A 144,179-nucleotide genomic window follows, 5' to 3' on the forward strand; every position below is an offset into this window, starting at 1 on the left:
GGCTGTACTAAAGTTTTTTAAATATTAACTATACACTTAAATGTTATATACTTTTACATTACGTTGGTTCATGGATAAGGTTTTTTTACTATGTACATCTTATCTTTTGCTACATGTCTTTTTAAGGTAACGCTAGTGCTTTTTTACCTCTCTTTTGGATGTTGTTTCTTATACCACTCTTTTTGTAGATGAACTGATGATGTCTACTGAGCAGTAGACGAAACGTCTTCAATAAATAGATGAAGTAGCTGAATTCTTTGTCTCTTTTTTCACCCACTTGACCGATAAAACCCTACACTTACGAGTGCTCCTTTGTTATATATATATATATATATATATATATATATATATATATATATATATATATATATATATATATATATATATATATATAAAAGAACACGTACCTAATAAAATATTAACAATAATATAAATAAAAAAATAGAAAAAAGAAAATAAAATTAAAAAATGTAAATATATAAAGTGGTTACAACAAATTAAAATATATAATAAAAAAACACAGTAAAATAATTAAAAACAAAATAAAAATAAAGCAACAAAATGTACCTATAAATTTATGACTATGAATCTGCACTGTCAAAGCCATTTTTCAGAAAAAAAAAAATAAATAAACAATTAAAATGAAGCACAAAGTTCAAAGAATATGCATGTATTTATTAAGCTAAATTTTCTAGAAACAAAGGATAAAATGTTTTCATTTTCAATACATTTACTTACAAACAGGCACACATAGCCAGAAAATGTGCTTGAGGGGGGTCCAAACACAACTCAACTTTTTTGTTAAATTAGACGATAAGGTATTGAAAAAATATTCAGAAACAATGTTAGATCTATATGCAAAATTTGAAAAAACTATTTTAACATTTTAAAAATTGCAATTTGTTGTTATATTCTCATTTAATTATAAATTATTTTTCAATTTAATAAAATATTTTAACCATGTAAAACTTACTTTTTGTTTTAATTTTTCAAATTACTTTTACTAAAAGATATAACTTCTATATGACGACAACCTTACCCTAGTAAGTTGTTTTTTAATACCTAATTTCACCATTGTATCTTTAATATCATTCTATATAAAGCGTCCCTGATGATATTAGTGACTACTAACGAAATAAAGGATTCCGTAGAAAAGAGCACACCTGGGCTGAGGGCACTCCAAATGTATTTAAATTAAATTTATTTATTAAATTAATTACCACCAAAAGAAGAATGTATGTAATTTATTTATTTCAAAATACATATTATTACTGCTGTCAAAAACAGAAAAAAAATATTATTTAAGAAATGAACATTGCTTTTCGCTTAAATTTAATGATTAAGCTATCACCCACCTGCCTCTTGGCAGTTAATAAACAATATTAATTTATTTAGAAATGGAGTCACCTGGGCTTTGCCGACCTCGATAAATGTTGACTTATCAAAAAAGAACTATTATAAGTATTATAAAAATAAAATATAAGTAGGTAGTAATACTGTAAAAAGTACCTATAAGTACTTATAGGAGGCAATAATGGTACCACAATTGGAACATACACAAATGTTTTGAGTGTTTAAGGGAACAAATACATACCACCATAAAATTTTTATGGGGTGCACAAATTTCACTGTTATTTTTTTAAGATGTTCCTGCCAGAAGAAAGCCAAATGCCATTTTCAATATAAAATCTAACAGTTTTCGATATATTGGAAAAAATCGATTTTCATTTTGTAACTTCAAAGTGCTGTAACATTTAAATGTGCTCGTTCAATCGAACTATTTTTGGACTTTGGTCCTGAGAATACAAAATACTTTGTATGTGATTTAATTTAGTTTATACCTTCTACCTTTTTGGTACACCCTGTATAATAGTACTGAATTTATTTAGTAATAACATTTAAAAAATAATTATAGAATATACGTTATAAACAAAAAAAGAATGTGTGTGTACTTTGTAGGCACGTAAGAAGTTATACTTCTATATTATATGATTTCAACGAAATAAATATACTTAAAAGTTTATTTGTATTTGATTTAATTAATAAACTAATTTTGATATTACCAATTTCAAATTTTTTTTATTAAAACAACACCAAAAATTAAAAAAAAGGATAACAATCGTCCGTGTCGGGATTTGAACCCGGGACCTTCGCGTTATGTAGTCGAATGCTCTACCAATAACCCATCAGGATTTTGTTTTTACGGCTTCTGGGACGTAATTACAAACGACGGTGACAAATAGATCAAGTGACGTATTAAAAATATAATAATGTTTAAAATACTTATTATCTTACTCCCAATGAAAACAAATCCAAAGACACAAAAATTATAATAAATATATTTAATAAAAACACTAATTAATATATTTTCAAACTTAGTTGCGCTGATACATAAATTGGATGATTTAGCAACTAACAACATACTGTCGGTGTGCGCATGCGCCAGGGAATGTAAAAATTCACCCTCGTGCCTAAAGAAGTATAACTTCAAACATATTTATTATATACACTTTTAAACAAATTATAAAATAATATATTAAATAACTACTTGAATTAATTAGAATTATTTTTCTAAAGGTATAACGTATAACTACTAAACGTAAATCTGGCAACATGTCTGTTGGCATTTAAACATCAAATCAAATGTCAACTTCAGTTTCTTTTGGCTTGCGTTCAATTTACTCCCTTGAGTTAAATGTTCTCTTTTTAGCAAATGGAAATGGAATGTACTTTTCTCGATCTTTCTCGTACTCGCTGTCGTAATAAGCAATCACACACCCAAACAAAATTTAAATGTCACTTGCCATTTGCTTTGTAGATCGAAAACTTTTCCCATAATTATAAAACAAATATTCGTGTGATTAGTTTTAAATGTTCATGTTGTGTATAGTTTTCGCCAGTGTTATTAGAGCAAAAGATGTGTAAAAGTCTTTTCGTTTCGCGTTATTATCAACATAAGAAGTTTGTTTTTAAATGGTGTGTGGAAGTCGGATAGAATAGGAGGTACCCATGTCACTCAATTTTTAGTATTTGTGATTGGTAAGTAATTATTTACTTTACATTACATAGATTATTACAATACAGAGTACAGTGTTTAAGCCACTTCGAGTTAATAAGCTATTTGGTACTTTCAACAGAGATTTAATTTAGAACAGACATTAGAATATAAAAGCTTATGTATTGGTGTCTTTTTGGCACTATGTGCGAATTTTTAGTGAGCCAAGTTTAGTCTACCCTGCTTCTACAATTTATATTGTGACTATCATTGTTCAGAAGAGTATATATCTGCAAATTTATTAAAAAACCAGGCCTTTACTGTTTTCTGAATGAGTTTATATCATGACCAGCCACTTAGTACACAGACTTTTTGGTGCCTTCTTTTTTCACTGTTTTTGAGTTGGTTAACTTGCTAAGACTTTAATATTATATTTTTATAATACTAATATTAATATTTTTACTTTTTTCTATTTTGTACTTTGACCTGCAATTTAACAGCCTATTATTTCTGTTTTATATTGCATTTATTCTTTTCTTACCTAACAACTGGTACTCCCACATACTGGCCCACTGATAACAACAAAATTCCTAATCTGTTAGACTTTGCTATAACTAAGGGAATACCTGAAATACACAGCGACATCACCCCCAGTTTTGATCTACATTCGGACCACAGTCCCATCTTGATTACCTTAAGTACCAATATAATTTGGAAAACTCTTGTACCAAGGCTATGTTCCAGTAACACGAATTGGGTTCAATACAAAGAAGAAATCAATGAAAAAATATCTCTTGACATTCGACTTAAGTACAAAAACGATATTGAAGAACCTGTGAAATATTTAACGGAACAAATACAACAAGCCGCTTGGAAAGCTACTCCTGTAAAGGAAAAAACCATTGATGAAAGGTCCACTTTAGAACTAGTAGAAGAGAGAAGAAGAGCCCGTCGCAAATGGCAAAGAACAAGAAACGCGATAGATAAAACAAATCTAAACAGGCTCACACACAGACTTCATTTCACTATCCAAACAGCCAAAAACGAATCCTTTGAGAGATATGTCACAAACCTTTCTCTTGACGACAACTCTCTTTGGAAAGCCACAAAGAAATTCAAAAAGCCGGTAGTAACGAAATCACCAATTAGGAAAAATGATGGAACCTAGGCTCGATCAGATATAGAAAAATCCAACAGATTTGCAGAACATCTATCAATTGTCTTCTCCACCCCACAGGCCAACGATATTAACAACGAGAAAATTAGAGACTTCCTCAATGCACCCTGTCAGCTATCATTACCACTAAAATACTTCTCACCAAACGAAGTCCATAACGAAATTAACCTGCTTAACCCTCATAAAGCTCCAGGATTTGACCTTATAACTGGCGAAATCTAAAAAAAACTCCCAAGAAAAGGTGTCGTCTTAATAATAGCCTCCGTTTTTTAATAGCCTCCTGAGACTATGCTATTTTCCAGTGCAATGGAAGTATGCACAAATTATAATGATACCCAAACCTGGTAAACCTCTAACTGAAGCCAGTTCGTACAGACCAATAAGTCTGCTTCCGACTTTATCAAAAGTCTTCGAAAGGTTTTTTTTATTTATTTATTTATTAACGGGGTACCACCCAATTTAATATATACACAAAATATTATAATTATCTAGTGATACAATAAACATAAAGATATAGTAAATATGTATGACAAAAATTGGCGATGTAGCTATATAGAAAAAACAAATATTAAAATAATACAAAGTAAATAACAAATATAAATCACATAAGATTACAAATTTTTTTTTAAACACTGTCTACAAACATTTTCCGAAGCGCACAGCAACAAATCCAGGTCTATTCTATTTCCATTTAGAATGATTCTACTCAGCGGAGAATGCCTACCAAAGTTGCAGCGATGAAATTTAATTGCAAAATTTTGGGATGTTCTAGTAACTCTAGAGGGAACATTAAAGTCAATTAGAGACAGTAAATCATTGCAATTAATTTTTGAATTCAGTATTTTATGAAAAACAAAACATCAGCATACATCCGTCTGGAAGATAGCCTAGGAAGGTTTAATTTATTTCTAATTTCTGAGTAGGAATGGTCACTTAAAGGTTTGTGTAATTTAAAACTCAAGTACCTAATGAATTTATTTTGGACTTTTTCAAGCTTGGCTATATGGACTTCATAAGTGGGTGACCAAACAACTGAGCAATACTCAAGAACAGATCTAACTAGGGAAATGTAAATCAGTCTGATGGAACTAATGTTATGCAAACATCTAGAAGTTCTAATAATGAAGCCTAACATTTTAAATGCCTGGTTATTCACATAATCAAAATGAGCGCAAAAATTTAGTTTGGAATCTAATTGAACACTTAGATCTCTTACAGTTGATACAGCCTTCAGTGGTTCTTCAGCTAATTTGTAATTATAAAAGAGGTTGTTAATTCTTCTACAGAAACTAATAAAGTGACATTTTCCAACATTAATGCTCATTTGGTTCCAATTGCACCATGCCATAATTTTGTTAATATCATCTTGAAGTTTTTCACAATCACAGTGTCAAAAGCTTTGGAGAAATCTGTATAAATAGCATCCACCTGTAGTCTCCTTTCCAAAGCATCAGATATGTATTGCGTGAAAAGTAAAAGATTTGTAGAAGTTGATCTACCTGAAAGAAAACCATGTTGCTCTTCAATTAGTACATTGCATAAAGGTGTTTTAATAGAGTCGCATATTATACTCTCTAGAATTTTAGGAATAGAAGAAAGAATGCTTATTGGTCTGTAGTTAGCTATATTACTCCTGTCACCTGATTTATGAATAGGAACAATAAAACTAGATTTCCACAAACTTGGACAAATACCTGAATCAAGTGAATGAGAAAACAGAAAATATAAGGGATGGGTTAAAGTACATCTACAATTTTTTAATAGTATGGGTGGAATTCCATCAGGTCCAGAGCTTTTAAAAATGTCTAAATTGGCTAATTTTTCAAATATGATTTCAATAGATACATTACAAGAATTCAGACTCACTGTTTTTTCATATTCCAAGGTGGGCTGTATTAAATCATCATTTACTCTGTAAATATTTTGAAAGCATTGCGCAAAATTATTAACAATATCCGCACCATTATTAAGCACTGTGTTTCCAAGAAACATAGTGTTTGGTAGACCATTATTTTTGCGTCTGCTGTTAACAAACTTCCAAAAGTGCTTTACGTTTGAACTAATTCTAGATTCAGTTTGACTTATATAAATATCATGACATGACCTGCTTAATTCTTTGCATGTGGTTCTCAAGGAAGAGAAAAGTAGATAATCGTCCCAAGAATTTGTTTGTTTATATATCTTATGAGCAATTTTTTTCCTAAATATTAATGATTTTAGGTCATTAGTCATCCAACGAGGAAATTTGGGATTTTTTAATCTTACACGTGGTATTGAACAATGGATGCCAAACTGCAATATGGAGTAGAACAGTTCCGTGGCCTCGTTAATATCACTGCAAATACCTAAAACATTCTCCCAGGAGATACTAGCAAGATACATATTAAGAGCAACATAGTCTCCTCTCCTAAAATTGAAGGCAAAACTATCATATTGAAGCTCAGGCATATTATCTTTAATAGCTAAAGAAATAGATAACGCAGGATGATAACGATCACAAGGCAATAAATAATCATTAGCAATTTCAACTGTTACATTTTCATTATCATTAGCAAAAACCAGGTCAAGTAAAACTCCGTTGCAATTTGTGATGTGATTAAGCTGAAATAGGTTATAAAATGCAAAAGTATCAACTAAAGTATCAGTAGCAGTGTTACTATTATTACTAAAGACACCTCTTTTATCATGGTACCATTCGCTATTTGGCAGATTGTAGTCTCCTGTTAGAATGAACTTGTGTTCAGGAAAATTGTTACAGACAGATTCTATACTGATACAATGATTCTCATAGGATATTAAGGCTGAATTAGGAGGAAGATAAACTGTACCAAATATATAACATTCATTCAGAGTGCAAACTTCAACAAACAGTTCCTCCAAGTGAACATGTGGTAACAGAATAGACCTCGATGAGTAATATTTTTTAACTGCAATAAGGACACCCCCTCCAATTACTTTATCACTAGTTAATGGAGAGCGGTCCTTTCGATATACCGGGTGGTGAATTGGAAAGCGGGCCATAGGAAACTCAATGTAAAATTCTAAACTGTTGAATTCCTGCTTCCCTAATTATTTTACATCAAAAGTCATAAGAAACTATTTGTAGAGAATTGAAATCTGTATTGAAAACAACTGTTAATATTGTTCTACGAACAATAATTATTCAAAATTTTGTAAAAATATAATACATTTTTCAGAGTAATATGCCAAAGTTAGGCCACACGCAATACCATAATGTGTATAAGGTTGCATTTGTTGACAATAAATTTATTATATTAACAATTTGAACTGTCAATTTTTTTATTTATTTTATCAATTACTGTTTAAAACACAATAAAGTTGATAAGATACCTTTAGTTAAGGAGAAGTATTAATAATAAAGATATCTTCTTCAGTCAATAATGTGCTCACTGTCAGTTAAATAATAACGTGTGGCCTAACATGCCCACACATACCTACTGCGGTAAATACATTATATTTTTCAAAATTTTGGAATGTGTTTAAATCGTAGAACAATTGTAACTTCTGTTTCTAATACAGATTTCAATCCTCTACAAATAACTTCCGATGATTTTTGATGTAACATAATTAGGGAAGCAGAAATTCAACAGTTTAGAATTTTACATTGAGTATCCTATGGCCCGTTTTCCGATTCACCACCCTGTATATTAAAATCTAAAAGTCCCAATTCGTCATTACTGATACCATCACACAACCACGACTCAGTAAATATAAGCACATCATAGTCAGTTGTAGCAGCACTTTCTTCAAGAGCAGTAAGCTTGGTTCTAATTCCTCTAACATTCTGATAATACACTGTTAGTTCACCAGACACAATGTGGGAGGTACCCCTGGAATTCAGTTTTTTTTCTGAATTACTATTTTTGGAACGCCACGAATGTACCTAATGGTAAGATTTTCTTCACCTTTTGAAACCCTATCTGCCAAATTAGTACGAAGTTCACTTAGGTACTTTCTCTGTAGATAGGTAGAATCGGAGCTAATCTTAATATTGGATGTAGCAAGTTTATTTTTATTTTTTAAAATTGACAGTGCTACATTCTTATTTTCCAGGACTACTTTAAGCGGACGTGACATATTATTCTTGACATTACCAAGTCTAATGACTTTTTTAACTTGAATGTTGGGGTTAATCACGCTTAAAGTGTGTTTAACTTTATTCATATCTTCTTCAATTCTTGCTGGTGCTGTGCTAGAGTTGGTTTCATGAAGGTTATAAATAATAATATTATTCTCACGAAATTTACGTTCTTCAACTTCCTGGATGATGGTATCAAGATCTGTGGCTTTATTATCTCTAGGCAGCTCTAGTGAGCTAAGTTTATCAATAAGTTGTTCCACTTTTTGTTCAAGAGAACTTATTTGTTTCTTCATCATAGGAATCATTTTAATTCCATCCTCACAGGATTCGCAAAAAAGTTTAAGGACTCTTCTACCCTTCAACTCCAACACCCTGATTTCTGATGCAGTCAGATTGGCACATTGATGATGAATATTTTGACTGCAACCATCACAAACCCAATATTCACCACCACTGACATCCAACAAACATTTTGTGCATGACATATTTAAAAATTTAGATCAAGCACTGGCCTATCTTCAAAATATATTATTTGTAGAAGTACTGATAACTTTTTATGAAGAGTACTTAAGTTTTTGTTGAACTCAATTAGGAGAATATGTGCTTCTAATTGCAAATAAATGCAATTTCTGGAACATTCACTAATAAAAATGAAAGATAACTTACAGATTAATAGGGTCTGAACTTTTACGTATTTTTTGATACAAAACGACACATTAAACACTAAGAAATATCACTTAAATTGTACATCATTAACAGAGCAGAAAAATATGTGCTTTCGCCAGTAAGTATCACATTGGAATAGGTTAATCCTTAATGATCAGGAATCAGGATTTTATATTATTCTTAGCAGTACCTTTACAATTATAAAATATTGTATAACCATATTCCACCATGGGTCTGCAAATCATTTTATAAATACAGTACAACCTGCCATATCCAGACCTGTCATATCCGGACCTCCCCATATCCGGACGGTTCTGCGCCGTCCGGATCTACTGAAATCTACCGAGAAAGGCAGTCCTGCTGTTGGACAATGCACTAAAAGAAGAACTAAAATATGGCGAAATAATGTATCATGGAACGGCGTTGATTACTGGAATGTATGAAAGAGAAAACGTTTCAGAGACTGTAAAAGAAGTAGTGGTCTTGATAATCCAGATTTTTTCATATCCGGATCGGTCTGTCGCCACATTGATCCGGATATGGCAGGTTTTACTGTATTGGCAGCAGTTTGAATCATAATTCCCTCATTCTTGTGTCTAAGCTTCTAAAGTGTTTTGCTCTAGTTATAATTTTTCTTTTTATACATGATTGTGATAGTTGAACTTCAATTTGTTGTTCATTTCAATAACATTGTAACAAAATTACTTACTATTGGATAGTTCTTAATCACATATATGTTACCTCAGTAGAGATTATACAATAGAGGAGACAGCAGTAAACCTTTTGAAACTCCTTGCTGCATTAAAAATTACTGGGAATATGTTCCATTAATTTTGACCATACTTACGCCTGCATCTTGTAAGACAATCACCAACAATCAATAGTAGTGAAGGGGAGCAGTTCATCTCGTGAAGTTTGTATAATCATTATGCCAAATGGAGTCGAAAACCTTCTTGATATCTAAGAAAACTCTGGCAGTCTTCAGTCTTTGTAATCATACTGCCTTTACATTTGATGTTACTATTGAAAGAGGATGGATTGTTGATGATTTTTCCCTAATTCCAAACTTACTGCTTTATTGGGAAATAAGCCACAATTTATTTTAAAAATGAAATTTATTGATGTTTCAACTTCCACTTCGGAGGTTGATATCGAAATACAAAATATTTTGTGTAATATGTTTATCGTGTTTTGTGTTTATCGAAATACAAAATTTTAACAGTGGAGTAAACTTGTCTGCGGTTGCACCAATTACAAACAAGCGTTACAGCACGGTAAATTTGAATTTCTCCTCCTGGTTTAAAAACATCTTATAATTACTTTAACATATTAAACATTTTGAATTAGAAGATGATGTTCAACTGTACAAACAATTTGTATATGTGTAAAGATGTTATCATTATTGATATTGATTTAATAGAAAGAAAACTCGCAACTTAGTTATACAAAAAGGAAACAAATATACAAATGTAAAAAATGTCAGTGAGAGAGAGAGAGAGAGAGATATAAAATGGTTTTCATAAATTAGATTTTTAACTTTCGTTTGCCCCATGTTCTCCCACTACAATAATAAATATTTTATTTAGAAATGTTCAGATTTTTATTAGGAACATTTTGGTCCTTTACTCACTTTTTGGCATTTTTTTTCTGTTTCTTTTGACACCTCTATGGTTTAGTGATAACAATATAATGTATTTGAATTTGATCATTTTTATTATTATTTGATTATGTCTACACAAGTTCTTAAAACTTTACATTGTACCTGTTCAGATTGTTGTTATCTTGTATAATGCCAATATTGATTTAATTTACCAATGTAAAGACACTTTTATAAAGTTAATTTAAATTTATTACCTGATAACCCCTAGATATTAATGAAGTGCTTACCTATTAGACATAATTAAATGGATTGTTTAACATACAAGTGGATAATGTTTACAAATTAATATGTTAATGTTATTAAATATACCTTCTAGTAAATTAAATAAGTATATTATCAAAGTCCACCATAATATTTGATCTTGAATTGTTTGCACATTGCTATTAAACAGTATCATCTTGTTCTCTGCTTTTAAATGTTTCAAGGTATCTGCTGTTATTAATGCTATTAAAAGTACCAAAACATGAACCCAGTAGTTAGTATAAAATCTGTTTGTCAGTAAAGTATAAAAAAAATATGCAATTGAAAGTATGTATAGTAGTTTTATTTTTAAGCACTCTAAAAGACAAAAAACATGTTAATCCATTATAAATCTGTTTCTTTTAAGAATGCATGTTTAATTAATTATTTAATTAGTTTTTTAATGGATTAAATAACTGGTGGCTTATTAGATATTTATTTATTTATTTATTTATTTATTTATTTATTTATTTATTTACGGCATCCATTTACAAGTTTTACACACAACAAGTTACACCTCAACAATAATAAATTATTAAAATAATAAACACATCAGAATAATACAAACAAACATATTGTAAGAACAATACATAACTACAACAAACTTATTGTAAGATACCCCTTAGTTGTTTTTTGAACAAACCAATTTTGGAGTCAAAAATATCCATTTGTCTTGGCAGGCTGTTAGCATTCCGAACCAATCGTGTAGTCGGTTCATTTATACCAAAATTAGTGTGGTGAAATGGCACTGAAAAGATTTCTGATTGTCTGTTGCTTCTACTAGGAACTTTAAGACTAAAAAGTGATATCAATTGAGGACAATCTATGAAAGCATTAATAACTTTGTGTAGGAAGCATAAATCTAACAATGTCCTCCTTGACTCAAGTGTTGGTAAATTTAGACTATCTCTTACCCACTGATAGTCATATTCCTCTCTCCTGTATCCACTCTTATAAGCTGCTACCCTCAAAAATTTATTTTGGACTCTTTCAATATGTTCAATGTAACAGTTGTATGATGGGGACCATACAACTGATCCAAACTCTAGAATGGGCCTAACGAGACCACAATAAAGTTTTCTAAATGTGAACAAAGACAGGTCTGCAGATGTGCGTTGGATAAATCCCAGTACTTTCATCGTCCTGTTTGTTACTTGATTGATGTGGCATGAGAATGACAGTTTGGTGTCTAATCAGATTCCCAAATCTGATACTTCATTTTTAGGGGCTAATGGCAAGTTATTAATATAATAAACGAATGTAATTGGATTTCTTTTCCTCGAGAACATCATTTTACGACATTTGTTTATATTAAGTGACATTCTGTTTAAACTGCACCAATCATAAAAAGATTTAAGATCTTCCTGTAGTATAACAGCATCATCCCAGGATTGAATTTTTCTAAACAGTTTTACATCGTCAGCAAACATAAGAACACTACAATTTTTAATTTTTTCTACTAAATCAACCAGAAACAAGAAAACAAAACAGGGCCACAATGAGAGCCTTGCGGCACGCCCGATTCAGAACCCGATACCGAACTGGTATTTCAATCGAAGTAACACCTCCTAAGTTAACTGCCTGCGTACGGCCGCTAATAAATCTCTTAGTTTTTGTAATAGGACCCCATGGTTAACCCGATCAAATGCTTTAGAAAAGTCAGTATAGATCGAGTCAACCTGGAATCCCTCTTCAAAGCTGTTATATATATGATTGACATACAAAACTAGGCTGGCATCTGTTGACCTCCCTTTCATAAAGCCAAATTGTTCAGGATTAAAAATGCCTCTAAAACACCATGTCAGTTTCTTACTAACCAAACAATCAAGCAACTTTGGCAGCTCTGACTGATTACAGACAGCTCGATAGTTTGATATGTCGTTCCTTGCACCTGATTTAAAAATCGGCTTTAAAAAGCTCTTCTTCCAGAGACTGGGAAAGCTACCAGTACCAAGTTATCTGTTAAAAATAAACAAAATTGGTTTTGTAAGTACACATATACATTTTTTCAGAAAATAGGCTGGGATTCCATCCGGCCCTGCACATAATCGGTTTTTACAACTTGCAATAGTATCATAGACCTCAGTTGCTGTAAGTATTATGGAACTCAAACAAATCGAACTTTCAAAACTAAAAAAAGGTAAAGTATCTTGTTGGTCATCTGAGTAGACAGATGAGAAATATTCTGCAAACATATTGGCAGAGTCCTTGACATTCAAGCCAACTCTGTCATTATAGACCATTGTAGTTGGTATGTTATACCCATTTCTTTTGCTTTTAATGTAAGACCAAAAATATTTTGGATTATCGGAAATGTTGTTTTGTATCCTATCTAAATACTGTTTCTGACAGTCTGCTCTTAAAATTTCACACTGATTTCTTAAAGCCACGAAACGGTCATAATCATCTTGCCTATTACTAATTTTATATTGTTTGTGGGCCTGTTTTTTACATACAATTAGGTTACGCAGCTATTCTTCTTCTTCTTCTTTTGGCATCATAACCCTGGATGGGTTTTTGCCTGTCTGTCTCTCTTGGGCCCTTTTCCTCCATTGTCTTATATTCATGGTTTTCAGGTCGTCCTCCACGTCATCCAACCATGTTGTCCTGGGCCTTCCTTTTTTTCGCCTTCCTACCGGCTTCCACTGTAATATCTTCTTTGTAGTTTTTGTATCTTCTTGTCGCTGAACATGTCCCAGCCATGACAGTCTTTGACTTTTCACATCTTACATCTTACATCATACCCTTCATTCAGTTCATTAACTTTTCCCCGTCATTAACCTTAACCCGTCTCATTAGATATGGTTTGAAAATAGTGAATATTTGACATGACAACTCCTTCACGTAAGGAGTTCATGCCCTACATAACTATTTACTGGATCTGAAATATCAATATAATAAAAAATTTACTTATATATTGGCGAGTTTATTCTTCTTTTTATGTATTCCAGGCCTTAGGATTGGTTGTATTCAGTTTTTTCTATTGGAATCAAACCACAAATCTCTGAAATGACGGTGAACACACCAGATACATAAAAATCATGCGTAGAGTGAGGCAAGGCTGTAGTTTGTCTCCTCTAATCTTTAATCTCTATTCTGAAAAAATATTTAGCGAAAGTTTGTACGAAATTGTAAAAGGCATTCTATTAAACAGGTATCACTTGAACAATATCAGGTATGCAGAAGATACAACTTTTTTTGCATTGTTATGGACAAGGTAAATATTGTCATGATTGTTGCCAACATTCTTCAACGTTCAACAAGCTATTGCAAAATCTAATAGTATGTTCTTTAAAGGTAAAATATTGCAAAACCTCTGCATATTAAAGAACCGCTTGTATTGACATGAAATTTGGCATACACATAGCTAACAAGTCAAAGAAAAAAAGTGATATTATGCCGATGTGTGCTTTTGCCCTAGAGGTGAGTTTCACCCCCTTTTGGGGGTGAAAAATATATGTTCGAAATAAGTCCGGAAAGGCGGAAATGGATAAAATGGCTAATTCTAAGCAACTTTTGTTCTATAAAGTTTTTTCACCAAGTTAATACTTTTCGTTTGCGAGTGAATATGTTAATTTTTCTACAAAATAACCACGTTTTCAGACGGTTTTTCGCAAATAACTCAAAAAGTAAGTATTTGGTCGAAAAAATTCTTATCAAAAATAAGCATGTAAAAAAGTGAAAGACATGGTGTATATACTAGGTTATTATACATAGTAGAAGCAGAGTTATAGCTAATGAAAAATAGGTTCATATTCGTCAAATTCCAAATCGAATATTTTAACGTGCCATAACCAAAAAACGAAGCACTTTTTTGGGAAAAACTCATTTTAACTTTTTTAAAGTGTTCAAAAAATGCTTATTTTTGTGTTAAAAAAAATTGTTAGCAGCAAAAGTACTCAAGTTAAGCTCAAAATAAAGTTGGTCCCTTTTTTTTTGGTAAGAAATCGGGAAAATCACCCCCTAATTAGCATTTCAAATGAAATTAATTGTTACCACTTCACAAGTTTTTTACTCGCGTATGTATTGATCATTTGATCTGTAAGTTTCATCGGTTCAAAGTCCTTATTTTTGAAAGAGCTGTAGTTAAAAGGGCTTGAACGAGTCACTTATCACGAGTGTGTGCAAATTTAGAAACACCGAATCTTAACCAATTTTTGTCTTACAGAAAAACAAAAAAAATACAAAATATTCAGAGAAGTAAAGCCGACTTTTTTTTATTGTTTAAGACTTTTGGTATCTCTAACAATTTTTAAGTTATTTTGAAAAAAAAAATTTCAAAATTAAAATTTTTAAAAATTTTATTTTAAAACCAAATTTTTTCAAAAATAAGCACTTTGAATCGGTGAAACTTACAGATCATATAAACACAACATAAGTAAAGTAACTTGTAAAGCGGTAACGATTAATTTCATTTAAGTTGCTAATTGGGGGTCTTCCTGATTTTTTTCTGCCAAAACAGAAGGGACCAACTTTATTTTGAGCGTAACTTGCTTAAATTTAATGCTAGAAATTTTTTTTATAAAAACAGAAATAAAGCTTTTTTTAAACACTTTAAAAAAGTTGTAATGTGTTTTCTCCAAGAATGCTTCATTATTTGGATATGTCACATTGAATTATTCTATTTGGAATTTTTCGAATATGAACCATATTTTTAATTAGCTATAACTCTGCTTTTGCTAGGTATAGAGACCTAATATATACACCGTTTTTTTTTCAGTTTTTTTAGGCTATAGTTTTGCTAAGAATATTTTTTTCGACAAAATGCTTAAGTTTTGAGTTATTTGCGAAAAACCGTCTAAAAACTTGGTTATTTTGTTGAAAAAGTAGCATATTCACTTGCAAATAACTCGAAAAGTATTGATTTGGTGAAAAAACTCTATAGAACAAAAGTTGCTTAAAATTAGTCAGTTTATCCATTTCGGGACTTATCTTGAACATATATTTTTTCACCCCCAAGATGGGGTGAAACTCACCCTCAAGGCAAAAGCACACATCGGCACCATATCACTTTTTTTCTTTGACATGTTAGCTATGTGTATGCCAAATTTCATGTAAATCCAAGCGGTTCTTTAAAATTTACAGCAAAAACCGTGAAAGAATGTACTATAAATGGAAATGGGCAGGATATGTGGCAAGAGAAAGTGAAGAGACGAGGGTAAAGAGAATAATGCAGTGGTGACCAAGAGTACATAAACGAGGTATAGAAAGACTGCAAAAAACTGCAAAAAATGGATAGACGACATTAAAGAAAAGGCAGGAAGAAACACAAACTGACACCAGGTAGCACAAGGCAGGCGAATATGGTAAACACAAAGGGAGGCCTATGTCCAAGACTGAACCAGAAGAGGCTGCTAAACTGCATTCTACAATAAATGACAACATTTAATTGAGTGTGTGAGGAAGGATCCACGAAGGACCCTATTTATGATATCTATACTGAGTGGACTGCCCATCACCTTTTCCTTCTTTCATCTTCAATCAAAGTTACAGCTATCTCTAGCAATTCCATGCAAATAAAGCTAATTTAAAAAAAAACCCGTGCAGACGCCAGAAGCGACCCGCTGTAGCATAAATCAAAATCCCGTGCGGAGCCCGGTTGTTCCACGGCCCGTGTCATACACGTCCCGTCCTAACATAAATGGCAGTCCCAACATCAAGTTGAGCCAAAATAGTGCTTCATCATCACCAAAAGGAGTCATCAACAACTTAGGTAGTAGCCCCCTTAATAGGCAAAAAATACCAACTTTTAATGACAAATCATAAGTGAGAGAACCTTCACTTATTGTTTTATGACATTGAAACTATTCGAATGCCGACAATGAATAATTTGATATTTGTCATTAAAATACGCCCAAATTAAAAATATAAATTCCACTCACGTGAATAGCTAGAATAATTATTTTGTTAATTGTAACAAACATAATTGTCACATACCATATTTAATCATACATGTAGCGGAGAAACAAATGTACAACGCTATTTTTATAATCAGGTATTTTAGAATTATTGTGCTTTTATTGGGACCGTGCAAGTTCGGAAAAGCGACACCTGGTTTCATAGCTCGGCAACTTTTTTCGCACTTTTAATTATATTGGCCAATCAATGTGGTCCTGGTTACTGGACAATTGTCAAGGCCATAGCCCAAAAAAATTGTAAGAAGAAAAAGTAATATTAGGGTTATGTTATTAAAAGGTAAACAATTGTATGTAGCAGTGGCGTGCAGTGACATTTTCGGTAGGGGAAGCGATTCAATAAGAGTATAAAATTATTTTCTTACGGGGGTCGAGATCAAAATATATACTATGTGATAAGTATATGTACCTACTTAATAGATAAATAGTAGGTATATATAATATACCTAATATTATACTACTTAACTTATATGGATTAAAAACAAAAACTATAAAAAATTACCTGTAAAACGAAGCAAGCAAGCAAGCAATAGTGTTTAACCCAGCCTGAGACACTTGCACGCACCTTGAGAAAGACATTCAGGTGATACAATTCATTGGGGAGAGGAGGATTTACTCCTAGAAGCGGCCGTCACTCCACCCCGCCCCAATGCTCCAGACTATTCACTCCCCCCCCCCCGATAATAGTACTCTGATGCGCTATAGGGGCTCTCTAAAACTTTAACGTCTTTAATATTATCCATGCCTCGAGATAAAACCAAATTAAGTCTGTGTGCTAAACAGTGAACAAAAATTGCATGTTTAAACTGTTCCTTTACTTTAGCTTGAAGACCTGCTAACTGACCAGCCATTACTGCAGCACCATCATAGCTCTGAGCGACAAGCTTGGAATTACATTCTTGCTTATATTATTATTAGAAATAGTATCACACACAATTTGAAACATAGCCTCTGCAGTCCGATCGGCAGTTATGTTCACGAATTCTAAAAATCTCTCTTAAGGAATACCATCAACCACTACCACATATCGCACAACAATGGATAACTGACAAAAAATGGTTACATCTGTTGTTTCATCAAGTGCAATTGAAAGAAATGGAGCTTTTTATCTCATTTTTAATATGATCCATTACAACGTCAGCCGTACAGTTAATTAAGTCGTTTTGGATTCTGTTTGAGGTACCTCGGAAAATTGTGGAATTAATAAATAGTTATTTTCCTAACTAGTGCGGAAAGTAATACTTTCACGCAAGAGACTGCCTTTGACCCGAACGACGCGATAGCGGAGTTCGGGCAAGCAGTGGAGTGCGGGGAAGACACTTTCCGCATGAATTAGGAACAATATTTTCTCTAGGGCCGTACGTTTGGAAAAAAGCCACAAAAAATAGAGTTATATCAATTTTTATTTGTCCAAATAATTTAAATGATTGTCCAAACTATGTTCAATGCGATATGCCCCGAATGTTTTTCTTTAATTGTAGCACTTAAATGGCACTTACTATTTACATGTCGCTTTACACTTATGTGAAAATTATTTAAATCTGTAATGCCGACCGAGTTCCAATGTGTTTTTTCGCTTGTATTAAAAAGAATACAGGGCCATCAAAATAATTTTGATACAATTTTGCAGCCAGTTAACCATTCATATTTTTCATAAAAACCCACATGGAAATGTTTGGTAAATCTCTTTGCCGATTTTTCCACTTTTGTCTACAAATTAATGGGCTCCTTTGACCTACCAGACTTCATAATGTCTACTTTCTCTTGATAACTTCGACTTGAAAATCCTTTTTTTTAATAAACTACACACAATACAAATACAAAAACAGTTGTCTATATTGTTCATAAATCCACAGGACGGTCCACTTGCTCCTTCCATTGCAGAAAAAGATAAACGACAGCACAAAATTTACAATTAAAAAAAACGTCGCCTCGTAACCCTACGAATTTCGACTGACTTAAGTAAATGCTGGCCGTAAGGCGAGCAGAGAATCGCTTCCAGGGTAAGAAAATTCGCGCGAACTCCAGATGACTTGAGGGTGCGGTCATTAAACCCTGACCACCCCTGGCCAACACAAGGATGGATCAACTGCGCTTATTTTGAAAAGAGCTTCCGTACAGGCACGGACTCTTGGTATAGGATGCGTTAAATTGTGTGTATATTATTGTTTGAGTTCGTTTATGCGATAAATTTTTAATATTTTCGATCGTATTGCCTACATAATAGATTACTTAGATTAGGGAAAATTTGTTGATAATTAAATATTAATTAATAATATATTTTCTTATATCGAAGTATAGGGAAGCGGTGCTTCCCCCGCTTCCATGGACCGCACGCCTCTGGTATGTAGCAAAGAAAATTAATTATTAAAAGGCAGTACTGCAAGCAAAATACAATTAATTAAATATACTTTTATATAATAATTGCATATATCAATATTGTGAGCAACATATAATTTTTCTTCTTCAATGACAGTAAGTATGAAATATACGTCAATTTGACAATTTCAATTGACAATATGAATTATTTAAGAAAGTTGCAAGATTTCTCCGCTATTCGCGCACGATCGTTTTTCGTATCCCCTCCAAGTACTTGCACACCGCGAATAGCAGGATTTATGTTGCTTTGATGTAAAAATGGTTGCTTGAGTGTTACGTAACGTTTAGGTAGGGGAAGGGGGGTGCAACGGTGCGTTACACAGGAGCGAGTAAGGGTGGGAGGGGGGTAAAAAATCTTCACATGTTGAACGCCCCCTTACGACATACCCCGGAACAGGTATTGAATCTGATCACAACCCTTTAATCACTGAAGCAAGAATGGGGCTAAGACGAATAGGGAAAAAATATCAGTCAAAATATTTCACTATGTCAAATGATGCCAACTAAAATAGTTGGCATATAGTCTAGACATTAAAAAAATGAGATAATCGATGTTTGCTCGTTCTAAGCATCTTGAACTGCATGGATTAACTATGTCAGAGTCTGTGGAGGATGATGAAAAGTGGACCATCTCCTTCTCGTCATATCCCACACATGTTCAATAGAATTAAAATCCGGTAAACGGAGTGGCCACGGCAAAACATTAACGCCAGCTTCTTAAAGAAAGTCCATAGTTCGACGAGCAATATGGACGCGCGTTTTCTAGCTGAAAAAAGAGGTGTCGACGTCCGTTTAGATAAGGCAGTAAAATGATTCGTAAGATGTCATCAACATAACGCGCATCTGTCATACTGCCTCTAATAAACACAAGTGGTGATCGTGTACAGTAAGGGAAAAAACCCTTACTTTATAATATAATAATATGTATCCTAAAATGTATATAATTTAAACATAAGTAGGTCGTTAAAGAGGTGTTGTTTCTGTAATAACAAACAAAGCGAAGGTTGATAATGTAGCAAATTGATGTAGTTTGTTTGGGTAACCTTGCTTGCGAATAAGAAGCGTTACTCACGTATAATCTAATTTCAAACTCCAAGATAAAGGAAGATATAAAAAGCCCGAGAAGGGGTTAAGTAGGGATTATTATTATAGTTAGCATTCTTCGAGATGTCGTGTTGGTCCTTAAGGGACGGAAAAAGCTTTAACTCTCGACCTTAGGAAAAACACTGAATCTACACTATACCTTTATTTAAAAATACAACGTCCATAAGCGTAGGGCTTAAGGAGGTGTTGTTTCACGGGGTAGTCGTTCAGACACCCATCTCGAACAATGCTAACTATAATAACAATCCCTACTTAAGCCCTCCTCCGGCTTTTTATATCTTCCTTTATCTTGGACTTTGAAATTAGATTATACGTGAGTAACGCAAGGTTACCCAAACAAACTACATCAATTTGCTACATTATCAACCTTCGCTTTGTTTGTTATTACAGAAACAACACCTTTTTAACGACCTACTTATGTTTAAATTATATACATTTTAGGATACATATTATATTATAAAGTAAGGATTTTTTCCCTTACTTACAATCGTCTACCATAGGTAATAGCCCACCAAACCATTACTCCAACTGTCCTGTGTACATGTCCCTCAACAGAAAACCCGATATGTCGTCGCTTTCCACACCGGCCTCTTACCATCCTACGACGATCATGCATTCCTGAATAAAATCGAGATGCATCGCTTAATGCTATATTACGCCATTCTGCCACCCAATGCTGCTGTTCTTTGCAGCAATGGACCGTGATAGTGTGACGTCAAAACGTCAAAAAGGTTTCCAAACAAAGCAACTGTAAATTGATTATACACGTGATTTGTGTTGGTAATTATTTTTAATTTTATTTTGTTTTAACAATCATCTGCACATTTTTTCTAAAGACACAATCCTTGTTAGTCATATCAATCATATTGCTTTTAATTTTATAAATGTCCTTACACAAAATCAAGGATTTACACACTACACAGTACTTACTGCCTTTCTTCAGGTTTTTAACCAGTCCTATTTGGAAATATGGTGGGAAATATACTATGAGCATTGATTACAATCACGGGTACCCAACACACTACCATTTTGTAAAAATCACACATCCTACAAGCAATATATTCCAATTATAAAAACGAAAACAAACACCATGTGTGAATTTTTGCTTTGTTTGGAAACCATTTCAGAGTAGCCAACATTGATTTGATGTCACGACTACCACGGTCCATTCAAACGATGACAGTGGTCCGCAGTCAAGGAAGGAAGCACTAGTCAGTCGTCGTCGGAATGAAACCAATCCAAAGGCTCGAACGTCACATTATAGTGTACGCATAGTAACCGGTCTACCTTCTACTCCAAACCGTTAGTCAGCGATTTGATTCCAAAACGGTCTCGCAGAGCTAGTAGTCTAAGGGTAAGAACAGAAAAAGTGGGTCGAGGTGGAGGTGTAGGTCGCGGTGGATGCTACTAGTTAAGTCGCGGTCGATGTCGACAGCACATAGCAAGGAGGTCACCTACGCTGTAAGTCGAGCTAGATCCACTATCTAGTGAAGTAGCTTAATGAAATTTGAATGACAAATAGACTGTGCTTTTGCAATGTTGTGTCAGTCAAGTGATGATAGTGATGAAATGTCAGCTGTAAATAATCAGATCCTTCTTCATATTTCAAAAATCTACTGAATTTAAATACAGTGGAACCTCGATAAGTCGGCCCCTGATAACCCGGAAGTCCGGCTAGCCCGGACCGGTTTTCATCAAACATTTCAACAATAAAAATGTATGTATTATGTTAAAACATTTTATCTGTAGCCTCTTCTGGAATGTCTTAAAAATATCGAGTTTCATTGATAAAACTTCGCTTCGACCATAATATAATATTTGAGAGATAATGGGTATTTGTGTAATTTGAACTATACGATAGTAAAAATGACTCATGGCACACGGCGGCGGCGGCAGAGCGATGTTCATTATCTCGGGCTATCGCAAACAACAGGCACCTGTTATCCGTGCCTGTTATACCTTTATTTATTTCCAACTGCCTTTTAAAAAATTATTTTTTAAACAATGGTCTTTTAAACAATGGAAGAGCCACTGTTCTAAAATAACATAACATTGTTCCGATGGCAGACGAAATTGACACAACCGAAACTGACTGAATTTTTTTACCTAGAAATGAACAATACTCTATATACTGTCTATACTCTATACCAGGGATGGGCAAAGTGCGGCCCGCGGGCCGCATGCGGCCCTTCAGACTTTTTTGCGACCCGTGGATTTTTTTTTTAATTCTTGCTAATATTAATAATTAAATATAGATAATGCAGCTAATAATTAATACTTCTGCAGCGGGTCATTTTTCCGCAAATTTTCAACATACCGCGGGCAGTTATTTGGGTTCCCGACACAGAGTTTTGTCGGCTCCCTCAATGAAATCCATGAAATTTCAACAAATGAAAACCATATGTTTGAAGTAGACAGGAACTGTTTAGAAAATTTTAAATTAACCCGTAACCACCTAGTAAGTGTAACAACAACTGACGGAGCACTAAATTTAAGAGGAGCTAATACATACTTTAGAAATTCAAAAATAAACTGAATACAAAAAAAGGGATTTTATAAAAAGTATCAACTCAGATAGCGCAGGTAATGACAACTTAGCTTCGAACCGACCAATCATAGAGAAGCATCCTTGTAGGCCGCGCAGTAGACATCCATGTAAAACAAACTCATTTTATTTTCAAAAGCATCCATGTAAACCTCCTGGATGGCATCGCGCTAAACCCCCACCGCGACATACCTGCTCTGCTCCCTTCCATTCACTCCAATGTGTTTGTTTTACATGGATATCGACATCGACCGCGACCTCCACCTCCACCTCCACCGCGACCCACTTGTTCTGATCTTACCCTAAAGCGCCTATCTTGACGCTCGTGTTCCTCTACCCTCATTTGTTCACACACGACACAGATGCATAACCGCCATTACCGTACAATTAACACGACAGCCAATTTCGTGATACGAAAAACCCTAATCTCTATAGGCAGCAATTCTACCCTTGTGAAAATAGCTAACATGGTGGTAATTTTGGAGTCTTCCAACTCGAGGTATTTTTTTACACTCAATGCAATAATTAGACTGACGAATAATAACTAAAAATTTCTATACCATCCGGTCTTCATAAATCCGTCTCTTCACAAAAAATTTAAAGATAAAACTTTATTTTTACAAAAAGTATAAAAGATAAAACATTGATAATGTTATAACATGCTTTAAAAAATATAGTCATTCTGTTGCCAAAAAACTTGGTTCAAGAAATTATTCCTTCTAGATAAGGCGAAAACGGCGGCGGCGGCTTCGTTGGAAAAAATATTCGCATTGTTTTCGCATTGTCTATTCTGGGTGTAACACTTCTAATGTCACTGACTATATATATTTTTTTATTTATTCACACTGTTTATTTGTACTGATACGTAACTTTTATTTAGCAATTAACTGTTAGCAATAACTGTTTATTTAGCAATAGTTTATTTAGCAACTAACTTCAGACTGTTGCTTGTTTATATCGGTGTGCGCGCGCATTCCAAAAATTCACTAATAACATTTATCCCAGTCGTGCCTAAAGAAGTATAATTTCAAAAACTTTATTTTTCCGTAAGATCTAATATCTAAATAACATATTTTAAAAGGGCTTCCTTTGTTACAGGTCCCTGAATATGAACAGGAATCTTCGCCCCAGTAGTAAAGTAGGTACTCAAGAATTCAACTCGAACTACCGTGCAAAGCAGTACGATGGTAAAATAGCTGGCCTATATGACTTGGAGGAGACGCTCGGCAGAGGGCACTTCGCCGTAGTGAAACTCGCCCGCCATGTCTTTACCGGAGAAAAAGTCGCTGTGAAGGTAATAGACAAAAGTAAACTGGATGAAGTTTCTAAGGCGCACCTGTTTCAAGAGGTAAGTATTTTTAGATAAATAAAAACAATAAATAAAGAGAACAAATAAAGAGATCCTAAAGAAGTAAAAACTGCGTTTGTACAATGGTATAAAAAGTTTATTGAAAAACTATTAAAAAGTAATCCAAAAGGATTCGCAAAACGTTTTCGATCTAGATCAGATCATCTTCAGTGCCTAGAACGAAGTATTTCCACGTTAGAATGAATGTAAAAGGTTAAAATTATGACTAGTTAAAGAAAAATGTGGCAAATACTTACGGTTCTGCTTAGTAGATGAAACTAGCAACCTTATAAAATAGGTGACATCGAGAAATATGATTTACATGTTAATAATCTGATGTTAGTAGCGATGTTAAAAGTTGTTAGTAAGCGATGAAGTCGATGTTAAAAGATACATTTATTAAGAGTGCTCAAAGGGCAATATGATTCACTGCTTGATAAGAACTTGTGGTTCCAGTTCAATGGACACAGAACAACAAATAGTCAATTTTTGGTTATGAATTTAAAAATAGTGTAGTTTTTGAATTTAGATTATTAGTAAAGCTGAACGGATGTTAATAACTGTATTAAAGTGAAATTTAAAATTATAATAAATTAGATTCTATTATAGAAGTCTAATAAAGAGAACTTCTTCAGCGTTAAGTAATCCAACTTTGGACATAGGCCTCCCCCAATTCAATCCAGTGTTTTCTATTTTGCGCCACCTGTTTCCAGTTGTGTCCTCCAAACTTCTTTATGTCATCGGCCCATCTCATTTGTGGCCTTCCTCTACTTCTTCTTCCTAACCATGGTCTCCACTGTTGTATTTCATGGTTCCATCTTTTATCCTTCAGTCGGGCATTGTGTCCAGCGAAGCTCCATTTTAATTTGGCAGCGTATTCTCCTGCGTCTTTTACTTTGGTTTTGCTTCTAATCCATTTGTTTGTTTTTTTGTCTATAAGTCTCACCCCGAGCATTGATCTTTCCACCGCTCTTTGTACCTTTACTATTTTACCCATATTCGCCTTGGTGAGTGTCTACTACTGTCCACGTCCGTGAACCATACGTGAGTATGGGGAGGATATACTGATCGTAAACTCTGGTTTTCAAATATTGTTCTATTTTAGTGTTTTTCAAGATTCCAGTTTTCCAAATTCTGCCCACGCTAACCTTATTCTTCTGGTAATTTCGGCAGTTTGATTTTCTTTGTTGACTTTCATTATCTGTCCCAGGTATGTAGATGTATTTACTGTTACTAAATTTATGTCTTTCAACGCTATTTTTCTAATATTCGGTATATTCGTCATTATTTTTGTTTTACCCAAGTTCATCTTAAGACCTACTTTTTCCGAAGCTTGAAATAGTTGCGCCATCATGGTATGTGGTATGTAATTCTTAGAAGCGAATATTACAATATCTTCAGCATATCTCAAATGACTCAGTTTGCTTCCATTAATATTTTATACCTTTATCTGTCCAGTTAATATTTTTGCACATGTCTTCCAGTCCCAGTGTGAATAGTTTTGGTGAGATAACGTCTCCCTGGCGAATTCCTCTGTTGATTGGTATAGCTTTGGTTTTCTCATCTATTTGTATTTTCAGTTGTATATTTCAGCTATAAAGAGAACACATTCTTAATATTCGTCAAATTATCGAAAAACCTCGGGAGTTTAACATAGGAACGTACCAGTGGCGGCTCGTGATTTTTACAATAGGGGAGGCTATACCTAACTATAAAATATCTAGACAAATTTGCATTAGCAAAAAAATGCGCCAAAAAATGTAATTTAAGACCTCATTTTTTTGACCATTTTTTATTTACATTTCATAATGCCATTATAATTCATAATTTCATAATATCATATTTAAAAAATAATTTTAACTATTTAATGGGAAATAAGCCACAATATTATTAAAAAAATGATTTTTATTAACGTTTCGACGCCCAAATCGGGTGCCGTTGTCAAAATACAAAATACTACTAACATAACAAAAATGTTGTTGCTTAGTAAAAAAATTCTTCTAATAATTTATTTAATTTGTCTCATTTATATCGGCAATTCAGATACATATGATACATTTTAAAGTAGAAGACTTTAAAATGATGTTGCCAATATTTATGAGTTGCGTTCCTGGGACGACTTTACTGAAAGATAGTTCATTCGATTACTTGAAATCAACCACAACTCAAGAATATCCATCACAAAAAAATCATAGCATGTGATCTGTCTTTAAAAAGACAACCACATGCAACGGTGACATTAAAATTCTCGCGTTGGAGATCTCATAGTAAATCACGAGGGAAAACCAGGAAAAACCTCGTGATACTATCCCGACATCGTAAGTATTTGGTCTTACATTTAATTTACTCTCAAAATTAATACCAAATTCTGACTTTACTATAATTTTGTTTAAATTATAAATAATATCAATAATACATGGATATATAAATAATACTAAAATATAAAATATGTACTAACTCGACTATTGACTTACTAATTGTGGTATTTTATTTCTATTGACTTCCTCTTTCAGTATGGGTATCCACATCCTACTGCATTCCACCGAGGAATTTGCGACACAATTGGTTTCGTTTAGCATAATTAGAGCCGCTTCTTTGATTTTTCTCTTTTTACTATCTGTTTCTTTCAGGACTATACTTGAATCTCTCCACTGAACTCTATGTTCATTATCCCATGCGTGTTGACATATTTGAGATCTATCAAATTCTCTATTTTTAATATAAGATTGATGTTCACTTATTCTAACGTTTAATGGTCTTGATGTTTCACCTATATAAAACTGTTCGCATTCACAAGGTATTTTATAAATACAATTCTTTGTCCTTTCTTGTTCATTGTTAGGTTTAGTTTTAGATAGAATAGATCTCAATGTGTTGGTTGTTTTGAATGTTGTTGTATATAAAAAATAGTTAGTCTAATTATAAAAGTTTAATACCAAAGTTTGTGTCGTTTATTTGTTAACAATTCCATCTTTGTAAGTAGATGTGCATGCCAAAATAAATACAGATTTGAAGTTTTGCAGTCCATAGAGGTTGAAGGTTCACATTTTTTAAGATACTCAACTGAATTTTTTTAATTCTAAACGCGGCCTACTGCGAATCCAAAATACACGATAAATTGCCGATATTTTGCTTTACGTTACAGATATCGGAAAAAGTTATCTGAACAAGTTATTCCAAATATTATTCTAACCCCACATACCAAATTTCATAACAAAATTCGCACTTTTAGTTTTTTCATTATTTTTAGTCAGGGCCCTAAAATTCGTTGTCCCGAGATGCACGCAACGGAGCCGAAAAGCTAGTTAGCCTCCGTTGGTAAATCTCCGGTCAGCGTGTGATGACACCGTAGATGCCACTCTTAGGAGACCGGGTCTCCTTAAACGCAGTGCGGAGCATTAGCAACGGAGGCCGGCTTCTCGGCTCTGTTCATGCATCTCGGAATAACACAGGGTCCTGCCTACAATAATAATAAAAAATTGAGACGCAATCATGCGTTCTAATGCTAATGCTCCGTGCGTTTATTTAGTGATATTTAGTGATAATATGGAATTTACACGTTGTATAATAGTGAGAGTGCTTATTGTTTTTCGTTATTCAAGATAAACGAAACAGTGTAGCGTGTGTAAAAAAATTTATGGGGAGGCTATGCCTCCCTTGCCTCCTCTGACGAGCCGCCACTGGAACGTACTTGTACTTTGTTGACTAATCCAAGGTATTCGATAACCTAAAATAGGATAAAATGTGGCATATATACTTACAGAGGTGGGTACGACAGAACATCTAATCTATTTATTACAAGAACTTTATGTAGGTCTTTTGTAGAACTTCCATATTTTGGTCATTTTTGCATTTGTGGCAACTTTTGCTAGATGACATCTACAGTATTTCTCATGATCATCTTTCAGTGCGTCACAGTTTTTCGATTTTTTTCTAACGCATTAAATTGTATGTGACAGAAAAAAAGGCACGTCGGTGATTACATTTCGTCGGTGACATTTTTATAACATTTATTCTAGTTATTCTAGTTGTCGATAGATGGCGCCATAATAAAAAAATAATTTTTTTTTAATTAGATAATAATATTACAAATATAATCTGTATAATTTATAAGACTATACAAATCAAAGAAAATACCATTTTATAAATGCAAAAACACATTTGATTTGTTTTTATTCCAAACTGAAAATAAAATGTGACAACTGTCAAATTTAACTAAAATGTCATGTTAGAATAAATGTCATAAATGTATATTATCACGGACTTACCCATTTTCCTATCATTTGTTACGCACTGAAAAATGATCATGAAAAGGACAATACGTTTAATCGCTTCCTGTAATGGCCCTGTGTTATTATATTATAATATTAATATCGTATAATATTCCAACCAAGTTAGTAAAAATTAAGCTTTTTTTTTGTTAGAATGTGTCAAGTCCTTTGTACTTAAAGGACGTAAGTATTTGTAATGAAATAATACTCGATGTAAAATACTTTATTTTAAGGAATTATGCACATGGTTTCCATTTTCTATCGCCGTATTAAGTATCTGACAGCTGTCGTTCAGATGATAGTAGTACCAACCTACATTCATGGTTAAGGGAGTTTTACACGAACATAACACCTCCTCCCTTGACCAAGAATTACAAAAGTTAACTAGAAGTAAAAGTACTTACAAATTCAGTCTGGTAACAGGATTCCTTACTCTAGTGGAACGCCTTAAAATGGGTTCCTCAGTTTCAGTTTGAGCCCCAGGTACACTATTCGAACTTTCCATATTGTTTGAAATTTCGGATTCATCAGTAATCACTTCGGTAGGTGGTGGTGAGACACTGTGCTCTGGAATTGATGCCTCCCTCGGAATCAAATTGTGAGTAATGGTATCCGGAATGTAACATGTTGGATTATTTTGAGATGGAGTATATTCCCCAATTTGCCGTATTTGGTCTACATGACGTTTCCATGTTCTACCATCATCTAACTGAATTAAATAATGCAATAACCCTAATCTGAGTACAATAATGCCAAATTGCCATTTAGAATGAAAATAATCCCTCACGGAAACCCTAGTTCCTATATCAAAGTTTCTTAGACTCATATCAGTATAGGTAACTCTATCACTACATGAAGGTTTAAGTAAATCTAATCTATTCCTTATTTGTCTTCCTAACATAAGTTCTGAGGGACTTTTACCTGTAACTGTATGTGGGCTTCTGCGGTATTGCATAAGTAGCTTACATAATTCAAACTCCCTGTCATTTCCCTCACTTCGCATAGCCCTTAAACATTTTTTCAGTATTTGGACATATCTCTCTCCCTGTCCATTAGTTGCAGGATGGTAGGGTGCAGTAAATTTTTGTGTAATTCCATTATCTTTCATAAAAGTTCTAAACTCATGAGAGTCAAATTGTCTACCATTGTCTGTAACAAAAACTTTAGGAATACCAAAAGTTGTAAAAATTTTTCGGCAAATTTCAATAGTAGTTTTTGTAGTAGTATTTTTTGTAAAATGAATTTCAGGCCATTTACTGAAGGAATCTACCAATATAAAATAATAACCTCCATTGAAAGGTCCAGCGTAATCAGCATGCACTCGTTCAAAACAAAATTTTGGTGGTTCCCATATATGAGAATTATCTTTAATTGGGTTGTTCTTGTGCTTATTGCACTCTAAACAATTTTTACAAAGTGACTCAATATCCTGGTCTATGTGAGGCCACCAGCAATAACTACGAGCTAAAGATTTCATTCTAACTATTCCAAAATGTGCAGTATGTAATTCTGTCAAAATTTTATTTCTCAATTTAGTAGGTATAACTACTCTTTGTCCTCTCATAATAACATCAGATTGTAATGAAAATTCAGCTTGATTTATATTGAAGCTAAATCGTTTATCAACAGGTTTTCCTGTTTTTAACCCAACAAGTAATTTTTTTAAGGTATGATCATTTTTTGTATGAAAAGCTAGATCTCTAATATTTGTAGGCAAAGTTTCAATTTGATTTATTTCAAAAATATCTGGCTCATCATGTGTGAAATTTTGTTCTGATTTTATAGGTAGACGTGAAAGTGCGTCAGCATTGAGATGAGAATCTGTATTTTTGTAACGAATGTCATAATTCAAACCTTGTAAGAAAATTGCATAATGTTGCATTCTTGTTGCACTTAAAACTGGTAGGCTTTTATCAGGTGCAAAAATTTGAACTAACGGTTTATGATCAGTGAGCAAAGTAAATTTCCTAGCACATAAATAATTGTAAAATTTTTTTACTCCAAAAATTATGCTGTAAGCTTCTTTGTCTATTTGTGAGTACCTTTGCTGTGTAGTAGTAAGAGTTTGAGAAGCAAACTGTAAGGGTCTCTCTGTACCGTCTGGAAAGATATGTGAAAGTACTGCACCTACCCCATAGGGTGATGCATCAGTTGCTAGGACTAATGGTAAATTTGGGTCATAGTGACATAAAACATTTCTAGAACAAATGAGTTTTTTTGCTTTGTCAAACGCAGTTTGACAAGTATTCGACCATTTAAAATTGACATTCTTTTTAAGTAAATTATTTAATGGTTGTAAAATTGTAGAAGTATCTTTTAAAAAACGTCTGTAATAATTAATTAGGCCACAGAAACTCCGAACTTGAGTTCTGTTTGTAGGTATTGGAGCATTTGCAATTGCAGTTACCTTATCTGCACTAGTAGACACACCCGTTTTACTCATCTTATATCCACAGTAGTCAATCTCGTCTTTGAAAAATTCGCTTTTATCCAAATTTATATGTAAATTATGTTCAGATAATTTCTTTAAAACTTGTTCAAGTCTTTGTAAATGTAAGGTATTATTTGGAGCTGTAATTCTTATATCATCCTGAAATATTGAAATACCATCTATTCCTTGTAGCATTTGCTCCATTAAACGTTGCCATTTGGCAGGAGCACTAGCAATTCCAAACATTAATCGATTTGGTTGAAATAAACCTTTATGGGTGTTTAATGTAAGTAAATGTTTCATTTCATCTTTTATTGGCAAGTGTAAGTAAGCTTTCGTAATATCTATTTTTGTATATTTGTCCCCACCTGCTAATTGGGAAAGTAGGTCATCTGGTGTAGGTAAAGGGTATTCATCCACTTCAATGCAAGGGTTTAATGTGATTTTAAAATCACCACAAATGCGTATGTCCCCATTTTGTTTAACTACAGGAACAATAGGAGTTGCCCAGTCCGAAAATGCTACTTTCTTTAAGACTCCCTGATTTACTAAGGACTCTAATTCTGCCTCAACTTTAGGGCGTAATGCAAAAGCTACAGGACGGGCCTTACAAAATTTTGCTTTAGTACCAGGTTTTAGATAAATTTCAGCCTCTAACCCTTTTATTTCACCAACTGACTTTTCAAATAAATGTTTATATTTATCTAACAAAGTTGCAATTTCAAAATTTTCATGTAGAATTGTATTTACCTGATGTAAATTGATTTCCAGAGCATGTATCCACTCTCGACCAACCAGTGAGTAGCCATCACCATCCACCACATACAACTTTAGAGTGTGCTTTAATTCCTGGTGCTCAACCTCCACTGAAACTAAACCTAAAACATTCAAATTATTTTTGCAGTATGTAGTTAATTTAACATCCGATTTTTGTAATTGTAATGCAGGAAAATATTTTTCAAATATATTTTTATTTATGATTGTAACAGCAGCGCCAGAATCAATTTCAAAATTTAAAATATTACCATTCACTTTTAAATTTATAAAAAATTTATCTTTGCAATTTCCAGCATTTACTTCTAAGACCTCTTGAGCAGAGTTTACTGAATTTACTTGCCTGTGTGAATTTTGTTGTGCCTTTAAACAAACTTTTTGAATGTGTCCGACGTTTTTACAAAAGTTACAGATTAAATGCTTTTTATTACATTTATCGGCTAAATGCGAGGTGTCTCCGCATCTATAACAAGCCCTATTAGGGTTATTTGACATTGTAGAAGTATTATTAGGAGAGCTACTATGATTATTTACTGTATTATTATCATTAAATTTACTAGTGTTTGTATTTTTATGAGAACTTTTTGCTTTCGCATTTAAAACATTTATACTAGCCCGATTGTAATTATTGTTGTGAGAAAATTGATTACTATCCTTTTCTGAAGTTTCCATGCTTGCTGCAATTTCTACGGCTCGGTCCAAGTCCAATCCCTTTGTTTCTAATAGTCTGGCTTGAATCCTCTTTGACTGTAAACCAAAAACAAACTGATTTCGTATAGCACTTTTTAAATATGTGGAAAAGTTGCAGTTTATGGCAAGTTTCTGTAGAGAATGTAGGTATTCTTGTATACTTTCGCCTTCTGCTTGTCTTTTTGATTGAAACCTAAATATTTCAGCAATTTCAAGTGGTGCAGGGTTGTAAAAATTATCCATTAACTTAACTGTATCCTCATATGACTTGTCTTCAGGGACCTCTGGAGCTAGTTTATCACACAGTGTATCGTATGCTTCCGACCCCATGTAATGTAGTAAATAGGGCAATTTCATTTCCTCTGGAATTTTAAAAACTTTGTATGCTCCTTCCAGCCGTTTTACCCACCTGGACCATTTTGTAGCTGTCTGGTTAAAAGGTTCAACGGAAAACTGGAATGTAGAAACTTGTGTAGACATTACTGGAGCTGTAGCAGGTGCAACTATCGCAGTTGTAGTCGAGGAACTCGTGTTTGTACCGGCTGTAGTTGATGTAGTGTCTGTAATATTTGTATCCATTATCCTCGTCGCCAAATGTCAAGTCCTTTGTACTTAAAGGACGTAAGTATTTGTAATGAAATAATACTCGATGTAAAATACTTTATTTTAAGGAATTATGCACATGGTTTCCATTTTCTATCGCCGTATTAAGTATCTGACAGCTGTCGTTCAGATGATAGTAGTACCAACCTACATTCATGGTTAAGGGAGTTTTACACGAACATAACAGAATGGTATAGACAGGGTTGACAGTTGAAATGCATAGTATGATAATATAGTCCAGAGAAATAAGATTTTTCTCGTGACACATCCCTCTCCAGGCCGAAACCAAATTTTTTGAGTAGTATGGACATCTATATTAATAACCTAATGTTTCCTGCAGCCGATTTTGATGATATACATAGTTATAAACAAGTGAAGATCAAAAAACGGTAAATTTTCGCTTTTTTCGTCTATTACTAAAAAGTGAAGCATTCTAAACAAATTTGAGAATAAGAAACTCATAAATCATATAAAAAACTTCAATATGGCGTTCGCTGAATATGTCTAACCTTATTTGTTAATATTAAAAAATTGCAAAATAAGTCATAAATTTTGAGATCTTATAAATGTTCATAACTTATGTAAAAATTAAGTTAGAACCTTCTTATTACACGGAATGCTGAGACTTCTTGTGCTTAAATTATATTTTAAATTTCAAAGCAATTGGTCAAATAGTTTAAAAGTTATTTAATTTGTTTATCCCAAATTCATTTTTTTTTGCAACACTATAAGTCAGAAAATTATGAGGATACAGTAATACTTCGGACAGTTTACGAAAGAAAAACATTTTTACTATTAACTTAATTTAAAAAAATGACAAAAAGTAATTTTAAACAGTGTAAAAGTATTTTGCAAAAACATGTCGAATTTTTGCTTACTTATAAACAATTAGAATAACTTTTTAACCGTTACCCGCAGAATAATTATTTTTTCATATTTAGAAAGACTGAATTTTTATACACATTTAGAAAGAAAAACAATTGTCCCCCTTTTTGTTAATTCACATGTTCTTGCAAAATAATTTTGCAATATTTAGAATTATTTTTTGTCATTTTTTTTTTTAAATAAATTAATATTGTAAATCTTCTTTCATAAACTATCCTAAGTATAACCCGTTGTCCTAGGTGAGCGACGGAAAACGACGCGACGCGATGCGATGCGTTGCGATGCGATGCGACCAGTAATTCACGCGACGTGTGGCTTATGTAGCGTCGCATCGCGTCGCTTTAGATCACTCAAACCAGGACAAACGTGACGATGTCAATAATTATTCATTCCTATTCTTAAGTGTGGGGAATTATACGGCAGTGTTACTAGAAAATTCATATTTTAAATACTTAGCTAAAAAATTCCATAAACGAAAAAGAAAGACAACAAATGTCATATATTTAGAACGAGTAAATTTGGAGAGTTTAATCATTTATATCCGAAATTAATGAAATAATCCACGTTGGTTTAAAGAGTATTGTGGCTTATTCACTTTCGATTATATCATTGCAGCTGTTAAACTCAGTATTAATAACTGAGCTATCAATAACTGCCAATAAGTAATTTTCAAAAACCAAATTCTATTGAGGAGGGGCTGTTACTGACTTTAAGGTATGTTAATGAAAAAACACTGGTACTATATAGTTATTATTAGTTTTCATTTATTTAATTATTGCGTAGCATAATTTGAATTGAAAAAAGCAATGGGGCGTCACACTGTGTCGTGTCTCGTCGCGAACAAATCAAGTTCGCACTTCGTCGCGTCTTGTCGTAGACTGATTAACCCGAAAACGTAGGCCATACACAAATACAACCATTACTTGATATTTTCGCGTCGCGTCGTGTCGCGTTGTCGCGTTTGTCGTTCACCTAGGACAACGGGTTACTGTAACTTCATCATTTTCTGACTTTAGTGTTGCAAAAAAAATTACTTTGGGACAAACAAATTACATAACTTTTAAACTATTTGACCAATTGCTTTGAAATTTAGGATATGATTTAAGCACCAGAAGTCTCAGCATTCCGTGTAATAAGAAGGTTTTAAGTTAATTTTTACATAAGTTATGAATATTTATAAAAACTCAAAATTTATGATTTATTTTACAATTTTCTAAGCAACCAATAAAAATAGACATATTCAGCGATCGCCATATTGAAGTTTTTTTATACGATTTATGAGTTTCTTACTTTAAAATTTGTTTAAAATCCACAAGGAAAAGAAAAAGTTTTCCTGTAGTTGGCTGTATACCATCAATCACAAAATTGGAAAGAAATCCTTTGTAAAAGGTATAAAATTTTTTTTATTAAAAATCCCTTAAAAGGGCTACATCACAACAAAACGTTTTCGATTTTTTATAAAAAATCATCATCAGTGTTCGATAAACTGGATGCTAGCTGAGCCATAAAAGAAAAATATCTGGGTAAAAACCCTTTACATAAAATATAGATGCCTTAAAAGTGCATACTTCAATAAAAAGGCCTGTGATGGTCACATGGCAAACAGGATAATGCCCTAAGGTAAGGTATACAGGTTTCCCAACACGTGGGATCCAAATTGAGTTGATCACATTTCAATGACTTAATGGCAACTACAGTCGGAAAAATGAAAGAATACCCATGAACGAACATATAAAACAAGCTGTATTTTCCTGTCACCGTGTCACACAAAAAATTGGCCAACGCAAGTACATGTAATAATTATTATTACATGTACTTGCGCTGGGCAATTTTCTTTGTGACACGGTGACAGGAAAATACAGCGTGTTTTATATGTTCGTTCATGGGTATTCTTTCATTTTTCCTACTGTAGCTCAGTTGCCATTAAGTCAGTTGCCATTAAGTCATTGAAATGTGATCAACTCAATTTGGATCCCACGTGTTGGGAAACCTGTATACCTTACCTTAGGGCATTATCCTGTTTGCCATGTGACCATCACAGGCCTTTTTATTGAAGTATGCACTTTTAAGGCATCTATATTTTATGTAAAGGGTTTTTACCCAGATATTTTTCTTTTGTGGCTCAGCTAGCATCCAGTTTATCGAACACTGATGAAGATTTTTTATAAAAAATCGAAAACGTTTTGTTGTGATGTAGCCCTTTTAAGGGATTTTTAATAAAAAAAATTTTATACCTTTTACAAAGGATTTCTTTCCAATTTTGTTTAAAATGTTTAACTTTTTGGTAATAGACGAAAAAAGCGAAAATTTACCGTTTTTTGATCTTCATTTGATAACTATGTATATCATCAAAATCGGCTGCAGGAAACGTATAGGTTATTATTATAGATGTCCATACTACTCAAAAAATTTGGTTTCGGCCTGGAGGGGGTTGTGTCACCAACAGGATATAATATTTTTTCCTTATTTCTCTGAACTAATATATTACAAATATACTCTCATCTAGGGATTCATAAATTTTTTAGTGGAACTATTTTTTAAAAAGCAATCAAAACGTCAAACTTATTATTTCGCTCATAACTTAAAAAACTTGTTTATTTAGAAATTCGACGTCAACAGACAACTTTTTCAGAAAAAAAAAGGTACACAAAATGAGGTACAATAAATTAAAATCGGTTAATAAACAAAAAAGTTATTGCAAAACGAACGACATACTCGCTGTTTTTGAATATTGTTAATAACTTTTTTATTATTTATAAAAATTTGTTTAGATGTATAAAAAATATGTCGAGTCGAGCCAAAATACATAACAAACAATACATTTTTGAGACGGACGGTCCTCTATACAAGCGAAACATGGGTGCCAAACTAAACTCACGAAGAAAACATGGGAAAGGAAAATATTGAGAAGCATTTTTGGAGGTGAAGGTATATAGAGAGTATATAGAAAATTAATCTATACCAAGATCATGAGTATTTTTAAAGAGCATGCGATAGAAGTAGTACAAGCATCAATATTGCGATGGTTGGGATATTTTAAAAGACCGAAAAAAGAAATTATACCAAAAATATAAAGAAATACACAGATGCATGAAAAAGAACAGTAGATAGAAGAGTTATATGAAACAGAAAGTATTTAGGTATCGAATAACCTAATGTCAATAAATACAATTTTCCTCTGTAGCTTGTTATTCGCGACTACGGTGTATTAAATTAGTTAAAATTATACGACAAATTTCACATTAAACGTTTTAATTAATTAAATTACACATAACCTAATTAATCTACATCCGGAACTAAATGAAAATTGGTAATATGTATAACCTGATTATTTCTTCGTCAAATGTAATTTCTACAAAGAGCTACAATAGACCAGGGCATTTAGAACAAAAAGCATCAGAATAAATCGATTTTTAAATACAGCATCTTTTTGCATTGTGTTCGGGATGACGTCAGGAAAAAACTCCAGAAGATAAGATGCTTTCGTATATAACGAAGCGACCCTAAAAACCCCCCAAGTAACAGAACCTGGCTCTTAACCCTCAGGTAGCCACGTCTGGTAAAGTTACATGAGTGGACACACTGCGGTACCTAATGCCGCACATATAAAAAACGGTATTAGATGATAAAAATAGAGAGTTATCAAGTACTTCTAGGAGAATACGGTAACGTTATTTTAGAAATGGAGCATGCGCAGTATGAAGATTGAATAACGGAAATGATTTTAACGTTTACGGGCTCCGTTACGGTACGTCGAATAGCGGGCTTGAAATACGGTAACGTTAGAAGCGAATCGCACTAATTCGGCAAAACTCGGACATTTAAGTTCTGTTATGTGTGGTTATGTCATCTGTTCTTTGTTATGAAATTTTATTTCTGTACATTAATAAGGTGTTTTGTCTTTGTTTTCTTGGTTGATTGACCATCTGCTAACATTTGGAGTTGGTGGAAAACATTTTATTTTCAAATTTTTTTTCTAAATCTTCGTCATTGGCCTCAAGTACCTTATTGCTTGTTCTAAGATCTCTTCCATATTTCTTTAGAAAAATTTTGAAACCCAAATTGTACAAAACCAGGCAAAATTACAAAATATTATGTATCTTGGGTGAAAGAAACCAAAAATAGAAAAAAATTTAAACAAATTTAATTATATTTATATTGCTGTCAAATACAACATTTGACTGACAGCTACCAACTTTTAACGTGAAGCACTTGATAACTCTAAAATTACATATACGTTAAAACTTATACCGTAAAAAAATAGCGTTTACGTGTCAAAATAACGGATGGATAGAATTTTACTTGATAACTCTCTAATATCAAAAATTTGTTAGAATAACAAAAAAAGCGTTATTTTTAACATTTTATTGTATGACTTTAGCATAATGTAACGACTCAGGGCCTCGATTTTTGACCCTTCGCTTCGTTATCGAACATATTCGCTTCGTATACTAAACATATACGAAACGAATACGTTTGATTACGAAGCGAAGGGTCAAAAATCGAGGCCCAGGCGCAAAACAAAAAAACGAGTAGTCAGCCTTACAATGTAATCTAAACAAATATAACGTTTACTACAAAAAAAAAATCACAAACATTCCAAAAGTAAAATATATAAATACAAAATAATTGATTTAGTCTTATAAACACACATTGCACTGAATTTTTTTCTCACTTTGATTTTTGCAAAACAATTATTGAATAACTCACTTCAACGCTCACTATCAAACTGATAAAACACTTCACAGACCGTGCAGTATCGTCGCCCCCGCTAGCGAAATTATTCCGATTCGATTTTTTTGCACAAACTTACTCAAAAAAGGTCCTTATAACATATCCACTGGGTGCCAGGCCGTGCCGTGGTCGAAACATTATTTAAACAATTTTCTTAAACAAACTCACAAAAATAATTTTTTCATTTCGAACAATATTTTTGCAGATAATTTGAGTCATTCTGAGCAAAAAAGATCTCTTGTCATTTTTCTCCAAAATTGATTGTTGGCGAGTTATATGTGATTGAAAATTTGAAAAATGCGAAAATGGCCATTTTCAAATCTTAATAACTCGATTAAAAATTATTATTATGAAATTCAAAAAGTGACCAAATCAAGTTTCAAACCCCTTCTTCAAGGTTCTGAAGATATTTTTGTCATTATTTTATTACAAAGCTGCTATTTTTAATTATTAACAATTAGCGCTATAGTCCAACTGTATCGTCGCCCCCGTTAGCGAAACTATTTCGATTAGATTTTTTTTGCACAAACTTACTCAAAAAGAGGTCCTTATAACACATCCACAGCGTGCCGGGCATCCGAAAAATTATTTTTATAACAATTTTTTTTAAACAAATTCACAAAAATAATTTTTTCATTGCGAACGATTTTTTTTAGATAATTTGGATTATTCTGAGCAAAAAATGTCTCTTGCGATTTTTCTCTAAAATTGAATTTTGTCGAGTTATATGGCCATTTTCGTTTTTAGAGAAACAACAATCAATTTTAGAGAAAAATCACAAGATACCTTTTTGGCTCAGAATGTCCCAAATTAGGTATCTTAAAAAAATTTGTTCGAAGTGAAAAAATTATTTTTGTGAATTTGTTTAAAAAAATTGTTTAAACAATTTTTAGACCACGGCACCTCCCGGCACCCTGTGGATATGTTATAAGAACCTCTTTTTGAGTAAGTTTGTGCAAAAAAATCGAATCGGAATAATTTCACTAACGGGGCGACGATACATCCTGGACTATAGCGCTAATTGTTAATAATTAAAAATAACAGCTTTGTAATAAAATAATGACAAAAATCTCTTCAGGACCTTAAAGAAGGGGTTTGAAACTTGATTTGGTTAATTTTTGAATTTTATGCCAGGCCTGAAACCACACTAGTAGTCACCAACTATTTCTTCGGCGTATGGTACTAATCTTTTTAATAATATCGAAGCCAATATTTTATACGTAGTATTGATTAGTGAGATTCCTCTATATGAAATGACATACACCGACACAATTTTATTGATAACATAATATATAATTTATATGGTTTCTTTGGATTATGTTAATTGGATAAATCGGAGATTTACCGTGATAATCGTGAAACAGACCAGTTTTGGATTTTTGAACTTTAACACTTACGTCACCAATTTACAATGTGAATGATAGTGAAATGATCCGATATTTGAAAAGATTTTCATTTTCGTAACAACTGAGTGACAAAATTGTAATACATTGCACTCTAGATGTGGGGTATAATATGTACTGATAGAAGAAGGATTAAAAACGAAGGGGTTGTATACCAACGAAGGGAAACTGTATATTATCATGGAAATGTGTGACAGAGACGATATAAAAGGAAGGAGACTCTTATGTCCGAAGATAAAAAAGATCAATCCTCGTGGAGAGGATGGTATCTCCCTGACCTTCCAAGCTACTTTCGTCTCGCAGACATAACATTGGGGAAACTTTACATGTTTTTAATCTAAAATGCCCTGGGAGATGGGGCATCCCACAGGCTTTTCCAGATTTTTCGATAACATCTATAACACTCTAATTTTTCATACTTTTTCTATTTTATCAAGCGACTTTTTCTATAATATAAGCAATGTTACGGAACTTCGTAACAGTACATATTATTAAAAGGGGGAAATAAAGCACAATATAATTATTATATGTTGAAAGAAGTGGAATCTTTAAAAGGTTATTCAATAAACAAAGTATGTAATTGATGGATTCGACCGTTACTTGATGGAAGTTCATTTTATCTAACAATAAAACACTGAAAACGTTTGTTTTCTATACTTCCACAAAATTTATTACAACTATGTGACTACAGCTTCGGCAGAGTGGCTTTATCAAGTGATTTAGTTTACTATGTGTTTGCCTTTTTAAAGTCTTTAACTAAAGAAGTTGAGCAGTGGGGAGCTGTTTGTCTCGAGTTGGTCATTCAGAATTATATCTGTATTTTTCAGTTTATTAATTTCCATAGATTCTAATAAAGATAGCTTAAGGCCTTTATTTTGAATATGCAGAATTTGAAACTGTTCATTAAAAGAATGATTATGATCTAGAAGGTGAAGTGCGTATGTACAAGTGTCTGTTTTTCTATTGTTGAAAGCCCTTTTGTGTTTTGCTATCCGTTTGTCAAAGGTTCTGCCAGTTTGACCGATGTAAGTTTTCGGACAGTCACCACAAGTTAGTTTGTAAACACCACTCTGTAGTTGTTTTCTCCCTCGGTTCTTATTGTTAAGAACTAACAACAACTTAAGCAAATATATTAAGAACACTTTTTATTATATTTTGACCGCAAAAGTTAAGCAGTTAAAAGTTAAAGGTTAAGTTAAAAGTTAAGTTTTAAGCAAAAAATGTTCTATACATTTTTTTTGATAAAATTAATATTTTTCGATTTATTCGCTATCGAAAGTGTTAGTTTTATATCGAAAAAATCAATGTTTTTCGATAATATACTCATTTATGATTGACTCAATTTTTGCCGTAGAAAAATTTTTTTCAAACCAAGTTCTTGGGATTTAAATAACCTACAATTTCATATTGAAACATTTTTTCGTATCTTTGATGCTAATCTTTCTATTCTGAAGAAAATGGCATTTTTTACCAAACTACAAAAATTCGTTATTCGCTTTTAACTCCAGTTTTTTTAAAACTAATCATTCTAAGCCAGTCAAACTTCTGGAATTTATTACTAATACACAAATAAAGAAGTATGAAACAAAGTACGACATGAACAATTAATGCATGTCCTGGAATCAAAGAAGTTGGACTACAATGACCTCAGGATTATATCGAATTTATACTATAAACAACGAGCAAAAGTACGTGTTAACGACCAGCTGTCAGAGGAAATTGAAATCAGACGTGGAGTGAGACAAGGATGTTGTCGCCAATTCTTTTTAAGGCCTGCTCGGAAGATATCTTGAAAAAAGCTCTTGAGGGTGAAACAGCTGGAATAAAGGTAAATGGAGTTCCCATTAACAACTTTAGATATGCGGATGACACAGTCATCTTAGCTGAAAATATTGGGGATCTTCAGAGGCTGGTGACCAGAATAGCAGAGTTTGGACAAGAATACGGGCTAACAATGAAAGTCAAGAACACAAAGTTTATGAGAATATCGAAAACTCAAAGAAATAAGGAGAATCTCTTCATAAACGGATCCAATATCGAACGAGTCGACCAATATGCATACCTTGGAACAATGATCAACTCCACAGGAGATTACTTACAGGAAATCAAAATCAGAATAGAAAAGGCTAGAGCAAATTTTAACAAAATGAGAAAAGTGCTCTGCACAAGAGATTTGCAGTTGGAGCTAAGAGTTAGGTTGGCTAGGTGCTACGTTTTCTCGACTTTGTTTTATGGAATGGAAGCTTGGACCTTGAATGCTGCATCAGTGGAAAAACTAGAATCATTCGAGCTGTGGGTGTACAGAAGAATTCTGAAAATATCGTGGACAGAACGTCACAAACAAAGAGACGCAGAATATCGTGGCTGCGCAACCTGAGAGAGTGGTACGGATGTACATCAAATGAACTTTTTAGAGCAGCCGTCTCTAAAATACGAATAGATATGATGATTGCCGACCTCCGCCGCGGAGATGGCACTTAAAGAAGAAGAAGACAAAATATATAAGGTTATTAATATTGAATCCTTTTAAAATCCTAAGTAGCAAAAATAGGTGACTGTAAAAGGGTTGGTAAAGGTGGTATTACAAGTTTTAATTGTCAATAGCTCACTCAGTTTTTGCCATAAAAAATTTTTGCTAACCCTGTTCTTGGGGATTAAATAAGCTACAACTTTAGATTTACATATTTTTTCGTATCTCTGATGTAAATCTTTCTATTCTGAAGAAAAGGGCATTTTTTACCAAACTAGAAAAATCCGTTATTCGCTTTTAACTCCATTTTTTTTAAAAACTAATCATTCTAAGCCGCTCAAACCTCTAGAACCTAGAACCTCTAGGGTGGTAAATAGGGGGAAGTTTCCGATCACTTTTTCGCTGAAAAAAATAGGGACTGACATTCTTTTCATAATAAGTCACTTAATTTTTGAGATAGAGACTTTTTTTCTGTAGATAGATATTTTTAAATACTTTAAATTAGTTTGAACAAGTTATTCTCGAAAAATGCAGTTTTCCCGTCTTTTGAGTTTGAAACTACAATATTTAGCATTTTTGGAGAAGAAGAGCTAACATATAATAAAGTCTCACAATAAAACACTGAAACACGTTTGTTTTTCTATACTTCCACAAAATTTATTACAACTATGTTATTACTACAGCTGTTTCGGCAAAGTGCCTTTCTCAAGTGATATATTTTACAATGTGCTTGCCTTTTTAAGTCTTTCTAAAGACTTTAAGTCTTTAAAGACTTAAAAAGGCAAACACATTGTAAAATATATCACTTGAGAAAGGCACTTTGCCGAAACAGCTGTAGTAATAACATAGTTGTAATAAATTTTGTGGAAGTATAGAAAAACAAACGTTTTTCAGTGTTTTATTGTGAGATAAAATGAACTTCCATCAAGTAACGGTCGAATCCATCAATTATATAATAAAGTATAGCTCAATTACTATTGGTCTTAAAGAAAATAAAAAACAACTGTTTTGTTTATTTTTTCAAAGGGTACATTTTTGTTACGCAAAGTTGTTTTATAAAACGAACACTTTTTGAGTTATTAGCAGAAAACTGATTAAAAACATTGATTTTTTCGATATAAAACTAACACTTTCGATAGCGAATAAATCGAACACTATTAATTTTATTCACGCAGACTGAAATAACGGAGACGACATGGCAAAGTACAGGTACACGAAATAGACAAAATGTACAGATTATTAATGAAAAGCAGCCCATAAAAGAACATATATTAGTAGGAACATGGAATGTAAGAGGAACATACGAAGAAGGAAAACTGAAACACCTAGTAGATGAATGTAAAAAATATAAATTCGAAATAGTAGCACTACAAGAAACGAAACAACTAGGCCAAAACTCAATGGAAATAAATGACTATTTATTTTTCAATAGCGGAGGCGAAAATAGAATGTTAGGCACAGGATTTGTAGTAAACAAAAAGCTGAAAGATCTAATCGTTGACTTTAAACCAATTTCAGAGAGAATATGCATACTAAGAATAAGAGGAAAATACCAAAAAATAACATTTATAAACATACATGCACCGACTGAAGAGAAAAACATAGAGATAAAGGAAGACTTCTACAGTCAAATAGATACAGTATTCGAAAATATTCCCAAATACGATATAAAAATAGTACTAGGTGATGCTAATGCCAAAATAGGAAAAGAAGAAATATACACACCCACCATAGGAAAATATAGTCTGCATGAAACAACGAATGAAAATGGTCACCTCTTAATAGATTTTGCAAAAGAAAAAAACATGATCGTTATGAGCACGTACTTTCAACACAAAAGAATATATCAAGGAACATGGAGATCACCAGATGGAAAAACCATAAATCAAATAGATCATGTGCTCATCGAAAAAGACATGGAAAAATGTATAAAGAACATAAGAACATATAGAGGACCGGATGCAGACACAGATCACTTTATAGTCGGAATACAACTTAAACAGGTTATACCAGTTCTTAGAAATCAACAGAAAAAAAGGTACAAAGTAACTAAACCTATTAGACTACTGTCAGAAGAAGAACAAAGTAAATATGAAAGACTAGTCACTAGAGAACTGGAAAATATTGCAAAAAATGAAAACATCGAACAAAAATGGACGCAAATAAAAGTATGTATGACCAAAGCAGCGCAAGTCAGTAATAGAAATATAAAAGATGGATTCAAAGAATGGTTTGATGAAGAATGTAAAATAGAACTGGATGAAAGAAATAAGTTAAGACTCAAAATGATGCAAGTGAAAACACCAGAGATGGAGATACAATACAACGAACAAAGAAAACGAACTAAAAGAATCATAAGAGCAAAGAAAAGAAAGTACAACGAAGATAAATTGAAATGCATAGAAGAAAACTATAAAAATGGAGAAGTCAGGAACTTATATCAAGGAGTAAAAAATGAGAAAAAGGGGTTCCAAAGAAAACCTGTACACTACAAAAGCAAAAATGGAAGGAATTTAGTAAGCGACGAAGAAATACTGAGCAGATGGAGAGAATACTTCGAAGAGCTTCTAAATGAAATTCCCACAACAGAATATGCAGAAGAAGAAGAAGAAGGACCGAATGAAAATATTGATCAAGAAGAAATACAGGAAAGACCGCCTAATGAAAAAGAAATAAAAGAAATAATAGAAAAACTAAAGAAAAACAAGAGCCCAGGTAAGGATGAAATAACAGCTGAAATGTTTAAATATGGAGGACCAGTACTAATTAAGCATTTGGAAAAGCTGATAAAAGAAATTTGGGAACAAGAACACATACCAAAAGAATGGACTGAAGCCACACTGTGTCCAATTCACAAAAAAGGCGACAAAAGTTTATGCCATAATTACAGGGGAGTAGCTCTACTAAACGTTGCATATAAAATACTTGCAGTACATATAAAAGACAAGATAACACAAAAGATAGATAATGACATAGGAGAATATCAATGTGGATTCAGAAGAGGACGCAGCACGGTGGATCAAATTTTCCTGCTGCGTGAGATACAAGCGGAAAGCTACGAATACGGAAAATCTACAATGGCCCTATTCATTGACTTTAAACAAGCTTTTGACAGAGTTAAACGAAAAGAAATATACAAAGCACTATGTCAAATTGGAATTAGTAAAAAATTAATAAAGATGGTAAAAGTTACACTCAGAGAAACAGAGAACAGGGTTAAAATAAATGGAAAGGAAACAGATAAGTTTAGGGTCGGTGAAGGGGTACGACAAGGAGACCCACTGTCATCACTGTTGTTTAGTATCCTTCTTGAAATAGTCATCAGAGAAGCCGAAATTAACAGGACAGGACTTGTATACCAACGAAAACACCAATGCTTGGCATTCGCTGATGACATAGTAATGATAGCCAGAAGCAAACAAGAATTAAAAGAAATACTAAAAAGACTAGAGGCGATAGGAAGAAAGAAAGGGATATACATAAACGAAGAAAAGACTAAATATATGGAATGGACAGAACGAGAATACACACAAGGACAATACCTGACAATAAACACAGAGGCAAAAATATATAAATTCGAGGAAGTAGAGAGATTCCAATATCTAGGAGCGACATTCACTAGGAGACCAAATATAAAAGAAGAAATCCAAGCGAGAATTATGGCTGGCAATCGTTGTATCTTTGCTCTAAACAACTTATTGAGAAATAAGAACATATCTAGAGGGGCTAAGATAAGAATATACAAGACAGTGATAAGACCTATAGTCTTGTATGCCAGTGAAACATGGACGATGAACAAATCCGAGCAAGTCATGCTTAAAGTATGGGAAAGAAAAGTCCTAAGAAAAATATTTGGCGGAAAGATATGGAATGGAATGTGGATAAGAAGACCAAATGTGGAATTGGAGAGGATGTATGGTGAACCAAACATAGTAGGGATCGTAAAATCACAAAGACTGAGATGGTTGGGACATATCCAAAGGATGCCAAACACGAGACTTCCCAAAAAAATACTAACGGGAGGAATAGGAGGAAAGAAGAAGAAAGGTAGACCGAAAACCAGATGGAAGAAAGATGTTGAAAAAGACATAGAAGAACTGAAAATCACAAATTGGAAAAATAAAGCAGCAAATAGGAGAGATTGGAAAGGAATAGTAAACCAAGCCATGGGCCTTCTAGGCCTGGAGAGCTAAACTATATATATTAATTTTATCAAAAAAATGTATAGTACGTTTTTGCTTAGAATGAATGTTTTTTTACCAAGTTTTTCGGTCAAAATAAATTAAAAAATTTCCACCCCAGAGATGGGGTGGCAACCACCCCATGGTAAAAGCACCTTTCGGCCTCATATAGATTTTGATCCTTGGACTATCTACTACTTATTCTCAAATTTTCAAGCAAATCGATCTATTCTGTAAAAATTGCGAGCCTTTGTCCTATTTTAAGCTTCATTACTTGGACTAGAAAAAATTGCAGTAACTGTTTAAAAATGAAAAATTATAAAATAATCAAACAAATTACTTTTAACGTTCTTTTTTTGTTTCGAGAATAAACTAGGAACCATGTTAAAGTCCTCACACCCGGGACGTTTATCAAGAGACATTTTTTGTGTCTAGTTTAAATATATTTTTATCCGATTACATTTTTATTTTTAACGGAAGTTTTTAGAGACGGAACAGCTGAACGCATTTTTAATCACATATTTCCACAGACATTTGAATTGGGCTATTGAATAAGAGAAAATACAAAAAATATATTTCGGTCGATAGTGTGAGCAGATTCATTGATAGCATTTTTAAAATGGAATTTTGAGGACGGCGACCGAATCAGAACGTCGAAAGATTTATTTTGCAATAAACGTACAGTAAAACCTCGATATAACAGACCTCTAGTTAGCGGACTTCGGATATAACGGACAAAAAATCCGATCAAATGTAAAAAAATTAAAAACGTTCTGTTAACGTTATACTTTGATGGCACATATTCAGTAATATATTTACAAGGGTTCCTGGGTTGTGTAGGAATAGTGCCGGAGAAAAAAGTAACTGAGGGAGATGTTTTACAATGGCTAGAAGTAGATGAAGGTGGCCATGGATATAACATCATTACTGAAAGTAAAATAGCAGATGAAGTTATGAACCTAAAAAATGAGAATGGAAATGAAGATAGTGAAGAAGACAAAACAACACTGCCAATAATAAAGTTATCAGAGGTAAGATCGCATCTCGACGATCTAATAACATTTATAATACAGTGTACATATTTTCAAAAAAAGTTTTTGATTTATTTTAAACCTATTTTTATATAACACACTTTTGGCTTTAACGGACACACCGTCCCCCCAATTAGTCCGTTATATCGAGGTTTGACTGTATCTACAAAATTATAAAAAAAGAATGTGTGTGTACTTTGTACGCACGTAAGAAGTTATACTTCTGTTATACGATTTAAACGAAATTCGAACCAGCTATCAGCGCGGTTGGTATATTGGGGTTCATTCGCATTAAACGCTTCGCCACGGAGGCAATGTGTCATTATGTGCGAAGATCGACTAACTAAACGGATTAAGCTTTTGACATTTTTGAATTAAATTAAATTGTTTTGATTTTGAATTGAAATGATTTAGAATTGAAAAAATAGAACAAAACATAGAGTAAGAAAACAATATATTAGGTGAACATTGATAGAAATTTTGATGGTAATCAAATTATGTAAATAAAAGTATTACATACTATGTATTTTGGTAGGTTCAAATAGGTAGGTACCTATGATACATTTACAATTATTACGTACCTGTTGCTTTTAAAAACTATTTAAATGTCACTACAATTATAAACTTTTTTGTTTCTGTCCTCACAACAATAAAACTAATATATTATACATTTGTTTACCTTCATATTGAACAATTATTTATTATTGACAGATCATTTCAACACCCAATCAGAGCCCGTATAACGACTAATACCATACTGTCGGTGTGCGCATGCGTGCAGATCAATATAAATTCACCCTCAATCTCAATCGCGCCTAAAGAAGTATAACTTCAAAAATATTGTTAGTATTGTTACTATAGTCCGTCTAGAAAGTATCCGGAAAAAAGAAAGCAGAATTATAATTTTACGGTATTTATTTCTATCACTTGAAAAATAAAATTTCAACAAATAATAATTCATCTCATTTACTTATACAACCTCCATTTAAATCTAAACACTTAACTAAACGTCCAGGTACACCCGAATCTGAGTCAAGGCCATAATTTTCGGTAATGGTGTTCCAGGCCTGTAAAACTGACCGAATCAAACCTTATTTATCTCGTGGCGCTGCTCGTTCCACTTCAATCTTCATCAGTCCCCATATTATGTTTTCAATGGGGCTAAGATCTGGAGAGGTTGCTGGCCACGGAATTGTTGCCAATTCGTATTATTGCATCCAAGCTTGAGTATAAGCAGAAGTATAGCATCTTGCATTATCTTGCTGAAAACGCCACCTCTCTAGATATTAAACATGAGCCGTTTCAATAAGAAAACCATTTAGGATGTCACAATATTTCGCACTATTAACAGTACCATTAACTATACAGAGAGGTGTAGCACCACGCTGAGATATTGCTCTCCAAACCATTATTTTAGTAGGAAATTTGGAAATTTGAACGGTAACATTTTCTCTTGGTAGGACTTTTAGATGATTTGCACCAAGTTGGAAACAACTTTCATCAGATATAAAGACATTATTAAAATTATCTTCTTGAAAACCTTGACAAAAATCTATTCTTTGTTGCCTTTGCAGAGGTGTCATTAGGGATTTTTTTGGATTCCTTGATATGTAGCCTTGCTTTTTGAGTGACATGCGGACAGTTTCTGGGTACACTTTTATTCTTCGTTGATTCCCAAATCTGTTTGCTAATTTTCGTAACCCTAGGAGCGGATTTTGTCGTCCTAAAGCCACTAAAGCATTTAAATTGTTTCCGCGAATCTTACGCGGTCTACCCGAAACTGGTCTATGTCTCATATATTATATGCCATTTTTTATCCTCTTTATTGTCTCATACACTGCACTTTTTCCGAGTTCAGTCAATTGCACTAATTTTTTAACGTTTCGGACACTCTTTCTATACAAATATTCCACCACTTCTCTTTTTTCTACTTGCGACATTATTTCACAAATCTTAAGTTTGTTTACAAACAACAATATTTGACAGATGGTGTTGTCATGCGATTTTGTCCATAACCTACTATCGGCACAACCTACTTGATGCATTACTTTTGTCTTAAAATGTTACAAAAAGGAAATCTATTATAATTAGGAAAAATATAAAATTCCCTATACTTTCTAGACGGACTATAGAACGTAATCTGAAATTATTGAGGGATAAATTTTTGTACTCATGCGGTCAAATTTTTAGAGCATATTATATTTGCAATTGGAATGTGAATTAAGGGGTAGGTTTAACATTTTTTGTCGCCGAAAAAAATGAGGTTCAAAGCTATTTTCGTCAAAACATGCTTAGTTTTAATACTAGGGACTTTCATTATAAATAGGTTTTTTCAAAAACTTGAAAAAAAGGTTTAATGAATCTGACCCGAAAAATGCATAGTTTTTTGGTTATTTCACGTTGAAGCTTTTGATTTTAACGCTTGACGAGTAAGAATAAACCTTTACTAAGGTTTATCGATAACGTACTTATTTTCTAAGTTATTCTCTAAAACGTTTGAAAACTTGGGTTTTTAGTTGAAAAATTGGCAATTTAACTCGCGAGTATTATTTTAGAAATTTTAGACAAACTAGTTTGGCCTAGGCCAAACTAGTTTATCCTGAAATCGGGTTTGGCCGGTAACATATTGTTATGCTCTGTATTTCTCTCTTTTATGAGATTTATCAGCAAATTCTAAATTTAATTAATTACTCAATTATTTTAATTACTGCTTATGTAAAACAAAACCAAATTTAAATTAACTTTTCTAATAAACTTTATTCTCAGGGCTATTTTATTTTTGATTCATTACCTTTGGTTTGCGGCTTCTGGTATCTCTAGTTGCTTACTCCATCCAGGATAAAACAAGGAAATTAAACACACTCAATGTCATATAAATGTTAAAAAATATCATTTATTTATCCAATATACCATAAACATAGGATTTAAAAAATATGCTAAAATCTAAATTTGTTGCAACTATTTCTCATCTACTAAATTAAGCTTTAATTCTAATATCTCCTGTTTTAACAAAAAAAAAAAAAATATTTATTTAAATAATTCGTTATTTATTCTTACAAAATTTAATAAAATTTACTTTTCTCTTTTTTAATTGATTACTTGTTTCTTCTTTAAAATTTGGACTGACTAATTATGTTATAGAACTGTTCAATACAAAAATTAAGCAAATATGGTGTGAATATAAACAAACTCTCTCCGTTTCACAAATGATTTGACTAACCTTTTTGTTTCTTCTCTACTTCTTTTCCCTGATTGCGTCGTCCTCGATTCTCCCACACGCACTCTTAGGATGTTGCGAAAAGTCCCTCTCGTCCAAACTGCTTCATAAACAAACAAAAAGGACTCGCTCGAATTCTCGACTCGGTTTTCTTTCTGCTCGATATCTTGTGCAAATATGTACCAATCGGCTACTCGTTCTAGACAGAAACAGGAATCTTCCTCGGTCCAAGGAAAATTAACTTCTCAACTCGGTCAACGATTTCGTTTCAACTTGATTCTGCTCGCAAAGGCAAACTTCACCACTTTACACTGACTTCTCACTTTTCTAAAACTGGACTGCTGTCTTCAGATATTAATTTCACAGTGCCTATTTTTTCTCTCGTCAAAATCAGACTCAACACTCTCATCCCTTCCATCCATCATTTTCCACCAATCACCAAACATCCTTTCTACCCAATACACCTATATTATCATTTCTTAAGAAACGATTTAATTTGGATACAACTTTCCAATTTGTTAAATTCTGGGAGACATCAAATTACTCTCGTTGCTAAACAAAAAGCCTTACATTCTAAAATAAATAAATTTGTTTACCGCTTAACCTTCTTCGAATTTTTTTATAAAATGTCTTATTGTCCATTGCAAAGCGACATAAAACTGTATTGTGTACTTTGACCGCACCATTGTTTTAGTCCGTTCAAAAACCCATTAAGAAAAACCACCTTCTTAACGATTTCACTATTCCGCGAAAACACTGATTACTCACGAAATTATCCTATTACAATTTTTGATCATATACAGGGCGATGAAAATCTATAAATTTCGTGGTCTTTGATATAAATTTATTTGCTACATTTTTCCCACAAAAAAATTATACAACAATATATATATTTTTTTGTCTTTTGTAATTTTTAGCTTGTAGTTTGTAATTTATGGAAGACTAAATGTACTGGGCCTGATGATGAGGTAAATAATGCAAGCGTCGAAACCGGTTGACCCACAATTTTTAACATTAAATAAATAAAAACTCAAAAGATTGCCAGTATTGACTCAATTTATATCCAATAGAATAATAAACGTATTTGTGAAATTTTACATATACAATATATACCTTTCATCTCATTAGATTTGTTAATTAATGTTCGTTGGCAAATTTTGTTAGTAAATTTAATCAGACATTGTGTACCTTAATGTTTAGCTGTCCGATCTTGTGATTAATCCACTCTACTTTAATATATTTATAGATTGTGTCACGCAATTCGACATTTGTTCCAGACGCGATAATTATATTAAAGGTATCTTTTAACATAATAGAAGTGTGAACATTTTAGAGACGTTGCTAAAATGACTGACTGCTATCTGTCTAATATGTGACAAAAAAATATAATTTTAAATTTACAATACAAAACTGTTATTGCTGGAGCGATACCAGAGGTTCTAGCTCACTTTACAGTTTTCTAAAACCTCATTGCTCCGGAGATAGCACTACCCAGCTAAAATGTTCATCTCATACCAGGGTTGTCTTTTTAGTTTGTATATAGCCATCATCATCATCAATGGTGCTACAGCCCTATGAAAGAGCCTCGACCTTAGTCTAGGCTCGCCAGTCAGTCCTGTCCATTGCCAACCGTTGCCAGTTTGCTGCGCCTATTTTTCTTCCATCCTCATCTACACCATCCTTCCATCTAAGTTTTGGTCTACCCCTATTTCTACTTCCCACAGGTTGTGGGAATAGTCTTCCTATTCTTAAAAGAGATACTACGTCTTTACCACCAAATATATGTTTATATCTGTGGTATACCTAGTAGTTGTACCTCCTCCTCCAAATACAATTTTCACAGATGCCACCGAATATTCCTCTCAGGATCCTTCGTTCAAATATAAGCAGAAGGTTTTCATCTGCCTTGGAGATGGTCCATGTCTCCGATCCATATGTCAACACTGGTTGTATAAGGGTTTTGTATATGGTTATTTTTGTTTTTGACTTAAGTTTCTGCTTTGCATATAGCCATAAAGACAAAAAATATATATTATAGACTTGAAAGTACTTTATTGCTTTTCAAAATATGTCCCACCAAGATCGATACACTTTTGCATACGTTCATACCAATTGCTAAAACAGTTATTCCAGGCTTCAGTTGACACCTGCCAAACCGCGATTTTAGAGATATTGATGGCTTGTTCCGGCGACTGGAGTCGTTGGCCACGCATTGAATTCTTAATCTTTGGGAACGTGAAAAGTCGTTGGGACTTAGATCGAGGCTATACGTTGGATGGTTTAACAATTCGACGTTTTGAAGGTCCAAAAACTCTATTGTCTTTTGAGCAGTGTGAGCACTTGCATTATCCTGATGTAGGATGATTCGCCGTTGTGTGTTGCTTTGTCGGAGTTTCGCGATAACTTCTGGTAAACAAACGGTTATATACCAATCAGAAGTAACCGTTCTTTGATCTACTAAAGCAATTACTGCGACATGAACAGATTTTGACATAAAAGTTGCACCATTTTCTTTGACACACTTCGAGAACGGATCACTTTTGTTGTTTTTTTCCTCATGGTGAAACACCCACACAGCGGATGGGCGTTTATTTTCCGGTTCGTATAGGAGTAAATCCAATACTCATCGCCTCTAACAATACTATAAACGTTTTTTGAGCTTCCTTTGTTGAACTGTTCCAATGTTTTTCGATGCCAATTGAAGCGAACCGCTTTTTGCTCTTGTGTAAGCAAATGAGGGATCCAACAGGAATCCCAATTTCGTAACACTCGGTTCTTCATGTAGGATCTTTTGAATCGAGGTCTCTGAAATGCCCAAAGAAGCCTCTATCTCCCGGTATGTTACACTTCGGTCATCCTTAAATTAGCTGACGAACCGCATCGATGTTTTGCTGTGCCACTGCTGTTTTGGGTGGAACTTGCATTGATTCGTCGCTGAGACTGGAGCGACCACGTTAAAATTCGCAGTACCAGCTGGAAATAGTTGACTAGTGTGATGCTTCATTCTCAAACATAGAAACCATTTCAGCGAGACATTGTCTTTATGATCATTCTCTCCTAAAATTGTAAAAATTATTGCTCAAAAATGTTCTCGGCTAAGATCCATTTTTCGATAGACTTGCTGATTTCAAAAATTCATTGTATCTGCACGATTTGTTGTATCGCAATGAATCTCTGGATTTATGTCAACAAAAGATTGAGGTTACATTTGTGTCGGGAAGTTTTTATTGGTGGCGCTCTCTCAGCGCCTATATGCAAAACTAAAAAGACAAATCTCATGTTTATCATATAGTTACTTCTGGACTGCAGTTGAGGAAGAACCGCGAAATAAGTATAATAATTATAAAACTGGAATATAATAAACGACGCACTATCAGAATATTCCAGGGCGCATCTGTTTTGAGATGGACGTCGAGAGGTGACTCATATTTTTTTGCAGAAATTGCTTGGAATTAACTAATATAATGATAATTGAGTTATCCTCCCACTCAAAAAGGTCCGGAACATTGTATAAATAATCAAAATATCAAATAATCAAGCAAAAATTCGATTTTTTCGTCGTTTTTTGATTATATATTTAAAAGTATTAACTTCCGAGAAAAGTTGCACTGACATAAAAGTTGCGTAATTAAATATTCTACAATATAGGATTGGTTAGAAATTTTAAAAATTGTCACTCGTGTTGCAAAATAGTAATAATTGCGAAAAAAAAACATGTACGTTACAACCTGCCACATCCGGACCTGTCATATCCGGACCTCTACCGAAATCTACCGAGAAAGGCCATTGGACAACGCACCCCCTAATCCCGACCCAAAAGAACTAAAATATGACGAAATAAAGTGTCTTTTTTGCCCCCAAAAATGACATTCCTCTGTCAGCCTATGGATCAAGGTATTATAGAATCTATAAAACGTGTCTATCGACTAAAGTTATTAACAGTTAGTCAATACAGAAGTGGTCTTGATATCCGGATTTTTTCATATCCGGATCGGTCTGTCGCCACATTCATCCGGATATGGCAGGTTTTACTGTATTTGCATTTTACGTTTTTCAACCATTTATGCTACACTTAGGACGTTCATATTTTACCCAGAAATATTTTATTATGATATAATAAAACAACATTGTAAATTTCATTAAGATCGGTTCAACAGATTTTGTAAAATAAATTTTACAATCCAGCTTTCGCAAAAAAAATTCATTTTTTCAAAATATTGCAGAACTGAAAATAAAGCAGATAGCAAATTAATTTTTTTTTGCATAAAGAAGAATACTATACCTTTCATTTGCAATTTGCAAAATTAAAATCGGTTAACTACCACGGCGTCAGGAATTTTTTTAAATAAACATTAATTTTTGGTGCTACGCGCAGGACAGCGGTGTTCGATTCACTCAAGTTGATTTCCACCAAAATTTCTTCCAATCTTTATCTAATATATTATTTTCTTACTCTATATTTTGTTGTATTTTAATATTTTAATTCCATAAAAATCAAACTAATTGTTTGTGAAATATTGTTTAAACAATTGCATATGTTTAAAAATAATAAACTTTTATTCTCTATTAACTATTAAGTTAAAATATATGAACAAAGAAAGTTTTTGCTAAAAAAAGTATTATTTCAAAGGACAGAGTATGTGTTTTTATTTTGCAATAAACAAATTTATTTATTTATATCGAAATGTACTAAAAATTAAAATTTATCAATCATTATCAGAGGTCATTGGAATGCCCAATCAGAGCAAACGTATCCGTTGACCTGCGCGTAGCACCAAAAATTGATGTTTATTTAAAAAAATTCCTGACGTGGTGGTAGTTAACCGATTTTAATTTTGCAAATTACAAATGAAAGGTACAGTATTCCTCTATATGTAAAAAAATCAACTTTTTGTCTGCTTTATTTTCAGTCCTGCAACATTTTGAAAAAATCAATTTTGCGAAAGCTGGATTGCAAAATTTATTTTGCAAAACCTGTTACCGATCTTGAAATGAAATTGACAATATTGTTTTATTATATCATAAAGTTTTTCTGGGTGAAATATGTAAGTCCTAAGTGTAGCATAAATGGTAGGAAAACGTAAAATGACAATACTTGTTTTTTATGTTTTTTTCGCAATTATTGTTATTTTGCAACAAGGCTGACAATTTTTATAATTTTTAACCAATCCTAAATTGTAGGAAATTTAATTACGTAACTTTTATGTCAGTGCAACTTTTCTCGGAAATGAATACTTTTAAAGTTATAATCAAAAAACAAAGAAAAAAAAATAAAATTTTTCCTTCATTTTTTGACATTTTAATTATTTAAACAGTGATGTTCCGGACCTTTTTGAGTGGAAGGATAACTCAAATCTTATTATATGGGTTTTTTTCAAGCAATTTCTGCAAAAAAAATACGAGTCACCTCTCAACATCCAAATGTACTAATATTTTTACAGATGCGCTCTGGTCTAGAAACCAAAATCGTTAAATCGGGTGAACCTGGGGAGTTTTTTAAATGAAGGTGAACCTGGGGAGCTAAAAAGCTAAAGGATATTTCAGTTGTTAATATATTTTTTGTTTTTCTTTTTATAGGTCCGCTGTATGAAATTAGTCCAGCACCCGAACGTCGTTCGGTTGTACGAGGTCATAGATACAGCGACCAAACTTTATTTAGTACTGGAGTTGGGCGATGGGGGCGACCTCTATGAATATATCATGCGTCATGAGACTGGACTTCCTGAAAAAGTTGCCAAAGAGTACTTTAGTCAAATTGTAAGGTAAGCAATAAAATGCGTCAAACTTTGTAAATATCCGTACATAGAAAAACACCTTTTTTCCTCATTTTTTTTTCTCAGTCAGAATGAAACTAGGTTCACACTTGCTTTTGCATATTTAATTATTTTATATTTTTAAAAAATTTATCTAAAAATGCCTGTGCTGTACAGTTAGAATAAACAAAAATTTTCTTTTGAATGAGATATTTAAAATTAAAAATCACACTAAATTTTCTCTTTTTTTTTCACCCCTGTAACTTATTAAAATAAACATTATAGAAGTTTTCAGGGACTTTCGGCCGTCGGTAATAATGTAGTCTTTCATTCTGCGGTTAAATTTAAAAAAATATTTATTGGTTTTTTCAAGATTCGAAAAAATGAATTTATTTAAAAAGCATCGGCCCGAAATTTTGATCACGAACGCGTTTTTTAGAGACAAAGAGAAAAGAGAAAATTCTCTTTCAGCTCGAAATGCAGAATCCTTGGTAACAGTCTATTGCCTGAGCTTTTTACTATTTATAAAGCATGCAGAAAGACAATTTTCTCTTTTCTCTTTGTTTGGAAAAATGGCGCTAACGTGTCCGTCAGCAAATAATATTTTATTATTTTGCTTAGTGAAACAGCCAAGATTTACTTCGATTTAGGGTATACCACAGGCTGTCCTGAAGACTCTAAAAAGAAGAAACATGTCGACCGATGGTGTCTTTCCTTATTCCACATTTTTTAGACTTTAGATATTGACCAAATATTTCAAAATCCCCAAATTGGTCAACATTAACCCGAAATCTACCTATAAAAATTGTTAGACAAAGTTTGAAGTTTAGGACAATGGTCTCGACTTTGTTATGAATTATATAATCAAAGAAGATCACATAATTATTCGTGAATTCAGAATACTTCATAAGGCAAACATGAAGCAAACAACAAAACAGCTGAATAATTTCCATAAACTTTAATTACAATTTACGTCGTTATTAATCAAAATTCAGAGGTGGCGTAATAATATAAAATGATTATAATTTCGAGACGATTCTATTCATGGAAATGAATCTATTCATGTAAATTTTATTGTATTTAAGTGACATTACATTTTCCATAAAATGTGTGCGGTGTCCTTTATCTTCCAAGATTATGTATTTCTTGATAATATTAATTAAATATTGCTTCTTTTCAGGGCGATATCATATTGTCATCAGTTGCACGTTGTACATAGGGACCTGAAGCCTGAAAATGTAGTATTTTTCAAGAAACAGGGCATTGTCAAGTTGACAGATTTCGGTTTTAGCAATAAGTTTTATCCCGGTCAAAAGTTAGAAACCTCATGTGGTAGTTTAGCCTATTCAGCACCTGAAATACTTTTAGGAGATTCATATGATGCACCAGCTGTCGGTAAGTACAACAAAAATCTTCCCTAATATTGGTTAAAACTTGTTTTATCTCATAAACTGATAAACTGGAAATAACTTAACAATTCAAAGCTTTATTTCCGAAGAAAGTAACACTTTTAATGAGACCAAGTTTGGCATCTCACTTACCGTCTATTCAACGTGGCAAAATTCCAACGAAAAGATGGTCTCTATACTCAGGAGTAGAACTAATACAAAATAATTTCGCCGTGAAACTAAAACAAGAAACGTATTATATTACAGTTCGTCCAGTGCATAGATTGGGAGAGAACCATCAGTGACCTTTTTTACGATGCTTCTCGAGAAAATACATACACATCCTATCTGTGACAACCAGTTAGACAAACATCCAAGTATACTGAAACCAAAAGTCAGAAAAGCAATACTGCATGTCAAAAATAATAAAGTACCTGGACCAGATCAAATTTATGCTGAGCTACTTAAACTTTTGGACGAGGAAAACATTACTTACTTAACCACTTTCTTCAACAAAATTTACAACGAAGGAAAACTACCAGATGATTGGTTGGAATCACTTCACAACATTACCCAAGAAAAGCAGGCCTACCAAATTCAACGATTTTGGACTAATCAGTTTGATGAGTCACACACTTAAGATACTTTTACACGAATTATACAAAACCAAGTATTCCTTTATGCGAAAGTATGGGTATGGGCCATTCCACGAACATACGCCTGTTTTGGATTACTTCGACAACGAATATTTTACTGTACAACATAAGAAGTACGAAAGTAAATGGCGCTAATAATTATTCCAATAAACAACAATGTAATTTGCAATTTACTTTCGTTCTTCTTATTTTGCACAGTTAAATATTCGTTGTCACTTCGTGAAATAGGGTATAATACACAATTTGGATTTAAAAATGCTCTAGGAACTAGAGACACTATTTTATATGTTCTCTTACAAAAAAGTTGCGAGTTCCGAAAGAACGTTTATATTTGTTTCATCTACTTGGAGAAGTCATTCGTCCGAGTACAACACGACACACTTTTTGATTGCCTGCAGGCAGGACTTGATCGCTACGATATAAGACTGCTAAAATAACAACTTAACGTGAAGTAAAAACTCCTTGGTGTAGTTGGTATAAAATACTTTAATGAAGAATTATTTTTTTAAATCCAAAAGGATTCCATTCAAAAACGTTTCCGGACTTATCAGTCCATCATCAGTGAACTCCCTGTCCTTGCAAAATAGCCACAATGCCAAACACTGGTTAGGTTAAATGTTCTAACTACATAGTAAATATAATAAAATAGTTTGGCTTAAAGTCGATGCCAATGGATTGCTTCTAGCAACATGATGCTCTTGTTAGAATTTACTTAATACTCAACTATATATTATTTTTGTCAAGTGTTAGAATAAACACGTGGAGTATTTCTTCATGGGAGGGCCACTTCTTAGAACCATTAGGCCGATACCCTCTTACGAAAGATTGCATAAAAGTATCATGTTACAAGGCATGTGAATGCAAGAACTGTATTTTAGTTCTGTGTTTAATGTTCAGTCTGTTAGAATATTTTGTAAAGGAAACATCTTAATCTCTTTGTTTGTATATAATTGTAATACAGTAAAACCTCCGTTAACCGAAATAATTGGGGCGGAGGCTGTTTCTGATAACAAGAATTTTGGTTAAAAATAACATTGTTTTTTGTATACTTTTTGTGTCAAATTACACAGTATTCTTGGTCAAAGTTGCTATTAAAAAATACTATGAGGCGATTTCGTAATGTATTGTATATTTAATTCCATTCTTTAGCTGTATGAAAGCAATGTTGATGATGCTGACAAATTAATATCGAATTGTTTCCGTTTTATGATGAAATTATTCAAACTGTCGGCCGTTTCGGTTAACGGAGGTTTTACTGTAATACGGTTCGGTTAAAATAAAAATAGCTTTTACTTTTATTTGTACCTTTTATTATCTTATATTTCTAATAGCTCTACGTTTACATATTTTTTATTATCACGTCTGCATTGAACCACGTTATTTCTGTCAATCATAGATTTTAAGCCAAACTATTTTATTATATTTACTATGTAGTTAGAACATTTAACCTAACCAGTGTTTGGCATTGTGGCTATTTTGCAAGGACAGGGAGTTCACTGATGATGCACTGATAAATCCGAAAACGTTTTGAATGTAATCCTTTTGGATTAAAAAACATTAAAATATTTTATACCAACTTCACCAGGGAGTTTTTACTTCACGTTAAGTTATTTAACTAGATGGTATACAGCCAACTTTCGGGAATTATCCCGTTTTTTTACTGCTAAAATACTTATATTACACACACCGGCAAAATTAGCCGAACACCTTAAAAATGGGACATGTTTGAGGTCTCGAATTTCCTAAACCAGTAGTCCGATTTGAGTTATTCTTTTAGTATGTTATAGCCTTATTATTTAAGAATATCGTTGTAGTAATATCGTTGCTAGGCAGGTAAATATCATTTTATACCGGGTGTACCAATCATACTGTGTTTTTTTCTTAAAGTTTGGAACACCCTGTGGAATATTCTAGCATATGTAAAATATTAAAATTAAAACTCGATTGTAGACTTAGGCTTTCTTAACATTTTTCTTTTTGATTCATTTACTTGTGTGGGATAATAAAAAAGTTATGTGCGTTAACAACTATCCATGTTTTTCATCAATAAATCCTCATAGTAGGGGAGGAAAGTATGCTACATTTGCAGTTACTCGAGCGTTATGGGGACCTATTGGATTGTGAAGAGTGGGTGCTAAAACAAAAAAAAAGTTAAGTTAAGTTTTCCATAAAGTGTGGGACTCTCCATTTTTTAATTTAATTTTCAATTTCCACCAATCTTTTTTTCCGATTATAACGCCATCTATCCATAATTGGAAAAAATGTTGCGAATAAAAGTTGCTTATTTTTACGTCAAGTATCCAAATCTGCAATAAAAATTGGGGGCTCCTATTTAAGTTTTAAAGTAACCCCCCACCCCACCTTCGTGGGGGGTCGTGTTTGGTGCCATTCGATAGATTTTTCAAAAATATTGAATACGTGTATTTTGCAGTTTTACGATCTGATGTTCATTTCGCGAAATATCGCAGAGTTCGTATTTAAAATTTTTAATTTACCCCCCACCCCTCTCCGTGGGGTGTCGTGTTTAGTATTATTCGATAGATTTTTGAAAAATATTAAACAAGTATTTTTTAGTTTTTCGATCTGATGTTTATTTCGTGAAATGTTCGCTTTTTTTGTGAAACTTTCTCATAGCCTAGTTTAAGATTGTTTATTAAACTAAGCAGAAAATGAGAGGTTATTGATGGAAAACATGGCTAGTTGTTAACGTACATAACTTTTTTATTATCTAACATAAGCAAATAATGAGAAACCTTGTACGCTGTAAATGTACCTCTACCATAATGTTGGTTCTTAATACAGGGGAGTTCGCTAAGGGGGATCCGAAAAAAAAAATCGATCCTTAGAAAAATTCGAAATCGTCAGATTAAGATAAGGTACGTTAAGTACATGCAAAATAGTGCATATTTAAAAATGTGACTATTTGAACGGGGCCTAAGAAAATGGGTGAGTCACAAAGTTTCACAAAAAAGGCGAATATTTCGTGAAATGAACGTCAGATCGAAAAACTAAAAAATACGTGTTCAATATTTTTCAAAAGTCTCGAATTATACCAAAAACGAAATCCCACGAAACGGGATAAGGAGTAAATTAAAAATTTTAAATACGAACCCTGCGATATTTCGCGAAATGAACATCAGATCGAAAAACTCCAAAATACACTTATTTACTATTTTTGAAAAATCTATCGAATGGCACCAAACAAGAGCCCCCACGGAGGTGGGGTGGGGGATTTAATTTAAAATCTTAAATAGGAGCCCCCAATTTTTATTGCAGATTTGGATTCTTTACGTAAAAATAAGCAACTTTAATTCGACACATTTTTTTTTCGAATTATGGATAGATAGCGCTATAATCGGAAAAAAACGATTGTTTCAAATGGAAAATTAAATTAAAAAATGAAAAGTCCCCCACTTTATGGAAAACTTAACTTAACATGCTTCTGGTTTTAGCACATACTCTTCACAATCCAATAGGTCCCCATAACGCTCGAGTAACTGCAAATTTCGCATACTTTCTTCCCCCTACTATGAGGATTTATTGATGAAAAACATGGATAGTTGTTAACTCACATAACTTTTATTATCCCACATAAATAAATGAATCAAAAAGGAAAATGTTAAGAAATAATAAGTCTACAATCGAGTTTTAATTTTAATATTTTACATATGCTAGAATATTCCACAGGGTGTTCCAAACTTTAAGAAAAAAACACATTGGTACACCCGGTATAAAATGATGTTTACCTGTCTAGCAACGATATTACTAAATACGATATTCTTACAACGATATTCTTAAATAATAAGGCTATAACATACTAAAAGAATAACTCAAATCGGACTACTGGTTTAGGAAATTCGATACCTCAAACATGTCCCATTTTTAAGGTGTTCGGCTAATTTTGCCGGTGTGTGTTTAATCAGGTAGCCTCTATCAAAATTGGAGATAGTCGTACTGAAAAACTACCCATCAAACGTGGAATACGACATGGTTGTATGTTGTATTTTGTCATCCAGTCCTTTTAATCTACACTCTGAACAAATCTTCAGGGAGGGTTTGGACGACAGACAAGAGGGAGTAAGAGTAGGCGGAGAAGTAATCAACAATATTAGATAGTCTGACGATACAGCCATTTCAAAATGTCAAGAACTTCAAATTCCGGAATCACCCTAATATTATGATGCGCAGTGTATTATTATTACTATTAAAATATATATTTTTCAGATGTTTGGTCGTTAGGCGTAATTCTGTATATGTTAGTGTGTGGTCATCCTCCATTCCAAGAAGCCAATGACTCTGAAACCCTTACAATGATCATGGACTGCAAATATGATATTCCCCTGCATGTATCACAAAATTGCCGGAAGTAAGTATACGACAGATTTCCTTATTATGTTCAAGTTAATATTCGGTGTTCTTTGTACGAGAGTAAAGTGAAATGTTCTCGGACTTTTTGTATACAGTTATGAGTGCGCTAAAACCGGCAAAATAACGCAAAAGATGGAAACATTAAATTGTAAGATAGTACTAGATAAAGCTAGTTCTTAAGTCATAATTGGACGGGATTCTGCAGAAAGGAACCAAACCACAAATATGTATTTTTCCTATTAACAGTCTCATAGGTTGTAAAATACCCCGTAGATACTTGTGCAGAAAAGAACCAAGCCACATACGATATATACCGTCCTCTATGAGCGAAAGAACCAACCAACATTATCGTTGCAGCATGACAGCGTTCTGCAGAACAGATCCATGTGGGTTGGTTCCTTTATGCAAATTCACTTAAGTTATTTTGCAGAAGGGAATCAAGCCACAAAAGTGAATTTTTTTTAAAACAACTGTTTTCTTGAATTCACGGGACTTCCAGAACAAATTATTAAATCCCAGTAATTTCATATTAACATTTTTTTAGATTATACGCCTGATTATGTAACTCAATAATGAAAAATAAATGTTTGTTAACTTTGAATTCACTTAAGTTGTTTTGCAGGAGGGAACCAAGCCACAAAAGTGAATTTTTTTTATAGCAACTGTTTTCTTGAATTCACAGGTCTTCCAGATTTTGAAATCGAAAAAAAATTATTAAATCAGAGTAATTTCGTATTCACATTTTTTTAGATTATACGCCTGATTATGTAACTCAGTAATGGAAAATAAATGTTTGTTAACTTTGAATTCACTTAAGTTGTTTTGCAGAAGGGAACCAAGCCACAAAAGTGGATTTTTTTTAAAACAACTGTTTTCTTGAATCAAGCAGTATATGTTAAATCAAATCTAATGCATAAATTGACGATTTTAATGTTAAACCATGATTATTTTTAATAGAGAATTTTAAATTTTATCGTAAAGTTTTTGGCTAATATCTCGGTTTTAACAAAGTGTGGTTTGGATCCTTTCTGCAGAATCCCGTCCAATTATAGGTGTGACGTCGAAAAACATTTTATTTTAATTTCTCATAACATCTTCACAAGAGTGTATGCGACGTCTCAAATCATAGTAGAAATTATTCTTCATCAATAATTTAATTTTGGATTAAAAATTTACTACTAATAGTCCAGGGCGCATCTGTTTTAAGATGGACGTTGAGAGGTGACTCAAATTTTTTTGCAGAAATTGCTTGAAAATAAATCAAATAATAATATTTGAGTTATCCTCCCTCTCAAAAAGGTCCGGAACATTGTTTAAATAATCAAAATGTCAAAAATTGAAGGAACAATTCGATTTTTTTCTTGGTTTTTTTATTATAACTTTAAAACTATTCATTTCCGAGAAAAGTTGTACTGAAATAAAAGTTGCGTAATTAAATTTCCTACAATATAGAATTGGTTAAAAATTTTAAAAATAGTCACGCTAGTTGCAAAATAGCAATAATTGCGAAAGAACCATACAAAAACAAGTATTCGCATTTTACGTTTTTAAACCATTTATGCTAGACTTAGGACCTTCATGTTTCAACCAGAAAAACTTTATGATACAGTAAAACAATACTGTGAATTTCATTAAGATCGGTTCAATAGATTTTGCAAAATAAATTTTGCAATACAGCTTTCGCAAAAAAAATTCATTTTTTCAAAATGTTACAGGACTGAAAATAAAGCAGATAGCAAGTTGAAATTTTTTTTGCTTATAGAAGTGTACTGTACCTTTCATTTGAAATTTTCAAAATTAAAATCGATTGATAACCACGGCGTCAGAAAATTTTTGAAACAAACAATAATTTTTGGTGCTACGCGCAGGACAGCGGTGTTCGATTCACACAAGTTGATTTCCACCAAAATTTCTTCCAATCTTTATTTAATATATTATTTTCTTACTCTATATTTTGTTGTATTTTAATATTTTAATTCCACAAAAATCAAACTAATTTTATTATTGTTTGTGAAATATTGTTTAAACAATTGCATATGTTTAAAAATAATAAACTTTTATTATTTAAGTTAAAATATATGAACAAAGAAAGTTTTTGCTAATAAAAGTGTTATTTCAAAGGATAGAGTATGTGTTTTTATTTTGCAATAAACAAATTTATTTATTTATATCGAAATGTAATAAAAATTAAAATGTATCAATCATTATCAAGGTCATTGGAATGCCCAATCAGAGCAAACTATCCTCTGTCCTGCGCGTAGCACCAATAATTAATGTTCATTTAAAAAAATTCCTGACGCCGTGGTGTTAATCGATTTTAATTTTGCAAAATTGCAAATGAAAGGTACAGTACCCTTCTATAGGCAAAAAAATTTTCAACTTGCTATCTGCTTTATTTTCAGTCGTGTAACATTTTGAAAAAATGAATTTTTTTACGAAAGCTGGATTGCAAAATTTATTTTGCAAAATTTATTGAACCGATCTTAATGAAGTTTACAGTATTGTTTTACTGTATCATAAAGTTTTTCAGGGTAAAATATGAAGGTCCTAAGTGTAGCATAAATGGTTGAAAAACGTAAAATGCGAATACCTGTTTTTGTATGTTTTTTTCACAATTATTGCTATTTTGCAACAAGGGTGACTATTTTTTAAATTTTTAACCAATTATATATCGTAGGAAATTTAATTACGCAACTTTTATGTTAGTACAACTTTTCTCGAAAATGAATACTTTTAAAGTTATAATCAAAAAACCAAGAAAAAAATCGAATTTTTCCTTAATTTTTTGACATTTTGATTATTTAAACAATGTTCCGGACCTTTTTGAGAGGGAGGATAACTCAAATATTATTATTTGATTTATTTTCAAGCAATTTCTGCAAAAAAATTTGAGTCACCTCTCAACGTCCAAATGTACTAATATTTTTACAGATGCGCCCTGGTCTATAATTAAACTATTTTTATTTACATTTGCTTTATGGTCTTCAATCAGTTTTTACTTTATGCGAAATTAAAAAAATGGTATATTCAACATCGTACGTATAATTATGACTGAAGTCAACGTATTATGTTTTCCATCTTTTGCGTTATGTTTCCGGTTATTAACGCACTCATCACTGTATATAACACAGTTATAGTATATTCCAGCGTTCTTTAAATGTACACAGTACGAAGTAAATGAAAGTGAGTTTTTGTTTGTTTATTAAATTAATCCATATAAAATATTCCTTTTCAGCTTGATATCTAGGATGCTGTTGAGAAATCCAGAAAAACGGGCAACGTTGAGCGAAATTTCGAAGCATCCTTGGCTCAGTAGTAGTAAAACCGTAACCGTAGACTCAGTACCTTTAGTTTCTAGAGAACAACTTTCGGACGAGGACCATAATCTTATTGTTCAAAAAATAGTTAATGGAAACGTTGCCACCAAGGAAGAAATTCAAGAGTAAGTTATTTGACATTAGAATATAGTATAATTCACGAATTTGTGACTATTTTGGACTAGGGATAAAAGCATTGACTTAAACGGTCCGCTGTGCTGAGAAAGGCAATAGCATTTTCTCCCAATACAGCGTCTCTACAGAAACATGTTCTTTCTTTTCGCGCATTACAACTTAAAACCTTCAACTTACAACCTTCAGGAAAATCTTTACTGCTAGGGTGTGGTCAAAACCGACTTCGAGTTTTGTCTCACTAATACGCACCTACATCACACACACCTCCAAGCCTCCATTCGCTTTTTAAGGAGTAAAATAAGCGTGTAAATTAAATATTACTTAATTGCTATCTAAAACACGTCTATTTTGGCTGTCAGTACACAAACAATATTTTTCCAAATACAGGTACTGTTATGACAAACTTATTAGTGTATCATTATTTTGCAACCGATTTTTTTTTCTTTTTTGGCTTGGACTATCGTCATTCAGCCAGTCTCAATCAAAAGTAAATGTATTAAAGATATTGCCAATTAGTGAAATTTGGTTATTATATTATTACAATTTTTTAATTCTTATTTACCTACTCATTACAGCTAATGTACATACTATGTTAATAAATATAAATATATTATATTACTTAATGTTTATCAAGAACACATAGTGTATACATTTTACAAATAAAAATATTAATCTTAATATTAAAATAAATGCATTATTTTTTGTATTTTATTTTAGTTTTTTTTTGTTTTGTTTTTTGTTTTGTTTTTTTTTGTCACTACGATAGGATGTCAACCCGGTTCATCCCCGCGGAGGTTTAAATCCTCTTAGTGATTTTTTCTTTAATATATTTTTTTTTATATTCTTTTTTGTTTCATGTTTTTATTTTTTTTTAATTTTTTTTTTAATTTTTTTTTTCTTTTTCTTTTTTTTTATATTTTTTTAAACATATTTTACAAATACTTATAACTAATTACAATAATATTTTACTATCCGACAAGAAAGATACCAAACAGTCAAAAATTTTCTTTTTATTCAGTGACAGAATAAAGAGAATATTTACAGGGAGTGGGATGTTCTGGTCTATAATTCTTTTAATTAGGTGATTGGTTAGGTGTTTATGCTTTTTGCATTCAAAAAATATGTGGTTCAAGTCACTTTTAACCTCACATTCTTGACAAATATTCGAATCTAATATGTTTATTTCAAATAAATGTGCAGGATAACATGCATGTCCAAATCTAATTCTACTGATGGTGGATATGTATTTGCGAGGGAGGATGAAATTCTTATACCAAGGTTTTTCTGGAATAATCGGTTGTATCAAACTGTATTGTGTTGTTGAAATGTTACAGTACCTTTCCCAGTGTGTTTTCCAGCTCTTCATCTGTTCAGTTCTTAAACAAGCAAAATCATCTAGAATGCAGGGCTGATATTTGGTTACTGTTCCATGGATGAGGGAATTTTTAGCTAATTGGTCTACATGCTCATTATGTGTAAGTCCTGAATGTGCTTTGATCCACATAAGTTTTATTTTTGGGGTGTGTTTATTAATTTCAAATAAGATTTTTTTTATTAAAAAAATGTATGGATTAGAAGTACTACAAGGTAGGTGAGGTGTTTGAATAGCAGTAAGCACAGATAATGCAACCGATTTGGAAATATCGTTAAGAGCGCAGTACCAAATATTTTACGTCTATCCCTACTTTTCAACGAAAACTTTTCGTTTATAAATTTGCAAAAGTCTGTGTGTTATTGCGTTGCCGCTCCTGCAATACTTAGAGCAGATGCATCGATGGATTCTTATGTAGTTTTGTCTTCTGAATCCAAATCTGAAAACGGCATTTCGATATCTCTAATCGTCTTCGAGATAATCGACCTCAAAATCTAAAATGTGACGTCACAATCCGGTTATTTCCTACCACGCACTAATCGTCAGCTGAAATCTTTGATTGGGAAGTAGGCTACTTTTTTAATCTGAATTTGTTAAGCAAAGCAAATGTTATTATTTACATTTGAGTTTGACACTTCTTGAATGTCAAACTAAATTTTAAATTATTTAGCTATTAATAAAATATAAATGACATTTTATAGTGCATTTAATTATTATATAAAATAATATGTGTAATAAATGTATAAAAATACAATTTCAGTATATTTTGAAAGCAATAATACATATATACTATATTAATAATGAATCATTAGAAACGATTATATTTAAATTTGGTAAATTATAACTCCACTCGACCAGCGCACGACCACACAACTCGAAACACAAGTACGCAAATACGGTTGCGTGAAGCGTGGCGCAAAGCCGTGGAATTTACGAGACTCGCTCGGTCTGTAGATCCAAGTAAAGTTCATCAGTAAAAAGTATCTTTATTATGTATGTATTATTTATTTTACAATATTGGAAAATTGTTATTTAAAATGTGGTTTGGAATAAAAAGTATGTTCTGATATATGAAATTACATCCTTCTAATGGAAAAAAATATTTGACGAATTTTCTCAAATTATGGATACCAACATCATTTTCATTTATAACTCTTGTATTTTTAATTTGACGAAGAAAAGTTATTCTTCATAAAAATCTCTTCTTGGTCGAAGATGTATGATGCAACCATCATGAATCAAATTTTATTAATTTTATACGAGGTATGTAAAGAAATATGAATTTCGAGTAAAGTATCTTCATAGTTCACAAAATTTAAATTAGAATGATATACTTGCACATTAAAACATAATTTTTAATTCTAAACAGCTTTTCGTAATAGCAATTTTCTATATTATGAATTTAAATACGTATATAAAAAAAGTTTTCGTTATGATAATGCTCGCATTTTCAGCTTGTTCTTTCTTTACACGGCATAATACGTATTCGCGGTGTGCAAGTACTTGGAAGGGAAACGAGAAACGACCGTGCGCGAGTCGCGGAGAAATATTGCAACTATCTTAAATAATTCATATTGTCAATTGAAATTGTCAAATTGACGTATATTTCATACCTTCTGTCATTGAAGCAGAAAAATTATATATTACTCCGTAATATTGATATGATATGCAATTATTATATAAAGGTAAATTTAATTAATTGTATTTTGCTTGCAGTACTGCATTTTAATAACTAATTTTATTTACTACATACAATTGTTTACGTTTGCATAACATAACCTGGATCTTATTTTTTTTCTTATTATTTTTTTGGACTATGGCCTTGACAATTATCCAGCAACCAGGACTAATATAATTGGTCAATATAATTAAAAGTGCGAATAAAAGTACAGAGCGTAGAAATAGAGGTCGCTTTGCCGAACTTGCACGGTCCCAATAGTAAAATTCTCACTGGTATGGATATGTATATAAACATTACTTGGCAATGACATTGTCACCATTTATGCCCGGATTACAGGAGGCTAGTTTTTCAAGCTAGGATAGCATGCTAGCGCTTTTAAACTATCAAGCTAGTATTACTAGCTTCATGTATACAGAACTAGCTTCGCGTGTAGGCTAGTAAGCTAGTGATAAAGACAGTAAGCCAGTGTCTTAAGCTAGGATAGTTTAATAGCATGCAGTTCTATTTTGTTAAGCTACTTGCGTCAACCTCTACTGGTTTTACTATCCTGGCTTGTGTACCACCCTCGTCTGGCCCGCAAAGCTAGTGTTTTTGAACGGAAAGTGCGTAGTGTCGACCTGTTTTATATTTTCAAAGATATAACCACGTGCTTCTAAAATTAATATGCCAAAATTAAGTCCCGAGATTAATAATAACTTTATGTTTTCTTTCAATGCCTTGAAGACTTCTTCACATACCTCTGGTATGAATTTAGATATGGAACACCTTGAGACCCGATAAAAGTCACTCAGTCTTCTGTAACTAATGCCGGATGAAAGAAAATCTATAGTGATCTCCAACTTTACTCTTGCTGGGAAAGCCTCTCTCATAATAGTATGCTGTTGTTGAATTTTTGGCATCACAAAACTCAACAGAATATCAAACACATCTGCCATCATTCGTTAAATACTGATATACTCTTTTAAGTCTTCATTGCGAAGTTCTTCTAAAACCAGTGCGGATGATCCACGTTCATTCATACCTTTTTAAAATCCATGGTCTTGTCCAAACGCGTTTTTCCAATAAAGCTTTGACACAGTTTCCGAAGTAACTGTTTCAGTCGAACATTGTTTTTTTTTAGAAATATTTACAATTTTCAGTGGATTTGTTGCTCTATTGATCTCGCAATAGTACTAGCTACTGGCTGAAAATTTCCCAGCCACATGTAAACCGTTCTAGCATGCGCCAAGCCAGGACAGTAACTCAGGCTAGATACTGGGATATCTAGCATGCTATCCTAGCTTGAGAAACTAGCCTCGTGTAATCCGGGCTAAAACTAAAGATGACTTTTGAATGTTCTTGGATAACTGTTACTTGTATAATCGATAAATTATTAATTCAGTTAATTAATATGATATTTTTTTCACTAACTATGTATTCAATGATTATATTAATTTATATACTATGCAATCAAAACTAATACTTAATCGAGAAAAGAGGAAAAGTGATGAAGTGATTTTTTTAATAATATATTGTTACTATGGAACGCATATATTGAATGTTGAACATCTTTAACAACAAAATACGTGAATCACAGAATATATCCTGGTGTATTCTCTGCTTGGGATCTTCCATAATTAATAAACAATAAATAACTTTTTATTAATTTCACGTCAATTATTTATCAAATACACTATCAATATTATTTAATAAACAATTCAAAATATTTCTGAAGCCGTGTCAAAATTGTCACTGTCTTGTCAGCACATTCTGTTCGACTGAGTGCGTTGTAGGACAAAGATAGCGAATGTTCGATTTAGAAAATATTACCACTGACATGGTGTTCTTTTTTTTCGAATCCTGAAAAAACTAATAAATATTTTTGAAAAATTTAAACGCAGAATGAAAGACTAAATTATTACCGAGGGCCAAAAATCCCTTAGAGTAAGTAAAAAGTTTCTTTTGAATGAGATATTTGAAATTAAAAACCAGACTAATTTTTCTCTTACTTTTTCACCCCTGTAACTTATTAAAATAAACATTATAGAAGTTTTTAGGGACTTTCGGCCCTCGGTAATAACGTAATCTTTCATTCTGCGTTTAAATTTTTCAAAAATACTTATTAGTTTTCTCAAGATTCGAAAAAAATGAATCGCATTTAAATAACTTTGGAGCCGAAAGTTTGCACCGATCCCCTTAAAGTAATGTATCAGTTTCTCCAAAGGTCAAAAACCAAGTAAGCTACGAGAGATTCAATAAATCTACGCTTATGTTAATTTTTCAGAGGTCACTGAAAATATTTTTTAAAAATGTAAATCTTTTCATAACTTTGTTAACATGGAACTCTTTAATGTTGAGCAAAAAAGGCAAAGCTGCTAGGTAAACAAACATTTCCGCGTACAATATGCAGTGCACATGAATTATATCAAGAGCTACCGTAAATAACTTCTTATTAATAGTGTAAAAAATATTTTCAAAAGATTTTTTAATTTAGTCGCGAATTCGTAATATATACTTTATCTTTGATTTGAAGTGTACATATTTAACTGACTTTGAATATTATTCCGTTAATAAATATCACATTGTAACACTTACTTTTACCTTTAGATCTCTCGATAAAAACGAATACAACCATATAACAGCTACTTACTTTCTTCTTGCCGAGAGAAAATTGCGATGTAAGAGACAAGAGCAGGCAGCTAAGAACAAGAGGCCTGAAGAATTAGCAGTATTTCAAAACACCCAGGACGCCAAGAAAGACGCGTCGATTAGTATAAAGCCAAATTTGTTGAATGTTCCTCGCACCCCCGGAGACTTGCCACAGGTAAGTGATCTATTACCATCACTAAAACATAAATAACCCCCACAAAGTACTGTTGACATATCTACAAAATATTTTAAAATACATTGAAATGTTTTCTTTACTTAATTTATTAGTCTTTATTTTTAATTTATTTAGACACACTTTACTAAAAATACAATTTATAAATATTTAAAAATGTATAAACATTTTCAATTTCTTTGCAACACGAAAATACAGTAGCTGCATAATACTCTGGTTAAATCGGAGAGTGCAGGAAGAGTCTATACCGGTTTCGGAGGTCTTTTCCCCCTCATCAGTAGTCCCATATCCTCTTCTCTCCGATTTCTCCAGGCATCACACTTATACACTTCTTGTAGGAGTATTAAGGAATCTTTCTTGTTGGAACTTTTACCACGCTGAGCAGATGAGTTGTGAATTATTTAAAATTCTCTCATCTTAATTTCCTCGGCATCCTGTTTGATTTATAAATTTTGAAAATCTCAGGAGGTGTAACCAAAGAAAGTATTCCACCTGTTATCAATCTGGTAGTATGGAAACGATATTTATTGTCGTTTTCTGTGCTACTTCGATTGATAACTTCTTCTTCTTCTTCTTCGCCTAGCCATTCACGTCCACATCTGAACATAAGCCTCTTCAAGTCTTCCTTTCCATTGTTTTTTGTTGTACGCTACTTGTAGCCAATTTTTCCCGGCAGTTCGTTTCAGATCATCTGTCCATATCATAGGAGGTCTGCCTCTGGGTCTTTTGTGTTTGTCGATTGATAACTTACTTTGTTATAAATATTTATTTTACAAAGTTTCCTTGAAGGAAAAATCAAACGAACGGTTCAACTAATAATGACCGGAGCGTTTCAAACTATCTTACTATTTATGTTACAGTCCTGTGTTCTAGAACGGCGTGGATCTAAGCAGACAGCCGTCTTTGAACGCATCGTTCACTGGTAGAAAAATCTGCAGACATTCTGAAGTTATGCAGACATCGTATAAATCTTTACCTGGCACGCGTGTACCTTTCTTCAATGAACTTTCTTCTTCTTCACGTGCCGTCCTCGTTCCGAAGTTTGGCTATCATCAAGGCTATGCGTATTTTTGATACCGTAGATCTAAATAATTGGCAGCTGCTGCACTTGTACCAATCTCTTAAATTCTTCAACCATGAATGTTTTCTTCTGCCAATGGATCTTTTACCTATTATTTTTCCCTGAATAATTAATTGTAGTAGCTGGTACTTTTGTCCCCTCATTATATGTCCCAAGTATTGCAGTTTGCGCTTTTTAATAGTAAGCGCAAGTTCTTTTTCTTTCTGCATCCTTCGCAACACTTCCATGTTTGTCACTCTCTCTGTCCACGATATTCTCAGTATCCTGCGGTACATCCACATCTCGAATGCTTCTATTTTCCTTGTATCGATCTTTTTCAGTGTCCAAGCTTCCATTCCATAGAAAAGAACTGACAGCACGTAACATCTCATCAGGCGAATTTTAAGATTTAAACTTAGCTCTCTTCCGCATAAAACTGTTTTCATTTTGGTAAAAGTAGCTCGAGCTTTTTCTATTCTGATCTTGATTTCTTCAGAGTTGTCGTTGTTTTCATTAATCACAGTTCCCAGGTAATTATATTTTCTAACACGCTCAATTCTTTGATCATGTACGGTTATGTCAGAAAAATTTTGTGGAGATTTCGACACCATCATTATTTTTGTTTTTTTTATGTTAAGTGATAAACCGAACTTTTCGCTGCACTCTACTATTCTGTTTATCAGTGTTTGGAGATCTTCCGGGGTTTCTGCTATTAATACTGTGTCATCAGCGTATCTCAAATTGTTTATTAAAGTGCCATTTATTTTAACTCCTATATCTTGGTCAGCAAGGGCTCTGTTTATAATATCTTCTGAATATAAGTTAAACAAGGTTGGTGAAAGTATGCATCCCTGCCTTACGCCTTTTTTGATCTCGAGTTCCTCGGTTGTTTCCCGTTCTACTCTAATATTCGCCTTCTGGTTATAGTAAATATTGAAAATAATTCTGAGGTCCCTTTTATCCAAGTTTTTCTCTACCAACAGTCTCATCAGGTGTTCGTGGCGAACTTTATCGAACGCCTTGTTGTAGTCAATAAAGCACATATATATATATATATATATATATATATATATATATATATATATATATATATATATATAAAAAATGAATAATTTTGGGGAATGCAGTCAATGTGTTTTGGGCTGATTAGAAGAGAAACACTTTGAACTTTTGTCGAGCTTTCGGACAATTTATTTCCTTTATCAAGACAATCTAAAAATACAAATGTTTAAATTTAGATGAAAACTAGAAAAATAACAACTTACTGCTCGTGGTTTACAAAATAACTAACATACTTATAAAAAACATAAAAATTCTTTCTAAAAAATATAAATTGTAAACGTAAATTAATTTTGAAATATGTCAAAAGGACATTAATCAAATGTAGTTAGACTACTTTAATAACTCTATAGATTGGGAAAGAAGTTAGTTATCAGTGTATAAAATAATGATATAAAGATGTAAGCAAATTTGAAGTTATAATTATTAGTAAAAAAAAAAACTGATAGTAATGTAAAAAAAGTTGATTTAGAATGTTATAAATATTTTTCTTTTGATACTATTGATTGAAAAAAACACATTGACTGCATTCCCCAAAATTATTCATTTTGTATTATTAACAGTCACTACATATTAATAATCATATATATATATATATATATATATATATATATATATATATATATATATATATATATATATATATATATATAATTATTAATATGTAGTGACTGTTAATAATACAAAAAGAATAATTTTGGGGAATGCAGTCAATGTGTTTTGGGCTGATTAGAAGTGAAACACTTTGAACTTTTATTTGAACGTTTACCGTTCCATTGCTTATATGTTTAGGTAGAAGGTGGTGTTTTCTACATTTTAATAAAAAAATCTTTCTGTTTCTCAAAGATGCCAGTTTGTTGTTCAAGTTTGCCCATTGTTTTAGGAATCCAACAGCAGCAGGACCATATTCATAGTAGATGTTACCATAAAACCCCATTATAACCAATCTATGATTATTAATATGTAGTGACTGTTAATAATACAAAAAGAATAATTTTGGGGAATGCAGTCAATGTGTTTTGGGCTGATTAGAAGTGAAACACTTTGAACTTTTGTCGAGCTTTCGGACAATTTATTTCCTTTATCAAGACAATCTAAAAATACAAATGTTTAAATTTAGATGAAAACTAGAAAAATAAAAACTTACTGCTCGTGGTTTACAAAATAACTAACATAATTATAAAAAACATAAAAATTCTTTCTAAAAAATATAAATTGTAAACGTAAATTAATTTTGAAATATGTCAAAAAGACATTAATCAAATGTAGTTAGACTACTTTAATAACTCGATAGATTGGGAAAGAAGTTAGTTAACAGTGTATAAAATAATGATATAAAGATGTAAGTAAATTTGAAGTTATAATTATTAGTAAAAAAAAAAACTGATAGTAATGTAAAACAAGTTGATTTAGAATGTTATAAATATTTTTCTTTTGATACTATTTAGTGAAATTTTAAAAATTAATAAGACCAAATTGTTTATAAAATGCATAAATTAGTAATATCAGATCTCAAAATTAAAGTCAAAGTTAGTAAAAATTACAGTCAAAGTTAGTTAGTCAAAGCCAAAATGTTATTATAAATAATGCTTAGATTATTGATATCAGATCTCTTATTAATACAATTTGATTTTTTTATCCAAACCATTTCTTTAAATTCTCTTTTACGTAAATTTACTTCTCTTTCCAAAATTGTTGCTTCTTGAAAAATGAAAACATGATCCTCATTAATAACATGCTCTGCCAATGCACAAGAAGGGATATTTCTCTTGATATCACTTTTATGAGACGTTAGTCTAAGAGATAGGTTACGTGAAGTCTGTCCGATGTAACATTTACCACAAGTACTACAAGGTATGGAGTAAATAACATTAGAACTCTCCATAATTTTTAGCGGAGTCTTAGTTCTGGTATAAAGACTGTTCAAAGTTTTGACATTTTTAGTAGCAATTTTAATGTTTTTGTTTTGTTTAAATAACTTAATTAATTTTGGTGTTAAAGATGGTAGATATGGTAAAGAAAAATAAGATAAGGTAGGTATACTTTCTATCTCTGTTCCTTGTTCATTGATATCTGCCTGCAGTGTTCTATTATAATTAGTGCTAAAAATTAATTTATTTAATAAACCCCTAGGATATCCATTTTCTAGTAAAATTTCTCTTAATTTTGTGAGGTCATTATTAATAAAATCCCTATGTGATAGTTTACATATTCTGCTTTTTAGACCTAAGATCAAGTTAATTTTCATTTTATAAGGATGATGTGAAAGGTAATGAATATAGCGATTACTACAAAGAGGTTTTCTGTACCATTGAGCTCTGAGGATATTATTAGAATCTCTGTGAATCAGCAAATCTAAGAAAGGTAAGCAATTGTTTACCTCTCTTTCGTAAGTAAATTGGATATTTTCATTCCAATTATTAAAAATAGACAATGTATACTCAATTTTTTCCGATGGTAAAGCCAAAATTAAATCATCTACAAACCTCTTTATAAAAGGGATTGGAAAATTAATTTTACTTCTTACATCACTAATTAGGTCATCCAAAACAAAATTACTAACTATCGGGGAAATTTTTGAACCCATCGGTGTCCCATGGACTTGTTTGTAAATAATATCTTGAAAAATCAAAATATTTGAGTTAAATATGAATTCCAAAACATTTTTAAACGTTTGTAAATTAAGTTTACAATTTTTTGATATTAAATTCCAATGTTTCTCAACACTTACTAGTACCATATGTAATGGTAAGTTAGTAAACAAAGATGTTACATCAAAACTAATGAGTTCATATCCATTTGGCAATTTAAAATTATTAATATAGTTGCTAAAGTCAAAAGAATCTTGTATACTAAAATCATTAGAGAAATTGTATGATTTGGTTAAGATTTCTGTAAAGAATTTAGAAAGTTTACTGTTGGGAGAATCAATTGCTGAAATAATTGGTCTCATTGATAAAGTAGGTTTATGTATCTTTGGCAGAGCATAAAATCTAGGAACCACAGAGTTATATATTGTCAAAGTGGAAGCAATTTCTTTAGTAACAAATCCTTTATTTTTTAATTGTGAGACAATCTTGTTTGCTTTTTGTTGAAGTGATGAAACAGGATTGTTATCTAGTTTAACGTAATATTTTTTGTCATTTAATAATGCTAAACTTTTTTCTGTATAGTCATCTTTATACATTAGTACTGTAACGTTGCCTTTGTCACTTTTTACCAAATACAACTCTGGGTGATTTTTTAAGAACTGTTTACTTTCCTCATAGAGATTATTTAAAAAATGTTTATTTGAACCATCTAAGTGAATGTAATTTGTAATAATATTTGTACATTTAGCCCTAAGGTTATCTTTAATATTATGGTCAAAATTGTTTAAAATATTCTCTATATCTGCTAATAATGAAGATATGCTAACATCTTTACGTTTAGGCAACAAACAAAATTTTGGACCCAATGCTAATAGTTTTTTAACATTGTATGGTATATTAATATCAGTCAAATTTTTTATCCATTTTTCTTGAAAACTAACAATTTTAAAACTATCTAATTTTAATGTATCAAATTTATTTAAATTATTATTTTTAATTTCAAGAAACTTTTTGTTGTAAAAATTATTTTGTCTAAAACTAAAGTTGTCAATAATAAATTGTGGAAGATGACTAGTTAATTTAATTTTAGTTTCATCGAGTTCTTTTTCTAACATCCTAATATCTGAAAAAGTAACTTTAATTTCTAAATTAAGTATATTCTTTCCCAACCTCGAATTAAAATTGTGAATGAGAGTTCCAGTTCTTCCTCTTGTGTGGTTTACCAAATTGTTTACGTTTACCGTTCCATTGCTTATATGTTTAGGTAGAAGGTGGTGTTTTCTACATTTTAATAAAAAAATCTTTCTGTTTCTCAAAGATGCCAGTTTGTTGTTCAAGTTTGCCCATTGTTTTAGGAATCCAACAGCAGCAGGACCATATTCATAGTAGATGTTACCATAAAACCCCATTATAACCAATCTATGAAATGTCTTTTTGACATATTTCAAAATTAATTTACGTTTACAATTTATATTTTTTAGAAAGAATTTTTATGTTTTTTATAATTATGTTAGTTATTTTGTAAACCACGAGCAATTGTCTTGATAAAGGAAATAAATTGTCCGAAAGCTCGACAAAAGTTCAAAGTGTTTCACTTCTAATCAGCCCAAAACACATTGACTGCATTCCCCAAAATTATTCTTTTTATATATATATATATATATATATATATATATATATATATATATATATATATATATATATATATATATATATCCTGGTTAACATCCAGGCATCTTTGGCACATGATATTAAGTGCAAATAGTGCTTGTTTCTTGCTTCCCTTGTTCCAAGCCCGTTTCGAAACCCGAACTGAGTATCACTGATGTCAGCGTCTAGTTTTTTGTGAATTCTTGTATGTATCACTTTAAGAAATACTTTTAGTGTGTGTCCCATTAAGCTTATTGTGGGATGGTCGGTGCACAGTTTTGCGTTTGTTTTCTTTGGAATAGGCACAAAAGTTGACAGAAGCCATTCCTTAGGTATTTCTCCCGTTTTATAAATGCAGTTAAAGAGGTCAACCAAAACATTTACTGTTTCATCTTCCACAAGCTTAAGAAGTTCCGATGGAAGTCCATCTGGACCCGGTGATTTGCCATTTTTCATTGTTCAATGAACTAACTGAACAATAAACAGTATTTTTATAAGAATCACTGCGATCGCATATTCTTTTGGTTTTTATCGCTAGATGGAAGCAGAATAAATACAATAAAGCAATCATCATTGCTATTCTAACTTTTGACACTACAGCCCGAAATAGTTCAGTTGAGCTGCATCCAAACCGTTCTCTGAGGTTTCTCAGCCAGGACATTTTTCTTCTGCCTACAGTGCGCCTTCCTTGAATCTTTTCTTGCATTATTAATTTTAGGAGTTCATATCTGTCACTACGTATTATATGATCCAAGTATTGTAGTTTTCTTATTTTGATGGAATCCAGTATCTCCCTGCTGTTCTCTATTCTTCTTACTACTAGAGATGTTGAAAAAGTATTTATTCGTTACAAAGTACTCGTTACTTACGAATACCGAAAGTAACTTACTTACGAATACCGAAAGTAACGATTACTATACACTATACAGAGAGGCAAATCGTTACTTTGATTACTCTGATTACTTCGTACAAATCGTATCAGAGCGAGTAACGACTATTGTATCTACTTCGATTACTTCGTACTAATCGTATCAGAGCGAGTAACGACTATTGTATCTACAATCAGTACACTTGATTACTTTCTACCAATCGTATCGCAGCGAGTAACGGACGGGACCGGTATTTTACGAGTGTTATCGAATATCGTTATCGGTATGAAGCGTTTTAAGGGTGTGAGCCTCAGACCCTCACACTGTGAGGGTGAGGAGAAGATAGAGGATGAAACAGAGGGGGTATAATGGAGGTAAAATTTGTAATGTATGTCATTAACAAAGATCGAATGCGAGAACCCTATATTTTTATCTAGATCTATATCTATACCTGTAGAAAATACCTACCTACTGAGAAATACGATTCTCGATATGATTACCGGTACCCAAATACAAAAGTAACAAAAGTAATCATAGTAATGAAATCATTTTTATCCCTTAAACAGATCGGTGAAGGTCGTTGTTATATTGGAATACCTATACAAAATGCCTACCTACTGAGAAATACGATTCTCGATATGATTACCGGTACTCAAATACAAAAGTAATCATAGTAATCAAAGTAACGAATACTGTACATGATTACTTTATACAAAAGTAACGATTTCTAACGAATCGAAAGTAACTATAATCAACATTACTACTTACTACTTCTTCATTGGTTATTCTGTCTGTCCAGGACATTCTCAGCATTCTTCGATATGTCCATATTTCAGATGCTTCCAATCTATTGAGACATTGTTTATTAAGAATCCATGTCTCCATACCATACAAAAGAACAGGAAATATCTTAAAATCTTTAACGACGTATTAGTACAATATAATATTTATGGATTGCCGTCGAACACCGACATCATCAACAAAAAAAGAAGTTGAATCTGGTGATTTTTTTAGTACTATTATTGGGTGTGAATCTGTCTTTTGAGTTTACTCCTCCTAGTTTACAAACCTGGTATAGATCTAGTAGAAAATCTATTAAACACTAACGCGGAGTGGATCAAGTCAGAAGAATTATTGACTACATCAAGCCTTCCCTACCAGCCCAAGACAGAAAAGGATGAAGAGCCTCGATTTTAGTAATCCAGACTAACTCTGTCGAGAGTCAACAGAAAAAGAAAAAGAAGAAACAAACACCTCTTTTGATTGACGTTTAAGAAATGCAATGACAGACAAATTGTCAACATATTGACTGTCATCATTTCGGCTCAAAAATTAATGTTACATTCTTAGTTGTTATAATCCACCCAATTCATTTTTAAAATGCAAAATTTCAAAACTATGTAAAACAGTCATCAGGACGTATTTCAAAATTATAGTGAACTCCGAAGCAACAGTAACTTATATATTATGCTATGGCATGTTGCGAATGCTGCAAGAAAAATAGATTCAAAATTAACTTGAACCAGCCCAGGTGTGATCAAGAGTCGTATATAGGTAGAGTAAGATATTTTTTTTCTGCTACGAATCCACTAAATTTCTTCGTATCGAAAAAGAAGCTACGAGAATCTGATTATGTCGTAAACCGGTATATGTGCGAAGAAGTCATACCAAAAGGTTATTCAAGACGAGATCTGTGGAGAGCAAAAACTATATACGACTCAGCTTTTGACCCAGCTACAGGAAAACGGAAGTCTTTGTTAACTCGACCATCTTCCTATGTGTACTTCAAGACTCTTTTGTTTGGTGGAATGTTAATGTTTCACAAAAGCATTCCAGCTATAGCATTCTGGCAAACAATAAATCAAGGTTTCAATGCCCTCATTCATTCGAGCAATAGAAACGACGAATTGCCCATAAGTAACAAACAGATTGCTACATCTTTCGTTGCTGGGACTGCAACTGCAATCTTCACCAGCGTGATACTAAAAAAATATCTAACGAAACTCAAATCACCGGGACTTGCTCATAGCTTAGTGCCCTTTGCAGCAGTGGCCGCCGCACACATCGTGTGCCATCCATTTCTTAGAGCCCAAGAGTTAAAGCAAGGGCGACCTATATACGACGAAAGAGACAGAGTAGCTTTATCCAAAGTGGCTGCTCGTCGTGCCGTTAACAACGATATTTTCAATAAGATATTGAGAGCTGCACCTCCATTAATAATAACACCTTTCGTCATGGATTATTTTGATAAGCGTGGTACCTTCTGTAGACATCCATGGTTGAAGGTACCTGTTTCGACAGGGTTGCTGTTCTTGTGCCTGGCGTTTGTATCTCCTTTGTGTGGAGCTTTTTTTAAGCCGAAGAAAAATTTGCCTTTTAAATATTTGGAGCCTGCTCTTAAATGTCGACTCACCAGACAGAAATATTGTTGCAAGCCCCCTTATTTTGTTTATTACAAACTGGGATATCCGATACCATATTAAGAACATTTTTTAGAACAGATGTAACAACGATCATAAAAATACGATCAATAGAAATATCTTATGTGTATACGATGATTTTTATAAATTTGCTACCGTGCTGTATTTTTAAAAATGTCTTGTTGAATAAAGATCTTGTCTTGTCTCTTTTATTATGTAATGCATGCTAACTTCTGTTGTTTTGTAAATTCTAAAAGACAATAATATAATCATTGCAAACATTTGGTGGTGTAGCAAATCATTCTACCGCTAGCTACCACATGACAAGTGGCCAACGCGCATATATTCCAGACCTTTTCCCCACTATTTTGTGGCGCCGTTTGGGCTAACCCATACTCGTACCCCTCCACATTGTCAAATTGTCATGTCTGCCGTCTGTGGTATACTATTAACCACCTTTAATACATTCAACATAAAATATGTTTTAGTATAATTCTGAACAAAAATGTTCTTAACCTCATTCAATGCCACTGACCGTAAGTTAACATCAAACACTATGTGGCCGTGAAATATTCGTGCTGTTGCAATGTTTTCATGTGTATAAAACATTGACCAGAATCAGGTGCAAGATATTCGTATTTATTAGTAGACGTGAGTATGTCGAGATATTGTTAGATAGGTCAGTGCTGTACTCCATTAAAATGTTACATTTTTTAAGCCTTACCTTGCATTTGTTAGAGGAGTCAATTTTATTTCTTTAATGTGTAGGGAGGATCAGTAGAAACTTGAGTTCAAGTTTTTTGGGGTCGCCATACTTGTCCCCCGGCCGCCATCTTGGAAATGGTGTGCAAAGGGGTTTCGCGCTATATCTCGTAAACTACCAACCCTACGAAAAATCTAATTAAACATAAAATGTAGCAAATTAAATTTTCTACAATTTTATTTCTATTACTTTTTATCGTCGAGTGACCAACAAAAAAGATATAAACAAAAATATGTAAAAAAATTTTTACAAGATTCCTTTTGGAGGTTATAACTTTTTTTCAGTTCATTTTAAAATAAAATAACATTATAGGAATTTTGTAGAGGGTTTTTCAGCGTACAATTTCCACTATAAATTTGTTTAATTCTATTTATTTATATAGGTGTTACAGCGCTCCAAACTTGACCAGATTCTCGAATGCTCATAGGGATATAATAAAAACAAAAGTTAGGCTTACTTTTCTATCTATATATATTTTTTATTCATACAATTTATTATGATTTTAACATTCCTATGCTATTATTAATCTGTTTTTGACCTTTCTCCCCACTATAAAACTTATAACCCGAAGCATATATAGAAACGGCCCAAGAAGTTGTTTGAGGACAAATTCGCCGGTTCAGAAGAAGAATGACGCAACCGCATATTGCAACTATCTTAAGAAGAGCAAAAACGAATTTTTGTTATCAAAATCATAAAGTATGATTAAAATTAGCCATTCACCACACCGTGGTCAGGATCTCGAGATATAAGCGTTTTTTTGGGGTGTGCCGCTTGTTTATGAAGTAACATAACTGTTTTCCTATTGTATATTTTGACTTAAAATTTTCCAAAAAACTTCTTCATGAATTATATTTTATTGTTGTGTTAGTAAAAATTATAAACTAAAAAGTTTGTCAATCAACTTTTTTTAAGTAAACATGAAACTAACGAAATATGATGACAAAATGTTTAAAAACTAACTCCTTTTTTAATGTGTTTAAATATTTAGGACAAATCCCATTATTATCTACATACTTCAGAGATTAAACAGTAAAATTTTCAAAAGGAAATATTTACAGCGACCAAAGATACAGCGGGGTAAATTTGAAAAATCATCAAAATTGATTTTCGGCATTTTTGTATAAAATTTGATTTTTGAACATGTTCTACCAAATCTAGATAAAAATAAACTTCATATTCGGATTCAGCGACCTCGAAAACATAAAAATAGACCAAAATTGGTCATTCACCTTAAATTTGATTTTCGTGGTCGGCATAAAGATTGCTGCCGCTCGACTAATATATAGATAGAAAAGTATTTTTTTTATTGTATTCCTATGAGAATTCGAGAATCTGGTCAAGATTGGAGCGCTGTAAAACCTAGATAATAAATAAAATGAAAAACTTTATAGCGAAAATTGTTCATTGAAAAATCCTCTACAAAATCGTTATGATGTTATTTTATTGTGAAATGAACGGAAAACCGTTATAACCTCCAAAAGGAAACTTCTTACAAAATTTTCTCATATTTTTATTTATAACTTTTTTGTTGGTCACTTGACGATAAAAAGTAATAGATATAAAATTGTAGAAAATTTAATTTGCTACATTTTATGTGTAATTAAATTTTCTGTAGGATTGCTAGTTTAGAAGATACAGCGCGAAAACCCTTTGCACCCCTTTTTCCAATATGGCGGCCGGGGGACAAGGGTGGCGACCCCAAAAACTTGAACTTAAGCTTCTACTGAACCCCCCTACACATTAAAAAAATTAAATTGACTCCTCTAAGAAATGCAACCTAAATGTAACATTTTAATGGACTACTGTCATTGTTTAGAATTGTGGTTCGCCACCGTATTATGTTACAAATATAATGTTAAACCGGAGACGTTGGTTATTTGCTTAGTTTATTTTTTGTCAGTAGGATTACGTTTCATATTTCTACTAACCAAATAATCAGCGACGAAAGAAGGCCAATATGCTAATAAATTTCAAAATGCCAAATGCACATTCATATTATACACAGGCAGTGAACATGTTAATAATTGAACGGCTCGTCGTGCCGTTAACAACGATATTTTCAATAAGATATTGAGAGCTGCACCTCCATTAATAATAACACCTTTCGTCATGGATTATTTTGATAAGCGTGGTACCTTCTGTAGACATCCATGGTTGAAGGTACCTGTTTCGACAGGGTTGCTGTTCTTGTGCCTGGCGTTTGTATCTCCTTTGTGTGGAGCTTTTTTTAAGCCGAAGAAAAATTTGCCTTTTAAATATTTGGAGCCTGCTCTTAAATGTCGACTCACCAGACAGAAATACTGTTGCAAGCCTCCTTATTTTGTTTATTACAAACTGGGATATCCGATACCATATTAAGAACATTTTTTAGAACAGATGTAACAACTATCATAAAAGTACGATCAATAGAAATATCTTATGTGTATACGATGATTTTTATAAATTTGCTACCGTGCTGTATTTTAAAAAAATGTCTTGTTGAATAAAGATCTTGTCTTGTCTCTTTTATTATGTAATGCATGCTACAGTATTTCTCATGATCATCTTTCAGTGCGTCACAGTTTTTCGATTTCTTTCTAACGCATTAAATTGTATGTGACAGAAAAAAAGGCACGTCGGTGATTACATTTCGTCGGTGACATTTTTATAACATTTATTCTAGTTATTCTAGTTGTCGATAGATGGCGCCATAATAAAAAAATAATTTTTTTTAATTAGATAATAATATTACAAATATAATCTGTATAATTTATAAGACTATACAAATCATAGAAAATACCATTTTATAAATGCAAGAAACACTTTTGATTTGTTTTTATTCCAAATTGAAAATAAAATGTGACAACTGTCAGATTTAACTAAAATGTCATGTTAGAATAAATGTCATAAATGTGTATTATCACGGACTTACCCTTTTTCCTATCATTTGTTACGCACTGAAAAATGATCATGAGAAATACTGTAACTTCTGTTGTTTTGTAAATTCTAAAAGACAATAATACACTCGCGATCATAAAAAGCGGGTCACTCGATGAGTTATTCAAGTTAGATGTCTCGAATTTTCTAAACCTGTTGTCCGATTTGAGTGATTTTTTTAGTATGTTATAGCCTTATAGCCCGGGAGGTAGTGTCAAATTTGACCGGAGCATTTTAGCATGGCTGGTTTCTTTTTATTTGGGAAGGTGTTCCAAAGCTTATTAACAAATGATGTGTCAGCTGGCCCAAAACCGGGGATTTTAGACAAGAAAAGGTAAAATATGAAAGTTGATGGACAAACGCTACAACTTAAATGTCAAATATTTATACACGTTATTCAGAACATTTGATAGCCTTGCTTACTTGGCTCCTACCTTTCACTCAGGAGATCCAGGTTCAAATCCTGGCGCGGAAAATTCTTTTTGTTTTTTAAATTGACGTTTTATTTTGAAAAATAATTATTTTTATAATACCACGTTTTTATTATTTATACGAGACAATATAAAAAAATCTCTTTGTCTTTTATAGAATCGCAAACTATGCATTTTTGGTCATAATATTATGATTGATCTTAATAAGCAAATTTGTTGTACATGAACCTCTGAAGGTTCCTGAGTTGGTAAGACCAACAATCTAAGTGGAAAGGGAGACATTATTTGTTATTTTTTTGGAGAAACTGTTGTTTCTTAATTTTATATGTTGTAGAACCGAAAGATACAACCCTAAATTTTCACTTTTCTCTCACACCCCCCATTTTTTTAGTAGCAATCTAAATATTTCCCTATTCTCTATAATACATAAAAATGAATGTTTGTCTGTACCTATCTCCCTTATAGAATCGTAAACCATTTGGTAGAAAAAAAGTATAGGTACGCAATAATATTTTTTAGTATGTTTTGGCTTTCTGGTAATTTTTAGGTATTAAACTTTCAAACATTATTTAGTTTTAAGGCGGTACCAAGTTTGCCGGGTCAGCTAGTTAATAATAAAAAAATATTCTTGGACTAGTGTGGCAAAGATTAAAAAGTATAAATCAATAATTTATGAATTTTAGATTGTAATAAAAAAAGCGTCAGCTGCATCATGTACGTTGCAAAAAATGTTAGCTGGCCAAGTGGACATGCCGTGGTATTATAAAAATAACTATTTTTCAAAATAGAATGTCAATTTAAAAAACAAAAAGAATTGCCCGCGCCAGGATTTGAACCCGGATCTCCTGAGTGAAAGGTAGGAGCCAAGTAAGCAAGTCTATCAAATGTTCTGAGTAACGTATATAAATATTTGACATTTAAGTTGTAGCGTTTGTCCATCAACTTTCATATTTTACCTTTTCTTGTCTAAAATCCCCGGTTTTGGGCCAGCTGATACATCATTTGTTAATAAGCTTTGGAATAATAATAATGTTAATAAGCTTTGTAACCTATGTATGTTCGAAAAAAAATTATATATTAAAAAAAAAGATTAAAAAAAATAATAATAAAAAATATATTATAAAAAAAAAATAAATAAATAAATCACTAAGAGTTCTAAATCTCCGCGAGGATGAATCGGATTTAGTTCTTACCGTAGTGAAAAAAAAAACAAAAAAAAACAAAAAAAAACTAAAAAAAAAAAAAACAAAAAAAAACAAAAAAAAACAAAAATTAATATAGTTGTATTTATTAACATAGTAAGTAGGCATAGTAAGTAGGCATTGTTATTTTGTAAGCTTTATTTTTTATTATTCTTTATTTTTAAGTGTATACTGGGCAATTTTATACTTATGAACGAATAATAATTTTATATGTAGTTACGTGGCTAAAGGTTTTGAACCAAGGCCAGAATCAAAACAAAAAAAAAAGCTTTGGAATACCTACCTAAATAAAAAGAAAACAGCCATGCTAAAATGCTCCGGTCAAATTTGACACTACCTCCCTGGCTATTATTCTTTAGCAATATCGCTATAATAATATTGCTGTTAGGCCGGTAAATTGTCATTGTATACCGGGTGTAACAATCATACTGTGTTTATTCCTAAAAGTTCGGAACACCCTGTGGAATGTTTTTGCATAGATAAAATATTTAAATTAAAACTCAATTGTACCCTTAGGCTCTCTTAACATTTGTTTTTTTTATTTATTTGTTTATGTTGGACAATAAAAAAGTTAAGCACGTTAATAAGTAGCCATGTTCTTCATCAATACAGGGTGTTTAAATAAGTGCGAAAAACTTTAAGGGGTAATTCTGTATGAAAAATAATGACAGTTTGCTTTATAAACATATGTCCGCAAATGCTTCGTTTCCGAGATACGGGATGTTGAAATTTTTCTTACAAACTGACGATTTATTAATTGCTCTAAAACCAATAGAGATATGCAAATGAAATTGGGTAGGTTTTAAGATGCAGTTATTGTGGATTTTTTGACATACAATTAATAATTCTATATTCACCATTGGCGTGCATACGGGTATAAACATTTTAGATACATCCCGTATGCACGCCAATGGTGAATATAAAATTCTTAATTGTATGTCAAAAAATGCGACATATCTACTTCTTAACATCTACCAAATTTCATTTGCATTTCTCAACCGGTTTTAGAGCAATAAATAAATCGTCAGTTTGTAAGAAAAAATTCAACATCCCGTATCTCGAAACCGAAGAATTTGCGGTCATACGTTTATAAAGCAAACGGTCGTTATTTTTTCATTCAGAATTGCCCCTTAAAGTTTGTACCACTTATTCAGAAACACCCGGTATTGATGAAGAACATGGTTAGTTGTTAAGGTGCCTAACTTTTTTATTACCCAACATAAACAAATAAATCAAAAAAGAAAAGGTTAAGAAAGCCTAAGGCTACAATCGAGTTTTAATTTCAATATTTTATCTATGCTAAAACATTCCACGGGGTGTTTCAAACTTTGAGGAATAAACACAGTATGATTGTTACACCCGGTATACAATGACAATTTACCTGTCTAACAACAATGTTAATATGGCTATATTTTTAAAGAATAAGGCTATAACATACTAAAAAAATCACTCAAATCGGATAACAGGTTTAGAAAATTCGAGACATCCAACTTGAATAATTCATCGAGTTACCCGTATTTTATGATCGCGAGTGTATAATCATTGCAAACATTTGGTGGTGTAGCAAATCATTCTACCTCTAGGTACCACATGACAAGTGGCCAACGCGCATATCTTCCAGACCTTTTTCCCATTATTTTGTGGCACCATTTGGGCTAATCCATACTCATACCCCTCCACATTGTCAAATTGTCATGTCTGCCGTCTGTGGTATACTATTAACCACCTTTAATACATTCAATATAAAATATGTTTTAGTATAATTCTGAATAAAAATGTTCTTAACCTCATTCAAAGCCACTGACCGTAAGTTAACATCAAACATTATGTGGCCGTGAAATATTCGTGCTTTTGCAATGTTTTCTTGTGTATAAAACATTGACTAGAATCAGGTGCAAGATATTCGTATTTATTAGTAGACGTGAGTATGTCCAGATATTGTTAGATAGATCAGTGCTGTCATTGTTTAGAATTGTGGTTCGCCACCGTATTATGTTACAAATATAATGTTAAACCGAAGACATTGGTTATTTGCTTAGTTTATTTTTTGTCAGTAGGATTACGTTTCATATTTCTACTAACCAAATAATCAGCGGCGAAAGAAGGCCAATATGCTAATAAATTTAAGGCTACTAGAAAACACATTCATATTATACACCGGCAGTAAACATGTTAATAACTGAACGACATTAAAATTTATCAATTTTACAAAAAATATTACAGTTGCTTTCGACGGCAACGGTTCGACGATTAGGTAAAACTCTAGGTCTTTGTTTTTCACTCAAAATTTTCACTCTGTCATTTCTTGGATGACAGATGTCATAACCAATAGCCACTCGTTCTCACATAACGTCATATGTTGCGTCAAAAGTTAATCAAAATTAAGGATGGCAATGTGGAAATAAATAAGAAGCAAGAATTTAATTATATGGTCCTTTTCATGAGCATTTTTCAGTGCGTCACAAATGATAGAAAAAAAGGTAAGTCCGTGATAATACACATTTATAACATTTATTCTAACATGACATTTTAGTCCAATCTGACAGTTGTCACATTTTATTTGCAATTTGGTATAAAAACAAATCAATTGTGTTTATTGCATTTATAAAATGGTATTTTCTTTCATTTGTATAGTCTTATAAATTGTACAGATTATATTCGTAGATATATTATATAATTCATAAATAATTTTTTTTCGATAATAGCGCCATCTATCGACAACTAGAATAACTGTTATAAATGTCTGTAATCGCCGACGGGCCCTTTTTTCTGTCACATACAATTTAATGCGTTAGAAAGAAATCGAAAAACTGTGACGAAAAAATGTTCACAAAGAATAAATAAGTACATATTATAAAATGACTCGATACCATTTTCAATTTGTGGTAGCTCACTGAATCAGGATTAGAGAAGGCAAATGAATACCAACTATGCGTACTTCTTGCCTTCGTAGACTATGGCATTTGACAGTATGTATCCAGATGTGAGCCATAGAACCAGCTATTAATAATTATTGTAGAATAGATTCGAGATATAGGCAACTAATACATTACATAATCTATGTGAAACCGCAACTATTATAGCACAATATCATGGAATGAGTACCGCCTTAAACACTGGTAGCAGTAAAACGGCTTAGCGCACGGGATCTATTTGTTTTAGAAGTAGAGCTAACTGTATATTTTAAATAAAAACATATTTAAAATATTAAATCATGTTCAAATGCATATGCAATTTGGAAAATAGTTATACATATTTACATACACTCATGGCCAAAAAAATCGGGACACCTTAAAAATGGGTCATTTTTGATGTCTCGAATCTCCTAAACCTGTTGTCCGATTTTAGTGATTTTTTTAATATGTTATAGCCTTATTCTCTAAGAATATGGATGTAGTAATAGTGTTGCTGAACAGGTAAATGTAATTGTATACCGGGTGTTACAATAATACTGTGTTTTTTCCTGAAAGTTCGTAACACCCTGTGGAATATTTTAGCATTTAAAAAATATTAAAATTAAAACTCAATTGTCGCCTTAGCCTTTCTTAACATTCTGCTTTTTGACTCATTCACTTATGTTGGATAATGAAAAAGTTAGGTTCTTTGACAACTAGCCATGTTATTAATCAATACAGGGTGTTGATAATCGCAAATAAGTGCGACAAACTTTAAGGGGTAATTCTGCATGAAAAAATAATGACAGTTTGATTTATAAACATATGTTTGTAAATGCTTCGGTTCCGAGATACCGGATATTGAATTTTTTCTTACACACTGACGATTTATTTATTGCAGTAAAACCAGTTGAGATATGCAAATGAAATTTGGTAGGTTGTAAGAGTCAGTTATTGCGCATTTTTTGACATACAATTATGTATTTTATATTCAACATTGGCGTGCATACGGGTCATATTACCCGGTCATATTACCTGTATGCACGCCAATGGCGAATATAAATTTTTAGTTGTATTTCAAAATATGCGAAATAACTACTTAAAACCTACCAAATTTCATTTGCAGATCTTAACCGGTTTTAGAGCAATAAATAAATCTTCAGTTTGTAAGAAAAAATTCAACGTCCCGTATATCGGAAACGAAGCATTTGCGGACATATGTTTATAAAGCAAACTGCCATTATTTTTTCATGCAGAATTAACCCCTAAAGTTTGTCGCACTTATTTAGAAACACCCTGTATTGATGAAGAACATGGCTAGTTGTCAAAGTACCTTAACTTTTTCATTATCCAACATAAATGAATGGTTCAAAAAGCAGAATGTTAAGAAAGGCTAAGGCTACAATTGAGTTTTAATTTCAATATTTTTTAAATGCTAGAATATTCCACAGGGTGTTACGAACTTTCAGGAAAAAACACAGTATTATTGTTACACCCGGAATACAATGACATTTACCTGTTCAACAACACTATTACTACATCCATATTCTTAGAGAATAAGGCTATAACATATTAAAAAATCACTAAAATCGGACAACAGGTTTAGGAGATTCGACACATCAAAAATGACCCATTTTTAAGGTGTCCCGATTTTTTTGACCAGGAGTGTATTATACGAAATAATCATTATCAAAGATTCATTAATTCATTATGTCGTCATAAAAACTTTAAATCACTTTTCTTTCTTTCAGCGTTCTCGAAAGTGCAGTATAGTCCAAGAAGACGAAGAAGAAGAGGACATCTCTTCGTGCGCCGGTCGCGAAGACTTGGCCCCCACCCTCAATCGCCGAGGCTCCCGTTCCGAAGGCCGTTTGAATTTGACGTTGCAAGAACGGTTAGCGGAATCCGAAAAGAGGAAGCCTATCGAGCTGAAGTACCCAGTCAGTGCCAAAAAGTCGTCGACGACGTGTAACAAAAGCCAAAGATCAGATAACAAGTTGCCGTTGGGGACACTCAAAACCGTCGCCCAGCCGCAACCCCCAGTGATATCTATATTCGCATCCGGAGAGGAGTGCAACAAGGTTGCTGATGCCGGCTCTGGAGCGGTGATACCAGAAGTTGGTGAGTACAACTGTATACTCATCAAAAGATTTTTAGTCAGGAACTATAGTTTAGGACTGTAGAAAATAAATCACATATTCGCTGTGTGCAAGTACTTGGAGGGTATTGATGCTATGGGTACATAATTCGCAAATATTTTACGGCTATCCCTACCTTTTCTGTCTTTACATGGCAAATTACGTGTAGTAAAATTCACACTGGTATGGATATGTACATATTACTAGAATGCCATTCTACTTGACAATGTCATAACTAGCTTAAAGAGATGGCTTTTGAATGTTCTTGGATAACTGTTATTTTTTGTATAATTTCAAATTATTTATTCAGTTAATAAATGTGATAATTTTTTCACTAGCTATGTATTCAGTGATTGTAATAATTTATATGTACCTACAACAAAAACTAATACTCAACCGAGAAAAGGGGAAAATGTTAAAGTGATTTTTTAATAATATATTGTTACTATGGACCGCTTACAATTTTGAACATCTTTAACAACAAAATACTTGGATCACAGAATATATCTTGATGTATTCTCTGCTTCTATCTTCCATAAATAATACACAATAAATAACTTTTTATAACGTTCACCTCTTAAATGAATTATTTATCAAATACACTATATATCAATATTATTTAATCAACAACTAAAAATATTCCCGATTCATGTCAAATAATTATTTAAAATTGTCACTGATTGTCAGTGTCTGACTGACAATATTCTATTCGACTAAGTGCGTTGTATGACAAAGATAGATTTGGAAAATATTACCACGGACATTGTGTTAATTTTTTTCGAATCCTGAAAAAACCAATAAATATTTTTGAAAAATCTAAACGCACAATGAAAGGCTAAATTATTACCGAGGGCCGAAAGTCCCTCAGAATAAATAAAAAGTTTATGTTGAATGAGATATTTGAAATTAAAAATAACACTAAATTTTCTCTTAGTTTTTCACCCCTGTAACTTATTAAAATAAACATTATAGAAGTTCTCAGGGACTTTCGGCCCTCGCTAATAACGTAATCTTTCATTCTGCGTTTAAATTTTTTTAAAATACTTATTAGTTTTCTCAGGATTCGAAAAAAAATGAATCCCCATTTGAAAAGCATTGCAGCCGAAAAAACGTACCGATCCTCTTAATACGAGAAACGATCATGCGCGAGTAACGGAGAAATTTTGCAACTTTTTGAAGTTATACTTCGTTAGGCGCGATTGAGATTGAGGGTGAATTTATATTGATCCGCGCGCATGCGCACACCGACAGTATGGTATTAGTCGTTATACGGGCTCTGATTGGGTGTTGAAATGATCTGTCAATAATAAATAATTGTTCAATATGAAGGTAAACAAATGTATAATATATTAGTTTTATTGTTGTGAGAACAGAAACAAAAAAGTTTATAATTGTAGTGACATTTAAATAGTTTTTAAAAGCAACAGGTACGTAATAATTGTAAATGTATCATAGGTACCTACCTATTTGAACCTACCAAAATACATAGTATGTAATACTTTTATTTACATAATTTGATTACCATCAAAATTTCTATCAATGTTCACCTAATATATTGTTTTCTTACTCTATGTTTTGTTGTATTTTTTCAATTCTAAATCATTTCAATTCAAAATCAAAATAATTTAATTTCATTCAAAAATGTCAAAAGCTTAATCCGTTAATTAGTCGATCTTCGCACATAATGACACATTGCCTCCGTGGCGAAGCGTTTAAGGCGAATGAACCCCAGTATACCAACCACGCTGATAGCTGGTTCGAATCTCAATAAAAACTTTTATTTTTTTTTATTTATACATTTTATGATTGTAAGTATGTTTATTATATAATTTTATTTTCAGAAAATACGTATTTAGTAAAAATTTTCCGACAATTAATGTTCAGAAATCATTTGTGGCATTTTTAATGTGTTTGTGTGTGTTTTATTTTATTGTTTTATTATTTTAATTTTTGGCACTGTTTTAATAAAAATGTTTGAGAAGTAGTAAGTATAAATTAGTTTAATATTTAAATAAAATATAAATAAAAAGTATATTAATTTCGTTTAAATCATATAATAGAAGTATAACGTCTTACGTGCGTACAAAGTACACACACATTATTTTTTTAACATATTTCTTAAGGTACTAGTACACTTTAGAATACCAAAAATAAGCATTTTTTCAAGATTTTTTTTCTCAGAACCTTTATTAAAAATGAACATAAAACTTTTTACATATTAATATAATATCTAACTCTTAGAGAATACAAAAAATAAATCTTTTTCATTTATGCACGTACACTAATATTGTAGAGGGCGCCAAATTCGAGGCCTCGAAAAAAATTAGTTCCGATGGCGGACAGTTAATCTCAATCTCAGGATTGGAATCTCTGAAACAAAAAAATCATACGGCATTTGAAAAAGAAAGGTTTCTTACGTGACAATTTACCACCGTTAGTGAAAAATTCCGCAAAAAAAAAGATTTTACGGAAATTTGAAAAAATTTTGTGAAAAAATCGACCGTTTTTCTTTAATATTTCATGGTTAAAAAATATTTATTTTGTATTTTTTGGTCAAATTGTGGTAAATTGTCACGTAAGAAACCTTCCTTTTTCAAATGCAGTACGATATTTTTGTTTCAGATATCCCAATCCTGAGATTAACTGTCCGCCATAATTTTTTGAGTCCTCGACTTTTGCGCCCTCCACAATATTAGTGTATGTGCATAAATGAAAAAAGATATATTTTTTGTACTCTCTAAGGGTTAGATATTTATATGTAAAAAGTTTTATGTTCATTTTTAATAAAGGTTCTGAGAAAAAAATTCTTGAAAAAAATGATTATTTTTGATCTTCTAAAGTGTACTATTAATACCTTAAATAATTCATATTGTCAATTGAAATTGTCAAATTGACGTATATTTCATACCTACTGTAAATTATATGTTGCTCCATAATATTGATATGATATGCAATTATGTATTAAAGTGAATTTACTTAATAGGGAACTTGCATAAAATTTTAAATTCGAAAAAATGGTATAAATCACAACAGAACATAATTTAGAACCTGTATAAAAAATGAAAAAGTTTTGTTTGTCTTTCGTTTGGCCCCTAAAGACGACTAAAAATTCAACTTATACCAGCCACCCCAAAACGCGTCGTGACGTCACAGGGTTGTATGTTTACATTCTACACCAATTGTATATATAATTTTAAATTAGACATTATAAACGTCAGTAGAAAATACAGTTATGTGACGTTACAAATGATCGTTTGAACTATTCATAGAAAATTTGTACTTTTACAAAATGGGTTTATTTTCAATAGTAAACCTTCTTTCCTTTCCTTCAAAAACTGTATCAAACTACAATCTCAACAAACTGGTATATTTTATTACAATGACATACGATAAATGTCATTAGAATATAAATATTTTTCCTTTTTTCCCCGACGACGATCTGGCTAAATACCCAAGTAGGTGGAGGCCATTAAACTAAAGAAGAAGAAGAAGAAGAATATACGTAAATATAACCGTAAATTGAACCACATAGTCAAACTCTGTGACGTCACGGGTAGTTTGAACTATTTTAAGATAAAGAAGACTTTATTGTACTTCTAAGTTATTAGGAGTTTTTGAAGCCTGAAATTTTGGAAATCTCATTTTTATACAAAACTGAACATTATTATGTAATAAAAAAATGTGCAAGTTCCCTATTGTATTTTGCTTGTATTCTTTTTCTCACATCTTTCAGTGCGTCACAGTTTTTCGATTTCTTTCTAACGCATTAAATTGTATGTGACAGAAAAAAACGCACGTCGGTGATTTCATTTCGTCGGTGACATTTATAACATTTATTCTAGTTGTCAATAATAGATGGCGCTATAATCGAAAAAAAAATTATTTACGAATTATATAATATAACTACGAATATAATCTGTACAATGTATAAGACTATACAAATCAAAGAAAATACCATTTTATAAATGCAATAAACACAATTGATTTGTTTTTATGCCAAATTGCAAATAAAATGTGACAACTGTCAGATTTAACTAAAATGTCATGTTAGAATAAATGTTATAAATCTATATTATCACGGACTTACCTTTTTCTATCATTTGTGACGCACTGAAAAATGCTCATGAAAAAAAAGCATAATATTGCATTTTAATAATTAATTTTATTTACTACATAAGTACAATGTTTACCGTGTTTACCTTTTAATAACATAACCTCGGTCTTACTTTCTCTTCTTATTCTTTTTTTGGGATATGGCCTTGACAATTATCCAGTAACCAGGACTAATATAATTGGCCAATATAATTAAAATTGCGAATAATGTTGCTGAGCTATGAAACCAGGTGTCGCTCTTCCGAACTTGCACGGTCCCAATAATCCTATTGAAAGGATACCCGCCATCCCTTCCCCCAGAAACATTATCATTTTTTCGTTTTCATTTTTTTTCGGTGGGCTGCAATCGATTTAAAAATTTCTAAAAATTCGCACGCATTGTTGAGGCTTTTAAAAAACTGTCTATTTTTATAGACCCGTATGTTAAGCGTACATAACCTAAAATTGCATTCTTTTTCGAAAATTACATAACTTTTTTTTGGAGCTGGCTGTAGCTGCAATTTTTATATATTTTTATAGATTTTGTATATTTTCTCAAAAAATATATTTCTGATTTTTTTTGAGATTTTTCCGTAAGGTGCGCCATCTTCAAAAACCGGAAAGTCTGTCTTTTTAGGGATTTTGGGAATTTTCCCCATTTTATAGACTTCAAAATATATTTAATCAAGGTTTCTTTAAAGGTTATATATAATTTGAAGTAACTCAGTCTTTTAGGACATTCAAAATTGTGCGAAACATCTTTTAACTCTCCCAAAAACCATGTTTTTGATCCAATGTTCCGAAGAACATTTTTGAAAGGTACATGTTTCCTGCTACAGTTTTGTTCTTGGACTTGAGCAGGAAGAGTATTTTTCAAATCAAATAAATGATCAAAAATGTTCAAATCAAATAAATTATTGCAGAAAAGGTCTATCTTGATGGTAGTATTTAACCCGGCACCTGCCTCGTGGCTTTGCAAGGCGTCAACTGCCACGTGGGGTGCTCACAGCACCCCTTAAAAATTTTCTGTGATCTACTTGTTTAAAAAACAAAATAATGTGTTGAGTAACACAAGAATATAAAAAAACATGTTTTATTAACTTATTAGCCACTAATATGTTATGAAATTTAAAAAATAAAATGAAAAAGGTTTTATAAGCAAATTAGCAAGTACCAAGCCGTAATAAATGAAGTAAAGTAAAATATCTAAAAAAATTAAGATTTAGTGAGTATAGAGTCTGTATTAATAATTTAAATCAGTTATTTCAATAAAAATTGTAAATTTGACCTGTTTATCAAAAATACAAAAAAAAAATTAAAACTTAAAGTGCCAGATGATGACACCCCAATTCGACTTTAGAGCTACAAGTTCAGAATGACACTAAATAACCACTTCAAACGCTAACACATCTATATGGAAAGCTACTATGACGCACAGCACGGTTACCAAACTTGAAATACCAAATATTTGATAAAAATGTGTTATGGGGTGCTAGTAGCACCCCACGTGGCAGGTGCCGGGTTAAACACGTCCAATTATACATTACTTTTAGTGACATTCTTTACAACAATAGTGTGTAAAGGTTATGAAATATGGTAAAATTTAGCAAAATACCCAAAAACACTTGAAAATCGGGATGTTTCCAGAAATTTTCACCTTCTGTGAATATCGGAAATACATCTTCTCATATTACTTTGTAAAATTTTTGAAAACATGTTAAAATCCAGTAATAACCCCCGAATAACTCTTGAAAACATGGATTTTCGCTTAAACGATGGTTATATTTGCTTCTTTGAGGCCCGAGAATACTCTCCTACATTTTTTGTATATGAATTAGAGACGCATGATCAGGTTTTATGGATCTTAAAAATTGTGATTAACCTGGCAAAAACCCTTAAAAACAAAAAAAAAAGATTTTTGGGGGTTTAACGGTATTTCGCAAAAGTTTTAAATGTTCCAAAGCGTTCAGTTACTTCAAATTATATACAGTATGGTGCGAATGAAAGGAATAAATTCATTATTTTGTAATCTGGTCACTTTAAGGAAAAATCCCGAAACAGGTCGATTTTTATTTTTAAATTGTGATTTTTTGACATAGGTATACATCATACGAGTGACGTCAATAGGGGTCGTGTGGTAGCTCATTTGAAAGGTTATTCAATTCTCTATTCCACAGGTTCTCAATCTGTGGTACACTGGTAGTACATATGATTATTTGCGGTGGTACACAAAACGCAAAATTATCCAAAATCAACGCTACTATTATTATAGTTAGTTAGATTACCTAGCTAGATAGACTTTTCAGTTAGGTGGTACCAAAAATAATAAAAATTATTTTGTGGTACATAACACATGACTCAAAAAGATTGAGAACCACTGCTCTATTCAGTAATATAAATATTAATAATAATTACTTCTACAGGGTGGCCAAAAAAGATTTTTTTTAAATTAAATAATCATGAAAACAGAAGAATGTATGTACAGTCGAACACGCGTATTAGAATACCGTTTATAGGAATAATGTTAATGTTAATGTTAATGTTTATATTGCTGAATAGAGAATTGAATATGCTTTCAAATGAGCTATCATACGACCCCTATTGTCATTTTAAAAAATCATCAGTTACGTCATCACGCATAGATGGATGACGTCACTAGTATGATATATATGCCAAAATATCGTAATTTAAAAATAAAAATCGACCTGTTTTGGGATTCTTCCTTAAAGTCGCTGATTTACAAAATAACGAATTTATTTCTGTCATTTGCACCATACTGTATAACCTATAAAAACCTTGATTTGCTCTATTGATTTTCTCCATTTTATAGACTTGCAAGTCTATAAAAAGCTTTATTGTACTTTACATTTTCAGACAAAAATGGTTCCCGCCATACAATCGTCACCTGCAATCCTCAATCGTACGAGAGAAGAAGAGCTAAGTTTCATAAAACCCGAACAGCCTCATGCAGTTCATCGGACGCCAGTGACGACGACAGTGAAAAACGCAAGAAACGTGCTCAAAAACTCAACACACCTTCTAAATCTATAGAGACAAGAAGGGACAGCCACGACGACAGTAGTGATTCACAGGTAAGATCCTATTTTACAAAAGAATATCAAAACAATTATTGCCTCATTATCTTAATACAGTGGAACCCCGATAAGTCGGCCCCCAATAACCCGGAAGTCCGGCTAACCCGGACCGATTTTCATCAGACAAACATTTCAACAATAAAAATGTATGTAATATAATATTTGAGAGATACCTAATGTGTATTTGTGTAATTTTCAAAATTGAAGCTAATAAAAAATGAAATAAAGTCCTTACTAGAAAAACCTTTTATTGTTAAGTTAAAGTGAGTTATAGGTAATTAAATGTATATTTTTTTCGGCGAGTACCCAAATCTATGATGATGCATTTTACGAGTACCCAACGAGAATGGTTCCCTTCGTACTCCAATAAGACTAAACATGTAAATCAAAAATGAATAACCATTTTCAATTTCGTTGCAACACGAAACTACAGCCGCATCATTATTCCAGTTCAATCAGAGAGTGCAGCAAGCACCTCTGCCTGTTTCGAAACTTATTAGTCTCTCATCAGGAGGCACATATGCTGCCCTCTCTGACCAACCAGGACAAACCCCGGCGTGCAGTCACGTATTGTCCTGGTTGGGTCAGAGAGAGCAGCATATGTGCCTCCTGATGAGAGACTAATAAGTTTCGAAAGCGGTAGAGGTGCTTGCTGCACTCTCTGATTGAACTGGAATAATGATGCGGCTGTAGTTTCGTATTGCAACGAAATTGAAAATGGTTATTCATTTTTGATTTACATGTTTACTCTCATTGGAGTACGAAGGGAACCATTCTCGGAACTTTTCCCTCATCTTCCTTAGTCTTAGCATCCGTTATGGCTTGCAAATTGTAGAAGCCTCGGAGGTGTTACCAGAGAAGGTTCAAATTGTTTTCAATCTGGTAGGATGTAGAGCAGGGGTGGGCAATTACTTTTAAGCGCGGGCCAAAATGAAATTTTCAAAATGTTTCCCGGGCCGGAGATACCCAGTATGTACGTTGCGCACACGCTAATGTTTTTGGTGGATGTTTTTCTCTGCCCAAGAAATTTTTTTGACAACAATACTATAAGTGTCATATTAAAGAATTTGGACAAAGACATTTGACTGTTAATAATAGATAATACTAATAATAAATTGAATAGTTGGGTGTGGGTGTACATGCGAACCATTTGTTCCCAGGAAAACTACGAAATTTTTAATGTGGTCCATTATATTAAGCCATAACAAGGATCCAGACAAAAAATGAAATTCAGAAATTCAAGAGCAGCCTTTATGAAGATAAGGAAATTTCTGAGTAACCAACGATTCAATCTGCAAATCTGATATCGAATGGTAAAACGTTATGCCAAGTCAACCATCATCGACGAAATTCAAAGGAGACAGCTGCTCTTTCAGCTGATCTGGTATGGTCATGTAAAAAGAATGGACGACGACAGGCTTCCAAAACAAATTTTAAAATTGACGCCAAGGGAAAGAAGAGAGGAGGGCCGAAACAATCCTAGCTCTGTGGCATTCAGAAGGTAATGTCAAAAAGGAACCTTCACCCTGGCGAACGCAACGACGGACAAACGAAGCTGGAAACTGGGAACTGGAAGGCAGAGAACCCTATAAAAAAACCGGGATAATAATAAAAATGGTATGTTCACTCTATTCTCGTTTATTGGATTGTTAATGTTGAATTAATGAGAAAGTTGGAAGCTTTTGAGATGTGGCTTTTTGGGAGAATTTTGAAAATACCATGGACCGATCATATTACGAACGAAATGGTGAGAAATCATTAAAAGGAGAAAGACAGCAAAGAGAAAGGGCAAATACTTAGAAATATAAGTACGTTGTTGTAAGTTGTTGCAGAAGCTGATTACATAGGGTAAAATCGAAAGAAAAGAGTCCTGGTAGACGACAAATACCCTGGCCGAAAAATATTCGCGCCTGGACCGTGTTAAACATAGATGCAGAAAATCTTTTAAGAAAAGCAGAAGATAGAGATTCATTTCTTTGAACACTACGAACACTAATACTGTTGATTTCAACAAAATCGCATAAAAGAGATGAAGAGCATAGGCGCAAAATTTCGGACCAATGCTTTTTAAATGCATTCATTTTTTTTCGAATCCTGATAAAACTAATATTTTTGAAAAATTGAAACGCAGAATGAAAGATTACATTATTACCGAGGGCCGAAAATCCCTTAGAATAAACAGAGTTTCTTTTGAATGAGATATTTGAAATTCAAAAACACATTAAATTTTCTCTTTTTTTTTCACCCCTGTGACTTATTAAAATAAACATAGAAGTTTTCAGGAACTTTCGGCCCTCGGCAATAATTTAATATTTCATTCAGCGTTAAAATTTTTCAAAAATACTTATTTTCTCAGGATTCGAAAAAAATGAATGCATTTAAAAAGCATTGCGCCTTTGCTCTTAAAAAAAATTGCTTGCTGGATTTCTCAACGGGCCGGATAAAGTAAGCTAAAGGGCCGGATGCGGCCCGCGGGCCGGCTTTTGCCCACCCCTGATGTAGAGTAACATTTTTTGATGGTATTTTATGTGCTATTAGATTGAAAACTTAGTCTTTTGCTAGCAGTTGCCGCTAGGGCATCCCTGCCATTTCGTTCGTTGCAATACGTGACTGCACGCCGGGGTTTGTCCTGGTTGGGTCAGAGTCAGAGAGAGCAGCATATGTGCCTCCTGATGAAAGACTAATAAAATAAGTTTCGAAACCGGTAGATGTGCTTGCTGCACTCTCTGATTGAACTGGAATAATGATGCGACTGTAGTTTCGTGTTTCAAAGAAATTGAAAATGGTTATTCATTTTTGATAAATTTTTCATTTCGCTTTCAAGCGAATTAACTTTTACAATATTTCTGTTAAGATATAGAAAAAGTTCTTTTGGTTTGGTCGCGGTATTTTTCTTTAAGTAAATATCCACCTTTACCTCTGAATTTTTGTTATAGGAACCTGGCACTGGAGCAGGATCGAGCGGATTTACGAATTTGACTAATAACAGTGTCAATTTTGAATCAAGTTCAAATAACAATGAAACGAAAGACAAAAAAGAAAAAAACGGAACTTGCAATGACAAAAACGAAAGGACACACACAAATTCTACTTTTGAACGTAATCACAGGTTAGTAAAACTTAATTCTCTTCGTCACTATGACGCTTTTTCTTCGTGTTTTTTATACTTGGACTATAGTCACTATATACCAGGGGTGGCCAAGCTCCCTGATAGCCTGAGCCATTTTTCAAAATTTGAAATTTTTCGCGAGCTGCCATTAAACAATTATTTAAAAAGTGTAAAAAAGGTATTAAATTTTTCACAAGGAAAAGAAAATTTTTCCTGTAGTTGGCTGTATACCATCAATCACAAAAATTGGAAAAAATCCTTTGTAAAAGGTATAATTTTTTTTAAATAATTGATGGATTCGACCGTTACTTGATGGAAGTTTATTTTATCTAACAATAAAACACTGAAAACGTTTGTTTTCTATACTTCCACAAAATTTATTATAACTATGTGACTACAGCTGTTTCGGCAGAATGCCTTTCTCAAGTGATGAAGAACCCACTGACCCGGGCTAGAACCGCCACTGCCTTCACCGATTTGTTTTACTCGCTGGGATACGATTGGTAGAAAGTAATCAAGTGTACTGGTTGTAGATACAATAGTCTGATACGATTGGTACGAAGTAACGAATAATCAAAGTAGATACAATAGACGTTACTCGCTCTGATGCGATACCCCAGGCTGTGGGTGAAAAAACGTGATATAATTCAGGAATTTTTGAAACCTATTATGTGTTGTAAAGGACGATGCCAGTAATAACTTATACTAAAATGTAACCAAAAATTTTGTGCGGTTTTTTATTTATGACGATTTTCATTTGTTAAATTTACAATTTTTAAAGATTTTTAATTTTGCAGTTTAGGATATTCATTTTAGAGAAAAACTTTTAAATAGAAAATTGTAGTAAATTAAAAAACCTACAATTTGAGCTATGGCAAGTTTAATTTCGTTAATAAGTTATTGCAAAACAGCCTGCGAAAGGTCCAAAATGGCCGTTTTTTGCAATTGCGTTATTTATTGTAAAAATAACTTTTATGTATTTTTTAAGGTTTTAAAATGAAGATCTTTCAATACTAAATATAAAAAAATGTGTAGTGCCCCGATTGGTGAACTTGTTGTTTAGATATTATAATTTGTTTATCTCAAGAGCTCAAATGTCCAAGGCTATAACTTTTTGAAAAAAAAATCGTACAGAGTTAATCCAAGATCCACAAAGACTTATATTTTCATTTTCTGATGTAAATAAATGCGTATAACATTTTTCAACCTATTATTTCGGGTTTGAAAATAAGGGGGCAAATTTCGTTATAAACATTTAGAACTGAAGCCGCCCCTGTACATCCTATGAGTTTTTAACTTGCAGGTTATTGTTGCTGAAGACAAAATAAACATTCAAAACTAAATAAAAATTTTCTACGACCAACTGAAGCCGAGATAATTGTTTTTGTTTCCTTAAATCGTAGTGACTTTATTTATAACAATTAAGAAATTATTTCACAGTCATTGACTAAAGAAAGACTTATATTATCTTAAAATAAATATTATTTTAACCGAAAATTACATTTAATTATTAAAAATGATTTTTAAAGTGTAATGGAGATTTATTTTTCGTTACGACTATGATTTATTGTGTCGGTTGCCCTTAGCAACGGCTAGCAACTTATAATACATTGTATCACGGTTTTTGCTTTAAATTTTAAAGCACCGCTTGGATTGACATGAAATTTGGCAAACACATAAATAACATGTTAAAGAATAAAAATGATATTGGGCCTCTGTGTGCTTTTGTCCTGGGGGTGAGTTTCACCCCTTATGAGGGGTGAAAAAATATATGTTCAAAATAAGTTCGGAAATGGATAAAACGTCTAATTCTAAGCACTTTTCGTTCTATAGCATTTTTCACCAAGTTAATACCTTTCGAGTTATTTTCGAGTAAATACCTTAATTTTTCAACAACAAAAAACACGTTTTTAGGCGGTTTTTGACAAATAACTAAAAAAAGAAGTGTTTTATTGAAAAAATGGGTTTTAACAAAAATATAGCAAATTAAAAATTGAAAAAATGATGTATGCATGAAATCTCTACACCCAGTATAAACAAAGTTCTAGCTAATGAAATATAGGTTCATATCCGTCAAATTTCAAAGTGAATTATTTCAACGTGAAATAATCAAAAAATCATGTACTTTTTGGAGAAAAATCATTTTTTAAAGTATTTAAAAAAATATGTATATCTGTTTTTAAAAAATGTTTATAGCATCAAAAGTAAGCAAGTTACTCTGAAAATAAAGTTGATCTCTTTTTTTTTTGGTCAAAAAACTCGAAAGTCAACCCCCACTTAGCATCTTAAATCAAATTAATCATTACCGCTTCACAAGTTACTTTGCTCATGTATTATTTATATGATCTGTAAGTATCATCGGTTCAAAGGGCTTATTAAAAAAAATGGTTTTAAAGTAAATCTGTTTCAATTTTTAATTTAAAAAAACATGTTTTTTTCTAAATAACTTAAAATTTATTAATGTGACCAAAAATCACAAAGAGTAAAAAAATTTAGTTTTTGCTGTTATGAATATTTTGGATTTTTTGCTTTTTTTTGGAAGGCAAAAATTTGTTAAGATATGGCTGTTCTTAATTTGCACACACTCGTGATTATTGACTAGTTTAAGTCGTTTAACTACTGCTCCTTCAAAAATAAGCACTTTGAACCGATGAAACTTACAGAACATCTAAACAATATATACACGAGATCAACTTTATTTTCAGCGTAACTTGCTTACTTTTGATGCTATAACTTTTTTTTTTACAGATATAAATATTTTTTAAACACTTTAAAAAGTTGTAATGATTTTTCTCCAAAAAGTGCATGATTTTTCGGTTATTTCACGTTGAAATAATTCACTTTGAAATTTGACGGATATGAACCTCCTTTTCATTAGCTAGAACTTTGTTTCTACTGGGTCTAGCGATTTCACGCGTACACCATTTTTTTCAATTTTTAATTTGCTATATTTTTGTTAAAACTCTTTTTTTCAATAAAATACTTACTTTTTGAGTTATTTGTCAAAAACCGCCTAAAACGTGTTTTTCTCTGTTGTTGAAAAATGAAGGTATTTACTCGAAAATAACTCGAAAGGTATTAACTTGGTGAAAAAATGCTATAGAACAAAAGGTGCTTAGAATTAGACGTTTTATCCATTTCCGAACTTATTTTGAACATATATTTTTTCACCCTTTATAAGGGGTGAAACTCACCCCTAGGACAAAAGCACACAGATGCCCAATATCATTTTTATTCTTTAACATATTATCTATGTGTTTGCCAAATTTCATGCCAATCCAAGCGGTGCTTTAAAATTTAAAGCGAAAACCGTGATTCAATGTATTATAAGTTGCTAGCAGTTGTTAAGGGCTACCGACACAATAAATCACAGTCGAAACGAAAAATAAATCTCCACTACAATTTAAAAATCATTTTTAATAATTAAATGTAACTTTCGGTCAAAATAATTTTTATTTTAAAATAATATCAGTCTTTCTTTAGTCAATGACTGTGAAATAATTTCTTAATTGTTATAAATAAAGTCACTACGATTTAAGAAAACAAAAACAATTATCTCGGCTTCAGTTGGTCGTAGAATATTTTTATTTGGTTTTGAATCTTTATTTTGGCTTCAGCAACAATAATCTGCAAGTTAGAAATCTATAGGATGTACAGGGGCGGCTTCAGTTCTAAATGTTTATAACGAAATTTGCCCCCTTATTTTCAAACCCGAAATGAGAGTTTGAAAAATGTTATACGCATTTATTTACATCAGAATATGAAAATATAAGTCTTTAGAAGGAGAGTGGATCTTGGATTAACTCTGTACGATTATTATTCAAAAAGTTATAGCCTTGGACATTTGACCTCTTGGGATAAACAAATTATAATATCTAAGCAACAAGTTCACAAATTGGGCACTACAATTTTTTTTATGTTTAGTATTGAAAGATCTTCATTTTAAAGCCAAAAAAAAAATACATAAAAGTTATTTTTACAATAAATAACGCAATTGCAAAAAACGGCCATTTTGGACTTTTCGAAGGCTGTTTTGCAATAACGTGTTAACGAAATTAAACTTGCGATAGCTCAAATTGTAGGTTTTTTAATTTACTACAATTTTCTATTTAAAACTTTTTCTCTAAAATTATTATCCTAAGCTGCAAAATTAAAAATCTTTAAAAATTGCAAATTTAACAAATGAAAATCGTCATAAATTAAAAACCGCACACAATTTTTGGTTACATTTTAGTATAAGTTATTCCTGGCATCGTCCTTTACAACACCTGATAGGTTTCAAAAATTCCTGAATTATATCCTGAAATCGACCTATTTTTCACCCACAGCTTGGACTACGATTGGTACGAAGTAACGAAGTAATCAGAATAATCAAAGTAATCAAAATAGATACAATAATCGTTACTCGCTCTGATACGATTAGTACGAAGTAATCGAAGTAGATACAATAGTCGTTACTCGCTCTGATACGATTTGTACGAAGTAATCAGAGTAATCAAAGTAACGATTTGCCTCTCTGTATAGTAATCGTTACTTTCGGTATTCGTAAGTAACGAGTACTTTGTAACGAATAGATACTTTTTCAACATAGAATAGAATAGAATAAAAATATGCTTTATTGTCACTGAAAATTATACAATTTTATGGACAAAGCTTAACATAGATTCACGAAAAAGATATACATAACAATAACAAATACAATTTTATAAAATTAGATAAATCGTCAATAAAAAAAATATAAACAAGTTAAAAAAGTGAAGTAAAAAAACAAAAACCAATATATTGCAAAATTACTATAAATTGCAAAATTGAACATACAACATAATATAATAAAACACAAACAAAGGAACTAATAAGTTTAAGCTGCTGTATGTGACACCCAAATATAGATAAATACACTTTAGTTACTTGTACATTACTGTGATTTCTTAGTTAGTCATTAAGAAACTCTTCTACTGAATAATATGGTCTTTTAGATAAATGAGCTTTTGTCATTTTACGGAACTTGAGAAAGGATGTTGCAGATTTGAGTTGTAAAGGGAGACGGTTGTATAGTTTTTTTGCGGAATATAGTATAGATTTCTTTACTAACTCAGAAGACGGGATCGGTAAATAGACATCAAAAGTTGAATTTCTGGTGGAGTAGTCATGATGAGGCCTTGCTGGAAAGACATGCATGTGTTTACGAATTAAGCAAACAGTTTCTAAAATATACAAAGATGGAAGGGTTAAAATTTCGTGATCTTTAAAGTAACTTCTGCAATGGGTTGTTCTTCTGAGGCCAAACAGATATCTTATTCCTCTTTTTTGTAATTTGAAAATAACATCAAATTGGGCAGCTGTACTAGACCCCCAAAAAGGAAGACCATATCGAAGATGAGACTCGAATAAAGAAAAATATGTTATTTTAGAAGATGCTAAATTGAGTTCCTTCGAAACAGATCTTATGGCATAGCAGGCCGAGGCGAGTTTCTTACTTAACAAATCGATATGAAGGGACCATTTGAGGTTGCTGTCTAAAAGAATACCAAGAAATTTTACAGAATCAACGGTAGAGATCTGGCTGCTATTCACAAGCAGGGGTTGAAGAGCATAATGCTACCGTTTTATCCACGTTAAAGGAGAGTAAATTAGAGTCAGACCAGGTTTTTATCGTAAGATCAGAAGTTATAGTTGCATGAAGAGTTGCAATAGTTGAGTTGCTCCAAGTGATACTGGTATCATCAGCAAAAAGAAAAATTTTTCCATCGATTTTTAAATTAGTGATGTCATTTATAAAGATCAGGAAAAGTAGAAGACCCAATACTGAACCTTGTGGTACTCCACATATAATGTTTTTGAGACTAGAGTCAGTATAATTTGCTCTAACCAATTGTTTCCTATTATCTAAGTAAGATTTGAACCAATTCAAAGAAATACCTCGAATTCCATAGTAATTAAGTTTTTTAATCAAAATGTTGTGATTTACACAATCAAAAGCTTTGGAATAGTCACAGAAAACAGTGGCAGTATAAAGATTATGTTTAGTTTAGTGCTAACATCTCTACTATGTGCCTAACTCAGAAAGTTTTTGTTCTTGAGAAGAATTTGATCAGTATGTTTGCGAAAAAAAAATAACCAACTAATTTGTGACGTAGATAATTAATGTTTAAATATTTCTGTTTTAGAATTTGCCGAAAGAAGGGGAATAAAACACGACTGCGAGAAAGCCAGTCCCTAAATAGAATTACAGAAGTACAGGAGGACCCAAGTAACACTCAAACATTGGTTGTATCGACAACCTTGCTGAGCATGCCGGGATCGTTGACACCTAAGGTAAAAAGCGTAGGCGCAAAGATATTCAACGGTTTAAGCCGATCGTCGAAGAAACCTCAAGAGAAAACAAAAAACTACGATGAGAAACTGCGAATGTCACGAAGAGATTCTGCCGGCAGAAGCTTAGATAGAGACATCGAGTGCAATAAGTTAGAAAAATGCGGAATTAGAAAAATAAGGATGCTGGGAAAGTATTTCCACGTGCAAAAGAAAATTTGCATCCCGTTGGCCGGTCTCTTCAGAAGAAACGGCTTGTACAAGGCGCAATCTTGTAGCTCATTGACCAAAGACAGAATCTTAACGAACCCGAATTTACTGCAGACCAGAAGTAGACCAGTTAGCTGTATCAAAAGTGACGGTGACATTAATCAAAACGAACCACTCAAACCTTTTCCAGAATCAAACAAGAATGTCCTTGATAGTGTCTGTAGCGAACTCAAGGACATATGCACGGTTCACGTGCATATCGGACAAGCGTCTAAGTGTAGTTTTTGTTGAAGCGTCCCAAATGGTTACCAAAGCTGTATTGGGTGTTTTTCTGTGTGAAAACTGTTACTAAAAACGTCTGTTGATCATCAAAGAGTCTGACAATGTTACAAAAACCCGAAGTTTAATATTAATAACTGTTTTTCAATGTAAGAGTTAAAGTTAAAACTGTTTTAACCAAGTTATCAAACAGTGTAGGAAACAGAGGTTGAACCTTGCAAAATGGACACAAGTCCGCTTTTATTTTTTTCTGTTATATCAAGGGGTGCTTATTATAAGACTAACTTTTTCTGAAAAAACTTCCCCCCGGAACCCCCCTTTTCACCCCTTTAAAGGGAGTAATTTGTGGTTTTTGCGGAACGTAGCCCTTCCTGTACCTTTTACAAAATTTTTTTTATAGAAATATGAAGAGGACTATATTTTCTACGATTTATTTCCCGACAGCATATTTCTATCATCCCCCGTTTAGCGGGGGTGGTGCCCCAAAGTTGACAAGTTTTTAAAAAAGATGTTTTTAAAAAAAATATATTTTTCCCTAACTGTAACAGAAATTAAGAAGAAATTCTCCGGCAATTATTCACAAATAAGTGACTGATTTTTGGTATAGGTATCACTTAAGGGTAATTGCCCTATTTTTAATTACAGGGTGTTACATTTTAAAAAACCCCTTTTTATACCATCTGAACCGTTTATGCTAGAGTAAAAAGACTTTCAGCGATTACCCATGTACTGGTGCTATTTACAAATTTGTATAATGCACCCCCATTTTTTTCGCGGAACCACCCCCCAAAAAAAAAGAAATAAAGTGATTTTCTTGGAATCCTTCACACACAATGCCCTTTATTAATATGCTTCATATATCATTTTGTGTACGTTATTATTACTCATGCATGGATACCAAAAGCGATTTCATAGTACAACCCCTGTAGCCAAAAAAAAAAAAATAAAATGGGGGGTTGAAATTTTTTTTGTTTTTTGCTTTTTGATCCATATGGCCATATGCTTCATCAATAGTGCTTTTCAAAAATATATATGGTTATTGCAACATCCCTGCGGAAACCACCCCTATCCTTGAAAATATACTGCAGAAACTACCCCTATCCCTTGGCGAGGATGTTTTTACGATTCTCTCATTACCTATGCATTATTTTTAAACAAAACTTATAAGGTTAAAGACCACTATTTACTCTAAAAATTAGGTCCTATTCATTTTTTTCGTATAAGCAACCGTTACGGCACAGTGGCGCCGTAAACCTCATATATGCTTTGGCGGGCTCCAGTTTTTGTTTTTTTTTTCGTCATCTGTTAGTTTTATTGATGAAGTACTTATGTAAAATAAACCAACAGTGTAACCTACAAATTATGACCTATGCACATTTTACAATCTTTGCGCCCCAAAGCCACAGTGGTGGCCCAAAATCAATTTTTGCATATTTTCGCCACCTACACGCATTTTATTGCATTAATGCTACCTTAAAAGCACAATATACCTTAATAGCGAATCCAGGAAGGGGTGATGGGGGTGATCACCCCTCCCTCTCAAACCAAGTGATATTATATTTAAAGATTATAAAAATATTCATTTATTTTTATAGAAATACTTATATTATATTATTATTTTTATAAAAATGGCGTACTTTTTATGCTTTAGTGATAGTGGCGGATTCAGCATCGTTAAGAGTGGGGTGCCAATTGGTTAAATTTCTATAAAAATAAATGAATATTTTTATATAATATCACTTGGTTTGAGAGGGGGGGGGGTGATCGCCCCCATCACCTGGATCCGCTAGTGCTTAGCGACCACTTAAGGGTGAATATAGTTCTATTAAGGTAGCATTAAGGCAATAAAATGCGTGTAGGTGGCGAAAATATGCAAAAATTGATTTTGGGCCACCACTGTGGCTTTGGGGCGCAAAGATTGTAAAATGTGCATAGGTCATAATTTGTAGGTTACACTGTGTTGTTTTATTTTACATAAGTACTTTATCAATAAAACGAACAGATGACGAAAAAAAAAAACAAAAACTGGAGCCCGCCAAAGCATATATGAGGTTTACGTCGCCACTGTGCCGTAACGGTTGCTTAAGACCTAATTTTTAGAGTAAATAGTGGTCTTTAACCTTGTATAAGTTTTGTTTAAAAAGAATGCATAGGTAATAAGAAAATCGTAAAAATATGCTCGCCAAGGGATAGGGGTAGTTTCTGCAGTATATTTTCAAGGATAGGGGTGGTTTCCGCAAGGATGTTGCAATAACCATATATATTTTTGAAAAGCACTACTGATGAAGCATATGCCCATGTGGATCAAAAAGCAAAAAACAAAAAAAAATTTCAACCCCCCATTTTATTTATTTTTTTTGGCTACGGGGGTTGCACTAGGAAATCGCTTTTGGTGTCCATGGATGGGTAATAATAACGTGTACAAAATGATATATGAAGCATATTAATAAAGGGCATTGTGTGTGAAGGATTCCAAGAAAATCACTTTATTTATTAATTCTTCTTTTTTTTGGGGTGGTTCCGGGGAAAATGGGGGTGCATTATACAAATTTGTAAATAGCACCAGTACATGGGTAATCGCTGAAAGTCTTTTTACTCTAGCATAAACGGTTCAGATGGTATAAAAAGGGGGTTTTTTAAAATGTAACACCCTGTAATTAAAAAAAGGGCAATTACCCTTAAGTGAAACCTATACCAAAAATCAATCAATTATTTGTGAATAATTGCAGCAGGATTCATTCTTAATTTCCGTTACAGTTAGGGAAAAATATATTTTTTTTAAAACATCTTTTTTAAAAACTTGTCAACTTTGGGGCGCCACCCCCGCTTAATGGTGGATGATAGACAGATGCTGTCGGAAAATAAATCGTAGAAAATATAGTCCTCTTCATATTTCTATAAAAATTTTTTTTGTAAAAGGTACAGGAAAGGCTACGTTCCGCAAAAACTACAAATTACCCCCTTTAAAGGGGTGAAAAGAGGGGTTCCGGGGCGAAATTTTTTCAGAAAAAGTTGGTCTTATAATAAGCACCCCTTGATATACCAGAAAAAAAATAAAACCGGACTTGTGTCCATTTTGCAAGATTCAACCTTTGTTTCCTACACTATAAGAAATCTCCGATATTTACAGCGTCGTTTATAAAGAACAGCTGTTATTTTACCTTCAAAATACATAGAGACTAAAATTTGTAAAAATAATTCAGTAGTATACACTTTAATACAACGCTTTAGCCGTTTTCACATACATTCTGTACCAGTGTTTCCCAACCTTTTTTATGCCATGCCCCACCTTAGCCTCATTAATTTTAGGTAAAATTATATTTATAAAACTTCTAACAGTACGTATATATTTATCTTGATTATAGATTTACTCCCAAGTTATTAAGTAAAAGAAATATTTGTTGTAGAATCTGAAGGTAAAGTAACAACAACTATTTTCAAACCACTCTGTATATAAGTAAGACAGTATTGTCAAAATGATCTCTAAGAAATCCCCTTTGGGATTCACTAGTAAATGAACTGTGTTTATATTTATTTATTTTACAAAATAACTAATTTTATAAAATTTACAAAGATCTTTAATTTAATATACATCTAAGATTATTTCAAGACGGGATAAAAGATTACTTCTTGCTCAGTCTTCAAACATTTTGTAAAAAGAGGCAAATCAAGCAATTTTATTTCTTTTTGATTAATCACTCACTGTACATTTTACTATACACTTTATTAACCAAGCCTTCTAATTTTCTTCTATTCTATGTCGTTCGATTTTATTTTAAAACAAATATTAATATTTATAAAAATCTTATACTTAATCTAAACTTATTTTATTCTACGAGGCATATTTTTAAAGTAAGTAATATTTTAAAGAAAACGGATGGGTTTCTTAACCCGTTCAGTGCCAACACCGACAGTGTGTCGGCACGAGGGTTTCATCAAGAGTTCCGATGACGCACGAGTATCGGCGGTGGTATTTCGTTACTAAATGAACCTATTTACGTGGTATCAGCCATCTAGTGTTTGTTGAAAATGGGCATCGAACGTGTTAATGATCATTTATTCTTCAATGGACAGCCTAAGTCTGACGTCACAAATGTCACAAAATTGGGAGGAGCTTATATTGACTCCAAACAATTTTGTTTGTAACGTTAAATGGTCGTAAGGAATTTTTCATTTATGTGCTTTGTGTGGCAAAATAAGATGTGGCATTTAGATATTTCGTTAAAGAAATAATTAAGAGATTTCTATTCGTTTTTGCTCAGGTGGTTTTTATTCCTTAGTGGTTGAAAATAAACATAACCTCAAAACTGTTTACGTTCTAATCATTGCATTAAATTTACTTACCTGGACAGAAACGAATAAAAATCTATTAATTGACACGTTTCTTTAACTAAATACCTAAATGAAAAGTCTTATTTTGTCACACAAACCACGTAAACAATAAATTAAAAATTCCTTATGAGTGTTTAACATTATAAACAAAATTGTTTGGAGTCACATATAAGCTCCTTCCAATTTTGTGACGTTAAGACTTAGGATGTTCATTACTCATCGATCGTTTTGTTTGGACTCGACAGCCTCAAAGATGAATTTTTCCATCTTAAAGACACTTTATTTGGAACAGTTACTCTAATTCGGTAGTCCACAACCCATCCATCGACAATTTTAAGGCCTCCAGACATCCAGGGCCTTGAATTCAGGGTTTAGTCCTCCTGTATATGTTGTTTTCCTTCCGTATGTTCGGTTCATCATAGACATAATAAGCAAAATCATCAAAGAAAGCATCAAGCCTTCAGCCATCAAAGAAAGCATCAAGCCTGATATGGCCTTTCCGACCACATCAATTGCTCCTCAAAAAATAATTATTTTTGATTCCGAAAAAGGACGGAACGGTCAGAGGCATTTTAACCGATTCCAAAGAAACTTTAACTCAATCGAATGGTTTCTTCTTATAAATATCAATGCTTACTTTAAAAATATACCATAAATTTTATACTTGGTTGTTGTACTCTTTGATAAAGACAAAAGAATCGTCACATAGATATCACCTATTGTTTGTTGTTGAACTTTTTAGATTCCTTTATACTATATTGTCGTTCCTTTTTTCTCTCTTTATAATTATTGTTGGTTTATTTACCGAGGTGTTCAGTTTATTATACTTTATTGAAGCATAAAATAATCGATGTGAATGTTGTTAACCCAAAAATCGTATACATAAACTAACTTATTTTAATTTAGGTTATTTATAAATAAATTATTTCGAAAGCGTGTGTACTAGTTTTATTCCGTATCAACACCTGTATCGGCTGTATCCTCTTCTTCGTATCCTTGACTATAGACCTGGTGAAGATCATTACATCACTCTTGTGTAATAGACGCTTCTACGTTGTGCTAAATGGAAAGAAAATCAGATGGAGAACTCAAAAAAATGGCCTCCCGCAAGGAAGCGACCAACCACCAATGTACCTCCAAACTGAGCGTTTTGTTTACGCTGACGACCTTGATATTGCTGTAAAAGGGAAAACCTTCACACAGGTAGAGTCGACCAAGGAAGAGGTTTTAAACATTTTGTGAATGTACTACAAACAAAACTCACTAAAACCTAATCTTAATAGAACCCAAGTATGTGCATTCCATCTCAACAACCAATTGGCACATATAAACTGAGTGTATCTTGGGAGGGACAACACCTGGAACATACTGATAGGCCCAAATATCTTGGGAGTCATACTAGACCGGTCACTAACAAAAAATTCCACTGTCAGAGTACAAGACAAAAGGTTAGTACGGGAAACAACCTGCTCCGGAAACTTGTAGGGTGCAAGCCCACAGGTTTTAAAGTCAACAGCTGAAGCCTTTTTTCTCAGCAGGGGAATATGCTTGTCCCGACTGGGGTAGATGTACACATGAATAATAACTTCCGGCTGTATGAAATCTATCCCTGCTGTACCGGTCAGCTGGATTCGCATCACCTGAAGACCGTAGATGCGCCTCGCAATATGTGGAGAAATTCAGGCAAACTTTCAGGGTTGGGGGGGTATGGTTTGAAATATTTAATTTTTTTTATTATTTCAAATAAAAGTGCATACTTTCAAGAATACTCTCTGAAAATTTCAAAATAATCGGAGTAAAATTACCAGAGATACAGGGTGTTGAATATCCCTACCTTCGACTCGCATTGCCGCGGCTTCGCGCCAGCACGCTTGAGCGTAGTGAGAAACGTTAAACAACTGTTCGCCTTCTCTTTTATAGATTACTCCGCAATTCAAAAAACATATTTAAATGTTCATCACTTTACGATTTGGCAGACAAATAAGAAGATGAAGATGCAGTTGTCTAAACTTTAAACGTATTTTTCTCAAAACTGCTTTTTCAAATGCGGTGGACATTGTAACTGAAAAACTACTTGACCGATCTACCTGAAATTTTGCATAGATTTTCTTTAGACATTTCGTGAGGTAACAACGTCGAGATATTTTTCGTTTTGTGCTTATTTTTTGTTCAACAATATTAAATCTGTTGGTTTTTACAAAATTTTTATCAAAAATTTCGTATTTTTGATTTCTGAGTGATACCAAAAATTCAAAAATCATTAAAAATAAAAAAACTCGACGTTGTTACCTCGCGAAACTCATGTTAATTAAATCTTTTTGAATTTTTTGTTTCGTATGATCCAGTGATGAGTTCTGATGTCCACCGCAAAATCCATTTTTTTTAGCTGCCTGCCAAAATTTGTCACCAATGGCTTATTTTTCAATATTTTGGATTGAATTTTTTCCTAAATATTCTTTGAATTGTACTTAATATGTTTATTTAATTTAAAAATAAAATAATTCTACCATAGCTTCGAAAAAAATTCACAAAAATGTGCTTGATATGTTGATTTCAAACCATACCCTCCCCTTAAATCAAGGAAAAGTTTTATGAGAAACGACAGCGTCGAACCACCCGGAATGTTCCTCCAACACCCAGAACCACCGAATGGAATGTACCTAAACCTGGACTGTTCGAACCGCAATAGCTAAATTAATTAAAATATGAAAAGACCGAACAATAACAAGGATCACTAAGCTCAGGTTGGTCAATGCGCTTATTTTTCGTATTGCTACATACTCAGCTGAAACATGCACTCGTAAACCAAAAAAATGTATTGTTTATTAAGTGTAAACAGATTTTAATGCACAGATTGTAACAGAAATTTATGTGGAGTTTGAAGAAAATACGACAGAAGTAGGGCTAGCCGTCAACGTAGATAAAATTAAAGCTCTAATACAAGCAAGAAACCAACGAAACTTGAAGAATTTGACTACAGACTAAGCTAACATAGAAAGAAGTACTAAAACAGCTCACATACCTAAGTGTAAGGATAATTGGGGATGGCGGGATTGAGGAAATACAGAAACGGATAATGCTTGCTAACCTCGCAGGTGTTTGGATCCAAAGACATCCATAGGGAAGTAAAGTTTAAATTATATAAAACCATTATACGACCAATAGCAACATATGGTGTAGAAACATGGATAATGAATGAATAGACAGTAAACCGTATTATATAATACTTTTGAAAGAAAAATATTAAGGAGGATATTGAGACCCAATTGCGACATTGGTATATGGAGAATAAGGTTCAACCACGAGTTATACCAGTATTACAAAGAACCCTCTATAGCAGTGGTTCCCAAACTTTTAATCTCGCGTACCACACACGAAATTATAAATTAGTAGCGTACCACTGAACTGTGGTAATCTTTAAAAAACCTTGAAAATGGTAAAGTAATAAAAACTGCAACAACTGTTTATGACAACATTATTATTCATTAATTATAGGAAAAAATACAATATACTCAGTGCGAAAAATGATGCTGCATGTTCGAGACAAGGCTGTTCAATATCTGGCTCAGTTGTACTTAATTTCAGGCGCAAATTAGTGTCTATGTTAAGCTTGTTACGATATTTATTTTTTATTATCAACATAGCAGAAAATACGCTCTCACAGAGATATGTGGTTATAAATGGAATTAGAAAGAGTAATGCTTTTCTGGACAGCGATGGATATTCATTTTTAACTTTTAGCCAAAATTCACACAGCTCTACTTTGTTGAATTCCACTTGCAAAGCTCCATCGCAAGATAACTCTATCAGAGATTCCTTTTCATTTACACTTAAATTTTCACGAACACTATCCAGATCCGAAACGAACGCGTTCCTTATCCAATTGAACTCCGAATAATCTTCTTCAAAATATTCTTCAAATATTTCAACGATCATTTGGCTGTGATTTTTGATGTTATTGATCAAAATTTCACTCACTTTTATTAAATTATTTATTAATTCAGTTATAAAATTTTCTAAATTAGGAAAAGATGCTAGGTTCTCATTCGACACGCTCTTTTCAATCATTTGAAATTTTTTGATAAATGCTTTTATTTTGTCATTTACTGAAAATCTATTTGTAGATCTACCTTGCAAACTTAGATTTAAGTCGTTGATGCGATTGAAAATGTCTGATAAGTAAGCCAGTGTTCGTCTGTCAGTCGATTGCGTAATTCAAAATCAGTCCCCATCAGGAACAGCTGCACCTCAGAACGTAACTGGAATAATCTGTTCAGCATTTTGCCTCGCGAAAGCCATCTAACCTCTGTATGTAGCAGCAACTGATATGGTTACTGCCCATTTCGGAACACAAGTTTGAAAATAAACGAGAGTTAAGTGCCCGAGATTTAATAAAATTTACCACCTTGATTGCATCTTGGAGAACATTTTTAAATTGTTCGGGCATTCGTTTTACTGCTAACGCTTGTCTGTGTATACTGCAATGCATAAAAGTACAATTCTTAGTAACAGATTTTACTTTTGTGGCTACACCTCCGAATCTACCTGTCATAGCTCGAGCGCCATCAGAGCAGAAGCCAACGCAATTCATCCAGTCAAGTCCATTTTCAGCAAAGAATTCATCCAGTTTGTTAAAAATTTCATCCGCGGTAGTTCGTGTTGATAACGGCTCACAGAATGAATAATCGTCCTTAATTGTTTTATTTTCATGTATATACCGCACGTAAACCATAAGTTGAGCATAGTTCGTTACATCTGTACTCTCATCAAGTTGTATCGAAAAGAAATCGTTACTTTTTACATGATTGATGACTTTATTTTTAACATTTGATGCCATACTGTCGATCCTACGTTGAACGGTATTATTGGACAGTGATATCAGTTCTAGCTTTTTAGCTGACGCCTCACCCAACATACAGGTAACCATATCTTTTGCTGCAGGTAACAACAACTCTTCGCCAATTGTGTGAGCTTTTCCTGACTTTGCAATTCTTAGGCTAACTAAGAATGATGCCTCTACTGATTTTTCGGTACTACCAGTAAATGAAGACATGACTTTCTTAGTGCTTTTCATTTCTGTTAATTTTCGGGTGAAAAAATCCTTCGGTTTGCTTACTAATGTAGAATGTTTTGTGTTAAAATGACGATTCAGTAATGAGGGTTTCATACTTTGATTTGATAAAATTTCAAAGCAGATAACACACTGAGGGCGTGGCTCATTATTTACATCCGTCACCGTAAATCTAATATTTATGTATTCTGGGTCATATTTTCTAGTAATTTTTCGAATTTTAGTAGGTATTTAATCTTCTTGACTTACCGCACAATCTGGCTCCGAAGTGGAAATCGATGGTAAAGAATTTTTAACATCATCTTGAATCACTGCACAATTTAATTCTTGAGATGAACTTGGTGGTACATTATTTTGAGCACAAGGTCTTTTTACACTACTAAGCCACTTATCCATGTTAATTCAAATATATTAAACTTGACTTAAAACAAATTAGATAGGTAATTTGACAAATGCTAGCTGGTTGGACGTGTGTGCGGACGCTCGATAGCTTTGTCACTGTTTGACTCGCGTCGCCGAAAGATGCGCTGGCCAGCAAAATAGGCGGAGCTTAATGCAAACTAGACGCGACGCCCCCACGCGCCGTGGGGTTATTAACTCAGTAAATTTTACTGTGTATGTCTTATGGCTGCTTGCGTACCACCTTAATAATCGTCGCGTACCACTGGTGGTACGCGTACCACAGTTAGGGAATCGCTGCTCTATAGCAAATTATGCAAAAATACAGAGATTGCGCTGGGCAGGTCACCTCAAGAGTGGACAAAGACAGCACCTAGTAGAACGCTTAGCGGATCTATGGTGGAACGTCGGCTACTAGGAAGACCAAGGAAGAGGTGGATAGACGAAGTGAGAACCGATGTTGAGGGTGGACAACTGGAGGTGAGCAGCCAGGGACAGAGATAGGTACTTGGAGGGGGATGTTAAGGGAGGTCAGGACCCGACTTGGACTGTAGCCCCATATGAGGGAGAAGATCGAAGCCTTCGAAATGTAAGTGTACAGAAGAATTCTACGCGTGTCCTTGAGAGTACGCAGAACCAACTTATCAATTCTGAAAGAGGTTCATATAAAAGACAAGCTATTGAAACAAGATGAAGAAAAAGAGAAAGATCTCCAACACGATGGTCAGACCAAATGGTGGGAAAATACCGACATGAAGCAGTCCATCTGACACAGAATCATAGCCAATGGATATAGCAAGCTAACAATATTTAGAGTGTCACCATGCCCTGAAAAGAGCTCAAGTGCTCAAGGATTGAGCAGAAGATCGTCGCGAAGGAAGAATAGTTAACGCTTTGGACGAAACTTGGCTAAATTAAAGCTAAGATAATAATATAATAATAATAATATTAGCCTTTATTATAATAATAGCCTTTATTCCCCAGCAGTTTCCCATTTACAGAGGAATACAAAGAATAAGAAGTTATAACAGCACTGCATGCTTAATACAAATAATAGAACTTAAAATCTAAGGTTGCGCAACTTAAAGTAAAACAATAAAACAAAAAGAAAAAGAATAAAATATAGGTAAATATTACAGAGATAATAAAACAGAAAATTTATATGCTTATATGTGGTAACTGATTAGAAATTACAAATAAGTATTGCATTTGTTTTTCAATTCCGAGACACTACAACAAAAAATGTCACAAACAGATGAAAGTTTGTTTGCATTAGCACACATCATATTAATCGGCGCTTTTAACATTAGATTTGTTTGAGCTATTTTGCACAGAAACGTCTCATTTTGTCTTGATGCAGGCCTCGGAACAAAAAAATCTAACTGATTTAGAACACTGCACAGTCTATCCCAGATCAAGATGTCTTAAAAGTGTAGCAAACATTTAAAGTTTCTGTGACAAATCTTTTTGTTTAAAAGAATAAAAACTGGGGGACACGGTTGCATTTTAAAAACTAAACTATAGCTCACAGATCTTGGCGTGGCCGATAGTAAGCCCCTCCCTCAAGTTGAGCGTTCACTAGCTTGTACTTATATTGAACGCAGAAATGATTAACACCACCAGCCACGTTATAATCGGAGAGCTGTAGAGGATACATCTTTCCTCGACATATAAATTTGTGGTATTTTCTTTTTTATTTTCACATTTTTTGTAACTTTTTAGTCGTAGCTCAGGCTTTCGACAAAGTATGGCATGAAGGTTTAGTCTACAAAAGTCAAAATTCTTATGCCTAAACAATATTCAGAAATTTTACAATCATCTCAGCAAACAGCCCAGTTACGTGATGATTACGTTAAATTTACGGCAAATTTCAACGAATACGTAACTCGGTGATTTATGACGGGGAAAAAACGTATTTCAGTGCCAAATCATTCACCTATATATTAGTGCTTCCTTTATACATGTTTGTCATTAGAATAATATAAAATCATAATGACGAATATAGTACATGTTTTTTTATAATAGTTGTGAATGTCCGTTACATCGCAAATGTACGTTTATTTCACGTAATAATCACGAAACAGAAATAACTTCCTTTGGTTAAATTTTGAGAAATATTTTGGAAAACAAAATTTTACAACGGTGTTGGTTAAATACGTATCGCTTGAATTTTACTCACTGTATTTTATGGACGTCGAAAAATTAGATGTATTTCACGTAAAAGTAATGAAAATAATACCAATAGTTAAACAAAAATTTTATGATTTCGCTTTTAAGATCATTTAGCATAACTATTTCAATCCAACCTTGATTTAAAGATATTTTTGCTATTTTTTTTCTTTAAAAATATCACAGGAGCTAAAATAATGTTGAGTTTTATTTTTCAAATTGCGCGCGGTGATGACGTACTACCAAGCCTTTCTCCACCTTTAAATACCATCACGTGACTAACATAGTTGGTTTGAAAACTAAATTAATAACGTATCTTCCACGTGAAAACTAATATATACGTTCCCTAAAAGATACGTTAATCAACAAGTGTTTGCAACGTGAATTTCCCGAAACATTTTATTGCTATTTAAGGTAAATAACACGTATATTGAAGACGAGATATTCACGTAATTTAAAGACGTATTTTCAATGTGACATTCCAACGAAATTTTCACGTGAAATTCACGTAATTAATTTACGTACATTGGTGACAAATGTACCCAAAATTCACGTGTTTAACACGTCGGTCTGTTTGCTGGGATATATATCTGACAGATATTTTAGAATTAAGCAAGAAGACGTGTACACTGATCTAAAAGAAATCAGAGCAGGAGTCCCTCAAGGATGCGTATTAGGTCCGGTTCTCTACCTGTTATACACATACGATGTACCTGAAATGGAAAATGATACTATAGCCACATTTGTAGATGACACCGCTATCTTAGCAGTAGGTGATACCAGCGAAGAAGCAGCAGAAAAATTACAGTTGGCAATAAATAAAATACACAACTGGACTAAAAAATGGAAAATCAAATTAAATGAATCTAAATCTATTCATGTCAATTTTACAAATAAAAAATCGAAAACATTCCAATTAGAATAAATGATGCCCAAATACCATATGCACCTTCTGCAAAATATTTAGGTATCACACTTGATGCACGGCTTCGCTGGAAAGTCCACATTAAAAAGAAAAGGGAAGAATTAGGTATCCGTTACAAAAAAAATGTATTGCCTGATGGGGAGAAACTCTGCATTGTCCACATATAACAAAATGCTGCTATACAAACAAATACTTAGACCAGTATGGATGTATGGTTGCCAACTCTGGGGCTGTGCCAATTCAAGTAATATCCAGATTATCCAGAGATTCCAGAATAAAGTATTAAAGAACATCGTTGATGCTCCTTGGTATATCCGAAATGTCGACCTCCACAAGGATCTTGAGATGGAAGATGTAGACAAAGTTATCAAGAAGATGGCAGGTAGTCACGAACAACGGCTCCATAGTCATGTAAACACCGAGGCCATCCAGCCTCTCGATAATACTGGGTTAGAAAGAAGACTCAAACGAAGAAAACCATTTGAGTTAGTGTAAAAGCAGAGCATAGTGTTGTATTGTGTGTTAGTTTTAGTTTTAAAATGCATACTTGTTAAAAAATAAGAGGACACCATAGGGTTAAGATCTTAGATTATGTATCATTTAGTAATTTAAGTTAAAGAAGAACTAATAATTGGTCAACTGATGACCAGATTTCAGTAGTCTAAACACAGCTTGTGTTTAATAAAAAAAAATCTTTTGTATGGTCCATCAAACTTAGTGTTATAATTAGAATCTTAAGGGACGTTTACGTTTCTTAGGACTATTATTTTTTCCTCATTACCTTATTTCCTTGCTACTCAGCATTTTGGATACAAATTGGAAAGGGTTGGTGGAAGGAACAACTATTTTGTGAGATGCAGAATGGATTCAAATATTTATATTATGTAAACAATAACTTTATTTTTTATTCATCGATATTACAAACACAGAAAGCTAGAAAGACCAAATCATTTTTAGACTCGTAAGAAAGTGGTACTGACTGCAAATTTAGTGTGGTCGGAGAGCGATAGTTCTTTGGACTATAGCGTTGAATCCGTTGTGAGGATCGGCAGCATAGTCGACGGTTCTACGGCTGCCATCTGGATCCGTTAGGCTGTACTGGCCCCGTACTACGTCACCGCTTCTTGTTTCGTGTTGGCTCTTGGAGTCTCCTGAAAATATATAAAAATTATTAAAGGTTGGAAGCCTATTGGTCTTCTTTGGCTAACGGATTGGCTGTGCTAAATGCTATCCATTGGGAGCGTTAACTATAATTATAGGTCACGTGATACACTCTGACTTTGCGGGGGGCGATCTTCTGTATATGCTTTATATGTGATTTACAAAAACAAGAGATTTACTATTAATATTGTGCTAATGTATCAATACATTAATAGAAATTTGCTATACATGGTAGGAAATGTTTGATATAATACATAAATATAGTTTAAATATAGAAAAATACGAAGAGATTTTAAAGCCGACAGCCGAAGTGTGACGTCACAACTGTCATAATGTTATTTGTTAACAAAGGTTGAAAAACCAGGATTTTCCCAATCTCAAGGCTTTTTAATTCCTATAAAGTTGAAATTGTGTTTCCTCTGCTACTTTTTCTGCTTAAGTATGTATTATGTTTTTAAGATAATACCACCATAATTCGCTCTTAAATTTCTATGACATATAGTTTTTTTAGCGATATTCACCAAGCAAAGGTGAAATTTTGTAAATCATTGTATTTTGTATAATAAAAACGGTACCTAATGCGCTTTGCCCCGGATTGTGAACACTATTATAGTGAAAGAGGGATACGTATATTCTTTATAGTCCAGGACGCATCTGTTTTGAGATGGATGTTGAGAGGTGACTCAATTTTTTGCAGAAATTGCTTGAAAATAACTCAAATAATAATATTTGAGTTATCCTCCCACTCAAAATGGTCCGGAACATTGTTTAAATAATCAAAATGTAAAAATATGAAGGAAAAATTCGATTTTTTGATTTTGGTTTTTTGATTATACCTTTAAAAGTATTCATTTCTGAGAAAAGTTGTACCGACATAAAAGTTGCGTAATTAAATTTACAATAATTTAGAATTGGTTGAAAATTTAAAAAATAGTCACCCTTGTTGCAAAATAGCAATAATTTCTAAAAAACCATTCAAAAACAAGTATTCGCATTTTACGTTTTTCAACCATTTATACTACACTTAGGACCTTCATATTTCATCCAGAAAAACTTTATGATATAGTTAAACAACACTGTAAATTTTATCGGTTTAGTAGATTTTGCAAAATAAATTTTGCAATCCAGCTTTCGCAAAAAAAAAATCATTTTTTTAAAATGTTGCAGGACTGAAAATAAAGCAGATAGCAAGTTGCATTTTTCTTTGCTTATAGAAGAGTACTGTGCCTTTTATTTGCAATTTGCAAAATTAAAATCGATTAACTACCACGGCGTCAGGAAATTTTTTAAATAAACGTTAATTTTTGGTGCTACGCGCAGGACAGCGGTGTTCGATTCACACAAGTTGATTTCCACCAAAATTTCTTCCAATCTTTATCTAATATATTATTTTCTTACTCTAGATTTTGTTGTATTTTAATATTTTAATTCCACAAAAATCAAACTAATTATATTATTGTTTGTGAAATATTGTTTAAACAACTGCATATGTTTAAAAATAATAAACTTTTATTCTCTAAGTTAAAATATATGAACAAAGAAAGTTTTTTCTATAAAAAAAGTGTTATTTCAAAGGATAGAGTATGTGTTTTTATTTTGCAATAAACAAATATATTTATTTATATCGAAATGTAATAAAAATTAAAATGTATCAATCATTATCAAAGGTCATTGGAATGCCCAATCAGAGCAAACTATCCGCTGTCCTGCGCGTAGCACCAATAAATATTGTTTATTTAAAAAAATTCCTGACGCCGTGCTAGTTAATCGATTTTAATTTTGCAACTTGCAAATTAAAGGTACAGTACACTTCTATAAGCAAAAAGACAATCAACTTGCTATCTGCTTTATTTTCAGTCCTGTAACATTTTAAAAAAATGAATTTTTTTTGCGAAAGCTGGATTGCAAAATTTATTTTGCCAAATCTGTTAAACCGATCTTAATAAAATTTACAGTGTTGTTTTATTGTATCTTAAAGTTTTCCTAAGTAAAATATGGAGGTCCTAAGTGTAGCATAAATGGTTGAAAAACATAAAATGCGAATACTTGTTTTTGTATGGTTTTTTTCGTAATTATTGCTATTTTGCAACAAGGGTGACTATTTTTTAATTTTTAACCAATTTTATATTATAGGAAATTAAATTACACAACTTTTATGTCAGTACAACTTTTCTCGGAAATGAATACTTTTAAAGTTATAATCAAAAAACCAAGAAAAAAATCGAATTTTTCCTTCATTTTTTGATATTTTGGTTATTTAAACAATGTTCCGGACCTTTTTGAGAGTGAGGATAAATAAAATATTATTATTTGAGTTATTTTCAAGCAATTTCTGCAAAAAAATTTGAGTCACCTCTCAACGTCCAAATGTACTAATACTTTTACGGATGCGCCCTGGTCTATTATGTTTCCAAAGGAACTGGTTGAAAACGAGAGGAGGATTTCATTACTAGGGGTCAAGACATTACTAGGGGACATCAAGGGGTCCGAAGATTCCCCGAATAAAAAGTCTAAATGTTTCAAATATTAACTTAAAAGATTATAAATAATGCCCATTCAAATAGTGAATGATTACAAATACTTGGGAGCTATGGTAAACGAGAAAAGTGACCAAAATATCGAGATCAAAAGACGTATTGAGATTGTTAGTTCCATTTTCATAAAAATGAATAAACTGTTTAATAATCGTGATATCAATCTCTCTCTCTCTATCTCTCTCTGTCTCTCTCTGCCTCTCTCTGCCTCTCTCTCTCTCTCTCTCTTTCTCTCTCTCTATCTCTCTCTATGACTAAAAATGTTAAGAACGTATGTGTTTATTACCTTATTGTACGGCGTGGAGGCATAGACTCTCAAACAGAACAATATAAAAAGCAAAAAAGACAAGAAATGATCTATATACTCGAAAATAAAACATACCTGTGTTTTGATCATTTACGGAATAGGCATAACTGTATTGTGGATTGGGATCATAGGGTTCTACTCGTGTTTGAACTACTGGAACGTTTACTGAAGCTACTGCGGGTTGGACTATGGCCGGTTGTACTAGCGCTGGTTGGACTACTGCTGCTGTACGTTGAACTAAAGCTGCGGGCTGTACTACTTGCGTTATCACTGCGGAGCTCGGATGTTGTTGGTAGGATGCATAATTTAGTGGGTTGGTAGCTGTACAGATTGCAATCGAGAAGACGATGACACAGACTTCCTATAATCATAATGCAAGTGTTTTATTGTGTATATCTATTGATAAAAACAGAAACAAAATTGGAAGACCCAAAAGGAGTAATAATAAAACAAATCATGAGGACTATTAAAGCAGGAGAAAATATACTGTGACACTACACTAAAAATTAATATTTATCCAATCAATGTAAGAAGAAAGAGAAAGACATAGATACCTAGTAAAATTTATTAAAACACTGTTTACACTTAGACACACACGAAGAAGAGAAAAATACACACTAATTAGGAAGATAACAAACTGGAAACCAGTAATAAAAAGAGCAAGGGGAAGACCAAAAATAAGATTGAAAGACCAAGTACCTACTAGAGGATATTGTACAGTAAGGGAAAAAACCCTTACTGTATAATATAATATGTATCTAAAAAATGTTGTTTCTACATACGCCAAAAAAACGAAGGTTGATTGACGGAGTTTGTTTTGTGTATGTAGAAACAACAGTTTTGTAACAACCTAATTACTTAAATTATATACATTTTTTAGATACGTATTATACAGGGTGTAACAAAAATACAGGTCATAAATTAATTCACATATTCTGGGACCAAAAATAGTTCGAATGAACCTAACTTACCTTAGTACAAATATGCGCATAAAAAAGTTACAGCCCTTTGAAGTTACAAAATCAAAATCGATTTTTTCGAATATATCGAAAACTATTAGAGATTTTTTATTGAAAATGGACTTGTGGCATTCTTATGGCAGGATCATCTTAAAGAAAAATTATAGTGACATTTGTGCATCCCATACAAATTTTATAGGGGTTTGGTTCCCTTAAACCCCCCCAAACTTTTGTGTACGACTCAGTTAAATTATTATTGTGGTACCATTAGTTAAATTCAATATTCTTAAAACTTTTTTGCCTCCTAGTATTTTTTCGATAAGGCAGTTTTTATCGAGTTGAGGCTTATTTTTTAATATGTTTACATAAAAATTTTATGGGGGTTTTGTTCTTTTAAACCCCCCAAATGTTTGTGTACGTTCCAATTTAAATATTACTGCGGTGCCATTAGTTAAACACAGTGTTTTAAAACTTTTTTGCCTCTTTATATTTTTTCGAGAAGGCACCTTTTATCGAGATGTGGCTTCTTTTTTAATATGCTTTAAAATATACCTAAAAATGTAAATCATACATAAATTTTCATATTATTACTAAGTCTCCATATACGTGGTGGATTTGACAAATATTCAAAATATCTTGAAAAAAACTGACTTTTCGAAAAAGTACTAAGAGCCAAAAAAGTTTTAAAAACATTGAGTTTAACTAATGTTACTACAATAATAATTTAATTGGAACGTACACAAAAGTTTGGGGTGGTTTAAAGGAACAAAACCTCCATAAAATTTTTATGGGATGTCCAAATTTCACTATAATTTTTTCTTAAGATGCTACTGCCATAAGAATATCACATGTCCATTTTCAATAAGTTTTCGATATATATATATTTCGAAAAACATATAATAATCTTTGAGGAATAGCCTAAAAGATATATGCAGACAAATCCACTTCGCTAAATGGATTAAAAGAGCAATCTAGGAATATTGAGCAATCTATACCTACTCTACCAAGAGTCATCGGTGCATTATGTTAATACAACTATTTTTCATAATTATGTTCTTGACGAATTAACTGAGCTCTATCAAGAACCTATATATCTAAGAACATATTAGCGGTAATTAAGGCACAAAGACAGATGATTGGACCATATGCAGAGAATGCTTCCATATGGAATTCCCATAATGGTACTATCTAGTGAAGAGGTTACCAATTATGTTCCCTGAGGGTCAGTTTCAAAAACCTAGGACACTTCCGGGGTCTGGACTTAATGCTACTGTGTCGGTTGTTCTGATTCGGTTTCTTTGCGGATTCTTGTTAAAAAATATCATCCCCATCATAATAACAAACAGGAAGAGTCAGTGCCGGTTTAACACAGTCTGCCGCCCGGTGCTGATACGGATGCCGTGCCCAGGCTCAAAAATATTTCTTAACTTTATTTCAATTCAACAAAACATATTTTGAATACAAGTTTATTAAAATAAAAAAAAACAATTACAACTTTTTTTGGTTTCAAACTTAAATGAAAACTAACAATATACAAGGCAAAAATTAAGGGCGAACTTCACAAAGTAAAATAAAAATTTACTTAATAACATTCAAACAGGTAACATCAGGTAGGTAAGCAAATACCTTTACTATTAAAAAGCTTGTTTTCTTGATTTTACTGAAGCGAAGTTTTCGATGATATCAGTTATATTTAATTCATTTAGCAGGTCCTCGTTAATGGATAAGACTGCTAAGGAGTTCAAATTTTTTTGGGAAATTGCATTTCTTAAGTAGGTCTTTACCCTTTTTAGTGTCGAAAGAGAGCGTTCGCCACTTGCATTTGCGACCATTATGGAGAAAAAAATACGCAGGCAAATATTAACGTTTGGAAATGAAGATATTAATTTATTTTCGTATAAAGCCTGTACCAATTCTAAAGGAGTGTCTATTTTTAATTGGGGAGGAGACGTTAACAAATGATTTAAATGTACACATTCTTGGGGAAAATACTCGTCCAAATCCTCCTTGTAGTTTTGTTGTAATTCGGTTGCCGATCTGAAAATATCTTCATCTTCCGTAGCTTTTAGTTTAAACAAAAATTCAATTGCTCTTGAACAAGATTTATAACTATCAGATCAGAATAATCTCCGACTTAAGATTGTCTATTATACAAACATAACATTATGTTCGCATTTTTTCTTTTTGGCTTAAGCTTGCCTCCGAATTCATTTCTCCTAATTGCAATTTTTTTTTGATAATCCTCTTCTCAGCATAATTTTCGTTCCCTGTTAACAACATTCCTAAGGCCTCGTAGTGATCAAAACGATCACGTAAGAAATCAAAGTAATCTGCTAAAGATGATAACAGATGAGCGGTTGTGCTTAAATCCATATTTTCCTTTTGTACTGATTTATTCACTTCATTAACCCTTTGTAAAACGTCAAGCCAAAATGATAAAATTATTCCGTTTTCCAACAAATCCGGAAAAACAAAGTTTTTCCGATAGAGAAGCTGCTTCAACTCTTACTATGTTTTTTTTCATTTATATCCGTTGATATTCCAATCAAACATGTTTTAATCAAAGCGTAATTGCTTTTTAACGCTTTTACGGCATCAAAACGAGACAACCAACGGGTTGTATTCACTCTCTTAGGTAACAGTGTCTGCCCCGAGTCAGCCGAATCCTTTATTGCACGAGACAATAACTCCCACCTATGTGTAGACACGGGGAAAAAATTGTAGATAGCTTGTACCAACATAAAAAAAGATGTTGCTTCCAAACAACAATCTGCTGCATTTTGGACAACCAAATTTAAAGAGTGAGCAGCGCACGGCACAAAGAGAGCTAAATCATTGTAAGCTTTAATACGTGCTTGCAAACCAGAATACTTTCCACTCATATTACTGGCATTGTCGTAAGACTGGCCTCTACAGTTCTTAATATATAATTTCAAAGACTCTAACATCCCAATAACTGTTTCCTCAAGTTGTTGTGAGCTATGCCCAGTGTTTTTATAAAATCCCACGAATCTTTCCACGGGATTCCCTTTATTGTCACAATATCTCAAAATCACTGTAAGTTGGTCATGGTGTGTTATGTCAGGTGTTGAATCTACACTTATAGAATAGTATTTGTTTGCCTTAATTTGTCTAACAATTTCATCAATGACTCGATTGCTAAATTTGCTCGTTTATTAATATGATTTTTCAAAAATGGATCATATTCTGACAATAGTTCCAGTAAACCTAAGTAGTTTCCATTCCGTTTTTCTCCAATTCTTTCATGAGTACCTCTAAATGCCAATTCCCTAGTAGCCAGAAACTTTATTACACTTATGATTCTTTCTAGTACTTTCACCCAATATTCTTTCGCAGTGCTAATTTCCTTTTCGAGTTCTACATCAACTCTTCCTTGCTTTAATAAGCGAGTCATATACATTTTCAGATTATCTATATGATCATTGGATCTTTCATGTTCGTCTAATCTTTCCTTACTTTTATTCCATAATGAAAATCCTGTTTTAAATTGGTTCTTTTTATTTCCAAATAATACACTTCTTCTTCTTCTTCTTCAGCCTGTGTTCGTCCACTGCTGGACATAGGCCTCTTCCATTTGCTTCCATCGATTTCTACTCTTGGCAATTCTCATCCACTGCTTGCCCGCGACTTGTTTGATATCATCTGCCCACCTCTTCTGCGGTCTCACCGAAATAATACACAGTAAAGACAAAATATATTGCCAGTGCTCTCGGAGTATATTGCCCAATCGCGGCGAACCACTTCTCCATTAACAAGTCTTTTATAAAATATTTGCTTACCGGCATACCTGTGTTGTTCCCCGAAATTTCTTTTTGACGTTGAAAAGTCCAAATCTGTAAGATTCTGTTCGACCCATTTTTCTAGAATAATTTCTGCATAATTATGGGAATCTTGCCAAAGTGCCGGATCTTTAAAATTAAGTAAATCCTGTTTTGGATCTGAAAAGAAATAAAAAAAAATTATTTGTCATTGTCCTGTTTTATTTACCATTTGTAAAGGCACCGTTATCTTTTTGCATTTTAGCCTCGTTAAAAAAAATTAAATATGCCTTACCCGAGTTACTGGTGGTTGTTTCTTCATATTCTAATACTTTTGAAACAGGTGATACTAAGTGCTCTGGCTCTGGTACTAATTCTGAAGTCTCCAAAATAAGTTCATGTGGTTGAGTATGAATATATTTATCACTAGTAGCACTAGAACTACTACCGGGTTGGGAAATATTTGTAGTGTCGTCTTCTTGATTTCCATCAGGTGTAAAAAATGCTGTCATTTTGGGTATACCTTTCAAAATTTTATTTTGTCTTTCTTGCTTTTCTTGTTTCCTTTTACGCCAGAAAGATCCAGGTTGTTTCTGCCCTTCCATATTTTTCTATTGAATTTTGATTATATCAATGTTTAATTTACAAATTATAATTACCTATACAGTTTCAAATGTAAGTCAAACATCTTACCTTAGTTTAGTTGTACGTTTGGTATGTATTTCTATTTCTACTCGTATTTATACAACTGCCTGATCTGTATTATAATAGGATAGAACAAATTTTACTAATCAACTCTACCGACCTACACCTTATTATTTTCTGGTTCAAGTGTTCAAGTAGTAAGCAGTTTCTGTTTTATTATTTCGGCGCGGCGCGCCGGCCGGCGCCCGTCAGGCCGTCTGCCAACCCAAACGTGTATTTTGCGGTGTTCGCACATTATTCTTAAACGCTGTATTTTTTTGTTTCATAGAATGATATAATTTTACGGAGCGCGGCATGTTTGTACGTTATCTGACATTTAGATAACATAAACTGAACACAGTGCATAAACCATATAGGTACGTCGACGTTAATAATAATAATTTATTTATAAATTATTGTTAAGTTTTCAAGTTAATGATAAAACAGAAAAATTTTTATTATTATATCATGTGGATTTGTATGCAAATTTTATTTTACCATAATCATATAATTTCGGAACAGCACGCGCTTCGCGCGTACCGCCCTAGAACCTTCAAGCGCCCGGTGCTACAGCACCCAAAAGACCCCTGGTTAAACCGGCGCTGGGAAGAGTGCCGGGCGAAATTTTTAGGCAGAAGTTGTTTATCACTTTTTTTAACAAATTCAAAACATTGGCTAAATTGAAGTTTAAACATTCAATTTCAAGATTCTGCTGTGTAATCGGGGATTATTTAATTTTAGACCGTTGTTTTTTATTGTTAATTATGCGCATCCTATCGACCCTTAATCCGCCGCTGCGGCGCATCGCCCTATGTGGTGCGTATCGCACTATATGATTGGCGTATTTAATTAGCACATTGGCAATAATTACTTGAATAATAAATAAATAAATTATTTAAAAAACTATGTTAATAATACATTATAACATTTTAATAAATGTCAAATACCTATTTGTTGGGAAGTTTTCGCATAAGAACGTATAAATATAATATGTATACATGCGACAGAGACGCATCATAAAGTGCGACACCTGACGATTGACAAGGTCTTAACATTTAAAAAAATCAACGGTCTATATTGAAATATATTGAAATAATTTGATTGATATATATTGAAATAAGCCCCAATTACTCATTAGAATCCTGAAACTGAATGTATAAACTTCAATTTAGGCACTTGTCAACCGGAATACTAATAATTTACACATGATTTTTCAAGCCTCGAAAATTTGTATGCGTATTTTCGAATTTTTCGCATTTTAAATCGCTTATAACTGGAAAACTATCAATTTTTGAGAAAAATGACATGAGACCCTTTTTGTTTTAAAAAAGACTAAAAACTCTAAAAATATATTTTTCGGTGCAAAAAGATAATTTTTAATTTATTTAAAAGAATTGTTTTCTATGTGAAAAATGTACATCCTGTCTGAAGTGTGAAACGAGTTTAGTGCAACTGATTTTCATTAGAGAGTTAAGATTCATCTGTTAGCTGAGATACATACCGACTCTTAATAAAGTTCATTCTTGAAAAAGCGGCTTCGCACATATTGGCGGTCCGCTAATTGGTGACCCCTGATCTAGTGCATTGGCAGGCAAAAGGCGAAGAGGATGACCGAAGTCAAGATGGGGCTACTGAGTTAAAGAAGATAAGAGAAGACTTAACGTAACGAATACAGAAAAAAACCAACTGACGAAAGGGAGTTAAAAAGAATCATACATCAAGCCATGGGTCTACTAGGTATGGGCCTACTAGACCCATGGCTTGACCCAACTATTTTTCTTATATCTACTTCTGTTAAATTTGGTTTAATCTTTTAAAATTATTAAAAATGATATCTCTAAAAATATAAACCTGCTTACCTTAAAAACCATGTTTGTTCTTTATTTTAAAACCAAACCAACTGATACTAATCCTTAGTTTGCGGTAGTTTTTATACTCTTGTAATGTATTTTGATACTTTTGCCTTTCACAAACAGAAATAGTTCACTGAAATCGGTACTGTATTCGAATTTCAGTCGGTGTTATATCACAATGCTTACTTGTTCAATTAGTTGTGGCAAGGAATTGGGTTATTTTTCGCCATTGAAAGGGGATACCTGGAGGTTTAGCAAATCCGGTGGTCTTTTCATCAAAATGTTTTAACATCGATGTATATTCAATTGTCAAAATCAATCATTCATTTGATTATTTGATTCATTAGTATTGAAACAAGTTAAGGAAACGTAAAAAGTGGAAAAAATAGTAACAGGATTAGTCCAAGTAATGAAGCTTAAAATAGGACAAAACCTCGCAATTTTTACAGAATGGATAGATTTGCTTGAAAATTTGAGAATAAGTAGTAGATAGTCCAAGGATCAAAATCTATATCATGCCAAAAGGCGCTTTCCCCACGGGGGTGGTTGCCACCCCATCTCGGGGTGGAAATTTTTATTATATTTTGACCGCAAGAGATGGTAAAAACATTCATTATAAGTAAAAAATGTACCTACCTTTTAAAAAAATAAAAAAAACCGTTTTTTTTATTTTCTTTAAGACCAATAGTAATCGAGCTATACTGTATTATATGTTGGCTTTTCTTCGTCAAATGCTAAATATTGTAGTTTCAAAGTCAGAGGACAAGAAAACTATGCATTTTTCGAGGATAACTTGTTGAAACTAATTTAAAGTATTTAAAAATATGTATCTCCAGAAATAAAAAAATCTAGCTAAAAATTAAGTGACTTATAATGAAAAGAATGTCAGTCCCTATGTTTTTCAGCAAAAAAGTGATCGTAAACAACCCCCTAATCACCACCCTAATTAAAATTTGTCATTGTCCTGATTTGGTTTTTTTGATTTATGTATTGTTAATAGGTTCTAGAAGTTTGATCGGCTTACAATGATAAGTTTAAAAAAAATGGAGTTAAAAGCGAATAACGAGTTTTTGTAGTTTGGTAAAAAATGCCCTTTTCTTCAGAATAGAAAGATTAGCATCAGAGATACAAAAAAATATTTAAAATATGAAATTGTAGCTTATTTAATTTCCAAGAATTTGGTTTACAAAAATTGTTTTTACGGCAAAAATTGAGTGAGCTATTGACAATTAAAACTTGTAATATCACGCAAAAACCACTTTTACCAACCCTTTCAATGTCACCTCTTTTTGCGACTGAGAATTCTAAAAGGATTTAATATTAATAGCCTTATAGATCTTGTAAAAACCTACAAAATTCTTTTTTAACGAACTTTCTAAGATAAAAAATAAAAAGTTACGGTAAAAGAATCAATATACTTTTTGAAAAAAAAGGAGAAATCCAATTGGAAGCATAATAATATAAGTTAGCGGTGTTTTTAGTTATTGGCATTATTTATTCTTCTTTATTTATGTATTTTTAATAGATTCTAGAAGTTTCATTGGCTTAGAATAATTAATTTAAAAAAAACTGAAGTTTAAAACGAATAATGAATGTTTGCAATTTGGTAAAAAATGCAATTTCTTCAGAATAGAAAGATTAGCATCAGAGATACGAAAGAATGTTTAAATAATAAAAATGGAAGGTAATTTAATTCCCAAGAACTTGGTTTAATAAAATTTGCTCTGTGGCAAAAATTTAGTGAATCGTAAATGAGTATACCATCGAAAAACATTGATTTTTTAGATATAAAACTAATACTTTCGATAGCGAATTAATCAAAAACTATTAATTTTATCAAAAAAATGTATAGAACATTTTTTGCTTAGAATGAATGCTTTTACAAACTTTTGTGGTCAAAATATAATAAAAAATTTCCACAAACGAGATGGGGTGGCAACCACCCCTATGGTAAAAGCGCCTTTTGGCATGATATATATTTTAATCCATGGACTATCCACTACTTATTCTCAAATTTTCAAGCAAATCGATCCATTCTGTAAAAATTGCGAGGTGAAAAGCTTTGGTTCCTGGACTATTATCATGCAGGTAGCGATTCCAGCACGTAGCGTTTAGTTTCCGGAAAATATTAATTTTAATGGTTTTAAATATGAACAATTCACACTGTCTGGAACGTATCGTATGAGACACCTCTTAGTAAAATCAGGTTTTTCGGAGACTACGATACGTGCTGGAAACACTACGTGTATAACATGCCGCGACCTTTATAGGTACCTCCTTTGCTTGATCCCAACTTAAATTAATTGTTGTTCTTAAGTAAGTGTACGCATCTAGATGTTCAGCTCTTTGATTGTGTAATAGTTGTCTAGCTCGTTGTTAAGTTTTGCTTACTAGAATCCATTTGATTTTTTTATGTTTAGTTTAAGCCAGTATTGTGTATTAATTTCTTCTTTTCAATTTTCCCATAAGGCAACTCTGCTCCTCCATGCTACTCTTAAGCGCTTGTTCACAATGGACGTAACCATAAGAAGAACGTAAGCCGTTATCATTTCGTAAACCGTAATTTGTACATAATTTTATGCAGCGTTCATAATAGACTTAAATTTTACGTAAAGATTTAAGTCTATTGTGAGCGCTGCATAAAATTATATACAAATTACGGTTTACGAAATAATAACGGCTTACGTTCATCTTATGGTTACGTCCATTGTGAACAAGCAGTAAGAATCACAGTGTCGTCAGCATACCTTATGTTATTAATTCTTTCTCCATTTATATTTATGCCCTGTGTGCTTTACTCTAGCGCTGTCTTAAATACTTCTTCCGAGTATATGGTCTTTTAAGATAACTTATAAAACCGAATAGCATACGAAAAATTTGTGCACATCAAAAGGTATTTTAAAAAGAGGTGGAGAAGGGCTTAGGAGGGTGTGGTCTTTCCTACCTGTTGATTTCGTAGCAGTTACAAAAAGGGGTAGCGAGTATTCGAGATACAGAGCAGTGAACAACATCCTTCATAAAAATATACTTGCAGGTTGAGTTACTTTAAGAAATTCTTAATACATAATAAATAACTCATAATAACTTAGAAGTACAAATTTAAAATCTTGTGTGTATTTGAATCATTTCAAACGACCGAAAAACCGCGCGAACACCTGTGATGTCATATCATAATATTTTGTATTTTGTTATTTCTCCTGTCTCATATAAAAGTATATACCATATTGTTTCTATTGGAGTTTGAAACAGTTTTTGAAGAGATAGTATTGAATTGTGTGTGTGTGTGGGTGTGTGTGTTTGTGTGTGTGTGTGTGTGTGTGTGTGTGTGTGTGTGTGTGTGTGTGTGTGTGTGTGTGTGTGTGTGTGTGTGTGTGTGTGTGTGTGTGTGTGTGTGTGTGTGTGTGTGTGTGTGTGTGTGTGTGTGTGTGTGTGTGTGTGTGTGTGTGTGTGTGTGTGTGTGTGTGTGTGTGTGTGTGTGTGTGTGTGTGTGTGTGTGTGTGTGTGTGTGTGTGTGTGTGTGTGTGTGTGTGTGTGTGTGTGTGTGTGTGTGTGTGTGTGTGTGTGTGTGTGTGTGTGTGTGTGTGTGTGTGTGTGTGTGTGTGTGTGTGTGTGTGTGTGTGTGTGTGTGTGTGTGTGTGTGTGTGTGTGTGTGTGTGTGTGTGTGTGTGTGTGTGTGTGTGTGTGTGTGTGTGTGTGTGTGTGTGTGTGTGTGTGTGTGTGTGTGTGTGTGTGTGTGTGTGTGTGTGTGTGTGTGTGTGTGTGTGTGTGTGTGTGTGTGTGTGTGTGTGTGTGTGTGTGTGTGTGTGTGTGTGTGTGTGTGTGTGTGTGTGTGTGTGTGTGTGTGTGTGTGTGTGTGTGTGTGTGTGTGTGTGTGTGTGTGTGTGTGTGTGTGTGTGTGTGTGTGTGTGTGTGTGTGTGTGTGTGTGTGTGTGTGTGTGTGTGTGTGTGTGTGTGTGTGTGTGTGTGTGTGTGTGTGTGTGTGTGTGTGTGTGTGTGTGTGTGTGTGTGTGTGTGTGTGTGTGTGTGTGTGTGTGTGTGTGTGTGTGTGTGTGTGTGTGTGTGTGTGTGTGTGTGTGTGTGTGTGTGTGTGTGTGTGTGTGTGTGTGTGTGTGTGTGTGTGTGTGTGTGTGTGTGTGTGTGTGTGTGTGTGTGTGTGTGTGTGTGTGTGTGTGTGTGTGTGTGTGTGTGTGTGTGTGTGTGTGTGTGTGTGTGTGTGTGTGTGTGTGTGTGTGTGTGTGTGTGTGTGTGTGTGTGTGTGTGTGTGTGTGTGTGTGTGTGTGTGTGTGTGTGTGTGTGTGTGTGTGTGTGTGTGTGTGTGTGTGTGTGTGTGTGTGTGTGTGTGTGTGTGTGTGTGTGTGTGTGTGTGTGTGTGTGTGTGTGTGTTTACTATGGAAAATAAAAGTAAATATTAGAAGTGTTGTTTAGTACCATTGTGTTAAAGTACAACCATTAAAACCCCCAATAAAATATTAATTAGATTACCAGACGATAAGAATCGACGTTTAATAAAGTGGTTACATGCATGTTGAAAGGACATTAAAGACAGTTTAGTTCATTCTCAAGGTATGTATGTGAAAATAATTTTGTTATAAGTATTTAATGTCTGTTGTCTGCTTAATAGTTTTTTTTTAATAAATCAAGTGTATTTTGAAAAAAAAATATAACTTTTGGTTTATTCTGGTAGATGTACATTAGACATTGAATGATATTTACCTATACAATGTTTATGTTAAACTGTTTTTACTATAAACTTAAAATAAACTAATCATAATAATAAAGATTTATGTTTATATTGGGTACGTTATCAGAATGCCCTTTAGAAAAACCCTCACCGGTATTATTTAAAAAAAATTGTCTTAACAAAAACATAGGCCAGAAACCGAAGCTTTTCACCTCGAAATTTTTACAGGATGGATCGGTTTGGTTCAAAATTTGAGAATAAATAGTGGATAGTCCAAGGATCAAAATCTATATGATGCCAAAGGCGCTTTTACCATGGGAGTGGTTGCCACCCCAACTCGGGGGTGAAAATTTTTTATGATATTTTTAACGCAAAAGTTGATAAAAACATTCATTCTAAGCAAAAAATTTTCTATACATTTTTTTTTGATAAAATTAATAGTTTTCGATTTATTCGCTATCGAAAGTGTTAGTTTTGTATAGAAAAAATCAATGTTTTTCGGTATACTCATTTATGATTCACTCAATTTTTACCGTAGAAAAAAATTTTTCAAGCCAAGTTCTTGGAAATTATATAATCTACAATTTTATATTGAAACATTTTTTCCTACCTCTGATGCTAATCTTTCTATTCTGAAGAAAATGGCATTTTTTACCAAACTACAAAAATTCGTTATTCGCCTTTTAACTCCAGTTTTTTAAAAACTGATCATTCTAAGCCAGTCAAACTTCTAGAATCTATTATTAATATATAAGTAAATAAGAATGAATAAGGCCAATGACTAAAAACACCTTTAACATTATTATGCTTCAAATGTGATTTCTCTTTTTTTTTTTCAAAAAAATATATTGATTTTTTAAACGTAACTTTTAATTTTTATCTTAGAAAGTTTGGTAAAAAATAATTTGATAGGTTTTTACAAGACTATTATTAATATTAAATCTTTTTAAAATCCTCAGTCACTTTTGAGGTGACTTTGAAGGGTTGGTAAAGGTGGTTTTTGCATGTTATGACAAGTTGTAATTGTTAATAGGTCACTCAATTTTTACCGAGGAAAAAATGTTTGCAAACCATGTACTTGGGAGTTAAATAAGCTACAGTTTCAGACTTAAACATTTTTTGTATCTCTGATGCTGATGCTAATCTTGCTATTCTGAAGAAAAGGCCATTTTTTCCAAACTACAAAAATTCGTCATTCACAATTAACTCCATTTTTTTTAAACTAATCATTCTAAGCCGGTCAGACTTCTCGAACCTATTATTAATACATAAATAAAAAAGCCCAAATAAGGTAAATGACTAATTTTAATTAGGGTGGTGATTAGGAGGTTGCTTGCGATCACTTTTTCGCTGAAAAAATAGGGACTGACATTGTTTTCATTATAAGTTACTTAATTTTTGAGCTAGAGACTTTTTTTTTATTTCTGGAGATAGACTTTTTAGATAGGTACTTTAAATTAGTTGAACAAGTTGTTCTCGAAAAATGCATAGTTTTCCCGTCTTTTGACTTTGAAACTATGTACAATATTTAGCATTTGACGAAGAAGAGCCAACATATAATAAAGTATAGCTCGATTACTATTGGTCTTAAAGAAAATAAAAAAAAAACGGTTTTGTTTATTTTTTCAAAAGGTACATTTTTGTTGAGAAAAGTTGTTTTGATAAAACAAAAACTTTTAGAGTTATTAGCAGAGAGCGTATTAAAAACATTGATTTCGTCAATATAAAACTAATACTTTCGATAGCGAATAAATCGAAAATTACCAATTTTATCAAAAAAATGTATAAAGAGTTTTTTTATTAAAATGAACATTTTTACCAACTTTTGCGATTAAAATATAAGAACAAATTTCCACCCCCGAGATCGGGTGGCAACCACCCCCATGGTAAAAGCACCTTTCGGCATGATATAGATTTTGATCCTTGGACTATACACTACTTATTCTCAAATTTTCAAGCAAAAAGAACGATCCATTCTGTAAAAATTGCGAGGTTTTGTCCTATTTTAAGCTTCATTACTTGGACTAACACTCAAATATTATGAAATATACTGGGTTGGGATAAAGTATGGAACCAAACAAATATCTTTGAAACGAAAAGAACAATATTTATGAAACTTTGCATGCCAGTACAGTGACGCAAAAGGCATTTGTTGCCATATTTTTTATTACTACTCGACTTCCGGTTTCACCGGAAATACCCTTAACTTATTTAATTTAAATGGGACACCCTGTATATTTTTGCGGATTTTAAAAGAACTTGTTATTTTTAATTCATACATACCAAATTTGGTAGAGGTTAAAAAGTGTCTGTAGATAATTTTTTGTATTAATACAACGTAATAGGAAATAAACGAGTACCATCTATACTGTAGAATAAAATTGTTGTTTACATGCACTCCATGACTTATTTGAATTTAGTATAGTAGGTAAAACTGTTACTGAACTAATTGACAGAAATAAGTTGTATTAAAAATGGTTCATTTAAGTGGAAAATATCGTATTGAAATATTAATGGTAATAGGTTATGGTGAATTTTCATTTTTTGGAAGTGAATTTTCCATATCCATGGATTGGACGTAGAGGATTCATAGAGTGGCCCGCTCGTTCTCCGGACCTCAACCCGTTAGATTTTTTATTTATGTTATCTAAAATTACGTGTTTACGTTAGGCGACCAACATGCTTGCAGGATTTGAGATAAAGAATAAAAATTGATGAATGCGAACTAATACCTGGAGAAATCTTGCAAAAAGTACCTCACGAATTTATTTATAGGCTTGCACGTTATCAGGAGGTGAACAGCAAACATTTTCAACATTTGAAATAATTTTTTTTTTAATATCATTGGCCTAACGTAAATAAATTAACCTATTTTTTAACTGTAAAGATATTTATTTATTGTTTTAATAGTTTTTTCTTCCAAACTTGGTATGTATGAATTAAAAATAACAAGTTCTTTTAAAATCTGCAAAAATATACAGGGTGTCCCATTTAAAGTAAATAAGTTAAGGGTATTTCCGGTGAAACCGGAAGTGGAGTAGTAACCAAAAATATGGCATCAGATGCCTTTTGCGTCACTGTACTTACATGTAAAGTTTCATAAATATTGTTCTTTTCGTTTCAAAGATATTTGCTTGGTTCCATACTTTATCCCAACTCTGTATAGTTCACAGCAACTATCTAAAGATTTATAAAACCGAGATGCACCATAAAATGACTACAGCAACTAAACGAATATAAAACGTAATTAATTAATGTCGCGAAACTATAATTTGAATTTTCTTTCGATTTTAATCGTTTTTAGGGGCCAAACGAAAGTAAAAAACATCTTTTTTCTTTGTTATATTACGTTTTAAAGTATGTGCTGTTGTGATTTATAGCATTCTTTTCGAATTTCAAATTTTATGCAAGTTCCCTATTAAACCGTCGTGCATACCGAGTTTAACCATTATCCCTCTTTTTTTTTCATCTCATGAAACATAAAAGAGGCATTTCCAAAAGCTTAACTTTTTCAACCTACGAGTTTTTAATACACTGCCCTTCTTGTTTTTTTTTATTAACTTTGCTATGTAGAATAAAATTAATAAAGAATTCTTCCTTTAGACACAACACCCAGCTCACTCGCCATTCTTTCTGTCAAAAAACGCACTCGACTTTTCGACCTTCCAGAAGACAAATTGTGTTAAGAATTATTTCCACTTCCACCCTTTTAGACCTCGGATGAAGGCTTCAAAACAGCCTTTGTTTAGTCAACGATTTGTGTTTTTTATAAATTACATATTTCAAATGTTCAAGGATTTTTCATTGTCATAAGAGACGGGACAGAGGAAAATGCAGATTGCGGGTTTTACTCGGAATGTGTGTCGTTTGTTAGCACTGTATTGTCATTCGTAGTTAGAAATAAAAAACTTTGGTGTTTTATATTAGTAATGCTTTCTGAAAGGATTTGAGAGTACTTTGCGCAAAATTAACCCTTTCACTAATACTTATTTTTAGGTCAAATTTTTGTTTTTAAACGCTTTTCTTTACTTCAATACTTTGCATCAAATTTTTAGACGTTAATTTGACTGACTTTTCTTCAATGCAAATGAATACAAATTTGCAGTCATAATATGTCTGCATATTATGCATTCGCGGGAACAATACACGAATAGTCAATAATTTTTTTTATGTTTATTAATTTTTTAAATAAAAAAAAAAACGATTTTAATGGAAAAAGCTTAAATTCTCTTGTTTTTTACGATGTAGAAACTTGAAAATTTTACGAATTGTAGCTAATGATATGAACTATACATAATTTCACTTTTTACTTTAATTGTTTACGTTATGCTTCATAATTAAACAATAAAGTTTCAAATTTTGAACGGTCATATATTTGTTAATATACAGGGTGTAACAAAATTACAGGTCATCAATTAAATCACATATTCTGGGACCAAAAATAGTTCGAATGAACCTAACTTACCTTAGTACAAATATGCTCATAAAAAAAGTTACAGCCCTTTGAATTTACAAAATGAAAATCGATTTTTTCGAATATATCGAAAACTATTAGAGATTTTTTATTGAAAATATACATGTGTCATACTTATGGCAGGAACATCTTAAAGAAAAATTACAGTAAAATTTGTGCACCCCATAAAAAGGTTATGGGGGTTTTGTTCCCTTAAACCCCCCCCCCAAACTTTTGTGTAAGTCTCAATTAAATTATTATTGTGGTACCATTAGTTAAATTCAATACCCTTAAAACTTTTTTGCCTCTTAGTATTTTTTCGATAAGGCAGTTTTTATCGAGTTGAGGCTTATTTTTTAATATGTTTACATAAAAATTTTATGGGGGTTTTGTTTTTTAAACCTCCCAAATGTTTGTGTACGTTCCAATTAAAATATTACTGCGGGGCCATTAGTTCAACACTGTGTTTTTAAAACTTTTTTGCCTCTTTGTATTTTTTCGAAAAGGCACCTTTTATCAAGATGTGGCTTCTTTTTTAATATTATTACCGTTGATTGAGGTATAATACCTCAATCAACGTCATTACCAAGTCTCCATAATCGTACTTAACCATATACAAATATGTGGTGGATTTGAAAAATATTCAAAATATCTTGATAAAAACTGACTTTCGAAAAAGTACTAAGAGCCTAAAAAGTTTTAAAAACATTGTGTTTAACTAATGGTACTACAATAATAATTTAATTGGAACGTACACAAAAGTTGGGGGTTGGGGGGGGGGGGTTTAAAGGAACTAAACCCCTATACGAGGTGTCCAAATTTCACTATAATTCTTTCTTAAGATGCTACTGTCAAAGAATACCACATGTTCATTTTCAATAAAAAATATCTAATAGTTTTTGATATATTGGAAAAAACCGATTTTCATTTTGTAAGTTCAAAGGGTTGTAACTTTTTTTATATGCACATTTGTACTAACGTAAGTTAGGTTCAATCAAACTATTTTTGGTCCCAGAATATGTGATTAAATTTATGACCTGTATTTTTGTTACACCCTGTATAAATCGGCGTTTATTCGTGTCAAATTTCAATACGATACGACACAAAACTTCAACCAAAACTCGAACTAAAAAAATTCGTGTTTTTATCGAAGTCTTAGAAAAACCACCGGTAGAGACGTTTTGTGCTACAATTAACATTAGAATTCGTTTTGTCGTATTAATTAATTAAACGCTTTTCATTAGTTCAATCGTTTGGGTCAAATCTTTGGACGTTAATTTGACTACCTTTTCTTCAATGCAAATGACTAAAAATTTGCAGACATATGCATTCGCGGGTACAATACACGAATAGTCAATAAAAACTTTTTTGTTTATTAATTGTTTAAATAAAAAAACGATTTTAACGTAAAATGCTTAAATTCTTTTGTTTTTTACAATGAAGAAACTTGAAACTTTTACAGATTGT

General features: G+C 32.6%; 4 protein-coding genes across 4 annotated transcripts; 1 reads left to right on the plus strand and 3 right to left on the minus strand.

The window, feature by feature from the left end:
• The first annotated feature begins 2,683 nt into the window (after positions 1–2,683).
• Positions 2,684–114,675, plus strand: LOC126880554 (SNF-related serine/threonine-protein kinase-like). Its single transcript, XM_050644485.1, has 11 exons — positions 2,684–3,039; positions 23,882–24,131; positions 56,399–56,583; positions 57,755–57,969; positions 62,843–62,984; positions 66,222–66,428; positions 72,078–72,294; positions 91,922–92,291; positions 99,275–99,492; positions 102,432–102,604; positions 108,772–114,675. Exons 2-11 carry the CDS (start codon positions 23,892–23,894, stop codon positions 109,415–109,417), a joined length of 2,613 nt encoding a protein of 870 aa, XP_050500442.1. The 5' UTR covers positions 2,684–3,039; positions 23,882–23,891; the 3' UTR covers positions 109,418–114,675.
• On the minus strand, positions 28,894–33,081 carry LOC114337386 (uncharacterized). Its single transcript, XM_050644486.1, has 2 exons — positions 31,584–33,081; positions 28,894–29,097 (listed from the first exon to the last, which is right to left on the minus strand). Exons 1-2 carry the CDS (start codon positions 32,874–32,876, stop codon positions 29,035–29,037), a joined length of 1,356 nt encoding a protein of 451 aa, XP_050500443.1. The 5' UTR covers positions 32,877–33,081; the 3' UTR covers positions 28,894–29,034.
• Positions 114,676–123,175: 8,500 nt separating the features above from the next.
• Positions 123,176–133,949, minus strand: LOC126880556 (larval cuticle protein A2B-like). Its single transcript, XM_050644488.1, has 3 exons — positions 133,585–133,949; positions 126,379–126,664; positions 123,176–123,452 (listed from the first exon to the last, which is right to left on the minus strand). Exons 1-3 carry the CDS (start codon positions 133,594–133,596, stop codon positions 123,289–123,291), a joined length of 462 nt encoding a protein of 153 aa, XP_050500445.1. The 5' UTR covers positions 133,597–133,949; the 3' UTR covers positions 123,176–123,288.
• Positions 128,716–131,628, minus strand: LOC126880555 (uncharacterized). The gene is made up of 2 exons (XM_050644487.1): positions 131,337–131,628; positions 128,716–131,221 (listed from the first exon to the last, which is right to left on the minus strand). Exons 1-2 carry the CDS (start codon positions 131,551–131,553, stop codon positions 130,947–130,949), a joined length of 492 nt encoding a protein of 163 aa, XP_050500444.1. The 5' UTR covers positions 131,554–131,628; the 3' UTR covers positions 128,716–130,946.
• Positions 133,950–144,179: the final 10,230 nt, after the last annotated feature.

This window comes from Diabrotica virgifera, chromosome 2 (genome assembly GCF_917563875.1).
Source record: "Diabrotica virgifera virgifera chromosome 2, PGI_DIABVI_V3a".
In the NCBI taxonomy this organism is placed as follows: Eukaryota; Metazoa; Arthropoda; class Insecta; order Coleoptera; family Chrysomelidae; genus Diabrotica; species Diabrotica virgifera.

Coding starts and splice junctions, on each gene's coding strand:
- LOC126880554 (XM_050644485.1), top strand. CDS start 23,892: ATGAACAGGAATCTTCGCCCCAGTAGTAAAGTAGGTACTCAAGAATTC. Junction 24,132..56,398: donor AGGCGCACCTGTTTCAAGAG/GTAAGTATTTTT, acceptor TTCTTTTTATAG/GTCCGCTGTATGAAATTAGT. Junction 72,295..91,921: donor CCCCCGGAGACTTGCCACAG/GTAAGTGATCTA, acceptor TCTTTCTTTCAG/CGTTCTCGAAAGTGCAGTAT.
- LOC114337386 (XM_050644486.1), bottom strand. CDS start 32,876: ATGGATACAAATATTACAGACACTACATCAACTACAGCCGGTACAAAC. Junction 29,098..31,583: donor TGGAAATCAATTTACATCAG/GTAAATACAATT, acceptor AGATGATGGTAG/AACATGGAAACGTCATGTAG.
- LOC126880555 (XM_050644487.1), bottom strand. CDS start 131,553: ATGACAGCATTTTTTACACCTGATGGAAATCAAGAAGACGACACTACA. Junction 131,222..131,336: donor AACAACCACCAGTAACTCGG/GTAAGGCATATT, acceptor ATTTCTTTTCAG/ATCCAAAACAGGATTTACTT.
- LOC126880556 (XM_050644488.1), bottom strand. Junction 123,453..126,378: donor CGTAAATGATCAAAACACAG/GTATGTTTTATT, acceptor ATATATTTTCAG/GAGACTCCAAGAGCCAACAC.